We start from the raw sequence: 132,760 nt of genomic DNA, 5'->3' as shown, positions 1-132,760 counted from the left end.
GTCATGTTAGGAAATTATCAGTAACTGGATTATCAAATAAATTTTTCATTCCATCTTCCATGTTTTTGGATGAGACGCATCAAACTGAATTTCTTCCAAGGAGATGGAAGAGACCGCGACAGGTGTAGCCGGATCAATGGAGGGCCAGTTGTTACAAATACACACAAGGTGCATGCACAGCACACTGCTACTTGGATACACAATTATTTACATGTAAACTGTGCAGAACTACCCCTATGTATTTATTTAGAACTATTGAGATGTATTCTATAGACTGTCCTGGAATACCTTTCCAATAGTCTTGTAAGGCATTTGGTTTTCATAAGGGAGTTTCCAGCACAAAACAGCAGTGTCCTGGTTCTTAGTATTAGTGGGGACCTCTGCAACTAGGCCCCTGGGATGACTTGTAAGGTCTGGAAAAACAGACACATTTAGAAACATGCTTTGGAAGGGAACACATTTTTTCACTTAGGACTAGGTTTAAATGTCTAGCTCAGAGGTTCAGAAACACGGTCCTCAAGGCTCCCCAACAGTTCAGGTTTAGAGAGATCCCTGGTTGAGCACAGGCGACTTAATTAGTACCTTAGTCAATTTGATTTAACCACATGGATATCTCTAAAACCTGACCTGTTGGGGAGCCTTGAGGCCCGCGTTTGGGAACCTCTGGTCTAGCTGTTGATCCTTCCTCCCTCATAGATCTTTACAGAAGCTGAGAATGGTGTAGAGGAAAGGGGTTTATTTTTTGTAGTTGTCTACATTTCAGCCATCATTCACTAAAGGTTTTCCAGATTTTTCAGGACCATAGCTGTATAAATTAGTGGCTGCCAGAACCTACAAGATTTATACAGGATTTTTATTTCACCTGTAAATAATTTTTGAGGATAACGGTGAGTAAAGGCTTGGAAATCTAGATTTTAGGCCAAGACTGTTGATCTATGTACATGATCTGGTGGTTGGAGGAATCCTCATCTTTTATTGGAAAGGTGCCACAGAATTCTGCAACACCAGCCAGCCAGATTATAAATCGCACATAAAACAAAAATGTTAACAGAAGATGTACAGATGTGAGACAAAGGGTAGAGAGGGTCCTGCTTGTGAGCCTGAATTTAGTGATCAAATAGGAGCAGAGAGCCTCTTACTTAATTTTTTATATTTTATTTATAAACCCATAGGAATCAGTTGGATACTTTGTCATTTTTCCATTCAGTTTAAAAAAAAATTAAATCTGAATTTTCTGTTGGTCTTCTTTATCCTTTGCATCAGTTACCCAAGAATCCACTTTGTTAAATGCACCTCCATGCCCCTGTCTTTATGGCATTATACAGTTTTAATGAAGGCTACCATAGTGGGGAATAAAGGATAACTGTACGAGAGACCAAACTAGTACTACTGAAAATGGAAATAAAAATGTCTAAATCAATTTTGATTAAACCACACATGTATTATCTAAAGAAGCACTATCATGATATTACTTTATGTTGTGTAAGCCATAGGTTCTCAAATTCGGTCCTCAGGACCCCAAATAGTGCATGTTTTCCAGGTCTCCTCACAGAACCACAAGTAAAATATTTAGCTCCACCAGTGGATCTTCTAAAATGTGTCAGTGAGTAATGAATATACCTGTGCACCTGCTGGGTGACCTGGAAAACTTGACCTGTGTGGGCCCTGAGGACCAAGTTTAAGAACCTGGTGTAGACTATAGCATAACTATAGACATCATCACTTGGTTTCCGGAGTACTCTAAAGCTATTTTAGATAAAGGTTGAAGAACTGTGTGGTGGCTTGGAAGAGATTAGGGGAATTTTCTTTCCACACACTGTGTCCCTCCTCCTTCATATTCCTGCTTTGATAACCAGTTCTCCCTGAAGGCTTCCTGTAAGAATAAACAAAGTTACAGAAGACACTTTATTTTCTGTATTTTCTAAGAAACGCTATGCACTAAGGGCCTGATTCAGACTTGGGAATAGAGAGAGACATAGCACTTAACTGTGAACCTGAACAAACCATGTTACAATGCAAGGGGTGTAAATACATATTTTTTTTTGCATATGGGGTAAATACTGGCTGCTTTTGCATGTAGCCCACAAATACTGCGCAGCTTTATTATTACTCTACAATTTAGATGTCAGTTTGGACACACTCCTCCCAAATCTAAATCTCTTCACATTTTAAATCTGCCCCACCTGCAGTGCAGCATGGTTTCACCAAGATGATCAGTTGAGTGAGATCTCTCTCTCTATTCCCAAGTCTGAATCAGGCCCTAAGTACACAGCACTAGGCGCTATTATTATCCAGTTTTTGCATATGTTGACAAGAAACCCACAGCAGCTATCACTTAGAAGAGATGTGGCCTCTCCATATATAGAATACAAAAGGAAATGAAGGGTTAAAGGAAGCGCTTAGGGTTACTATAGCAATTGTATATAAAGTATAGAGGGTGATCAATTAAATATAACAATTTATTGTATGGTACACAATATTAGCAGTCTAAAGAGCAAAATTAAATAAAACAATTATAGACATTTATAGTAATACATATCAGCTGGTAGAATTAGGAATCCCTTTCATCCAATACTCTTATTGGGACTTGTAGCAAGCCGATTGCATAAAAAAAGGCAACTTTGTTGCTACTGTATTTGAAACAATCCTTTGATATAGTTTATTAATTAGATAAAGTCAATGTAGCTTCAGAGAGAATAACACATTTATGCCCTGTTAAAAGTATGTATAAGGATTGATCTGACCGCTTGTATGATCTCCGTGTACAGTCTGAGTCGATTCAGATAGTTCCTATCCCGTTGGCAGAAATGGTTATTTTTTAGGGAAGCTCTGTGCCAGCGTCACTTTTGCGGGATCTAGATATGCTGTGTGTATTCTTGAATGTGGCTAAATAGTGTTGGCCAGGTGTATGGCCGGGCTGTAAAAATGAAGTCAGTGTCAGTCAGGTGATCCGGGCAATCGTAACTGCAAGTAAGGCTCACATAATGATGAGCCATTTGCCGTATTTGTCCGCACATCTAGATCTCCTCTGGCATGGGGCTTCCTGAGAGCGGATGGCTGTATGTGTGGCTAGTAACAGTGGCGAGCCAACGGCAAAGTTTTATCTTTATGTCAGGGCCGTTTCCTGGCAGTAGGCGGCGGTATGTGTAACTCACTGTATTGCCGGGCAGCCTGATAGGATCCACAGATAGCCGGGACATCTTCCGGCAGTCTTTAAAGAAGAGTAGTTGGAGTGCCGAGGACATTCCACTCGTTTCTAGGGGGTACCTCTGTATCACTTAATCACAGTACCGGTGCTTTGACACGTATCTCTACCTTACAGGCTGGCAGTTTCCTCAGAAGGATCGGTACCCGTGACTAACCGGATGTTTTTATGTATCGATTTAGCAGGGGCAAGTAATTTGCATAATTACTTCGGACTGCTAGTCCATTAAAAAGAAAGAGAAGTTTCCATTATAATTAGAATAAAAGATTCTGTTCAGCATTTTCATGTGATTATTCTTTTTGTTTCCTTTATGTCAGAGAGATGCTTTTGTATAATTACTATTATGGAGCGTACACACGGTCAGACTTGTCAGATGAACGATTAAACGATTAAACGATTTGGACGATTTGACCAAAGTTTTGAACGATTGGAACGATTTTTGACTGCAGTAAAATGAATGGAATCGTCCAAGTCTGACTGCAAACCCATCAGATGTCAGATATCGTTATCTGACAAACGGGAACGCGCATCGTTGATCGTCCATCGTTCAGGCATGTCAGATATGAACGATTTTCCATCAGATATGAACGACTGAACGATTTTTAAATCGTTATCGTCCTTATCTGAAGAAAAAATCTGATCGTGTGTATGCACCAATAGAATCCATTAGAGAGCTAGGTTGAGCCTACCTTATGCAGTGCTCTTAAGGAGCTAATTTATTTCGTATAACAATCCAAGGTGGCATTTTCTTGTTCAGCTGGGAGTCATGAAGAATTTTTTTTTTTTTTAAACAGAAAATTTAAAATGTAGACAATATAAACAAATATCTAATATAGTAGTAGCATAGTATCATATTATAAAAAAAAAATATCTATGCAAACAACTCAAACAAATATAAATATTAAAATACATATTGTTGAAAAGGATAAAACAATCACAATAGTACTAAAACAGGGAAAAAACATATATTAGGATATTGTGGTGTATACCTAGTGGATATATACTTATTTCTGTATATTTTGTTTAAAGGTATAGTAACCTTTTTATGTGTATTTAGAACCCATTATTGTAGATCAGTTACAAGGGCGAAATTTTGTATATAATCAGGCTATCATATATGAGTTCTATATATCATATATGTAATGGGAAAAAAGTATTTTCCACAATGTTGTAACATTTTTGAGAGAAAGGGAAAAAGATTTTTTGTAAGATACTATATTAAAATTGCACTTTGGGGCTTTGAATCTCATGGTGTCACATCACCTTTGACAAATACAATTGTTTGTATTATTCTGTAATAGCAACAAGTTTTCATTATTGACAGCTGTTCATTGGGTCTGGCCCTATCTGGAAGCCCGAGTGTTTCAGCAACTGCTATAACAGCACAGCCTATCTAGGGGACTGTCTGTGGCATTGGCGCTCCAAATAGCCAGGTAATAGATTTTATCTGTTACTTGTTAGCAGTGTCTTTAGAACTCCTTCCTTTTGTAGAAGGTTACCTGCTGGCTTATAACCTCTTTGCTCATTTCACTCAACACTAACGCTTAAAATCTCTGCGGTTACCCTGTATAGGTTTGACTAACATTATTTATTATACACTCAGCACATCATACACAAGTTTGTAAAATATTAATGGATCAATGTGCTCAGCCTTTTTATCCCCCAACATTAGATTCCCATCGTCATTAGTGATGTAGGACGATGTACCCATCCTACTCCTACTCCTACTGTATATTCAAACACAACACAAAAAATATCCGCACAGGAACTCTTATCTCTCAAATTCCATTCCCCTAGCCAATGCACAATCTTACATTTATTATTATTGGGGAGGTGCACCTGAGAATAAATACAATGTAATACAGGTCAGAAGCAGAAAAAGTATTCTCATATTGGGCACACACAGATTATGTAACTATATATACAAAGTACAGAAAAAGAACCTGGTTCATAGAATTAAAATATAACTTGTATTAAGGCGAATTATAAAATAAATGTGTACAAGAAAATAAGTGATTAAAATATTGACAAAAACCTATGTTGTGTGTGTCTTTTATTAATCTACTATTATCCGCATAATCACCTAAGAAAAGAAGAAGAAATATTTAGCCTAGTATTGGCTTATGTAAGGTAGGTAACAATAACGAGAGTATCTTGTTCCACAATTATTATAACAATAATAACGATATAGTATCACCCCGATTAGATGTCCTATTTGTAGGGTTCATCAATCATCTCTCTATAAAGACCCAACTTTTATCACATAACCATGATCTAAATTATTCTCCTCCTTAAGTAAAATTCATAAATTTGCCACTGTATCCCAACTGTCAGAGAGATTTGACTAAAACTCGCTCCGGTTCAGACTATCAGGGGTATTCAATATGGGAGCGAAAACATCGTTTTTGTGTTAATATAGGAGGTATGACGTCATTATCGCAGGTTTTACTTTTACACCGTATTCAATTTCAAAGACTTATCGCAGTTTTGAAAAGTCTTTGATAAAAAACGGGGATAACTTTTCACCATTGAATAGGTGTCGAAAAAAAGTGCAGAATTGGGGTTTAGGGGTGCAGGCTTAAAAAAAATAGCCTGCACCCCTGGGAATGACATTTAAAAAACTGTGTTAAAAAAAAGTTTAAAAAAAAAAAAAAAAGGACACCCCAAAAAATTAGTTTAAAAATTGGGGTGAAAAAAAAAAAAAATTGGGAAAAAATTGTATAATAGGGAAATAGGTTCAGGGCTATTCTGCATGTATGCGGCAGGTGTTTTGAAGAATAGAATTATAGCGGCAGGTGCACAAATGCTGAATTTTTAAAAATTTACTTTAGGGACTTAAAAATATGCTAGTACCCATTTTCATGTACCCCAAATTTGATGGGACCACTTAAAAAAACGAAAAAAAATAACCTAAGTGCTCTTCTGCAACACTTCTTCAATGTCGGGAAGAAAACACCTGCTGCGGCTATTTAAATCCCCGACTTTCATTTAAAGGCTAAAACAGGGGTACCCATAGTGTTCCCCCATGTTTTTACAACTTTAGGGGGGTCTTACAATTTTTTAAAGGAAAAATTCATAACTTTACTCAAATCCAACTTCGGAGTTTCCCGTTTTCGTTAATTTTATATTGAATAAGGGGATAAGCGGGAGCGCGCCCGATACTATAACGCAGGTAAAAACTCTGATATGAAACGTTAACTTCGACAGTGAAGTTAACGTTTCATATTGAATACCCCTCTATGTCTCAGATACATAGCCATATTAACAAACTGTCATTCACGGTTAGTTAATATGTGTTATTAGACACTTAATTTTTGATACAGTATTTTAATAACAAATAATATACCATTATATGGCCATCATATTTCAGTTCCAGTTGATCATTTAGCTGTAGCATATTCCAGAGTTACATTAGTATCTTATAACACCATTGGAAACATAATATTCTCTCGATGTGTGGAACAAACATTTCACTTGCTACTTAAGTCAGAGACCAAAGTTTCAATTGTAGTTTATCGATAACCATATATCATAGAATAATATATTCCCTAATAAGGGACTCATACCATAATGGATAAATCAAATAATATGCATGTATCTCACATCATTGGGTCATCCTCATGTATTAAAACTACAATATCAAATTTTTATATTAAACTCTGACATATGTAATTAGTAGTGTCTCCTATATTAGACACTGCAGAATCACAGCTGTTAAATGTAGTTTTTATTAATAAGTTACTGCTGCATAACATTAATCATTCCACTATCATTGTGGTATGCATTTCCTATAGCGCTATCTTATCTTATAAATTCTGACATATATAATCAGTATCTTTCGTTCCACAATTATTGTGGTATAAATTTCAGCAGCGCTGTCCTATATGATAGAATCCGATATATACAAACAGCAGTGTCCCATATGTTAGACACTGCGGAGTCCAGACGCTATCTTGTCTTATAAATTCTGACATATATAGTTAGTAGCATCGCATATCTTTTATTCCACAATTATTGTGGTATAACTTTCCAGCAGCGCTGTCCTATATGGTAGAATCTGATATGTACAATCAGCGGCGTCCCATATGTTAGACTCTACAGAGTTCAGACCATTATAGGCAATATTTATTTATAAACTTCAGCTATTAGCATAGCTACAGTCATTCCACATTTATTATTATATGCATATCCAGCAACGTTCCGATTCAATTTCCAGCACAGTGTCAAATGGAAATCTAAAGTCTTACTTCCTAATAATAGGTTTACACGTGTGCAAGGAAACTATTTTTAACCAATGGTGAACAGTGTAGGCTCAGCTTACAGCATAATGTATGTTAAACTTTAATCATTTAAAGAGTCAGCGGCATCACTTGTATATCACGGATGTTCATAATTATAACATCATAATAGTAAGCGGTATCACATATATTATTATTATTTTACACAGACATAGGTATACTCATTTAAAATGGAGGAGACGCCAAGCAGCGTGTCCTCCCTCCCTGACGTGCGTTTCGCCAGTGGCTTAATCATAGGGGCCTACTGTATATTCCTAGCTGTGCTAGCTTTACTACACTAAAATCTTTTCTATATAATAATTCCTCCGTTGCCTCTAGGGTTGCTCAGCCCACACTAATTTGTCCTCTCTTTGTTAGAAATTAGCCATGAGTTTATAATCCATGACACTTATGTTATTTACCCAGACAAATGCACTATGGCCATGAAATATTTTAAGACCTATTGCAGTCATATTTATTGCTGCAGTAAACACATTCTAAGGGGTACATTTACTAAAGTGAGAGTTTTTAGAAGTGAAGATGCTGCCCATAGCAACCAATCAGATTTAACTAGCACCTTCTAGTAGATAATAGCTAGAATCTGGTTGCTATGGACAACATCTCCACTGCTAAAAACTCTCACTTTAGTAAATATACTCCTAAGAGTCTTCACCTGAGCTTGGTTAGTAAGACATGTCCTCAAACCTATCGCTCAAATGCAGATAAAACGCAAGAGCACTGCATTTTTACTACATAGCATAGCTCACTTTTGTCTTGAGTCCCTGATTTCTGTCCCTTCATATTACTGCGTAAATTCTGTTTACGCCCTCATTATGGTACAGAGTAACTTTGAATGTTTTCAACATAATTCAAGATCCTTACCAGGATGACTCTTCTTTTAATATACTGCTGGCCTCTCAAAAAGATCCTATAAAATCATGTCACTTATCAAAACTATCAACCTTCATGACTTGTGGCAAGTTCTACGCTCAACCTATAAGCAATTCACGCACTACTCCGCATGCATGACCTTTATACTCACATCAGTCTTTTATTAGTTGATCATGTCTTCTCAAAGTCTCTGTTAGGTCAAGATTTTACTGTGTATTGAATGGACTATGCAAGGCACACTAACAGTCCAGGTTTTAAGGATCGCCATACTTGAGCACAAGCTTGTTAATTAGTACTAAAGTTATTTTGATTTTACCACCTGTGCTCAGGCATGGATATCACTAAAACCTGGACTGTTAGTGTGCCTTGAGGACCGAGGTTGGGAAACACTGGACTATGCTGTGGTTTCTAGGGAAATTGATTTGGCCTAATCTGCCACCACAAGCTTTCCCTTGTGCCTAAATTAAGCTTTGTTCCTCAAGCAAACCTATTGTAGAGATTTCTTGGCTTCAGTGAACGCACTAGTTCCACCAGCATAGGGTGAAACAGCTGTGCGTAACTGAACTGGAATGTCATATTGCCAATATAATGCTTAAACACCAGCATCACGCCAAATGAATACTCTATATTGGGCTTCTTGTACTCAGGATAAAGAATCCCAACAGTCACCTGCAATTCCATCCAAATAAGCTTGTGAACTGCTTTTGAGACTATTATGCCACTATGCCAGAGGTTCCCAAACGCGGTCCTCAAGGCTCCCCAACAGTTCAGGTATCCATGGATGTGCACAGGTGGTTACATCAAATTGACTGAGGTATTAATTAAGTCACCTGTGCTCAACCATGGATATCTCTAAAACCTGAAATGTTGGGGAGCCTTGAGGACCGCGTTTAGGAACCTCTGCACTATGCTAAAATCCAAGTTACAAGACTCTGAGCCCCTGCCACCTGCCCAGTTTAGTTTTAACCACAATGTTCTATCCTGAGCAGGTGCGGTTTATACCTGGGCTACAAGCTACCAACTATACCTGTAGGGTCATTGACAACAAACAAACAGTCCCTGTCCTGGTGTGTGGGTCTTGACAGTGTAGTCTGACTCTTTATGAAAATAACGGTTTCTTCTTCAGGTTCCATAGGGATCCACAGGGATAATGTGGTTGGAAAGATCCAGGCACCAAACAGTTAAAGCTTTAAACTTCCAGGATGCCACAGGCCTTCAATTGTTCATTTGGTGTGGCAGGATTAAGACGCACCTTTGTAACGGGGGACTGCTCAGGCAGTACTAAGCTTTTTATTTCTATGTTTTTGGGTTGGCAGTACGAAGCGTCTGAATAAATACACATGTACTGCGACTCCATCTACCTCCGCCGGGCCGCAACACTAGTAACAGGGCTGGTGATTCCAACGGGTCTCGGCTGAGCTTGCTAGCAGCGATGCTGGGACCTGAACTGCAACCGCATGCACGGAGATGTCAGATAAGGCGATTCCTTGCTTACGGGGAATCGCACACAGAGCATTCCGTGTTCTCACTAGACTGCCGGGGCCTTATCGTCTGACGCCAGGGATCGGCAACATGAGGCCAGCATACCCGTCTAGTTGATGCAGCTTAGGAGGAGGTAGGTGCTCTGTCCCAGACGCAGTCCCTACAAAGGGTTTTGCGCATCTAGGTTGCTCCGCTTACCCTCCACATGTATATGAGACACTCACGGTCCACTATCAGTGCGCTGCTGTAGCTGTTGGTCTCAGGAGGGTTTGGGTTGGCCTTCCTGTATACCTCTCCTTTGGTTAGGGTATATAGTGCTCTATGTCCTACCATTCCTGGTGTTTGTGTAGTTGATTTAGAGTCGATTGTAATTATATTACATATGCATTGTATATGACTGTTTTCTAGCTGCTGTATTGACACGGTCTTTTCTTTCTGTCTGTCAATTATAACTATCACTGTGTTTTTCTCTCCACCCCTTGGGATGGAGGTTTTTCCTTGAGCACTTCACATTCATTAAGATTTTGTGAAGGCTGTCTCATAACATTGCATCTATTGTCTTTATTGCCTGTATTTCTTAACATGTCAAAAGATAAAGGGAAACAGGAGGAGCCCTCTGTGCTGGTTTCATGTAAATCCGAGTATGGCACCATCTAATGTTGAAAGCAGACCGGTAGTTACTAAGGTGCCTAAGTGCAAGTTATCTTTTTATCAGTCTGCTCAACGTATGGATTCAGACACATCATCAGAGAAATCAGATGATGAGCAGAGTTCCTCTCCAGGGTCTAGCTTGGGGGAGGAGGACCATCTGCCCCCAGCTTGGGGGAGGAGGACATATCTGTGGATATTCCTTCTTTTGTGAGGGTGGTTAAATCTATCCTAGATATTCTGGCTTATGAACCAGAAGGCTCCAGTGTTTAATCACCACCGGAAGGTGGCCAAACAGAGTTTCCTATATCTGAACAACTCACAGAGCTTTAGGGAGAGGCAAGGGGGTAACCCAGACAAACTGTTTTATTTGAATAAAAGAATAACATCATTGTGTCCATTCCCAGTTTCTGTATGTACTGACTGGGAGGTACCTCCTACTGTAGATGGCTCATGTGATGCATTTAATCAGTAATGCTACATTGCCTATTCCGTCAGCATCTTCTCTGAAGGATTCCATAGATAGAAAAAATTGAATCATGTCTTAAGGCAATATTTTCATCATCGGAGCTGTTACTCGTCCAGCTATGGCTGGAGCCTGGGTAGCCAAAGCTGTTGAAGAATAGATGGTAGCATTGGAACTCTCTACCAATGTTACCAGAGAACAGATGATGTACATTTGCCATATATGGGAAGCGGTTTCCTATCTGGGAGGAGCTGCAGTAGATGCTGTGATTTTAGCTTCCAAGGCAGCAGCAGCTTCAATAGTGGCATGCAGGGCCCTTTGGTTAAGATCCTGGAAAACAGATACAGGATCAAAGAAGGCTCTGGAAGTTTTACCTTTCTATGGAAAAGTACTTTTTGGAGCAGAGTTAGATAAAATAATAGCTACTCTGGCGGTTTCAAAGTCAGCAGGTCTGCCATCTACGGCTAAAATAAAGTCTAGGCAGGTTTCTTTTCAGTCCTTTCGTCCTCAGGGATAAGCAAAGGAACAGTCTTCCTCTAAGCAGTCTAGTTTTCGCAGGACTACAAGGCGAGGTCTGGGCCAGCAAGACGTCCAGCTTCTAAATCGGACGACAAACCCTCAGCCTGATGGCGTGTACCTCCTCCTGTGGGATCCCAGGGTGGAAGGCCGACTTCTTCAGTTTGTGGATTACTGGCGTCAGACAACAACAGATACCTGGAAGTTTTTTTGCACAGATCCTCCATCAGATGCGGTCAATGCCTTAGCCCTTCAGGAAGCCATTCACTTCCTGCTGCAGGTGAAGATAATAATCCCGGTTCCTGTGTCGCAACAAGGAAGGGGTTATTATTCCAATCTATTCATGGTTCAGAAACAGAGTGGGGCTCATCACCCTATTCTAAATCTAAAAACCCTCAACAGGTTTATCCATGTACCCAAGTTTCGGATGGAAACTCTCCTGTCAATTATTTTGGCAATGGAGCCTGAGGAGTATATGGTTTTCCCTGGACATTCAGGATGCATATCTGCATGTTCCCGTTATGCCATCCCACCAACAATTTTTACGGTTTGCTGTCCTTCAGCAACATTACCAATTTCAGGCACTACATTTTGGCCTATCTACGGCCCCGGTTATTTACCAAAATAATGGCGGTCATGACGGCCTATCTCAGGCGTTTAGGAGTCAGAATACTACCATATCTGGATGACCTTCTGATATTGGCGCAGACTGGTTGTTTTACAAAACCATCTTCAACTGACCATAGACTGCCTTCAAAAGCACGGCTGGAGCATCAATTGGAGGAAATCTCTTTCCCCAACACAGCAAATGGTACATCTGGGAGCTCTTCTGGATTCTTGGGCGCAAACTGTGTTTCTGCCAGAGAACAAGGTTGCGGCCCTATCATTGTGAATACGCAAGCTGCTACACAAGTGAAGGGTATATATGCTGTTAGCGATGCATGTCCTGGGATCAATGGTATCCTCCTTCGACATGGTGGGGTATGCTCTGTTCCATTCCAGGCCTCTGCAAAAATTGTTTTCTCTCTAGGTGAATCGGACAGTGTCATCTAATAAAGTCTCAGAGGATCCTTGTCACTTCAGAGGTTCGTCACTCCCTCCCGTGGTGGCTGAAATAGGATAATCTTTACAAAGGGCGCTCATTCTGGATTCCAAATTGGGTGCTTCTCACCACGGACGCCAGTCTTCGTGGATAGGGGGCAGTGACAGATCATCACACCTTTCAGGGAAGATGGACAAATCAGGAAAGTCATCTGTCAATAAACATTCTGGAAATGCGAGCAGTATACAAAGCACTTATCAAGGCACAGGACGTGCTCCAAAGCAAGCCGGTCCAGATCCAGTCCGACAACACGTCTACAGTAGCCTCTCTCAATCATCAGAGAGGCACAAGAAATGCAGCCATGAAGGAAGTGAAAAAGGTTCTGATTTGGGCAGATGGTCATCTTACGGCCATCTCAGCAATATTCATACCGGGAGTCCTCAATTGGGAAGCAGACTTCCTAAGTCATAAGGACATACACAACGGAGAGTGGTCTTTCCACCCGGGAGTGTTTCAGCTCTTGTTGAACAAATAGGGTCTACCAGATAGTCCTCATGGCATCACATCACAACCACACAGTCTCCAGGTATGGGTCCAGGTCCAGAGACCCATCAGCAGCATTCGTGGACGCACTGGCAGTAAGATGGGACTTCAAGCTGGGGTATCTCTTTCCTTCCATTTCCTTCCTCCCAAGAGAATTTCCTCCCAGAAAATTCAAGCAGGAAGGCGGAACAGTAATACTAGTGGCTCCAGCTTGGCCCAGATGTCATTGCTTCACCAACATACAGAATCTATCCATAGACAGTCCGTGTCCTCTTTCTCTATGACAGGATCTGCTAACACAGGGTCCCTCCCGGAATCCGGATCTACCTCTTCTGGCTTTGATGGTGTGGCTTTTGAATCTTCCATCTTAAGAGCCAAAGGTCTCTCCAGCTCTGTGATTCAAACGATGCTTAGAACACGGAAGTCTGCCTCTGCCCGCATTTATTACAGGGTTTGGCGTTCTTTTGGTCAATGGTGTTCCCACAGAAAGTATGACCCGAAGGTGTTTTAGGGTTTCCAGGGTACTGGCTTTTCTCTCCAGGCTGGGTTAGACCTTGGTCTCCGCCTGGCCACTTTGACAGTGTAGGTTTCTGCATTGTGTCAGTCTGGTACCATGGGATCTGTCTTTGGTTCTTAAGGAGCTACAAGCTCCCCCATTTGAACCTCTGGACTCTGTAGACTTGAAATGGTTGACAGCGAAGACACTTTCTCTTTCATCCACTAGGGGACACTGGAGGTGCTTAAGCTGGGGTATAGAGGCGTGGATAACTGGAGCCGGCACCTTAAAATAATCTAGAAGTGTGAAGCTCCTCCCCCTCTATGCCCCATCAGCCCTCAGTTTAGAAAATGTGCCTCATGGAGCTGGTCACATTATGCTGTGCTCCAGCAAATACATGTATTTTATTTTTTTTTATTTAAAAGCATCTTTTACACTCCTATAGGTACCCTTCGCCACCTATCTAAAAGGTGGGTTCCGGGTACCTGGCGCCCTGGTGTTTTAGCAAACACCAGGAAGGAGTGCACAGGGCTCATTACAAGAGCTTCTGACAGCTCCTTAACGCCACAGCAAGTCTTCACAACAAGAAGAGAAGACTGCTGACCTGCCAGAGAGAAACTACAGGGGACACGCAGTGAGTAACAAGCTGCGCATCCCCCGGCTCCTGCCCCGCTGCCCAGCGCTAACACAGCATGCTGCGCTGTGTTAGTGTGTGCATAGCACAGTTAAACAGCGCTACACCTGTGCCTGCTGTCGACGCTGCCCTGCGCTGTCTAAGGGAAGCTGTGTGTACACAGCGCTACACGCGCGGCTCCCTGCTTCTCCCCTCTCCCTGCTGATACGTGGCTCCCTGCTTCTCCCCTCTCCCCGCTGATACATGCGGGTAGCGCGGAGGGGAGGGGGGGATGGACCACATAGCAGCCATAATGGAGACCTTAGGGCATGAAGAAGGGGGCGGAGCCTAAGCAGCGCAGGCTGTCTCTCCACTATATGCGGCAATCGGCTGTAGTAACAGCGTGGCTGCCGTTTGTTAACTGTTTCATGCCTGTATCTCTCCCTTATCCAGGAAGAGTGCAGCAGAACTGAAAGCTGGATTCCTTTGCTCCCCATTCCTGGCTACAAAGCTACAAGTTAAGCACAGAAGGCTCTGGTACAGAGGCTGTGCATAATACACTGAGGGTGCAGGGAATCTGATCTGTGGGAAGGGAGTGGGGTGTATCTCCTCCTCTGTGTCCCAAGCCAGCCTTCTGTTTTTCTTTACTTCTGTATATACTCTGTCCCTCTGTGTTGGTGACTGTGTATATCCATGTCAAACAGAACAAAGGCGTCTCAAAGGATGTTTGTTTGTTCTAGGTGTAACAATAAACTAACCAAGCCGCACACTGCTGGGTCCACGTTATGTGATGCTTGTATAGCAATTGATCCACCTATGGCTATTATTGCCTCACCTGCGCCTACATGGGCCGCTGACATGGTAGGAGTAATGATGGATTTAACATCTGAGTTAGCTGAGGCATGTAAGTCTCAGCCTCCCTGGGTTGCAGGGCTAACCAAGTCTCTTGACACCCTGGTACAGGTTATGGGTACAGCTGTGTCCGCTCCCTCCACTTCCTTACAAGGACCGACACAAAAGCGTCCTTTATCGACTGTTCTCCAGTCAGAAGAGTATGACGAGGAATTCCTCGCTACGGAAGAGGAAGGGGAATTGGAGGAAGTGTTACGGGACGATACCCCTCTAGAGTTAGAGTCCACCTCTCCCGGGGTGGAATCTCTAATTTTGGCGGTCAGAAAAATCCTTAAATTACCTGAAGATGTTATTCCTGCATCCCAGGAGTGTGAATTATTTCATAAACAACGAAATCGGCGGTTTTTCCATTCTCACTGCATCTTCAACAGCAGCTCTCAGTGGCCTGGAAACAACCGGATAAACGGTTCCAAATTCCGCGCCGGTTTTCTTCTAGCTACCATTTTCCATCATCCATGATGGAGAAGCGGGAAACGCTCCCTCCAGTTGATGCGTCCGTCTCCCGTCTCTCTAAGGCACTCCCAGTACCGGGAGCCACAGTACTAAAAGATCCTTCGGATCGTAAATTGGAGACAACGCTAAGATCTATTTATACTGCAGCGGGTGCTCAGCTTAGGCCCACCCTTGTTACTGCTTGGGTTAACAAGGCTGTGGTTTGCTGGGCTGACCAGTTGATTACAGGTTTGGACTCTGGTACTTCCAGAGCAGGTTACGCATACTAGCAGAACACATCCGTGAGTCTGCAGTTTTCCTGGGAGAAGCGTCAAAAGATATTAGTCAGATTAGTGCTCGCATATCTGCTTCTGCTATTTCGGGCCGCAGAGCCCTCTGGTTGCGCGCCTGGCATGCGGACGCAGAATCCAAGCGTGCGGTGGAGAGTTTACCATTCAATGGCGACATGCTGTTTGGCCCGGAATTAGACAAATGGATATCCCAGGCCACGGGGGGGGGGGGTAAGTCTTCCTTCAGTCAACTGCACCGGCTCCCAGGAAAGCTTACGCTGGACCTTCGTTTCATTCCTTTTGTGCGCCACTTTCCTTTCGTGGGAGAGCCAGAGGGGCTCCCTCCCAAGCAAGAGGCGACAGAGTAGAGGCCGCCCACATACGGTTGCACGTAGACAGGAGCCTGAGCCAGCTGAGAAACAGGTGGCATAATGGTCTTCCGTCCCACCTGGGACCACCTACAGTGGGAGCCCGCCTGCAAAGATTTCAACCAGTTTGGAACCAGACATCACCAGAACCGTGGATCCGCAGACTAATTTCCCTGGGGTACCGAATAGACTTCGAGGTCCCCCCTCCACCTCGGTTCTTCACTACAAGTCTGCCAATACCTGCAGACAAGGCCAGAGTTCTACAGGAGGCTATCCAGTCTCTAGTAGTATCATCTGTGCTAGTTCCGGTTCCAGAACATCAACGAGGTAGGGGGTTTTACTCTAACCTGTTTGTAGTACCCAAACCGGATGGATCGGTCAGGCCCATCTTGAACCTCAAGTCATTGAACCTGTATCTGAAGATGTATCGGTTCCAAATGGAGTCTCTGCAGTCAGTTATTGCGAGCTTGGAACCAGGAGAGTTCCTATTATCCCTGGATATCACGGATGCCTATCTCCACGTTCCCATCTTAGAACCACATAACTTCAAGAAATCAAATCTCTATCCGTCCCAGAAGCTCCTGTTTCTGGGCATGATCTTAGATATGGCATCACAGAGGATCTTCCTTCCAATAGACAAAGCCCGGGATATCCGGTGGTTGGTTCAGCTGCTCCTCAGACCAAAGAAGGTGTCCCTCCTTCTTTGTCTGTGTCTCCTGGGGAAGATGGTAGCGGCCTTCGAGGCACTACAGTTCGGGCGATTCCACTCCAGGGTGTTTCAGCTGGACCTACTAACACGGGTCAGGGTCTCATCTGCTTCTACATCGACAGATCCATCTGAGCCCAGCTACCAGAGTGACCCTTCTCTAGTGGACACAATCCAACAATCTTTTAGCGGGCCGGAGATTCAGAGTGTGGGACTGGATCATCGTAACAACGGACAGCCTTCGAGGATGGGGAGTAGTAGTCCTCGATTATCACTTTCAGGGTCGATGGTCCCCTCTAGAACAAAAGTGGCCCATAAATGTGTTGGAACTCAGAGCGATTTACAAAGCTCTGATAGAAGCAACAGAGTTTCTAAGAACTCATCCGGTAAGAGTTCAGTCCGACAACGCAATGGCCGTCGCGTACATCCACCGCCAAGGAGGGACTCGCAGGGCCGTGTGAGAAGTAACTCAGGTTCTCAGGTGGGCCGAGAGCCAGTCAGTAATCCTGTCGGCGGTATTCATCCCGGGTGTGGACAACTGGGAAGCAGATTACCTAAGCCGCCAGGATATCCATCCCGGGGAATGGAAGCTTCATCCAGACGTGTTCAACGCGCTGATACGTCGATGGGGATGTCCTCAGGTGAACCTCATGGCGTCACGGTATACGTGTCAAGAACTTGAGATCCGCAGGCAGTGGCAGTAGACGCTCTGACAGTTCCGTGGATGTAGGACTTCGTTGACCTTTTTCCTCCGATTCCACTTCTTCCTCGACTGCTAAAAAAGGATAAAACACAAGTCAGCCTCTGTCATTCTCGTGGCTCTGCACTGGCCTTGGTTCTCGGACCTTCGGTCCCTATTGGCAGATGATCCGTGGCCCCTTCCTCTGCGCCCGGATCTGCTGCAGCAGGGTCCTTTCATACACTCCAACCTAGCGCAACTGCGTTTAATGGGGTGGCTCTTGAAACCGTTGTCCTAAGATAAAGAGGAATCCCAGACTCTGTTATTCCCACCATGCTACGTGCCAGGAAACCAGTTTCAGCTGCGCATTATCATCGCCTCTGGCATTCTTATATCTCGTGGTGTTCCAGTCGGGATCTTCCCTCTAGGACTTTTCGGTGTCCCGGTTTCTGTTTTTTTTCTTCAGACTGGTCTGGATTCTGGCCTTCGTCTTGGAACTTTAAAAGGTGCAGGTTTCTGCCCTTTCCATTTTCTTTCAACGGCAATTGGCCCTCATTCCTGAGGTGCAGACGTTTCTTCAGGGAGTCTTGCGTTTGCAGCCTCCTTTTTTGTACCTCCGATAGCTCCCTGGGTCTTGAACTTGGTGCTTCTGTTTCTTCAGTCGTCCATGTTTGAACCTTTGGAAGAGGTTGATATTCAGTACTTGTCTTGGAAGACGGTCCTCCTCCTGGCTCTAGCATCGGCTCGTAGAGTTTCTGAATTGAGTGCTCTGTCCTATAAGCCACCTTACCTTCTGTTTCATGCTGATAGGGTGGAACTCCGGACGGTAGCCGCCTTCCTTCCCAAGGTAGTGTCGGCTTTTCATATTAATCAGCCTATTGTGGTACCATCTTGGGTGGAGGACTCTGGTGGTTCTACCTTGGATGTGGTTGAAGCTCTCCGCATCTATGTTGACAGGACTGCTTCCCTCCGTAAGTCTGAGTCGTTTTTTTTGTCCTCTATGATGCGGTTCGGAGAGGTTGGCCAGCATCTAAGCAGACTTTGGCACGTTGGATCCGGCTGACATTCATCAGGCTTAGGTTAATGCCGACCGCCGGCCTCCTTCGTCCATTTCGGCTCATCCCACACGTTCTATGGGTGCGTCATGGGTGGCCGATAGGGGAGCCTCCACGTCACAATTGTGCCGTGCGGCCACTTGGTCTTCAGTTCACACGTTTGTCAAGTTTTACAAATTTGATACGTTCGCTGTTTCGGCATACCGTTTTGGCCGCCTAGTTCTGCAGGTGCTGCAGAGTGCTCCCGCCCGTGGGGAAAACTTTGGGATGTCCCCAGCGTAAGCACCTCCAGTGTCCCCTAGTGGATGAAAGTGAAAATGGGATTTTGGTACCTACCGGTAAATCCTTTTCTCTGATTCCACAGGGGACACTGGACGCCCACCTCAGCGCTCTTCGCCTGCCTGTTCGGTTTGTTCCGTATGTTGTATGTTTTGATTATTGTGTGTTCTTCTCTCCCTTTTACTCCGCTTGTTCTCCATCTCCTCTCGGTCTTCATTTTCTAAACTGAGGGCTTATGGGGCATAGAGGGGGAGGAGCTTCACTTCTAGATTATTTTAAAGTGCCGGCCCAGTTATCCACGCCTCTATATCCCAGCGTAAGCACCTCCAGTGTCCCCTGTGGAATCAGAGAAAAGGATTTACCGGTAGGTACCAAAATCCCATTTTTTCTCCTAGCTCCTCAGAGAGTCTGTGATTTGGTAGCGCTTTCTTGTCGCTCCCCACTTTTTATTTTTCACCAGGATAGAGCTGTTCTTCGTACAAGAGAGGCTTACCTTCCTAAGGTAGTGTCCCGTTTTTATGTAAATTAATAAATTGTAGTTCCAGCTGTTCAGGCTTCAGACCTCTCTCTAGGTGAAGCTTCCCTGGATGTAGTTCATGCTCTCCAGATCTATGTGGAGCGTACAAACTCTGTTAGAATATCAGATGCTCTTTTTGTATTAGCTGGCCATTCTCGTTTGTGAAAACCATATAACAAGCAGACCTTGGTTAGATGGTTATGTACGACTATTTCTCAGGTGTACACACAGGCGGATCTCCCAGTCCCAAACACAGTGACAGCACATTCTACTCCGTCTGTAGGCCCATCTTGGGCACTTAGGCCCTGATTCAGAGCCGCTCGCTCTGAATCAGGGTCCACCTCCATAAATATGGAGCGTCCTCCTGGACGCTCGTATAGCTGTGGGTCACGCATATACGAGCGTGCAGGATGATGGTCGCGATGGTCGTGACCATCGCCACTGCGATCAGAAGCCTGCGGTTGAGTTTCTCAACCGCAAGGCCAGGAGTGATTTTGGCTCTATCAGAGCCAAAATCACTCCCACTGACATCACTAGTGATGTCAGTGGGGCCAGCTTCTGACGGTAGGCATTCCCTTGGGAACGCCTCCGTCTGGCAGGCACGCCCCCGGCACGCCCACCAAAGGGGGCGTGCTGTCAATCAACATCGACAGCACGCCCCCTTTGATCAGACACTACGAGCGAATGAAAGTCCTTCGCTCGTCGTGTCTCGCGCATGCGCACGACGGAGCTCCCTCCATCGTGCGCATGCGCAGTGCAGACCATCGACCCACTTGCGAGCGGACAGCCGCTCGCGAGTGGGTCTGAATCAGGCCCTTAGTTGTGTGCCTCTGCTGAACAATTGTGCAAGGCAGCCACATGGTCTTCTGTCCACACTTTTCTTAGGTTCTACACCTTTGATACTTTTGCCTCTCAGGATGCTTCCTTTGGGCGACAAGTTCTCCTTTCTGCTTAGGCGCATCCCCCACCCAATGGGGAACTGCTTTAAGACATCCCCATGGTACCCCTGTGGATCCCTATGGACCCTGAAGAAGAAAATGTTATGGTAGACTTACGATTGATAACTTTTTCTTCAAGGTCCACAGGGCACCCACCCTGACACACCTGGCTGCATTGGTTATACTTTTTTTTCGGTCATCTTGTGCGAGAGTGTTTCTGGTGTACGATTGTTCTACCTTCTCCTGCCTTGAGGCTTGTTTTCAAAACTGAAGGCCTGTGGTTGTGGGCAGGTTATATATAAAGGAAGACCCGAGGCATCCTTGGAGCTGAAAGCTGTAACTGTTTGGTGCCTGGATCTCTCCAACCACATTACCCCATGGTATCCCTGTGGAACTCAAAGAAAAAGAGTTATCAATGTTAAGTCTCCCATAACTCTTATTGCTTATCAAGTCCTACAAAATGTTCAGGAGTACACCTCACATCTTATCAACACAATACATTTTGTGTGTTACTAATCTTACTTATAATCAACATACATCATTGCATAATTCTTTTGGTGTGTGACATCTGTTCGTGTACCAAAGAACTGGTCATAAGTTCTACTTATACTCAAAAATAAGACATTTGGGGGTTGATTTATCAAGCAGTGAAAAGAGTGGAGAAGTGGACCATTGGAGAAGTTGCCCATAGTGTTAGGATTTGCGGTTAGCAAATCATCTTGGTGGCAATTCCTAGTCTTAGTTGTTACTAGGATTTTGCATCATGTCCTATCCTTGCTCTGGCTTTTTGCAGGAAGCTTGAAATCCTGTCTTGTCTGTGTCAATTCATTGCCTGTCATTCAGGTCTGTCTGTGTTTGTGTTGTTTCATGTGTTCACTAATTAACTAGCTCTCTCCTTGCAGAGCAGGTACACACATGCCTTTTAATTAGGAATGGTCTCTGATTGGACCCTGCATCTCACACCAAGCTCTGATCTCATTGCCGGTTATACTGTGTCACTACCAGTGTATGTTTGCTGTGTTCAGTTCCTAGTGCTTGCTGGTCTACTGAGTACTTTGGTTATTGAATCTGGATCCTGTCTCCATTCAGCCCTGCAGTATTACACCACAGTCCTGTCTGTCTGCATTTATCTTGTTACCTGCAGTGTTTCCACCTCACTGCCTCCATTATGTGTTACTGAAGCATCTGAATCCACCTGTCTGCTGTTTAGGCCCCTGCCTAGACCATCTCAGCTGCTTGTGTCAACCGGGCAACACAGGCAGACTATAGAGTGTCTGTGAGTTCCCTCAGCCTGGCTGCAGAGTCAGGTTGTTTCTGTTCTCCGGTTCACTGAACTCCCACACGGCTTCCAAGTAGCTTCAATGCTACCAACAATCTCCAAACGGCTTCCTAGCCGTATCCAGCAGCTCCCGTGCTGCCAACATTCATCCTACGGCAATTGCCCCAACTTCGGCACCATAGCTGCAACATCAGCACACCTGCCGCACCATCAGCTCTCAAAGCCATCATCAAACCATAGACTGTTTATCCACGGCAATTGCCCCAACATCGGCACACTTACCGCACCATCGGCTCTCAAAGCCATTATAAAACCATAGACTGCTTATCTACGGCAACTGCCTAAACATCGGCACCATCGCTGCAACATCAGCACACTTACCGCACCATCGGCTCTCAAAGCAATTATAAAACCATAGACTGCTTATCTACGGCAGCTGCCTCAACATCGGCACACTTGCCGCACCATCGGCTCTCAAAGCCATTATCAAACCATAGACTGCTTCTCTACGGTAACTGCCCCAACATCAGCACAGTTGAGCCATTTACTAACATTAGACTGTTTATCTACGGCTATAGCCGCACCATCGGCACAGCTGCCACACCATCGTCTCCCAAGCTATTGTCCAAAACACCAAACTGTACTCTCACAACATCTGGACCATCGATATCCTTATCATCATCAACTGTGTCAGTTCTAACTGTATATTATTTACCTATTGAATTCCCCTGTATCTCCATGTGAGCCGCTACTACCTCAAGCATAAGTTCAGGCGGCCGCCTAAGTACCGGTGAACGTATCCTAGTTCTAAGGGAACAACGGGCGGTTGTTATTGGCGGAAGATCTCGCTAGCTGGGTTCTTGTGGTGTCACATGGAGTAGGCAGCGGAATTCGTAACACATAGCAACCAATCAGCATTGTGGTACCATTTATCAAGTCTATAAAATTATAAGTAAAAGCTGATTTGTTTGCTATAGGCATCTTCTCCACTATTTTTGCTGCTTGATGCATCAACCCCTCGGTCTCAAAAGGAAAACCACCTTTAATGACCTCAGCACTAAGGCAAAGGCTCCTTCATGAGGCATTTAATAAATACAATATACTATATTTAAGGGAGAAAACCCATAGAATATAATCACACTTCCCAGTATAAAGTACAACCATATATTATTTAGTAGCTGAAACACCGGGCGTTGCTCGGCTTTAAATCTTCAAGTTAATAAATTCGGCATCCCAGACCATTTGCCATCCCCTCTGTGAAGTTTTCTTCCAAATCCATCCAGTGGAAGGCCCAGCACAGGCTCCCCGAGTCAATGTTCTGCCCAGCAGTTCCAACGGGAGGTCCGATCGGGACCTCTTAGTATGTCTTCTGGGATTCAATGTTACCATTTTGTGACTTTTCATCCAAATCCATCCAGTAGGAGGCTCAAAACAGGTTCCAAGTGCCAAAGTTCTGCCCACCATATCCAACTGAACCACTTCTCGTTGGTTTCATCCCAATCAGTGCAGGGGTGTCCAAATGCATAACCGGACAGACAAACTGTCCAAATTTTATTTATAAAATTCATTTGTCTATGTATGCAGTCCATGTTTGAAGTATATTTCTGTGTAACTTTTTATGAAATCTTTTTGCTAAAAATGTTAACATATGACAAGGAAGGTTACAGGAATTAAAAAGGGAAAGAGAAGGGAGAATAAAAAAGGAATATATATCGGCAAAGTAAATAGGAATGGGCAAGTAAGCCATTAAGGGGCCCATTTATCAATGATCACATTTGCAATGCGATCTGGGCACCATATTAGCACCCATGATCGCATTGCAGGATGCCCAGCAACCCTGAAAGAGGAGAGAGGGGAGGGGATACCCTGGGATGGATTGCCTCTTAAGGGATAGCATCCAGGGGAAGGAGAGGAGCTAATGGGGAGAGACTACCCCCCCCCCTTCTGGCATGAACCCCAAGGCAATATGGCCGCCTACACCACAGCACCCCGTTACCTAGCTGCCCTGGTGGTCTAGTGGGGGTGCAAAAAGTGGACCTAGGTCCCCCACTGCCAGTACTGCCGGTGTCTCCCTGACTGGCGGCGAAAAGTCAGGATTATGCGGCTCCCTGCAAGCAGGGAGCCGCCTTACCTGTCTCCTGTGCTCCAGCCGCAGCTCCCGGCTCCTTCCTGTTGTCTGGAGCTCCAGCCGAAGACCCTGACCCAGTCGCTGGCTCTGGGGTGATGGAGCAGCAGTGTGGGCATACTTCTGGATGCCTAGCGCTGCTAACTCAGTAAAAAAAAAATCATCATATCAAACAGTGAAGCTCTCACAGTGTGCCGCATGCTTGCAGGCACCAATACTAAAACGGAGATGCTGGGGGTATGGGGAGGGAATTTGGGCTGAGAATCTACATGCATTAACTGTGTGGTGCCCAGGCTCCATCCCACCAACATATACCCAGTGTAAAGCTGTGTCCGCTATGGAGGAAGAAACATGCACTGTTTAGGGTACTGAGGACAGAGTCTGAGAACCTGTGCACTAGACCATGTGTGGGTGCCCATATAGGGCGCGTCCAGAACATTTTGTATAAGGTAACTAAATGGCTATATACTCGCCAGCACATCTCAGAGGAAGAGGGAAATATTCTGTGTAAGCACTGTTTAACCAAACAGCAGCTTAGATACATTTTCAATGCATTTTCCTGGCTAAGAATCGAATAAGCCAATCCAGCTAAACTGGATTTAAGCCACAACCATGTATCTTGTTCAAGAGTCTCCACTGTGTCATTCTGCCAAGCCATTTCATGAGGTTTAATGGTAGGTGCATTATGAGAAAGTAGGAGGTGATGTATAGTGGTTAGGAAACGTGTTGGGCATAAAGATTAAAGGTTAAATGAAAGTTCGGATATAGGGTCTGATTCAGAGACTGACGCTCTGAAAGAGCGCTCGCTCTGAATCAGCATTTTTTTTTTTTTTTGGAGCGGCCTCCTGGCCGCTTGCATAGCTGTGGGTGACCACCCACAGCTATTGCGAGCGGCCAGGATGATGGTCGCGATGGTCTTGACCTTTGTGGTAGGGTCTCGTGGCCGCAAGCCCCAGAGAGCTTCTGGCTCTAATAGAGCCAGAAGCTCTCCCACTGACATCACTGGTGATGTCAGTGGGGCCGCCCACAAACTGCAGGCACTCGCATGGGAACGCCTCAGTTTGTGAAACCACCCCCCCCACCACACCTACAAAATGGAGCGAGCTGTCGATCAACTTCGACAGCCGCCCCTTTTGTAGTGAGCCACGGAGCGAGTGCTTTTTGCGCTCGCTCCGGGGCTCGCGTGCACACTGGGCCACCATCGACTGGTCTGAATCAGGCCCATAGAGCAGTGTGGAGGTAGACAAAGCTGCTCTCTCCAGGCATAATAGGTAGTCACTGTGACACCACATACTGCCAGGAAAAGGTAAAACCCAAGTTGGAGTCTTATTATAATTTCTGCATAATGTGCTCATCTTCAGGTTTCTGTCTCCTTTTATTATTTGGCTGAGAACAATTCTCCAGTGAACATCAGACCTAATATACAAGTAATGGAGCGTACACACGGTCAGATTTGTCAGACTTGTCAGATTTGTCAGATGAACGACTGAACGATTAAACGATCTGAACGATTTGACCAAAGTTTTGAACGATTTGAACGATTTTTGACTGCATTAAAATGAATGGAATCGTCCAAGTCTGACTGCAAACCCATCAGATGTCAGATATCGTTATCTGACAAACGGGAACGCGCATCGTTGATCGTCCATCGTTCAGGCTTGTCAGATATGAACGATTTTCCTTCAGATATGAACGACTGAACGATTTTTAAATCGTTATCGTCCATATCTGAAGAAAAAATCTGATCGTGTGTATGCACCATAACAATGTAAGGTGGATAGAACACCATATATGGATCCCTTACATTATTTACACCACAAAGACTGTTGTGGTTCCTAAGACATCATTAGGCACTAGTTCCAGTTTGGTGGACCTGTGTCATGCCATGAACAACATAGCTATCCCATGAAATGCAATTCTATTATATATTAACTGCTATTGTATTTATTAAAGTCCTTTGCATAGGGTACTATTAGGTATAAAATTGGGGAGATCTGTTGGGGTCTAATTCAAAATAAATTCTCGTCTGAGATCTTAGGGGGGATTCAGAGTACCTCTGTTCCTGTCCTTATAACAGCCGAGATTTTGTACACACACAACCGTTATCTCTGTACTTAGAAAACAACAGGAAAAAATAATTGTTTAATTGTCCTGTCATTACTCTGTAAAGGTAACAATTTTCAAAAGTGTGTGGCCTACTTAGTTCCCGGCATTCCCTAGCTAATGCATGTAACATGGACAGCCATCAATTTCAATACCAAAATATACACCCCAATTTGCTTGAGTATAATGAAAACTTATAAAAAAGGAATTCCCTGTCACAATAGCATAAAATCATGAAAATGGGAACCCAGACTTAAAGGTGTTTAATAGAGGCCTTCTGGGGCTATGAAGATGTAACAGGGAAGCTTTTTTTCTTTTTCCAGCACAGTCCTCATCTCCAGGTAGATAGTGCTGGGACCATGGGGCGGAAGACTGACTGAAGGATAACAAATACAGACAATTTAGTTAATTCAAAGGATATAGGTGCCAGATATATATTTCTGCATTCATTAGTGGCAAAGGGAATAATTTGTATTGTTTCAGAGAATGGAATTCATAATCTATTTCCTTTCATTCCTACCGTTATATGTAAAGCCATCTGTATTTAGTGTGGAAGGATATAACAGGTGATATTTTTTGTGGGGTCTATGGGGCCTGCAAATATTAAGTATCCCCTGAATGTATGTACAGCTGACTGCAGCAGATATTGGAGCTGCAAGGTTTCTATGGGGGCTGCTTTTTTGCTGAAGTTACCAATCTCCGGAATACAATGCATTCCAGAGCTTGGCCCCTGTAGCTAATGCCATCTCCAGATGCAGTAGCTTTTGTAGACTATGGGTTACTTTCCGCAAAAAGTACCAGGAGAGGAATCCGTAGGATTCCTCTCCAGTACTCACCACTAGCGTATACGCAGAATGGTTTTCGATGGAAAAGTGAAGGTTTAGCATTAGTGGTCCCTTCCCTTCTGGCACACCGCATGGATGGGCTCCTTTCGGAGCCTTTGACCCTTGGGCTTTACTTCATACATCCGATCAATGATTAATTTCTTACTGCCGTGAGTGGCAATAAGAAGTTATAATTATCAGTTCTAGGACCAGATAACTAATAATTATTCCCCGAAACCACTGAATTTACCAATATGTAACGGATTTAAAATGGGCAACTGCCATTAAGAGAGGCATGAAACCTCCCTTTCTATTATCCCAATAGTGTATATTAAATATAGAATACAACATTTTTATAATTAAGTGTAACTATGTGCCCCCTTTGTTTTAAATAAATCATATAGCGTGCCTTTATTCTAAATACATCAGTTTGCCCCCCTTTATTCATAGAGCCCACTTTGCTCTAAATAAATCTGTGCCCCCTTTGTACTAATAAATCATAGTGTGCCCTCTATTAAGTGTGCCCCCTTTGTTCTGAATAAATCATATTGTGCCCCCTTAGTTCTACATAAGTGTGCCCTTTTTCTTGTAAATAAATCATAGTTTGCCCCTTTATTCAGTGTGCCCCCTTTGTTCTAAATAATTCAGTGTGCCCCTTTTTGTCCTAAATAAATCAGAGTGCCAGTCTTTATTTTAAATAAATCATAGTGTGCCCCCTTTATTCTAAATAAATCAGTGTGCCCCCCTTGTTCTAAATAATTCGTAATGTGTCCCCTTTATGCTAAATAAATCATAGTGTGTTCCCTTTTATTCATAGTGTGCTCACTTGTTCTAAATAAATTATAGTGTGCCCCCTCCTTCTAAATAAATCATATAGTGTGTCACCCTTGTTCTAAATAAACAGGAGAAAGGGGATAAAATTCAGACAATTCCAAGGACAACAGTTCGTTTCTAATTAAATGTTACATTTTACACAACATACTGTCATAGCCAGCATTAACACCATTATATAAAAGTGGATATTGTAACATTGGTATATGTAATAAAAACATACCAGTAGGAAGTTTTATTTAGGCAGTAACTTTAATAATCCAATCATTCAACATAACAAAATGCTAAATATAAAAACTGCTGTTTCACTTAGCTTTTTTATTTTTTTTTAAATATTTTACATATATATAAAAAAAAAAACCAACAACAACATTTAGAATGCAGGCTCTAACAAATACCTATATTTCTCGATCTACTACTTTTATGGTGTTTCACGTTGCCAGAAACTGCATTTACAAAAAGGAGTCTGTCTAAAAAGGGAAGCTTCATGTGAGGCTTAAAAAATAGAGGTTATTGCTTGGAAACAAATGCAATTAATGCAAATGTGATAACCAAACATCTATTGAGGTGTTAAAGGAATACAGGAGGATATTAACTACAAAAGAAGTCCGTCGGTTTCCTGAGTACTCTAAAGCTATTTCAGATAAGGTCACAAGAACCGTGCGGTGGCCTGGAAGATACTAAGGGCATTTTCTTTCCACACACTGTTTCCCTCCTTCTTCATATTCCTGTTTTGATATCCACATTTGTTGGAAGGTTCCCTGTTGGAAGAGAATAGAAAACTTAGATTGAGAGGGAACCACCTCACCGTTCCTTGTTAACAAATTAGTTATTCTATTCATGTACAATTAAATGTTGTTTTTTTTTAAATCAGCTCTTCCCACCAATTGCTCTACTATGTTCCTGCAAATAGAGCACCAATCTGCCAATATCTGAACTTAGCAGGACTCTATACAACCAATGACACCCTAATGGTCTAGAGGAGTGAGGAGACTTGGGAGAACAACTATAAAAAGAAGCAGCAATCCTAAAATCTTGAGATTGTGCAAGACCTTTCTGTTTCTCCATCACCCCCAGCCCCTTCTCTCCATCCCAGAACATCAGCACTCTTCACTTGTCTACAGCACAGAGAAGACGGGAAGGGGGAGATTTACTTGCTTAGTTATATTTGGCAAGTTATTGGACCCTCTCATGGTTTATTTAGGGGAATGGAGAACTAATAAATATTTTTAAAGGCCTGCACTGAATTATAATACTAGATATGGTAAGACCTTACCCTTGTTATCTCTACATCTATGAAGTCCATAGGGTTCCACAGGATACCTTGGGGTATAGGCGATGGCGGTAGTCATCGGGCACTACAGAGTTAAATTTTCAGCCTCCCAGGATGCACTGGGGTCCCTCTCCTATACCCCGCCCCCTAGCCAAGGCAATCATTTACGTAACAAGCCGGAGGAAGAGAACAAAGAGAAGAAAGTCTGTGGAACCCTATGAACTTCGTAGAAAGAGAGATAACAAGGGTAAGTTCTTACCATATCTCTTATTTTCTACTTCAGGGTCCATAGGGTATCCACAGGATACCTTGGGGATGTCCCAAAGCAATATCCTTTAAGGGTGGGGACGCTCCTGTGCTGGAAGGAGAATCCGCCACCTGAAGGAAGCATCTTGAGGCGCGAAGGTATCAAATGCACAATACCTCACAAAAGGTGAACAGAAGACCACGTGGCTGCCTTGCAAAGCTTAATAGCAGAGGCACCATGGTGAACTGCCCACGAAGGAACCACAGACCGCGTAGAGTGAGTTTTAACAGAGGATAGTACAGGAAGGCCCTCATGAATGCAAGCCTCAGAAATCGCCATGCGAATCCATCCTGCCAAAGTTTGCTTAGTGGCAGGCCAACCCTTCTTATGAAAACCATAGAGGACAAACTCTAAATGAATTTCCTAAATGAACTGGTATGGTCAACATAAATCCTTAAAGCCCGTACCAAATTCAAGGAGGCCTCACCAGCAGAGAGGTCTGGGGAATTAAAGGCCAGTACTATGATTTCCTCATTAATGTGGAAACTAGATACCACCTTTAAGTAGAAAACCAGTGCGAAGCACCGCCCTATCAGTATGAAAAACCAGGGAGGGCGACATGAAAGAGCCTCAGCCGGAAGGAGAGGGCATACCCCTGGGAGACCATTTCTCTTACCCAAGTGTCCGTGGTGGTGAGACACCAGCACTGGGCGAACTGAAGAAGCCGGCCTCCTACTTTGGGATTCCCCCAAGGTGAGGCCCGTCCTGTCAGGCTGAGGGCTTATCATCCGACTTGGGAGTAGGACGTCTTGTACTCCAAGCCTGCTTCTTTGGCTTGGCAGATTTCTTGGCCCCTGACTGCCGAGGAAAGGACTGCACTTTGGACTTACCCTGGGCCTTATAAGGCCGAAAGGACAAAGTACCAGACCCTGATGGAACTGTAGCCAATGGCAGACACGCAGACTTAGCTGCTGCCAGAGTTGCCACAATTTTGTCCAGATCTGGGCCAAACATTACCTGTCCATTAAAGGTCAAACATTCCAATCCCTTTTTGGAATCTGTGTCCGCTTTCCAAGACCGCAACCATAGGGTGCGGCGAGCCGCCACTGCTGCAGAGGAGATTCTGGAAGAGAGGAGACCCATGTCCAAGGCTGCCTCATTAATGTACGGGGCGGAGTCTCTGAGATTACCCACCAACTCCACCTGCTCAGGTGATGATTCAGTGTCCAGAGAAGCCTCCAAGCTATCAGCCCAGAGCTCCATGGCTCTGGCCACCCAGCACACGGCCATAGCCGGTCTGGAAGCCCCCCCAGCAAGGGAATAAATGGATTTCAGGCATATTTCCACCTTGCGATCCGTAGCATCCTTTAAAGAAGACACGGGCAACGTAGCACTCCTCACTAGGTGTGTTACATGAGAATACACCTGTGCAGTGGTTTCCCACTTGGAAAAATTATCCACAAAAGGGTATGCAAAAGCCAAACGTTTTTGAGGCTGGTACCGCTTACCCGGATTTTTCCACGCCTCCTTTAAATGATTCACTAACTGACCATATAGAGAAAATACCGTGGCATCACCTTTAATATCCTTAAAGGCGGCATATTTAGATTTGGCCACGGGGGGGGGGGATCATCATCTTCAATAACCAAGGCCACACGGACTGCCCGTATAAGGCCAGGTATACAGACTTTAGACTTAGACTCCACCTCCTTAGTACGAAGGGGCTCCTGGTCTGAAAAGTCAAAAATCTCACCGTCATCAGACGTCATGTCATCATTATCATACTGAGCCGTCTGAGACACTGAAGGCCGCAATGATGACTCCCCCTGTAAGCTGTCAGTCAGGTGCTGTACCGCATTGGACAATGAATTCACCTATGCAGGCTCCTGCGAGACCTGGAGGGGCAAAATCAGAAGACACTGGGGTACCATCAGCTGCCTGGGAAACTCCTGCATGGGTGATGACACTACCGACTGCTGTGATAACCCCATTTGGGGAAACGCAGGGGGCGTCACCAGCTGGCCCACAAGGATTGTAAGTGCCTTAGCAAAACAAGCCCAGGGCGCTTCCTGTACAGGCGGTGACAGAAATCGGGCATGACATTAGATAACATGCCCTACATAAAGCCTCAGTGTTTCCATCACCCTCCGCTATTAGTAAATTACATGTGGTACACTTTAGCTGGAGAGGAAAATCACGTTCACTCTCAGACATGATGAGTGTAACGGAGTGTAAGTGACTCCCCTCACAGACAAATATTTTTACGGTGAGGAAATGAACACCCTGCAACAAAGCACCGCAAGGGCTTTAGCAGAGGAAGAACCTGGATAGTAAAATGGCTGACAGTCAGAAGTTAAAGTACAGGCAGCAGCGCTAGCATTAAGTCACATCAATGCAGAAATAAATCCCTGCACTATCAGCACTGTGATCAACTACTCAGACACAGAGCCTGGTAGGAAACAGTGCTGCACACTCTGACCTTAATAGCAGGAGAGGTATGCGGGGGAGCCCGGACCACTATGCCACCAGTATCAGCGTCCAGCAGCGTTTGTCACTTCCAGAGAAAATGGCCGCCGAGGAGCAGAGAGGAGGCGAGCCCGGGGAGGAGCGCTGACACAGCCCGCCAAACCGCTGTGGAGAGGCACTGTGCAGGGGGAGAGGCAGCAACTGTGAACAGGGAAGGCGCGCTCCCCTGGCATGCATTTAACCCCAGGGATGCTGGAGCTTTTCCGCTCTGCCGCAGCCCGCTGTCCCTGGGAGTTGTGGAAACGCAGGTTAATACCTGACTCCACTTGCAGCCAGTCCCCAGAGAGCCCCCTGCCTGGGGACTCAGGACTGTGTTTTCCGGCAGGCACCCTCTGTGGGACCCGCCGCTTACCTGTCCCCTTGGATCCGGCCACAGTCCAGGCGGCCCGGGGTCACCGCTAGCCCACCAGCATCCCCGGATCGTTACAGACGTTCTGGTCCGGCAGGGTGAAGGAGCGACAGCATGGACGTCTGTACAGACTGTCCATGCTGTACTACTCTAGATGTGCAGCCACAGCTGCGTTGTAAAAAATCTTCAGGGGCTGTAAAAGGCCCCCTCTGTAAAGGTGAACCGACTCCTGGCCGGGCACCAATGAAACGGATTGCCTTGACTAGGGGGTGGGGTATAGGATTAGGGACCCCAAGTGCATCCTGGGAGGGTGAAAATTTAATTCTGTGGTGCCCGATGACTACCGCCATCGCCTATACCCCAAGGTATCCTGTGGATACCCTATGGACCCTGAAGTAGAAAGACCAATAACAAACCCATGGTCCTCTGAAGTACCAAGAAGGTTTCTCCATTTTACATATTGTCCTGTGCCATGTGCCCTCATTCATAAGCAAGGTGATAATTTCTATAAAGAACCAAAACTGTAATTACATCTTTGTTTGCGGTGTAGTCTGGAGACAGCTTCCACAGATCTAGGTCTTACAAAGGCTTATCCTAGTGTGCAATTATTTCCATATTGACCAAGTAATCCTGTAACGCTGGTTTGTGAGAAGAATGGAATAATGACTACATATACACACAAACACATTAGTTAATGTCCCTATAAGCTTTTTTTGGGGGGGAGGGCATCAGAAGTTCTTGCTATGTTACATTGTGTTGCGTAACAGACTAAATTTTAAGTTAAGCAGAGACCAAGGTTTTAAAGCCATCTGGAGTCTGAGTGACTTTTTCCTTGGGCCATAATGATTAGGTGATCCTGTGACAAGTCTACCACTATCGTGACTGGGTGGAATATTATGCATATATGCAATAAACTCTATCTAGAGTGCTGTACAATCCTAAATTTTAGTTAACTTGTAGATCAAGATGGAAACAGACATATGCTATTTTATAAAGTAAACTTCCACAATGCATTCTATCTAGTGTAAGAGGTTACTACCATATATGAAACCGTTACTTCTGCTTTTGTATCTTAGTCCAGTTATAAGCGTGATTATTTTTGATGACTGGGCCAAGAACACTTCTTCATGGTCATGTTTACTACATGTAAAATCTGTTCTCCTAAATTATTTTAACCATGGAATAAAAACACAAAACAAAACTGTTACTCAACCTGCACCTACAGGGAATTCAATTAGACGTGAAAAGGCAAAAACTTATCAGAGAAGTTCTCACAATTTGCGTGTTTTGGTGCGATATTATTGCGTCTTTTGTCTATGAGCGCTCCCGGTTTTCACACTATCCAATTACAAAAGAGCGAAAATGCACGAAAACTGTTCATGGAGTAACCAGTGAAATTACAGGTGAATTTGGGGAAATCTATCTGTATCCTTTAACCACTTGCCTGGCATGGTCGCATCAGATGCGACCACACAAGGCTGGGCTTTCCCTGACATGATCGCATCTGATGCGACCAGTCAAATGCCCAGTGGGTGGCTGCCGGAAGACAATTTTCCACCAGCCGCCAGTCTCAGAGGCACCTGCCGGCCCCTCTGCATTCTAGGATACCCCCCTCCCGGCAGGGAAGTGAGGCCTGCCAGCATCCACGCCCCCATGCGATTCCCCGGCGGCTGCAGTGAAGCAACCGCCAGAAGCGAAGGAGAGTGTGCGCCCGATCCCCTTTTATTACGTGGCTGCTGCAGAGTGAAGCAGCCACCGTGGAGTGATGTTAGCGCCTGCACCCTTGCGAGTAACCGGTGGAAGCAGCTGCCGGGACATTAGGTATGACCATCGATAGTAAACCGATGGTTAACTGTCGATGGCCGCTGGGTTTGACATGGATGGCAGAGAGCCAATGGTTCTCCACCATCTATGGATGAGTAAGCCGATTATTAATTTTCGTAACTTTTTTTGGAGAGACAGAGCTTAGCCTCTGCCCCAGCGGCCGCTAAGCCCCGGCCTGCGATTTTTGATCCGCTTGCCGTGCCCCCAACAGCGGTGGCCATTGAGTAGTTCAAACCATCGATGGTACAAAAAAGCACCTAGGGTGAACCATCGATGGTAAACACTGATGGTTCACCATAGAGGCTTTTTTATGCCATTGATGGATAACCCACAGATGGCCTTCCATAGACATATATAGCAGAGCCCTAGCTGTCAGCAATAGTATCGATTATCGATACTTATTGATTGACATATTGGGGACAATTTATTTTTTTTTTTTTTAAGAAAGTTAATGCGGAGTAAACTAGGGACAGCCATCAACCACCAATGGTGTATAACGGTCGATGGCGTGTGCCTGATGGCAATCACTGATGCCTCCCCATCAATGGCAGCACCAGATGTTAAAACATTGGTGGTGCAGGCCCGATGGTCGCGCTCTGCACATGCGCAAAACCCAACCATCGATGGCTGCATCATCAATGATTTTCTAATGATGGTTCAAAACCATTGGTCATTGATGGTGCACTCATCGATGGCCATCACTAAAGTATACCATACAAAATTTTTATCATATATGGTCGTTAAAAGGATAAAAAAAATCGTGTTGGATAAGTTTTAAATACACGTTCTTGAAACCCATTTCAGTCATAAAAAAACCCTGACAATTTTTTTTTCTTCCAAAAAACTCTCTAAAATAGTCATTTAAGTGGTTAAAATAGATAACAGACATAGGAAATAATTTCAGAGGTGTATTAGTGGACCTAATAAAAGTATTTGGGATTCTTAAATTTTGACAAAAGGCTGTTATATGCACATTTGAATAAGTGAGGAAAAATAATAAAAAAAGCAATTTTTTGGATAAAATAAATGCAGCAGTCAAGAAGTGCATAAAAAAAAAAAAAGATGATGTTAAAAATACACCCGGTACAGCAACCTACAATGTTTAAAACACATGTCCTATCCATAGAGCACCTCAAAATACCAGACCCACTACTTTAAACCCAATTTTCCAACACTTAATTTTTTCAGCCAAAATTTACATGTCATTATTAGCCATATTAAGGTAATAAAAAAAAAAAAAAACATTTCTCCTAATTTTTCATTAAGGGGGTTGTCCAACTGGTTCTGAACCAAGTACCCACAGTTTTAAACAAAAATTGGGATTTTGCACAACTTTTCACCTGCTCCGAGATGGTGAAACAGTTCGCCAGTTTTTGTCTATGGAGAAAACTCTTGCAATAGGATTGCACGATACACATTTTTTTTTTCCAAAAGTTTGCACCTACAAAGTTTTTCCCAAACTGTAGCTTTTCGCGACTAATTGAATCCGGCCCCTAGTTTTCTCAGTGCCAAAAGATAGTCACGTAAACAATGTCCACTCACCAGAGAGGCAAGGATAGAGCCGCCAATCCACGAGCTAAACCTCCTTTCTATTGTTGTGTTGTTTGCAATTAACTTTAACCTCATGCTCTGAAATAAAAAGAACAATACAAACTGTATGAATATAATACATTAAAACCACTGTCCAGTGAAGGGAATATTATCTCATTACAATGGCACCTTCATGGGATGGGATATATTAAACAGAAAGTAAACAGTCATCTCTTAAGCTGGCTACTCATTAGACGACCTGTGTACCCAGCTGACTCATGATGAGACGGTCCGTACACACCACATGATCTGGTGAAGGACAGCATGATATGTTGTTCACCAGCCGCATCCAAATGCATGCGGTTGTTCATCACATTGACAGATTCAGCAGCATGGTTGGCCAATCTGCCGATGCGATGAACGACCCTGCGGGAGTGTGCATGGGCCAACATAGTGAGTACACACTTGCCAAAGTCGACAATATGTGGGCCCGATCTGCCGGATCAAGCGTGATATTGCCTAATGTGGGGTCCTGGGGACAGAGTTTGAGAATCCCTGGTCTAATGTGTATTCACCTTTAAAGTTGATGTGTTGGTAGCAGGAAAAATGGGCAAGCGTAAGATCTGAGACACTTTAACAAGGGCCAAATTGTGATGGCTAAACTAGTCAGAGCATCTCCAAAATGGACGTACCAAAAGTGGTCCAAGAACGGACAAATGGGGACTGGCAACAGGGTCATGGTTGCCCAAGGCTCATTGATGCACATGGGGAGCAAAGGCTAGTCAGTCTAGTCTAATCCCACAGAAGAGCTACTGTAGCAGAAATTGCTGAAAGAGTTCAGGCTATGATAGAAAGGTGTCAAAACACTATGCATCACAGCTTGTTGCTTTGTGGCTGAAAAGCCTTATACCAGTCAGGGTGCCCATGCTGACACCTGTCCATCACCGAAAGCACCTACAATGGGCACATGAGTAATGGAACAAGGTGGCCTGGTGTGATAACTCACATTTTATTTTACGTCATGTGGACGGCCAGATGTGTGCTTGTCATTTACTTGGGGAAGAGATGGCATCAGGATGCACTATGGGAAGAAGGCAAGCTAGCAGAGACATGTGATGGTCTGTGCAATATTCTGCTGGGAAACCTTGGGTCCTGACATTCATGTGGATGTTATTTTGACACATACCACATTGTTGCAGACAAAGTACACCCCTTCAGGGCAACAGTGTTCCCTGATGGCAGTGACTTTTGGCTAGATAACAGGATACCACAGGAGGACATCTTCAGATGTCTAGTGCACAGGTTCTCAAACTCAGTCCTCGGGACCCCAAACAGTGCACTTTTTCCAGGTCTCCTCACAGAATCGCAAGTGAAATAATTAGCTCCACCTGTGAATCTTTTAAAATGTGTCAGTGAGTAATGATTACACCTGTGCAGCTGCTTTGTAACCTGCAAAACGTGACCTGTGTGAGGTCCTGAGGACAGAGTTTGCGAACCACTGGTCTAGTGGATCCATGCCTTAACAGGTCAGAGCCATTTTGGCGACACGAGGGAGACCTACACAACATCAGGCAGGTGGTTTAAATGTTATGGCTGATGTGTGTATAAATTTAATATATACATTTTCTCTCATCAGCCTATCATGTGGCAGCAACTCGATGCCTAAAAGCATAAAGCCATGGTCAAGAAGTTCAGTTGTTCAAACCAAACATTAGAAATGGAAACAAAATGTTATCTAGGCGACAATGTAGAATGCTTGTTGGTGCCTGAAAGGGTGTTTTGAGTATATCAAACTGCTGATCTCCAGGGAAACTGTCGAGTATACACAGAATGGTATTGAAAAGATAAACAAAAAGACATTGAGTGAGCAGCATTATTGTGGGTGATAACGCTTTGGCAATGAGGTCAAATGTCCCAATTGTAAAGCGCAATGGAATATTCTGGCATTATACATTAAGAGTTATGGTAGCTTGTTAACTATTTCTTCTAAGTCCATATGATCCACAAGGATACCATAGGGGTGTGTGGTTGGAGTAATCCGGTCACCAAACATTTAAAGCTTTAGCTCCTAGGATGCCCAGGGCTGCCTCCACATACCCCGCCCCCAGCCATAGGCACAGTTTTGTAAACAAGCCCAAGGCAGGAGCAAGAAGAACATTACTCTCAAGAAACTCTCCCGCAGAAGATGAAGGAATCAGTGATAAAGAGAAAAAATACCCAATGAGGCCAGGTGCATCAGGGTGGGCGCCCTGTGGATCCTATGGACTTCGAGGAAATAGAGTTAACAAAAGGTAAGTCTACCATAACGCTTAATTTCTTCTTCAGGGTCCATAGGGGATCCACAGAGATACCATAGGGATGTCCCATAGCAATTTCCTCTAAGGGTGGGGATGCTCCTGAGCAGAAAGGAGAATCCAACGGCCAAAGGAAGCATCCTGAGAGGCAAAGGTATCAAAGGCGTAGAACCTGAGAAAGGTGTGGATGGAAGACCACGTGGCCGCCTTGCACAATTGTTCAGCAGAAGCGCCAGGTCGAACAGCCCACAAGGGTCCCACAGACCTAGTAGAATGAGATGTAACAGGAAGATCGGCTTGCGTGTAGGCCCGAGAGATTGTCATGCGGAGACAACGAGCCAGAGTGTGTCTGTTAGCTGGCCAGCCTCGCTTGTGAAAGCCATACAATACAAAGAGAATCTGATTTCTTAATGGAATTTGGATGATCCACGTAGATCCGGAGAGCACGAACCACATCCAAGGAGACTTCACCTGCAGAAAGATCCAAAGACTGGAAGGCCGGAACCACAATCTCTTCATTCAAATGGAACAGAGAACACTTTCGGGAGGGACCCAGCCCTGGTACGTAGGACAGCTCTTTCTGGGTGAAAAAACAAGAAAAAGCGACAGGAGCACACTGCCAAATCAGATACCCTGCGGGCAGAGGAGATAGCGAGGAGAAAGAGCGTCTTCGCTGTCATCCACTTGAGGTCTAATGAACCCAGAGGTTCTAAGGGAGGTGCCTGTAGAGCTCTGAGAAGCAAGGACAAATCCCACGGAGCTACCAGAGGGACAAAGGGAGGTTGTAGACTGAGAACACCCTGAAAGAATGTTCTAACATCAGGCAGCGGAGCAATCCTTCACTGGAACCAGACTGACAGAGCAGAAACCTGAATTCTAAGGGAGGCCAGGCGGAGACCAAGGTCTAAACCAAAAGAACATGGACTATCTGCACCTCTACAGACCCTTTATGCAGAGTGAGTAAAACACTTCTAGCGTATCACTCTGCACACCACTTACATTGTGGTTTTCTACCAGTATTTATATGTCATGTTATATACCGGTATTAGTCCCTCCATACATCAACTGAGCATTATTTGTACATTTGTCCTGAGACTTTAATGTATTTATAGGATTACTAATTGTAACACTGCCTCACTACTTTTTTACATTTTTTTTAAATGTTATATTTCAATTTTATCCAGACTGCTTCTAATAAATGTATTTGTATCAGACACACGTTGTGCACGTTTATATAATTTTAATCTCCTCATAGGATTTTAGATATCTACTGTATTACAAGTTTTTATCTTTGATCATTTATATCCTGCTTCGTATTATAGCACATCATTTTAAGTTATTTATTATACTTATTTTTGCTGCTAATTGTCTATATAGTTACCAATCACAGGATTCAGTCTCATAGCCAGAGGTCTCAGGCTATTATATGCGCTTGGTGTCCACTTTCACCATTTCCATATGTACCCTTATCGAGGTTTCGTAGTGCCCTCACTACGCCCAGCAGCTATAATTACAGCCTGACCACAGCGAATTAGTGCATCCCCTACTCATACTTCATACAAGGTCTAACCCAGCCTCGATACAGGCAAGTACCCGGGAGACCCTAAAAACTGTAGGGTCATAGCCTCTGGAGGAGCACCATTGAAAGGAAGAGTGTCAAACTCTAATAGATGCGGGTGGAGGCAGGCTTACGCGCCCTGAGCATCGTCTGGACCACAGAGCGAGAGAAACCCTTGGCAGGATTCTGACTTCCTGGCGCCTGAGGTGGGTTGCCATAACTGCCATTATTTTGGTAAAGAACCAAGGGGCTGTTCACAACCAAAGGGCAGTGCCTAAAACTGGTAGTGTTGGTGCAGAACAGCAAACCGTAGGAACCGTTGGTGGGTTGGAGTAATAGGTACATGCAGGTATGCATCCTGACTGTCCAGAGAAACCATGAAATCCCCAGGTTCCAATGCCAGGACAATTGATCAGAATTTCCATGCAGAACTTGGGCACTCTGATAAATCTGATTGGAATAAAAACTAGTTCCTCCCTGAGCCAAAGGAATAGGCATTATCACAGCTGAACGCAGCAGGGAGTGAACAGCCTACTTGAGGGCCAGGGCCTTGACAGGGTCTGGTGGGGGACCTGTACAAATAAAAATTCTGGGAGGACGCTTCAGGAAGATGAGGGCGTACCCCTGAGAGACCACTTTTCGGACCCACGCATTTGTTGTTGTTTGACGCCAATAGTTGGAAAATTGAAGAAGTCGACCTGCCATCCTGGGATCCCCAGGAGGAGGCCCGCCCCATCAGGTGGAGGGTTTGTCGTCCGACTTGGAAGCCAGACGTCTGGTCGACCAAGACTGCTTAACTTGTGGCTTGGTGGTCTTGAGCGAACTAGACTACCTGGGAAAAAACTGTCCCCTTGCCTTACCCTGTGGGCGAAAGGACAGAGAAGAGGACAGCCTAGGCTTAGGGGCAGCTGCTGATGGCAGAAAGGCAGATTTTGAGGCTGCCGCAATTTTGTCCAACTCTCCGCCGGACAGAGAAGAGTAAGGATTTGAGTGCCTTCTTGGATCCAGTGTCCTACAGAGGTTGCAGATGCCTTAGAGGCAAGAGTCCAGTATCCAACGCAGCTTTTCCCAAATAAGAGGCGCTTCCTGAATATGGGAGATGTAGGCAGTTGTTCTCCGATAGCGTCTGATGGCAGGCTCTCTTCCAGTGCTAAAACAAGGGAGGGAAAGGGACTGCGCTGAACCCTAGGTGAAGGCTGATCCAGTTGCTGCTGAATGGGGTGAGGGCACTACTTAACTTCACTGATAGTATAACTGAGTTTATTTAAGGGACATTTAGCACACCCTATAGCCAAAAAATAATGAAAGCGATGTTGGGTAAAATATATTAATTTATTTAGCGTGTGTGTGTGTGTGTGTGTGTGTGTGTGTGTGTGTGTGTGTGTGTGTGTGTGTGTGTGTGTGTGTGTGTGTGTGTGTGTGTGTGTGTGTATGTCAAATGGCTGGCACTCCAAATAAGTGCAAAATAAATTACTTGCATTGGTGGAAGTTCAATAGAGCACACGCTTACATATGTAGAAAGGGAAAGGCGGCACTCACAGGTCTGATGTAATGAAAGAATCAAACTTGACAACTGTCTGCCTTGTTCAACGTTTCAGTCTCACATGACTTTTCAAGAACACAATGAAAAAAACAAATACATATACCTTTATAGTGGAATGTCCAAGGTGATTGGTGCAGTGTAATGCTCCATGCTGCCGGCCGGGGGCCAGAGACTGACATCACTGTGCGTCAGACACTCAAGCATCACACAGGATAAAGCAGTCTGACGCCCCCGGGGGATAGGAGGAAAATGACCACTGTACATCGTGGATATGTGTGAATAGATAGTGAGGCACTGACATGCAGTGCTAAACATGATGAAATGTCAACATCGTGTCACCATATATAATGCAATTTGCAAGATGTGGGTCAATGCCCACACATCAAAAAATTGAAGAAACAAAGTAACAAAATACAAATCGCTCCTATAAAAAGAAGGAACATAAAAACTCCACACCACTGTGTTCCTTAATAGTGAATGTGAATAAAGTGAAAATGTAAAACTATTATTCCAAGTGGAAAACAAATAAGAATAATAATATATATATACAAAATATAATAAAAAATGAAGAAGATATAGATAAAAAAACGAAGTATATAACCATACCGTTATATATAAATGGCAAGTGTACCATCGAAAGGATCCTAAACAGAATATATTGGTGAATACATCTACCAAAACATGTGCATCAGAATAGGTATATGAGATAAAACTACAAAAATATATACATGTGTGCCACAGAAATGCAAGGAAATGAATGACTGTAGAATACATTCTAATAAAGAAATGTAGCAAAAGAATCACAAAAGAAGACTTAAAGCAATATAGTCTGTGGTGAAGACTAATCCATGGTATACAAATATGACAACCGTGAGGCTATGAGAAAAAAAGCACATGGAACACAGGAAGACCCAGCAGAGCTAAACCCAAAAAGGTTGTGCACAAATGTCCAAGCAAGGAAATGGCCTAACCAGGAGATAAGCCAGAATTCAAAGGGAACATCTGTGACATATCATATCACTCTCCTGTGTGCTATCTGGGTATATAGGAGACTTCTAAGTAGTACTTACAACACCGGATCTTCCCTGAAGGTCCCCCATTCAAGTACTAGTCAGGCCAAACACTCCTTACAAATGCTCCTTAGACCTCATATTACTTGTAATTGAGGAGTCCAGCAGAGAATTGGGTAGCATCAGAGATAAAATCACCACCTTTGAATCCTCTCATAAAGCACACCTAACCAGCGATTCTACTCAGAACTGGCTGGAGAAACTCACTAATCAGATTTCTGATTACAAAAAAAAGTTGATTAAATATAAAAAAGGAAAAACTGCATAAAGTAAATCTTGATTACCAAGAACAGAGAGTGTAATCCTGGGCTACTGGCAGAAGTAGGTCCTCCAGGTTCCCCTGCACAAGACAAGGACCCCAAAGATGGCAATTGGATAGTGATATTTCCAGTGGAGCTAACTCTTCCTTAAGTGATCAAGATAATTCAGATAACACCATCACACAGAGGCCCCCTTTAGGAGTTACCACCCGTGCCGCAAAAGACAGAGGTCCCACACGAGACGTGGTAAGCAGGGGGAGAGGAACAAGAAAATCGTACAGGAGGAGAGCACAATAATTAATTTATCCAGTAGAGAAATCTCTGAAGTGGAAAAGAAACTTCTCAACAGAGGCTTAAGTTTTGTACCCACCTGTAAATTCAATAATTTTGAACGGAAGAAGGATTTGTGGCGTTTTACTAGAAACATCAAATTAAAAGATTTTTTTCCACGCAAGACAACACTTTAACGTATGTACAAGGACCAACCGAACAACGTTCCACTTTTGACCCTCAGTCACATAACCCATCTATTAAAACTTTCTCCAGATTATTGGACTATCAGGTACTTCAGACATCTAAAAAACTAAGTTCTAACATCCGTTATAATTTATCTAGAGACGAACAGCTGGCACTGAGATCACTCAGCAGGGATACCTCTATCGTCATCCGCCCTGTGGACAAAGGGCGTGCCCTTGTAATACAAAAAATGGGAGATTACAAAAATGAATTATACAAACAACTATTAGACCCTGAGGTTTATCTCAAATTGGACAAAGATCCATCAATACTGTATAAAGCTGATTTAGACGACACACTCTTAGAAGCTGTTTCTAGGAATTGGATTCCGACTCCACTAGAAAGAATTTACTTGTGGATAAACCTGTGGTACCTTTGATTTATTCACTTCCAAAAGTGCATAAATCTTTACAATCACCACCTGGACGACCCATAATTTCAGCGAGAGGCTCATTATACAGCCCCATTTCTATATTTTTAGATTATTACGTCCAGCCTATGATCATGCAACAACATACGTTTCTTAAGGATACTAACACCCTTCTACAAAAATTGCACAACATGCGGGACCTACCAACTAACTTAGTCCTATGTACCATTGACGTTGTATCACTATACACCAGCATCCCACATCAACAGGGGTTGCAGAGTGTCAAATATTTTCTTGAAAATAACAGTGATTATACCGGTCCTCACATTCCATTTTTTTTTTTAACCTCTTAGAAAAAACATTGACCAGGAACTTTTTCATGTTTGATAACCAGTTTTTTCTTCAACTACGTGGATGTGCAATGGGGTCACACGTGGCCCCCTCCTTTGCTAACATCTACATGTTTAATGTGGAGAACTATTTATTTTTTGACAAGTCTTTTTCAACATGTCAAATTTTTCATTAGGTACATAGATGACATATTTGTCTTATGGTCAGGATCACAGGAGGAATTTGTGTCAGGCATGACACAGATCAATTCTATGCACGACTTTATTAAATTCACTTTTGAATGCAGTTCTATCTCTGTGCATTTTCTGGATGTATTAATTGAGTGGAAAGGAGACAGATTTGAAACCAGAGTCTACCATAAACTTACTGATTGCAACACTCTGTTACATGCCCAGAGCCACCATCCGGTCTCTCTGAAGAAGGGATTACCATTTTCCCAGTTTCTACGCATCAGAAGAATCACCACAGATAAGAATGTAGCTGAATTTGAAATTGATCAGCTGATACAAAAATTTATCAACAGGGGATACACTGCAAAAGAATTGGAAGGTTCAAAAACTAAAGTGATGAATATGACTCAAGAACAGATCTGTACTCAGAAAAATAGAACAAATTATAATAAAAAAAATTATGTTTTTTTCTAATACTCATAACACTGAGTCGCCACATCAATACCACTACTAAAGATCTATGGCCGATTATTAACACGGATACCAACATCAAATCTTTGAATGATTCATCTGTCATGATGTGCAATAGGAGGGCTAAGAACCTTAAGGACTGGTTGGTGCACAATGACATTTCTCAATCACTTCCGTCCCAGGATACCCACTTTTTAACTAAAAAAAACAGGCTGTTATAAATGTACAGGATGTACTACCTGCAGTTATATGGATCCCGGGAATCACACCACACATCCTCATTCTGGCAAACGGTTCCCCATCAGACATTTTGACTTGCACGAGTAAATACGTGGTATAGATGATCAAATGTCCATGTAGTCTGGTGTATATTGGGAAAACAACCAGGCTATTCAAAGAAAGAATGGCTCAACATCGTACAGCCATACGACAAGCTTTGTCGGGAAAAGAAGTGGACCAGCCGATCGCTCGTCATTTCAAGCAGAACAGACGTTCTTTAGCAACCTTATCCTATAAAATCATTGACTTTGTGCCTATGGACAAGAGGAGGTGGAGACCGTGAGAAGCGGTTGTTACAATTATTCATAGATTGAATACGGTTACTCCTTTTGGACTAAACGAGACTATCTTTTTCTTGTGAGCTCCATATTATCTTCTAGATTCGTGCCTTCATGTGACTGTTCAGTCCTATTTCATAATGTGCACATATGTATGCAATTATATATTTTTTTACCAGTTACATTATTCCAGGACACGTACAGGGACGGATACAAAAACATAATATCCTCTTGTCTATCACTGTGCAGCCCTGGGGGAGATGTTGTATTTTGTTACAACCATACCACACTGGTCTTGTCCAATCTCAGCTGAACTTGGAAGCCAAGCAGTGTTGGGCCTGACTATTACTTGAATGGGAGACCTTCAGGGAAGATCCGGTGTTGTAAGTACTACTTAGAAGTCTCCTATATACCCAGGTAGCACACAGGAGAGTGTTATGATGTGTCACAGATGTTCCCTTTGAATTCTGGCTTATCTCCTGGTTAGGCCTTTTCCTTGTTTGGACATTTGTGCACATCTGGAGTTATAAGAATATTCAACTTTTTCAATTTTTTGGAGCTTTTTAATAACATTTTGTGTACAATATTTTTTTGTAAAAAAAAATGTTCTAATTGATTTTATCTAATACTGTTGAGTCATCTGTATGTTCTCTTGGTGGTCAAAGTTATCTTTGCATTTATGCACATGTTCATGTTTTGTCATATTTGTGATTACCTGAGCACCTTTTTGGGTTTAGCTCTGCTGGGTCTTCCTGTGTTCCATGTGCTTTTTTTCTCATAGCATCACGGTTGTCATATTTGTATACCATGGATTAGTATTTGCCAGACTATATTGCTTTAAATCTTCTTTTGTGATTCTTTAGCTACATTTCTTTATTAGGATGTATTCTACAGTCATTAATTTCCTTATATTTCTGTGGCACACATGTATATGTTTTTGTAGTTTTACGTCATATACCTATTCTGATGCACATGTTTTGGTAGATGTATTCACCAATATATTCTGTTTAGGATCCTTTCGATGGTACACTTGCCATTTATATATAACGGTATGGTTATATACTTAGTTTTTTATCTATATCTTCTTCATTTTTTATTATCTTTTGTATATATATTATTATTATTTGTTTTCCACTTGGAATAATAGTTTTACATTTTCACTTTATTCACATTCACTATTAAGGAACACAGTGGTGTGGAGTTTTTATGGTCCTTTTTATAGGAGCGATTTGTATTTTGTTACTTTGTTTCTTCAATTTTTTGATGTGTGGGCATTGACCCACACCTTGCAAATTGCATTATATATGGCGACACGATGTTGACATTTCATCATGTTTAGCACTGCATGTCAGTGCCTCACTATCTATTCACACATATCCACGATGTACAGTGGTCATTTTCCTCCTATCCACCGGGGGCGTCAGACTGCTTTATCCTGGGTGATACCTGAGTGTCTGACGCACAGTGATGATGTCAGACTCTGGCCCCCGGCCGGCAGCATGGAGCATTACACTGCACCAATCACCTTGGACATTCCACTATAAAAGGTATATGTATTTGTTTTTTTCATTGTGTTCTTGATAAAAGTCATGCGAGACTGAAACGTTGAACAAGGCAGACAGTTGTCAAGTATGATTTTTTCATTTCATCAGACCTGTGAGTGCCGCCTTTCCCTTTCTACATTATATTATAAATTATATATATATATATATATATATATATATAAACAAGTGCAAATGTAAACTTTATGAGAACTCAATACTGGTATACAATATACAATTAATCACTTTTGTGCATTTGATATACACTATAACATATAACAATCAACAAACACAAGACTGTGGGGGGTAATTACTTCGCCCGGGGTTACCCAATTAGCCCTGAAGTCGGCCTGACGCCGGCACTTATCGTGGGGGGGGGGGGAACCCGATGTGTCCCAAAAAAGAATCCACAATAATTGTTTTTTTCATCTGAAAAAAGGGCGAAAACACATAGGTGCCGCAATAAGCTCGCGAACCTATATGTTTTCTGGTGAACTAACCTATTATTTCGACCAAAATAATAGGATAGGGAGGGAGAGATGGAAAATTCGGGAATAATCTGCGAAAAATCCCGGGGGTCAATTAGCGCCCGAACAATGTTCGGGGCTAATTGGATACCGCTCTGTGTGTAATCACTAGGTGTATTAGCCCCTGTTGCTGCAGTTTAGGCTGTGCTACTACAGAGTGATACGCCTGAGCGTTTTACTCACTCAGTTATAATGGTGTAAAATCCAAGAGAAGTCAGTTCAATGTCCTGCTGTCTTTAAGAGGTAGTACAATCAACGTATTTTTGTTTAGTCCAGGAGTGGTATAGGGCTTGCGGTGTATACCGCTGTGGACTTATGGGATGTGCGCCCAATGTTGATCCACGCCCCAATACTTTATTAAAACATCTCATATGTGAAGGTTACCTTCTGACCTCAAGAGTAATTCCTCCGTGAGTATTCGTCATCTTCCCACTTCCAGTGCCTCTGCCCATTCTTCGATAGCCTTAGCTGGCCTAGTGATAGCGCCAGAAAGAGAGTAGACTGACTTGAGATAAGTTTCTAGTCTTCTATCCGTGGTATCCTTGAGGATGTAGACTGTAAAGGCAGCGTAGAGCTTCTAAGCGTGCCACATGTGAATCAACAGTGGGAGGGACTTCCTACTTTGTAGGCTCCCTAGTAGGGAGAGGGTAAAAAGACGCTAGTTTTATTAGGACCTGGAACAGTTTGCCAGGAGTACCCCAAGCTTCCCCTATGAGCTCAGTGAGCTGTTCTGACTTAGGGAATTCAGCCTTAACCACCTTTTGACGTTTAATCATCAGGGTTTTAGGCTTAGGGGCTGGTCCATCATCCTAAATATTCAGAATTGATTTAACCGCCCTACCTAAAGCAGGAACATCCACTGTTGAATGACGGTGCTCCCCGCCAGAGTGCGACTCGAAGAGAGAACCTTGTGTATCATCTGCCTCCTCAGATGATGCAGCAGAATCCTAAAGCTGGGTAGACCGAGAGGATGATACATCATACGTCTGCCTATGTGCTTTGGTGGCTAACGGTCTATCCGCCTGGAACCTTTGCTGAGAGGCGGCAGACGTTTGAGCCATATTCTGAACATAAACATCCGTCCAAGGAGGATACCTAAGGGGTACCGACATAGTAGGCTATAATAGCTGTGGGTACCCCATAGTGGAAGGCAGCATGGGGGCTGATAAGCGATGCACTAGCTGCGTCATAACCAGGTATAATGAGAACACCCAAGGTGGCTCCTGGACAGGGGCTGGTAAGGTGGCCTGGTGAGTAGATTTATAACAATTGTTTATCCTTGCCATTAGAAGACACAGAAATAGCCAGCAGCACACAATAAGCATATAGCTAATAATGCAATGTGACACACTTCACAAATACAGGTAAATGAAGTAATAATTAACCCCTACACACCTGGTAGTTGAGGGTTTAAGAAAGAGCAGCAGGGATAGATATAACTGACAGTCAGAAAGTTTAAGGCAGTATATAGAAACAGTTGTAATTCCTACACCATTCACCTGATTTGGATGTAATTACCATCAAATTAAATCTGAAAGTCTGCAGTTAAAGCACATCTTGTTTGTTTTATTTCAAAGCCATTGTGGTGGTGAATAGAGGCCAAAATATGAAAATTCTGTCAATGTCCCAATATTTATGCACCTGACTGTATGTTATAGTTATCATTCATACTATATTCTGTTTGCAACAAACTCATTCCCAAAAGGACACACTTATACTTACCGGTGGTGTTTTCTGTGAGAGTTCTCTGGTCAACCTGTCTGTAAAACCCTGTACCAAGGTATTTCCTCCTGCTACAATCACACTGCCATACAACCCCTAAAGAATAAAAAGCATTATTAGGAATTACAGAACTCCGAACACTTAAATACCAACAGACACAGCAGCAATGACACTGGACCTCACCCAGAACACAAACAACTTTGACTTTACCACCAAACATCCCCTTAATTTACTGCTACCAACCTTCATAACTAAAGATACTTTCTTAATGACAGAACAATTTTGTGCGCTGTTGGCCTTGACAGAATTATTTCTAATAAGAATTATTTCTAATACTTCAATCACTATCAGACTGTAAATTTAGAACCTCAGGAAACATGGACACCCTATTATAGCATGGATATGTCCAGTGCAACATGAAAGTGAAGGGGGAGGTGATCCCATTACGCGAAAACTACGTTTTTTGTAAAGCATCATTGCTTTGGTGTAACAGGGGAAGTCTTCCTAATTCAAATTTGTGTTACACCAATTAAGGGTGACATCACTTTTACATCACTGAGTTTCCTATTACAAATACAGAAGTTTATAATCAATTATGAGAGTGCTGTGTCACTGAGCTAATGTCTATGGTCCAATGACTGGATCTCCTTGATGTCACTGACAATATATGTGACATGTACCTTTTTTATCAACTGCTGTACAACACAAGGGCAAGGACTGGCTACATGGTAGGTGGGCAAGTCATTGTTTTTTTCGCCACACAAACAGTAGGAGGTAGATGTACCAAGTCTTGGAGAGAGAAAGTGGAGAGAAAGTACAAACCAGCTCATGTCATTTTTCATTTATTCATTGTCTCTTGCCAAGGATTAGTACAGCTCCCCGTGTCTTGTATAAAGTCTTGAAGAATGGTTGCCATCAGCCAAATATACTAGCCACTGTCATGCTCAGTTATCCAATACTTTATGCTAAAACACTGTGGGGGAAACACATCACACCTTAGAGAGATGTAGTGGAGAAGTTGCCCATAGCAACCAATCAGCTTCACTTTATAGACTACTAAAGGATAGCTGTAAGCTGATTGGGCAACATCTCCTCATTATTATTCTCTTTAAGGTTTTAAACATCTCCCCCTGTGTGCTTCTACATAGAACTCTGATCCTTAGTGGGGCTTTCATCCTCCAACTGTTCCTCCTTTTCCCTTGTGTACAAGTAAAAAACAAACAGTGCTTTCAAACATATATTGTGTAGAAATAGACACACCATGGGGTATTTGCAGATACATTTTATAGTATATGGTGTAATCTTACAGACAGAATCTATAATATGGGATAAGAAATAAATTGAGAAGTGTTTTACATTGAACAATTTGTATTTGTAGGATATTTAATAAGCAAGAAGTGGGAGTAACAAACTTACCGGCCTGATATCAATGTCACACATTCCAACACTTGTGGTCACAACATGACTGACACCAAGCATAGTGTTACCAGACAACCCCTGTAGAAAGGAGAAAAAAATATAATTAAAACACTGTTCAAGATAGCAACTTTCACTTGAACCAGGGGTTAAAGTGGGCCGGAAATGCGTTCAGTCAGTTCTATTTGGAGACTAAACCAGTTCTGCCTCCTCCAGCCCATCTTACCTGGCCAGTCAGCCCAGTGCCGCAGGGAGTTGCTGGGTGCACACTGAGATTGTTACAAGCGAGCACCCGGCTCCTTCCCTACAGCAGCAGCGGGAGTTAACTCCTGAGCTCCAGCTTTCGGCTCCCGCAGTGAGCACTGTGGGAGAGATGTCTCTCCCATAGTTCCGAGGAGCAGCCAGTCAGACGACAGCGAACACAGCAGCGGTGCTTAAAGTATGTATTGTTTGTTACGTTTTTTTTTTGTGTAAGGGGCACTACTAATGTGGGCACCTCTCCTGGGAGAACTGCATAAGAGGCACCATTCCTGGGGCACTACCACCGTGGAGACCACTACTGGAGGCATTGCATAAGGGGCAGTACTGCTGTGGGCATTGCTTTTAAGAGGGCAGTAATGCTGCGGGCATTGCATTAGGGGCACTACTGTGTCATAACATGAATAAAGGACACTACTATGTGGTGCTATGTGAATCAGGGGCACTATGTGCGGTGTAATGTGAATAAGATTGTGCTACTGTGTGGCGTAATTTGAATTGGGGTTACTATTGTGGGACCACGCCCCTTTTTAGACCACGCCCCTTTTTTCTGGCACTACCACCGTGGGCACCACTACAGGGGGCATTGCATAAGGTGCACTACTGCAGTGAGCATTATGTGTAAGGGGCACTACTGCTGTGGGCACCACTACAGGGGGCATTGCATAAGGTGCACTACTGCAGTGAGCATTATGTGTAAGGGGCACTACTGCTGTGGGCATTATGTATATTAGGGACACTACTACTGTGGGCATTGTGTATTAGGGGCACTAACGTGGATATTGAGTAAATGGGGCACTACTGTGTGTCATAACTATTGTGGTCTAATGTGAATCGGGGGCACTATGGGCCCGATTCAGCAAGGATCAATATTCTGCTAATATACAAGTTGCTAATATCAGCGGTGAAATGCAAAAGTTTGCAATCGCATTGCGATCACAGCCCAACATAAGGACGCCCACTTCCCCTTACACACATCCGTATACTTGGACAACATAGCGAATTAATCGGTAACATCGGACCCATATGCACAGTTAAGGCAGGTCAGACCTCACCTCAGGAATTGCTAACTTCAGTGCACGCTGTGAGACCTCAGGCTGCACCTGTTAGCGTAGTGGCTAATTTATGCACGCCCCTGAAACATCGTTGAGACGCACTGGCACGCCAGCATTAGTCTGACCACTCCCCTTCCCCCGTCACCACCCACAAACAGCACTTCATGTAAATCACACTGCTCTGGGTCTGACTAGCCTCTGCTGACACAGTACCCATCACTATATCTAGTTCACGCACTACGATGCATGTGCACTGCAAATTTATCGACCGATTGTATGCGTATTAGCAACGGTTTTCCTTGCTGAATCAGGTCCTATGTATGGTGTAATGTGAATACGATTGTACTACTGTGTGGCATAATTTGAATTGGGGTTACTATTGTGTGACCACGCCCCTTTCTGTTGCGTGCTTCGTTCCTTCTACGACATGCACTGTACCTTTCTTCAGATAGCGCCGAGGGGAGGGAGGGGGTGGATGAGGAGAAGAGTGCCACGCCATCTTTAGGACCACTTTAAGCACTGACTTGAACCATACCTTAAACTCAACAAAAAACGAACATTGATGCTACTGACATACAACAACAACAAAAAAAAAAAAACCAAGATAAAACAAAAAATATCAAGTAGCAACGAATGATTTGCTTGTTATATTGCCCTGAACATAGTTTATATAGTATATTTAACAAATATAACCACATTACCCCATATACTAGAATCACCGCATGCTACGTAACCATAGGAGCATATCTCAAACGGTCCTGAAGGATTAATACCGGAACAGTACACATTATGCAGGGGTGTAGAAAAAGAAAATATGACCTAAAACAAGTTATTAATAAATCTGACCTTAACATTTGAAGGATCAAACAATCCTTCTGGAATTTTCAGACGTTCAGCTCCAAAATCACAGTTATAACCGTTGGGAAACTCGTAATGGACAGTAGGCATCTGGGCTGCCACCCTACAGAAACATGACAAACATTTATCCTTATTAAGTCAGTCAACATTACAAATGTAAAACCATATAAACTAATGACCTTCAGGACAAGACTTACTGCTCATCGTAGGTGGAGTCTGAAACCTGGAGAACAGATGCTTGGAAATCCTGTATTACACACTGGAAAAGAAAAGCCAAGCTTGTTTTTTTTGTTTTTAATTCATACAAAGGTAAAAACATATGCATCTCAGTGTAACATTGTACTTACACTACACATATAATTATGCCAGGAACGAGTGACCTGAGGTAGTTTCTCTTTTCTTTTCCAATTGGCTGGTGCACCCTCCCGTACTGCTTCCTAAAATATACCAAATAAGATCATACCATGAAGAATGCACTACTAAGTTATGCACACACACATTGTTCATCAATAAACCAAGTTTACCTTTGAAGAAATCATATATGGAGGGATTAAATCCACATTCATCTCTTGAAATAATTCTCTACACTGCATGGTAATGAAGTCCCCGGCAAGAGGTGATTTTACAATCCCTATAATGAAATAAATATCAAGTTTGAGGGTGAGCTTAAGAGTCAACTCCCCCCCCTCCCCCAACAATATTTTACTATGGGCTGAATCAGAAACGGAATGCTAATGCAGTAGCAGCTGAGACTTGTCGTGCCTGCCGATAAGCCACCCCCCCAGGAACGCCTATCAGAATTTTATGGATCTCCAGCCAAATCTGATGTGTGCCCCCCAGCGGTAACCATCAGGATGAATGCACAGATTTAGAACATCGGGCGCATGCCAGCTGAAAGACCATTTCTTGCATCTCAATATTCCATGACAAGTAGGAATAGTTATATTGGATATATGTTCTTAAACGGATTAGGTTTTATTAAAAAAATATAAAAAAAAAAAAAAAAAAAAAAAGTGTGTGGAATATCCCATTTAGCATTACTTAAAAAGAAAAATCACACCAAAATACTAAAAAAATTGCCAATCAAAATAATTTCTTTCACACTCTGCATACACTTGTTTCTAATGAGGGCCATACCTCTACGGCCCGATTCTCCGTTCTGCCAACATCGATGATCAGCATTAAGTCATGGAAATTAAACATGATAAAAATCACCCGACTCTGGGAATTGAGATTGTCCAACATGTTGGATTTTTCAGATCCCCATCCCTGGCATAACAGAGAATTGCCTCGATAATAACTAGCTTATGGTTCCCATACATCTATTTTCTAAGACATTTCAGCTTTCATGCATCAGATCAGTTTGAAAAGATAATAGTCTTAACACAGAATTCCACCTCAATCAACTTAAAACTCCAGAAAGCCAAGGCAGGCACAACATTCCTGTAAACTTTTGTTGTTTAAGGTAGCAGTTAGCTTTTTTTTGTTAGCTGTAAGCTTAACGGTCAGGTCCAAATGACAATCTGCAATCTAGGGTTATGCTGGATACACAATAGGCGATATATCGGCTATTCAATCGAAAAATCACCATATGACGATTTCTAGCTAAATGCGCGTCAGCGTTTCCTAGACTGTGAAATGGATGATCCCTAATATGGGTATATAGATATCTGCATGAAACATCATTTGAATTGCTACTGCCCCATTCAGATATACACCCAATATATTTATTAATATATGGAAAAGTGTTAAAACCATTCGTCATGGTCTCAATGTAATTTTAACTATAAAAGGTAAGTTATGTATTAATGGCCAAAAAATATCAACCTCTCTGTGCACTGCTGAATATAACTCTTTACTTCTTTTCTATATATTTGAGTTCAAGTGGTAGCGCATACATATTGAGAGAGAGGATATTAACATCTGTATATATTATTTTGGAATGAGGGACTAATCTAATGTTTTCTATAATATTCTGGTGCAGGACAAATCTTTATTTTTCTTTAGGTTTAGGATGTGGCCATGCAGTAAGCTTCTGCTGATATGGATGTATGGAAATTGGAGTAAAATAGTTTAATCTCTATCGCTACTGTTGCACTCTGAGTTATCCCAGCAGAAGACTTTTTGGCAATTACAACCAACTGACAGTAATATTAAATTATGTGCCACAGGAACTGGGAGAAGAGACAACATGGAAGTACAACACCCAAACCTGAGACCTTATACACAAAGGTCTTCATATCCCTCATTGAATATTCCTAAAGAATGGCAAACACACTATTAGAGCTATTGTAGAGAGAAAAAAAAGGTTTTCAAAAGCCATTCCCTTTGACACTTGTGTACGAGCCTAAGCCAGCAGAATATAGAAAGGTATGCACTGCTGATCTAATAGTTTAGGTATTTTCTTTATTTATAGTAATAGGCCTCCTGAATTCTTACACAAATCTCAGATTTCACCCACAATATCTATTTTGTTTCTCAAATTATTGGAATCTAATTATTTCTTTACACTAAACAGAAAGGAATCCAATCAATTTGCTTACCTTGTTGAAGTACATAGCCATCATGTACAGGAATGGCTGTAGTATGTGTTGAACCACTATCCAAAATCAGACCCGTAGATCGACCGTTAGCAAATCTATTTCCAGGAGTCAAGGAATCATTTTATCAACACGCAAATGAGCATATTTAGCAATGATGTCATTGTTAAACGCTGTAATAAACAGCAACTTAACTGTACGATTTTCTATCACAGCTGGGAATGGAATGCAAATATTTAATTGCTTGCTATGGGTACAGCAAATAATTATGGTTTTAGCCCCTTTATTATAGGGGGTAGCTTGCATCTAAATATCTGAACAGTTTTTACATTTTGTTGTTGCATAGGTTTTGCTCATCTCCGAGTGTCAGTGGCATAATAATTAACATTGCTGTCTTAACGCTGGTGTTGTGGGTTCGATTCCAGCCAGGCAGTCATCAATGTGGTGTTTGTGTGTTCTCCCTTTAAATTAGTCTGCTCTGGTTTCCTTCCACAGTCCAATTATAGTGATGACTTTTTACTGTGCATGGGTCCAGTTGATAGATTTTTAGGAGTGGGTGGGAAGTACCCAGAGATCATATTACATATCGTGGATGGTCCTAAAAAAATATTTAATTAAAATAAGCTGTGAAGTTAAAGCAAAGACCTACATACATCTATACTACTATCTTCTGATGGCATTTGCTAAAAGACAGAAATTGGCTGAGACGTTAATCTAGGAAGAAAAACTGGACAGATTTGTATTTTGTGCACAGGTGATACAATTAAAACAGACTGCAGCAACACTGTGGGAGAACATTTTCTTGAAATAAATGGTGTTTTAATGAAAAGTTAAGAAAAAATATATTTCATCTAGTTTCCATGAAGTACCGACACATGAATAATCTGATCTCACCAAAGAATAGGTGAGTAGAACTATAACTGGTTTGTATGGATATTTACACCAATATATACAGTGTACACTGGTTATAGTAAATAAAAAGGAGATTATAGAAAACAGAGTAACACTAAGGGGTTTATTTACTAAGCGTCTGGTACTAAACCCAGTGCTTACGATCAGGTTTATACCCGAAATTTAAAGGTCAATGCTTTTACTAGCTGTAATTTACAAGTAATATTGTCTTTTTATACTTCTGACATAAATACAATAGGAAATGCCTGGTTTTACAACCAAACGCTTAGTAAATAAACCCCTAAGGGTATTGGGCGATATTCATAGCGACAACATGCCTTTTTTTTTTTTTGTTACAGCTGCTGCTATCTAAGCAGTGCTTTCATCTCATCTTATAGTCTGCGACTTCTACCTATTGGGTAAACATTCCAAAACCGCATTTAAAATTCTAAATACACACCCCCATTTTCTGGGACGCTCCGTGTCACTGCCTTCCAAACAGCCACAGCACGACAATCATGTTACGGCTCAGGTGGTGGCACTGTGACTGTCGTCGCAGACACATAACTGCACATGCGCAGATCGCCAAATATCGGAGTTATACATAAGCCATTGGGTTTGCGTACAACTCTGAATCAGGCCCAAAGACAACAGTTTTGTTCACAGGAAAAAAAATCAGCTGCTAATTTATCGCTAATATACATACATACATACATACATACATGCCATTTTTGAAGGAGACAGTAATAGAGTGAAGTTTGGGTTACCGACTGCACAGCCCTGTGGCATACTATGAATGGGGGGCACTACAGTGCGGCATACTCTCAAGATGGCTCTTAGATTTTACAAAGGCATGTCATCTTTGAATTAATACATTTTACTATACATAAATAAATATATGCACACACTCCCTGCTGTAAATCAGACAGATATTAGAAGTCATGAAGATCTTCCTTGACAGTATTTAAAGGTGACTGACAGTTTTGGAAATAATTTCTAAAAGTGGGTGCAATATTTTCTAAAATACAGACGTTTTTCTAATGACGTGATACCAGAACTCACTGTTAATAAAGATATAAATTACATGAGTGTATATTTTAATATAACTTGTTTTATAGTGGGTAAAACTGATAATTGGGCAATACATTTTGTATACAGCCTTGTTTAGGGAGGATAGTCAACTGGGAATGGAACGGGGTGTAAATGGCATCCTGGAGGCCGGAAGCCTGGCTCCAGAATGCTGACATCCCGATGGTAAGTATTAGGGTTAGACTGCGGCAAAGATGGGTTAGGATACTTATCTAATCCTGTCGGGACTATGACTGTCGGAATTCTGACTACCGGCATCCCGACCGTTGGGATCACGTACCCAACCCAGAGAAACATGGTATGCAGTCAGGAAGCAGACGGTCGAAATGCCGACCGCCGGCTTCCAGACTGTGCAATCCCGACAGGGGACTAATGATAGGCATCGAAAGTCGCCAGGAGCCCGACGCCCAGCATCTTCACTGCTGCCGGTCTTCCGGCGTCAGGATTTGAACCACCGGACATAGGTCTGGCGGTCATTCATACCGGTCCTGACAAACATACCTCTGAAGAGAAGGACAATGTAGTCTCCCAGTAAATGATTGGGGTTTGTGATAAATCTAGCAAAATAGCTAATTTCTAGGGGTTCTGAAAGATCCAATTTCAAAATAAATTTCTGGACTGCGTCACCATGGTTTCATGAATGATTGGTCATGTCTAACCTAACGTTTATGAAGAGGTATATTTGAAACTGGGTTTTGCAGTGCAATTGAGAGGCTATGCTTGGATTATACAAAAATCATCAACACTACTCCACCAGCCTGGCACATGAGTGCTAGCTCTACTGTGAAGTTTGTACATGAATACAGAACAGGCGAAATTATAGAAGATTGAAAGTAGTTATGAAAGTGGAACATATTCAGACTGGATCAAAGTTATTAGTGGTGAACCACAGGGATCAGCATTGACCTCTATCCTTTTAAATCTTTTTAGTAATCAACTTTTCAATGGCATAGAAAATAAGATTTCCATATTCCCTGATACTTTACTAAATAGGTTTATTAATAAAGAGTTAGTTACCATGGTGCTATATGAACATTTAGACAAAAGCAGCAAAATGAAATGTAATATGGATAAATGGAGTAATGTACCCAGGTGATGGTAATACATATGCAAGTTACAATTTAGATGGAATGTAATTGTTAATGGAAAATTAACAGAAGTATACATTACCAAGATCAACTATATAAAAAAATTATAACAATGTGTAGGTGTATAGAGAACCCATTTTAGTTCTGTTGAAATTTTGTCAACAAGTCATTTTATTTATTAACAGTTTCTTATATACTGTAGAACAACATTACATTGCGCTTCACAATTGGAATCATTAATAGACCAAAACTGGGTAACAATAGACAAATGATAATTACCCATAAACATGAGAAAATATAAACAGGTAAAAGGATACGCAGTAAGAACTGCAGTTTTGCATAGGAAGAATGCTGGAATATTATAATGCTCAAACATCAATTCAGTCAACTTCTCCCGTTTTGCTCTAGTATTCCACTATATAGAACAAACATTTGAAGTATTAAAAAAGAAAAAAACCACACACACCTCCACAAAACTGCAGATGTGTCCTCATACATCTAGCCTCCTTGCGTGTTAAACAGCCCTTCTAGTTGCGCCATGCTGTAACTTGGTAGCGCCGAGTGTCTTTTAGTGCGACTTTCACCTTCAAATAAGTCTTAATCGCACAGTGAATAGGACGCACAAGCAGCTTCTCCTGATTAAAATATGGTGCATACCGAAACGCTATGTTGCAATGTCACAGTCGCTGACACTAAGGTAGCATTTCACATGCAGATACACCCGCACAGAATATAGGCATGCTGCATATCATTTTAATCAGCAGAAGCTACTTGTGCGACCTATTCACTGTGTGATAAGACGCCTTCGAAGGTAAACGGTCGCACCATAAGCCGCTCGGCGCTACTAAGTCTCACGACTCTTACGCGTTATATGTAACACGACTTGTAGCGCACGGGGAATAGATGTATGTGGACACATTTTTAACAGACATTTTTTTTTCCCTTCAAGACAAAATTATTTGCAGGGTGTAAGGATCAACAATACTTATAACAATGCATCAACCTCAGAAAGCAATAGACAGTTCTAAAGAATCGATCCTTAGTTACCTCACAGAATGAGAGCCTGGAAGGTATTGCTTATAAGAAACCATGCCCAACTTGTTCTTACACCCAATAGAGGACAGGAAAATAAGTAATGTTGTTCCTGCTGTAACACCTAGAAATGCATGCAGCTGCACATCATACAAGGCTCCAAGCAGGATTGCAGATAATTGAATTTGAAACTAAAGGGCAAATTCAATTGGGGGCGAGGTTTAGTGGAAAAAAACAGTGGCTGAAAACCCTGAGGCCTCCCGTCCATCTGGTCATTGGGAAGGGGGCTGCTGGGAGATGTAGTTCTCCCAACGGCAGCTATACACTCACACGGGGAGGGGGGTTCACACACACACTTACAAACACTCACATACTGACCCTGCTGCAGAAGACACGGCTTCCGATGCTGGATGAATAAGACACCACTTCAGAAGGGGAGTACTTAAGGACTAACTAAGCTAATTAGAAAACTCTGATTGCTTAATTAGTTCTTTGGGCCGGGTCCCAGAGCAAGTCCCGCTGAGTTTTCCTAAAATTAACGATTTTAGGAAAAACCAGACTTGCTCTGGAGGTGCAAGAAAAGAAAAGAAAAAGACGATGTGATTACTAAATCATCGCATCCCATTTCCAGTCACCTAACTGAAAAGCGAAATCCTGCAGCTGTGGGAAAAACTCAGCACTGCGTTTTTTTTAAAAGTCCGCCCACAATTGGATTCCCCCTAAATGTCTGCGCTAAACTGTTATTGCTACATATATTATAGTAATATGAAAATCAGTTATGGTATAACATGCCTTAGATAACTCTTTCTTCAAGGTCCATAGGGTTCACAGAGTCTACCTTGGGGTATGTAGTTGGAGTGATCCATTGCACCAAACAGTTACAGCTTTAAAGCTCCCAGCATGCCATGGTCCTCCTCCCTACCTACCCTGCCTCCAGCCACAGGCATTCAGTTTGTAAACAAGCCTAACGGCAAGAGACTGCAAGTGGAGAAGGAAGTACAATGTACCCAAGAAACACGCTTAAAATACGAAGAGAGAATCAGTGACACAAAAAAGCAAAGAATAGATCCCAACTGAGGCCAGGTGCGTCAGTGTGGGTGCTCTGTGGACCACGAAGAAAAAGTTATCTAAAGTATGTTATACCATTCTTCTTCAGGATCCACAGAGTCCACAGAATCTACCTTGGGAACGTCCTAAAGCAGTTCCCTTAAGGGTGGGGACGCTCCTGAGCAGAGAGTAGAATCCGCCGCCCAAAGGAGGCAAAAGTATCAAATGCATAGAATTTGATAAAAGGTATGGACAGAATACCAAGTGGCTGCCTTGCACAGCTGTTCAGCTGAGGCGCCATGTCTAACCACCCAGGACGGTCCGACAGACCAAGTAGCATGTGCAGTCACCTTGTTAGGAACAGGGAGATCAGCCAAAGTCTGTTTGTTATATGTGCTTCACAAACAAGGATGGCCAGCTAACACAAAGGGAGCTGGTACGATCCACGTAGGATACAAAGGGCTCGAACCACATCTAGGGAAGCTTCACCCGTAGACAGGTTTGAAGACTGAAAAGCCGGGACTACAATTTCCTCATTTATGTGGAAACGGTATACTACCTTCGGAAGGTAACTCGCCTTAGTACGAAGGACAGCTCTATTTTGATGAAAAATCAAATATGGGAGAGTGACATGACAGTGTTGCCAAGTCAGAAACTCTACGAGCTGAGAAGATAGCGAGGAGAAAAAAAAAAAAAAAAAGTGTCTTTGCTGTCCCATCTAAGTTCCACCTTATCCAAGGGTTCAAAGGGGGAGCTTGCATTGCCTCGAGAAAGAAGTATAAATCCCATGGTGCCACCAGAGGAACAAACTGAGGTTGCAGCCATAGAACCCCCTGCAAAAATGTTCTTACATCTACCAGGGGCGCAATTCTGCGCTGGAACAAAACTGACAAAGCAGACACCTGAACCCTCAAGGTAGCCAAGCGCAGACCTAAGTCTAATCCAGTCTGCAGAAAAGCAAGTACTCTTGAAACCTTGAAAACCTTAGGGTCATATTTTGTTTGGAAACACCAACGAAAATATGAATGCCAAATCCTGAGATATATGCAGGCTGAAGCAGGCTTCCTTGCCCTCATCATTGTCTGGATCACAGAAGCAGAGAAACCTTTGGCCTTTAAGACGGAAGCCTCAATAGCCACGCCGTCAAAGTCAGTCGGGGTAAATACAGATATAGGCAGGGACCCTGCACTAGCAAATCCGGTCATAAAGGCAGTGGAAGTGGCCTGACTATGGATAAACATGTCAGATCGCTGAACCAATGTCTCCTGGGCCAGGCAGGAGCTATTAGTATAAACCTGCCGCCTTCCTGCTTGAACTTTGACGATTCTTGGGAGGAGGGATATCGGTGGAAACCGGTATGCCAACCTGAAGTTCCACCTTACTGCCAGAGCATCCCACGAAGGCAGCTGAGGGTCCCTCGTTCTGGAGCCGTACCTGGGGACCTTGTGGTTGTGGAGTGACGCCATGAGGTCTACGTCTGGTAGTCCCCACCTTTCCACCAGGAGTTGAAAGACGTCCGGATGAAGATCCCATTCCCCAGCATGTATGTCCTGACGACTTAGGAAGTCCATTTCCCAGTTGAGGACTCCTGGGATGAATATTGCAGAAAGATGGCATTCTGCCCACCGGCAGAATGTTCGCCACTTCCCTCATGGCTGCCGGACTTCGTGTGCCTCCCTGATGGTTGATGTAGGCTACTGTGGTCGCATTGTCTGACTGAATCTGGACAGGCCTGCCATGAAAAAAGCCCTGTGCCAGACCTAGCGCTCTGTGCACTGCACGAAGCGCCAAGATATTTATTAGTAGGTGACTTTCCTGAGCCGTCCACCTTCCCTGAACGGTGCGATGCCCTGTCACCGCTCCCCATCCTGGCAGGCTTGCATCCGTGGTGAGGAGTACCCAATCTGGGACCCATAACAGATGACCAGTGTCTAAATGAGTCATCTCCAGCTACCAAGCGAGGTAGAGCCGAACCTCTGGCGAGATGCGCATCATCTGAAACTTTATCCGATGATACTGACCATCCCAATTAGATAGAATCCATTGCTGCAGGGACCTGGAGTGGAACTGGGCATACGCCACCATATCGAATGTGGATTCCATGGAGCCCAGCACCTGCATTGCCAGATGAACAGACAGTTTGTTTGCAGAGTAGACAGCACACAGAAGACTGTAGTGCTGCAATCTTGTCCTCTGGTAAGAATCCTCTGGCCCAGAGTCTAGCAGCACCCCCAAGTGCACTATCCGCTGAGATGGAGAAAGAGGACTTTTTCCAATTTATTACCCAGCCGTGCTCCTGTAAGCAGACAATGGTCATCTGCAGATGACAACGTAACAACTCCTGTGATTGTGCGAATATCAGGTGGTCATCCAAATATGGCAGTATCCTGAACTCCTTGTCGTCTGAGATGAGCAGTCATTACTGCCATTATTTTGGTAACTACCCGAGGGGCTGTGGCCAGCCCGAAGGGTAGCGCCTGAAATTGGTAATGTCGCTGATCTACCGCCAATCTTAGAAATCTTTGGTGGTATCGTGCAATTGGAACATGCAGATATGCATCCTGTATGTCCAGGGAGACCATGAAATCTCCAGGCTCCATTGCCATACGGAACTTGGGCACACGGATGAAATCGGTTAAGACTTTAAATTCAGGATTTGGGCGATGTGACCAATTTAGTTTCTGAATCAAAAACAAATTTGAACAACCACCCCTTCCCTGTTGCGTCACAGGGACAGGGATTATGACTCCCGACCTCAGGAGGGCCCCAATAGACTCCCAGAAGGCCGAGGACCTGACCGGGTCTAAGGGTCGGAATGTACCAACAAACCTTTGAGGTGGATGCCTCAGGAACGTAATGCATAACCCTGAGAGACCACCTCTCGAACCCAGGCATCTGTCGTGGTCTGATGCCAGGCCTCAGAAAACTGTAGGAGTCGGCCTCCAACCCTGAGACCCCCCAGGGAAAGGCCCGCCCCATCAGGCAGTGGGCTTACCCTCCGGCTTGGAAGCAGGACACTTGGCTGACCAGGACTTCTTTGTCTCCTGTGGGAATTATCCTGTCTAGAGGAAGACTATCCCTTTGCCTTAACCTGTGGGTGAGCTGACGACTGCCTATACTTAGGGGTAATCGAAGATGGCAACCCCGCAGATTTAGACGTCGCCAAAGACGACACTAGGTCATCCAGCTCTGGTCCGAACAGTTCTTTCCCCACAAAAGGCAAGGATTCCAGGGCTTTCTTGGAACCTGTATCAACCTTCCACTTCCAGGTTTTTAGCCAAAGGGTTCTTGGAGCTGCAACTGAAGCTGCCGATACCCTAGAAGCTAAGATACCTGCATCAATGACCGCTTCCCCCATATACATAGCTGTTTCTCGCATCTGACAGAGGGCAGACAGCTGTTCTTTGGTAGCATTAGGCATGCTATACTCCAGAGACTTCATAAATTCTTCCATAGCCTTGGCTATCCAGGCTACAGCCATAGCTGGCCTAGTAATAGCTCCAGATAATGAAAACACTGATTTTAAATAGTTATCAAGTTTTCTAATCTGTAGCCTCCTTCAACGAGGATGCCGCAGGAATGGGTAAATTAGAGCTCTTGATCAATCTAGTCACATGAGCATCTACTGATGGGGGAACTTCCCATTTGCTACATTCACCCTGAGCAAATGAATATCTAGGAGGTTAAATTCCTTGTAGTAATTAAATGCTTATTTGGAGTAGACCATGCTTCAGACATGAGATTCGTCAGTTGCTCAGACTGAGGAAGATAATCACTAGCCACCTAAAGACCGGAGTCTTGGCTTTCGGCGGCACCTCCTCATCCTCTATACTGAGGACAGATCTAATCACTCTCACCAGAGAGGGGACATCCACAGAGGATTGATATATTCTTCCACTGAGTAAGACCCAGAACTCTTGAGTATCAGAGTTTAAGGAGGAGGGTGGGTCAGAATCCTGAGGTAATGTCTGAAGAGAACCTCTTATGCCTCTGCCTCTTTACTGCCACTGGTCGATCCACCTGCAGAGTGGCTATAGACAGCATATTCTGACTAGAGTGAGCAGAATAATCAATCCAACTGGGATTCATAGGGGACATGTAAATAGAAGGATGCACCTGCTGTGGGTATCCAATAGTAGGAGGCAATATCGTGGTAGGAGCACGCGATGCTGCGACCTTATCTACCATATACGACAAAAAGTGCGACCAAGACACCACCCAGGATGGTTCTTGTTTAAGTGCAGATGTACCAGATAGGAAAGGTGGCTGTTTAAAACAGGCACTACACAATCCATCATGCACAAAATCCTGTTCAGACAGGCCTGCCAAACAGGATTTACATGACTTGAGCACCGGAGGATCACCCTTCTCACCTTTACCCTCAGACATGCCAAATGTGTGATCGGTATAAGGTGTACAGTATGAATGACCACTTCCACATATGAAAAAAACCCACACACCTTTTCAGAGGAATGAGGAGAAACTCAGTGACAATTATATCTGACAGTTTTGAAAACAAAAAAGACAGTGTATATACAGCAGCTAGTATGAAAGTCACATACAATGCAGAAATACAAACATTGCTATTGCAAATTGACTCTGAAAAAACTGACCAGCCTCGCCGGATAATGGCTGGATATAGAGCGCTATATACCAGACCCAGAGGAGAGGTATACAGGGAGACAGACCAGACCTCTGAGACAACCAGCCTGCAGCAGTACGCACAACTGTGAACGTCTCACACACGAGGTGGTCAGAAGTAGGAACCCAGAGGCGGGAATCTGTAACCGGAAATTGCATCTGGGTCGGGAGAGGAGCTGCCGGGGAAGCGCCCATCTCCCCTAAGCTGCGATTTTGACGGCACGGGTACGCTGGCCTCACAGTAGGGTCATTCCATGACAGTTCAACCAGGGGTGTCCACCACCCATCTCAGATTTCTACGAAAAATTTTTAGTTAAGAGAGGATGTCAAGACAACTATTTCTGCCAAATATCTCGACTGTCTGACAATTAGTTTATTAAATATTGATTTTTTCAATTTATTAACATTTACTAATCGCGGCTTCTTTATCCAGTTTATTTGAAATATCATCGGTGTTCAATAAATAATCACCATGAAATTTGGACCCCTAAGGTAACTTTTCCCCCCCCCGAATCCAAAAATCTAAATCAAATTACTTTATCTGCCTCATGTTTTGCGTTAAGGAAAAAACGCATGTTTTGCGAATAGAATTATAAGTGCTAGGTTCCATCGACATTAGGAATCCCATTTTTTTGGGGTTGCTTAAAAAAGGTAAACATTACTACCACAAAAAAATAAAATAAATCAGCAGGGTACTCTGTTTAATAGTGGAGGAAAAAAATTATGACGTTGATGTTCAATTACTATTGTACCGCATACATAATTAACACAAGAAACCGTGAAATTTAAAACCTTTAACATAACTTGAATCCATAACAATCTCATTTTTCCCTTGTTTGGAACTTATTGGAACGGTCTGTAATTCTCCTTCTTAAAGTGTTAAGAGAAAGTGTGTCCTGCCTCCAGTACTTCCTTGGATAGTAGGGACTTACACAGAGGAAGTGAATAAACGGAACAAAACACTTATCTCTTGAAGGCCAGGACAACACATTTGTAGATTGGTTTTGTTTCATGACGTGTACCAGCACATCTTGTTCTTCCTCATTACATTGAATGATATACCCAATGTGCCAGATGTTATCATACACTGCTGCTATGTATTTTGCAGGTTGCAGATCACTTGTCTACATTTTTTGTGACTGTGGTCATAGTGACACTAGCTCTGGTTCCTGCTGTCTTCATGTCGTCTGATGACAATCGATATGTGTAGCTCATCATTACTAATAGGCAAAAATCTGTGATGAGAACGTGTTCCTGCCACAGTCTTTGCTGTTTCTAGACGGCTATGCAGCTTGGCTTTGCAGTCTTGTATTTCATTTTGTGGCATGTAAAAAACTTTATGCCATGTACATTTTCATTTGCCCAGCTATACAGGTCCAAAGGTATCAAGATGTGATGGGTTTCCACTACTTGCAGACTGGTGCGTGTGGCTATACGTTTAACTGTTCCTCCAATGCCATCACACAGACTCTCACCATGAGATATGGCAAAAAAATTCCATTCTGCTTGAATGTTGAAGTCATCCTTATGGAAGAATAAGTTCAAAGAGTTTTTGCAGTTCTTGTATTGTGCACTAAAGTAGTAAACATGCTCCAATTTTGGTAATAGTTTCACTAAGTGTTTCATAACTACCGTAATGAAGGCATGCACAGTTATGGCTACATGGTCATGGGTATCGCTAATAACTCAAAGGCTCACAGTTTAAAGTGTCACAATCATCTTGCCTAAAATATACAACAAATGGGTGGAGTGTTGCTTGTGAAGTGTCCCAGTGGAATCCTTGAACTGCATCCTGACACACGAATTAATAATTTTCTGCAAAATCTAGTAATACAATATTTTTGGGCAAACTTTCTGTCCTGGCTTAATAACAGCATTAAGCTGACAGTCACCATGTTATTTGGCCCACTTCAGTGACATAACTTAAGCTTTTTCTTGCTCCTTTTTTGTGAGACGAAAGGATTACAGCATGTTTTCTGAAAGTCTTCATATCTTAGCAGCAGAAGCTTTCCATGATGGTAGCAGACTGAGGTTCCAGGATCATTGGTTACTGCATTTGAAACTTCAGTTCTCATAATCAAAAGTTATTTTTCTTCATCTGTAAAGTGGTCCCAGCTATGTAATCCAATGTTTTTTGAGTAGCTAGTAATATGGCAGTCCATATTTAAAAGACTACCAAATGTGCACTTTGAATAAGCAGCTGCCATAATTGACTATCTTTCTTTGTCTACCTCTCTCTTTCTCTGGAAAGTTTCAGTTTTGGTTTCTCTAAAGAGAATACCCTTCCCATCAATTTTTGTTAAGTTTAATTTTCTGTTTGGGAGTTGTATCCCATTGCCTCAGTTTAGTTAACTTTTTTGGTATGGCTTTTAACAAATGTGTAAATTATGTACGCGGTACACTAGTAATCAAGCGTCAGCGTGACGATTTTTTCTCTCCACTATGAAACAGAGTACCCTGCTGATTTGGTTTGTAGTAGTAATGTATACTTTTTCTTAAGCACCCCCCAAAAAAATGGGATCCCTAATGTCAATGGAACCTAGTGTTTTTAATTCTATTCGAAAAAACAAGAGATATGGTAAGAACTTACCTTTGTTATCTCTGTTTCTACGAAGTCCATAGGGTCCACAGGGTGACCTTGGGGTATAGCTGGATCCTGGATCCTCGGGCACCACAGAGTTAAAGCTTTTAGCTGCTCCCAGGATGCACTTGGGTCCAACCTCCCCTATACCCCGCCCCCGAGCCACAGGCACCTCAGTTGGTAAGCAGCCCAGGCCGGAGGAGGAGACGAAACAGAGAGAAGGAAGACTGGAACACACAAGAACCATACTCACAGAAATGGGAGACGGAAAACCGGTGACCAGTCACAGAGCCCATATGAAGCCAGGTGCGTCAGGGCGGGTGCCCTGTGGACCCTATGGACTTCGTAGAAACAGAGATAACAAAGGTAAGTTCTTACCATATCTCTTGTTTTCTACTTCAGGGTCCATAGGGGTCCACAGGGTGACCTTGGGGATGTCCCAAAGCAGTCCAACTAAGGGCGGGGACGCTCCTGTGCTGATGGGAGAACCCGGCGCCCAAAGGATGCATCCTGAGAGGCAAAGGTGTCAAACGCATAGAACCACAAAAAGGTCTGAATGGAAGACCAGGTGGCCGCCTTACAGAGCTGAACAGCAGAGGCGCCACGGCTAGCAGCCCAAGAAGGGCCCACGGACCGAGTGGAATGAGCCTTAACAGAGGCTGGAACAGGTAAACCCTCCTGCATATAAGCCTCAATAATAACAGAACGAAGCCAACGGGCTAGAGTCTGTTTGTTGGCAGGCCAACCCCTCTTGTGAAAACCAAAGAGGATAAACAAAGAATCCGACTTCCTCACAGAACTAGTCCGGTCCACATAAACCTGGAGTGCCCTTACAACGTCTAAGGAAGTCTCCCCAGCCGAAAGATCAGGTGACTGAAAGGCTGGTACAACAATTTCCTGATTAATGTGGAACCTGGAAACAACCTTAGGCAGGAAATCAGGACGAGTGCGAAGCACCGCTCTGTCCTGATGAAAAATCAGAAAAGGGGGACGACAAGAAAGCGCCCCCAAATCTGAAACCCTCCTGGCAGAAGCAATTGCCAAGAGGAAAACAGTTTTAAAAGTTAGCCACTTGAGCTCCACTGACTCCAAGGGCTCAAAAGGAGGACCCTGTAAGGCCCTAAGAACCACCGCCAAATCCCACGGGGCCACAGGTGGCACAAAGGGAGGCTGGATTCTCAAAACACCCTGGAAAAAGGTGTGTACGTCCGGCATAGCAGCGATCCTGCGCTGGAACCACACCGACAGACCAGACACGTGTACCTTCAGTGAAGAAAGACGTAATCCTAAGTCCAAACCGGACTGAAGGAAAGCCAGAATACGCGAAACTCGGAACACCTGGGGATCATAGTTTCTGGCCTCGCACCACTGAAAGTAAGTGTGCCACACCCTGTGATAGATCCTCGCGGAAGCAGGCTTGCGCGCCCTCAGCATGGTGGTAATAACGGAGCTAGAAAAGCCCCGAGACCTCAGGACGGCTGTCTCAAGAGCCACGCCGTCAAAGATAGTCGACCCAGATCCGGGTGAAGACAGGGCCCCTGAGACAACAGGTCCCGCCGTTGAGGTAGGAGGTACGGAGCGTCGATGGACAGGCTCCGCAGATCGGAGTACCACGGCCTTCTGGGCCACGCTGGGGCCACCAGGATCAGTGTGCCTCCGTCCTGTTTGAACTTGCGCAGGACCCGAGGCAGCAGAGATATCGGAGGGAACAAGTAAGCCAGTTGAAACAGCCATTTCACCGACAGCGCGTCTATCAGACTTGCGCCTGCGTCCCTTGTCCTTGACCCGTACACAGGCAGCTTGTGATTGTAACGGGACGCCATCAGGTCCAGCTCTGGCAGCCCCCACTTGTCCACGAGTAGTTGGAATACCTCTGGATGAAGCGACCATTCCCCGGGATGCACATCGTAACGGCTGAGGAAGTCTGCCTCTCAATTGAGGACTCCTGGGATGAAAACTGCCGAGAGAGCTGGAAGATAGCGCTCCGCCCAAGCCAGGACGCGGGACACCTCCGACATCGCAGCTCGACTGCGAGTCCCTCCCTGGTGATTGATGTACGCCACCGTGGTGGCGTTGTCCGACTGCACCTGAACGGCCCTTCCGTGAAGAGCGGTGCCGGACGACTGCAGGGCTCTGTATACTGCCCGCAGTTCCAGGATGTTGATGGGAAGAATCGCTTCCTCCGCCGACCAACGACCCTGAAGTGACAAGGAGCCTGTCACCGCCCCCCAACCCCGGAGACTGGCATCTGTCGTGAGCAGAACCCATTCCGGGATCCAAAAGGGGCGCCCCTCCAGGAGATGCGCTGTCTGCAGCCACCAGGCTAGGGACAGACGCACCTCCGAGGACAACACCAGCATCTGAGAGCGGATCCTGTGTGGCAATCCGTTCCATTCTGAAAGAATCAGCCCCTGCAGGGGCCTGGAATGGAACTGGGCAAACTCCACCATGTCGAATGCCGACACCATGGGCCCCAAAACTCTCATCGCTGAGTGCACCGACACTCTGCCACTGCTCAGACAACTGTGAATCCGCAGCTGTAAGGAGGAGACCTTCTCTGGAGTCAGAAAAGTCCGTTGCTGACGAGAGTCCAGCAGGGCCCCCAAATGAACCATCCGTTGTGATGGGATGAGGGAGGATTTCTTCCAGTTGATCAACCAGCCGTGCGCCTGTAGACAAGCGACCGTCAGGTGGAGATGCTGGATCAGTACCTCCGGGGAGCTTGCCAGCAAGAGGAGGTCGTCTAGATACGGTAGCAACCGTATCCCCTGGCTCCGAAGGAGAGCCGCCATGACCGCCATCACCTTGGTAAATACCCTTGGTGCCGTGGAGAGACCAAAGGGTAGAGCCCTGAATTGGTAGTGGTTGTGGAGAATAGCAAACCGCAGAAACAGTTGGTGCGATGTTGCTATAGGCACATGGAGGTAGGCGTCCTGGATATCCAGGGAGACCATATAATCCCCCGGTTCCATCGCCAGTATGATGGAACGCAAAGTTTCCATCCTGAATTTGGGAACCCTGAGAAACCTGTTCAGGGACTTCAAATTGAGGATGGGGCGATGAGAGCCATTGGGTTTCTGCACCAGAAACAGCGTAGAGTAATACCCCATCCCACGTTGAGACTGTGGTACGGGTATAATGACCCCCGCCATCAGCAAGGCCTCTATGGCTTCCTGAACCTGCAAGGCCTTGGTTTTGTCCTGAGAAGGACTTGTGCAAAAAAACTGGCAAGGTGGCCTGTGCCGAAAAGACAGGGCGTACCCCTGGGAGACCACTTCTCGCATCCAGGCATCCGTGGTGGTATTGTGCCAGCACTGGGCGAATTGAAGAAGTCGGCCTCCCACTCTGGGGTCCCCCAGAGGGAGGCCCGTCCCATCACGCAGAAGGCTTATCTTCTGGCTTGGAAGAAGGGCGCCTAGCACTCCAGGCTTGCTTCTTTGGCTTTGAGGCGGTCTTGGGTGCGGACTGCCTCGGGAAGGACTGACCCTTTGCCTTGCCCTGAACCCGAAAGGAACGAAACGCCGAGCTCCGGACCTTAGCAGGTGTAGTAGCTGAAGGGAGGAAGGCTGACTTGGATTTTGCCAGGGTATCTACTATTTTGTCCAGGTCCGGACCAAATAGTAATTCCCCATTAAAAGGTAAGGCCTCCAAGCCTTTCTTTGAATCCGCGTCTGCTCTCCAAGACCGCAACCACAAGGATCTACGAGCAGACACTGCTGCCGCCGAAACCCTAGAGGTCAACAGGCTAGCATCCAAAGATGCTTCTCCAATGTAGGAGGCGGCATCTCTCATCTGTCCTAACAACGCCCTCTGGACGTCCGGAGATTCATCCGTAAACGTGTCCTACCCCTCAATGGCCTTGGCCACCCAGGAGATGGCCATGGACGGCCGGGCTACAGCCCCTGAGAGAGAATAAATAGACTTTAGACAAGTCTCCACCTTCCTGTCCGTAGGATCCTTCAGCGAGGATATAGACGGCAATGGCAAAGTAGCACTCCTGATGAGGCGTGTTACATGGGAATCGACTGCAGGCGGAGTTTCCCATTTCTTACAATGCGCTTCCGGGAATGGATAATTGGACGCCAAGCGTTTCTGTGGCAGGAAACGCTTACTGGGCGTCTGCCAGGCCACCGCCATGTGATCAGTCAACTGATCAGACAAGGGGAACGCTGTAGAAGTAACCTTAGCTTTTTTAAAACTAGGATACCTTGACTTGGGAGCGGGTGCCTCATCCTCAATCAGAAGAATAGCCCGCACCGCCTTAACCAGAGCCCGCACATTGATGGAAGACTTAGTGTCTACCTCCTGGACTGAGGCATCTGAGGCTGAGTCATCCTGTACCTCACCATCATCAGAGAACCCCTCAGAATCCGAAAGATGCGCAGCCTGTGCCATGACTGAGCGTTTAGACGCCCTGGAGGGCACGTCACTGCGCAACATCGACTGAAAAGCCGAAGATGCTGCCGCCAAATCTTGGACAGTGTGGGAAAGCGCATCCACCCAGGGTGGAGGAGCTGTCACAGGAGCCTGAAACGGCACCACAGCCGGCTGTGCCACAGGGGTGGACTGAATATACATTGGCAACCCCGCATAGGGACCAACAGGCTGAGACCCCGGGGGAGTCTGCAATAATTGTGGGACACCCGGGGAATGGGGGATGGCAGGCTGGGGCAACGCCCTAGTAGGGGCGGCAGTCGGGACCGACAGACGGTCCGCGATGGACACCAGCACCTGGGAAAACATCGCCCATGGTGGCTCCTGCGAAATGGGAGGTTTAGACGTACCAGGGACCGCCTGGCACCGTCCGCACAGGCCGTCCTGTGACAAATCCTCCCTATCCACTCCTGCAGAACAGCGCCTGCAGGAGAACAATGCTGGAGCCCCGGAGTGCTCAATCTCCTCCTCAGACATGACTTAGGAAGAAAACGTGCGCACTCACCAGTGTGCTGAACAACAGCCCACAATATGGCACCGTGTAGCACACAAGTGTATGTGACGGACCTCACAAATACGTGATCTATATAGGTGAGGTCAGTAGAAACACCCTTCCCCCGCACACCTGTAGGGCTTGTAGGAGAAGGAAAGGGATAGGTACAGGCTGACAGTAAGTAGAAAAAAGACACAGACAGGCAGCACTAGCAAAAGTCACATACCATCATGCAGGAAGATATACTCACTGCACCTTTCCACTACAATCAACCTGCCCAGATTCAGTGTCTGGGAGGGCTATAGTGCTGTGTACACTGTCCTTCTGCAGGGGAGAGGTACACAGGGGGACCGGTCCGCGTGCTCCCTGAGAGTATCCACGCTGCCACAGAGAAAATGGCCGCTGGAGACCTCAGAGGAGGAGTGGCCGTGTAGCTGCAGCTCAGCGACGCCAGACTACGAGCTGAAAGGCGCGCTGAGCTGAGGGGAGGAGCCGCTAGACAGGGAAGGCTTCCTCCCCTGGCTAGCATATTAACCCCAGGGCTTGCCGGCATCCCGCTTGCCGCTTAATTTACCCTGGTGGTCTAGTGGTCTGGCGGGGTATGCCTCCGCTGGAGGGGGGGCCCGCCGCCACCGCTAGCGCCCCCGGTCTGTCCCCTAGAACCGGGGGCATGGGACTGCATTTGAAAGGAACCCGCGCACCGCCGCTAATCAGTGGTGCGCGGCTTACCTGATCTCCCCGGCGTCTTCCGGCAGCAGTCCCGGGGGAAACCAGAGTCCGGCTAGTACAGACTCTGGCTTCCCCCGCCGCGATCCCCAGTTCAGTGCTGGCGTCGCGGCGCCAGCAGGGAGAAGGAGCGGCAGCGTGGGCGTCTGTACAGACAGCCCAGCGCTGCCGCTCTGTAGAAAAACTGTAGTAAAAAATAAATAAATAAATTTAACTAAGTTAAATAAAAAATTAAAAGCTTTAGGGGGCTGCTCCAGCAGCCCACCCCGCAGGGTGACCCGACTCCGGCCGGGCACCATCTAAAACTGAGGTGCCTGTGGCTCGGGGGCGGGGTATAGGGGAGGTTGGACCCAAGTGCATCCTGGGAGCAGCTAAAAGCTTTAACTCCGTGGTGCCCGAGGATCCAGGATCCAGCTATACCCCAAGGTCACCCTGTGGACCCCTATGGACCCTGAAGTAGAAACATGCATTTTTGCCGTAACACAAAACATGAGGCAGATAAAGTAATTTGATTTGGGTTTTTGGATTCGGGAGGAAAAGTTACCTTAGGGGTCCAAATTTTGTGGCGATTCCCTAATAAACACCCTGGATAAAGAAGCCGCGGTTAATAAATTATTTAATAACTTGAAAAATCAATATTTAATCAACTAAATATCAGACAGGCGAGATATTTGGCAGAAATAGTTGATTTGACATCCTCTCAACTAAAAATTTTTCGTAGAAATCTGAGATGGGTGGTGGACATTTCATTTATTTTTGGGGTGATCTGATATGACCCAGTAGTAAACGCTAACTAGTGCGCTCTAGTGCATCTACTACCCATCATCGGCGACAGACGATATGGCCCGACCGCCTTGATGAGTACACGTTACACGAGGCCTTCACCCGCAGCCGCCTCTGGTATATCTCCTACACCGGAGGCCTGCACTGCGGCGCGCACGATTCCCCTCACGGGAAATCGCTTACCTGCCATCTCCGCGAATTCAATCGCAGTTCGGACCCCAGCGACGCCACTAGCTAAGCCTCGCTGAGGCCCGCCAAAATCCCCAGGGCATATAGCGGTACTGGCGTTTCGGCATCGGCGGAGGTAGATTGAGTCGCAGTATCTGCGTCCTATTCAGCGCCTAGTACTGCTCGACTCAGAAGTTCAAAAAACTAAGGTAAATCAAAAGAAAAAGTCTGCTGTTAAACAGGTGCGTCTGGATACTTGCCGCGCACCAAACAAAAAACTGAATGCCTGTGGCTGGAGGCGGGGCATATAGGAAGGAGGACCAGTGTATGCTGGAAGCTTTAAAGCTGTAGCTGTTTGGTGCAATGGATCTCTCCAACTACATACCCCAAGTAGATTCTGTGGACCCTGAAGAAGAAAGAACAATTTTGGTGACAATATTACAGACTAGTTTATGATTTATAAGAATGAACAGTTTATGTATCATTTGAAGCATTGGACATATTAACAAATGTACTTACAGCCGCCTCAGACATCAGCACCGGATGTAAACTAGCTTCTGACTTGACATGCATTTTGTAAGTATGGTCTAAAATAGCTTGAAAGCTATCCCAATCTTCAACTAAAAAGAAACAGAAAATTATCTCAGTCGCTTAAGAGTTTTTTGAAATTCACTTCAAATGTAAAACAAATATTCTGTTTATAGTCTAAAGAGATATTCTAGTTTAAGAGAATACAGAAGTCAACCGCATATTAAATAACACCATAAACAGTCTGTTGAAGAGAGACCTAACCTAATCTTAAATAACAAGAGATATGGTAAGAACTTACCTTTGTTATCTCTGTTTCTACGAAGTCCATAGGGTCCACAGGGTTGACCTTGGGGTATAGCTTGGATCTGGATCCACGGGCACCATACAGTTAAAGCTTTAGCTCCCAGGATGCACTTGGGTCCTCCTCTATACCCCGCCCCCGAGCCACAGGCACCTCAGTTGGTAAGTAGCCTAGGCCGAAGGAGGAGACTAAACAGAGAGAAGGAAGACTGGAACACACAAGAAACCATACTCACAGAAATGGGAGACGGAAACACCGGTGACCAGTACCACAGCCCATTTGAAGCCAGGTGCGTCAGGGCGGGCGCCCTGTGGACCCTATGGACTTCGTAGAAACAGAGATAACAAAGGTAAGTTCTTACCATATCTCTTGTTTTCTACTTCAGGGTCCATAGGGGGTCCACAGGGTTGACCTTGGGGATGTCCCAAAGCAGTTCAACTAAGGGCGGGGACGCTCCTGAGCAGAAAGGAGAATCCTGCGCCCGAAGGATGCATCCTGAGAGGCAAAGGTGTCAAACGCATAAAACCTCAAAAATGTCTGAATTGAAGACCAAGTGGCTGCCTTGCACAGCTGAACAGCGGAGGCACCACGTCTAGCAGCCCAAGAAGGGCCTACAGACCGAGTGGAATGAGCCTTAACCGAGGCTGGAACAGGCAAACGTTCCTGTATATAAGCCTCCCTAATAACAGAACAAAGCCAACGGACTAAAGTTTGTTTGTTGGCAGGCCAACCCCTCTTATGGAACCAAAGAGGATGAACAACGAATCGGACTTCCTAACAGAGGCCGTCCATTCAACATAAATTCTGAGAGCCCGGACCACGTCCAGCGAAGCCTCGCCAGCCGTAAGACCCGGAGCCTGAAAAGCTGGCACCACAAGTTCCTGATCTATGTGGAACTTAGCAACCACTTTAGGCAAAAACTCAGGAAGGGGGGGATACAGTAAAGTGCCCCCAACTTGGATACCCTCCTGGCCGTAGTAAGAGCCAGGAGAAACACAGTCTTAAGTGTTAACCACTTGAGGTCAACCGACTCAAGAGGCTCAAAAGGAGGTCCCTGCAGGACCCGAAGAACCACCGCTAAGCCCCTCGGAGCCACTGGAGGCACAAAGGGAGGCTGGATCCTCAGAACACCTTGGAACAAAGTGTGAACGTCAGGCAGTGTGGCAATCCTTCGTTGGAACCACACTGACAGGGCCGATACATAAACTCTTAGGGAAGCAAGCCGTAAGCCCAGGTCAAGACCTGACTGCAGAAATGCCAAAATCCTAGAAAACTCTGAACACCCGAGGGTCATAGCTTCTAGACTCGCACCACTGAAAGTAAGTGTGCCACACTCCGTGGTAAATCCGTGCAGAGGCAGGTTTACGTGCCCTAAGCATGGTACTGTTGACAGAGCTTGAAAAGCCCCGGGACCTTAAGACGGCTGTCTCAAGAGCCACGCCGTCAAAGACAGTCGACCCAGATCCGGGTAAAGGCCGGGATCCTGAGACAGCAGATCCCGACGTTGAGGCAGAAGGTACGGAGAGTCTACAGACAGGCCCCTGAGATCGGAGTACCAAGGACGTCTGGGCCAAGCTGGAGCCACCAGCAGAAACGTGCCTCCGTCCTGTTAGATCTTTCTGAGTACCCGAGGGAGCAGGGAGACTGGAGGAAACATACGCTAGGTGAAACGACCATTTCACTGACAACGCATCCACTAGGCTTGCGCCTGCGTCCCTTGTCCTTGAGCCATATATGGGCAACTTGTAATTGTGACGAGAGGCCATCAGGTCCAATTCCGGCAGTCCCCACCTGTCCACGAGAAGTTGAAACACCTCTGGGTGAAGCGACCATTCCCCGGGATGCACGTCGTGACGGCTGAGGAAGTCTGCCTCCCAATTGAGGACTCCCGGGACGAAGACTGCCGACATTGCTGGAAGGTGGCACTCCGCCCAAGTCAGGATTTGGGACACTTCCAACATCGCAGCTCGACTGCGAGTTCCTCCCTGGTGATTTATGTATGCCACCGTGGTGGCGTTGTCTGATTGCACCTGAACTGCTCTTCCGAGAAGAACGGTGCCTGACGCCAGAAGAGCACGGTACACTGCCCGTAGCTCTAGAATGTTTATGGGAAGGACGGCCTCCTCCGCCGACCAACGGCCCTGAAGAGACAACGAGCCGGTCACTGCCCCTCAACCCCGGATACTGGCATCTGTCGTGAGCAGAACCCAGTCCGGAATCCAAAAGGGGCGACCCTGGCTGAGATGAGCTGACTGCAGCCACCACGCCAAGGACCGGCGCACTTCCGGGGACAATACCAGTATCTGGGATCGTATCCGGCGGGACAACCCGTTCCATGCCACAAGAATCTGCCCCTGCAGGGGTCTGGAATGGAACTGGGCGAACTCCACCATGTCGAATGCCGACACCATGGACCCCAGGACTCATTGCCGAATGTATTGACACCCTGCCACTGCTTAGGCAACCGTGTATCCTCAGTTGTAGGGAGGATACCTTTTCCAGAGTCAAGAAAATCCTTTGTTGACTGGAGTCCAGAAGTGCTCCCAGATGGACCATCCGTTGAGATGGGATCAGAGACGACCTCTTCCAATTTATCAACCACCCATGTGCTTGAAGACAAGCAATTGTCAGGTGGAGATGATGAAGAAGCACCTCCGGGGAGCTCGCCAGCAGCAGCAGATCGTCCAGGTACGGCAGCAACCGTATACCCTGACCCCGAATGTGTGGGCAGCCATGACTGCCATCACCTTGGTGAAAACCCTCGGAGCCATGGAAAGAACGAAAGGCAACGCCCGAAATTGGTAGTGATGGTTTAAGATAGCAAACCTCAGGTACCGCTGATGTGCCGGTGCCACGGGCACATGGAGATAGGCGTCCTGGATATCGAGGGAGACCATGAAGTCCCCCGGTTCCATCGCCAGGATGATGGTCCGCAATGTTTCCATCCTGAACTTGGGAACTCTGAGGTACTTGTTCAGAGGCCTTAAACTCAGAATAGGGCGATGAGACCCATTGGGTCTCTGCACCAGAAACAGAGATGCGAAGCTTTGGACTTGTCCAGCGAAGGACTCGTGCAAGAAAATTGGTGGGGCGGCCTGCACCGAAACGACAGGGCGTACCCTTGAGAGACTACTTCTCGAACCCAAGCATCCGTGGTGGTACTGAACCAACACTGGACGAATCTGAGAAGTCGGCCTCCCACTCTGGGGTCCCCCAGGGAGAGGCCCGTCCCGTCAGGCAGCAGGTTTATCCTCTTGTTTGGAAGAGGGGCGCCAAGCATTCCATATGCTTCTTGGGTTTGGATGAGGCTTTGGTCGCTGAATGTCTCGGGAAGGACTGGCCCTTGGCCTTACCCTGAACCCGAATGGACCGAACGGCAGTGCTCCTCACCCTAGCCGGCGCAGAAGCCGAAGGGAGGAAAGCCGACTTGGACTTAGCCAAGGTATCCACTATTTTGTCCAAGTCTGGACCAAATAGCAAATCTCCATTAAAGGGGAGAGCCTCCAGACCCTTTTTAGAGTCCGCATCAGCCCTCCAGGACCGCAGCCACAAGGATCTCCGAGCAGACACAGCCGCAGCCAAAACTCTAGAGGTTAACATGCTTGCGTTCAATGATGCTTCCCCAATATAGGAATTGGCATCCCTCATTTGTGCCACTAATGCTCTCTAAACATCCGGAACACCGTCCGTAAGAGAATCCTCCAAGGCTTTGGCCCAGTTCTCAATGGCTTTAGCCACGCAGGAAATGGCCAAGGACGGGCGCGCCACCGCTCCGGAGAGCGACTTCAAACAAATCTCCACTTTCCTGTCCGTTGGATCCTTTAAAGAGGAAATAGACGGCAATGGTAGCGTAGCGGTTTTAACCAAGCGAGTGACATGTGAATCCACCGCCGGTGGAGTCTCCCATTTCCTGCAATGATCCTCAGGAAAGGGATAATGAGAAGCCAACCCTTTCTGCGGTTGGAATCTCTTTGCTGGGTAATTGCCAGGCCGCCGACATATGATCCGCCAACTGATCGGACAGAGGGAACACATTAGAAGTAACCTTTGCTTTCTTGAAGTCAGGAAACTTGGACTTAGGGACCGGTGCCTCCTCTTCTATATTGAGAATAGCCCGCACCGCCCTAACTAATGCTGGAACATTAATGGAGGACCTAGGCTCAACCTCCTGTCCCACAGCATCCAAATCAGAATCCTCATGGACCTCTCCATCATCTGAAGAGGGATCCGATTCTGATACCTGCGCAGTGAGTAAACTCACAACAGGCCGCTTAGTCGCCTTCTGAGGCACATCACCCTGCAAAAATTACTGAAAAGCCGAGGATGAAGGCGCCAAACTCTGTACAGAGTTGGAGAGAACATCCACCCAAGGCGGAGGAGCCGACTGAGGGAAGCCCTGAAAAGACTGTTGTGATACAGGGGGAGGCTGGACATACACAGGCAGCACCGAATACTGTCTCACAGTCTGGGCCCCGGAGGGAGACCGCAATACCTGCGGAATATCCGGGGAATGGAAGATAGAGTGCTGGGACAATGCCCCAGAAGGGGTCACTGTAGGGATCGACATCTGCAATAGATGTCAGCACTTGTGAAAACATCGCCCAAGGGGGGTCCTGCTGCGTAGGGGGTATAGAGGGGCCTGGTGCCAGCTGGCACTGCCCGCAAAGACCATCCTGAGATAAATCCTCCCATTAACACCAGCAGAACAGCGTCTGCAGGAAAGCAACACAGGAGCCCCGGAGTGCTCAGTCTCCTCATCAGACATGATACAGTAATTGTACAATAAATACGTATCAGCAGAGGACATACGGTGTTAACACCCTCACACTCACCAGCATGCAACACAAACAGGCCCAAAAATATGGTACTGTGTAGCACACAACAGTATGTGACTGACATCACAAATACATGATTGTGAGGTTAATAGAAAAACGCCCCTCCCCCACACACCTTCGGGCTGTAGGAGAAGCAAAGGGATAGATATAAGCTGACAGCAAGTTAGAAAATGAGTACAGACAGCAGCGCTAGCAAAGTCACATACAATGCAGGAAGATTGTACTTACTGCACCAATCGCTGCCCTCAACCACCCAGATTCAGTGTCTGGGGGGAGTTAAAGCGCTGTGTACACTGTCCTTTAGGTAGGGGAGAGGTACACAGGGGGACCTGACCATGTACCTGCCTGGGAGCCTGCGTTATAGCCGGAGAGCTCTGAGGAGGAGTGGCCAGCAGAGGAGCAGCTCAGCGACGCCAGTACACGTGAGAAAATGCGCGCTGAGCTGAGGGGAGGAGCCGCTAAACCAGGGAAGGCTGCCTCCCCCGGCTAGTATTTAACCCCAGGGATGCCGGTTCCCCTCCGGAACTTATACCCTGGTGGTCCAGGGGAGCGCGGGGTATGCCTGCATGAGGGGGAGCCCGCCGCCGCTACTAGCGCCGCCGGTCTGTCCCCAGAGACCGGCGGCAACTGACTGCATTTACCCCCGCAAGCGGCGCTAAGAGCGCTGCTCGCGGCTTACCTGTTCCCCGTAGAGTCCGGCAGCAGTCAGAGGGAGGTCCCGGAGCCATGCTAGGACTAACTCTGGGGTCCCGCTGCGATCGCCAGATCAGTACTGGCGTCGCAGCGCCAGCGGGGTGTTGAAGCGGCAGCATGGACGTCCAGAAGGATAGTCCTATGCTGCTGCATTAAGTGTAAAACAAGAGAAAAAAAAAAAAAAAACTTTTCTTCTGTAAAAATAAAGCTATGGGGCTGCTCCTGCAGCCCCACTGCACAGTGCAACCGACTTCGGCCGGCACCAAACTGAAACTGAGGTGAGGTGCCTGTGGCTCGGGGGCGGGGTATAGAGGAGGACCCAAGTGCATCCTGGGAGCTAAAGCTTTAACTGTATGGTGCCCGTGGATCCAGATCCAAGCTATACCCCAAGGTCAACCCTGTGGACCCCCTATGGACCCTTAAGTAGAAATACCAGCATAAGAACGTGTATACGCTACGTCTGACAGAATTTTGTACCAATGCGGAACTGCTCATGTCCCACGGGAATGTCGAACCCATTATGTAACAGTTGCCATGATGCCACATAATATGAGATATGGTAAGAACTTACCCTTGTTATCTCTATTTCTACGAAGTCCATAGGGTTCCACAGGATACCTTGGGGTATAGGTGTGACGTCAGTCGCTGGGCACCATAGAGTTAAGCTTTTCAGCCTCCCAGGATGCACTAGGGTCCCCCTTCTATACCCCGCCCCCGAGCCAAGGCACCTCAGTTAGTTATCATGCCATAGGCCGGAGGAGGAGAAGGAAGAGAGAGAAAAAAGATCTGGACACATACAAGAATCACATTCTCACCAGAGGGAGACGGAAAACCGGTGACCAGAGCAAAGCCCATCTGCAGCACAGGTGCGACAGGGCGGGAGTCCTGTGGAACCCTATGGACTTCGTAGAAATAGAGATAACAAGGGTAAGTTCTTACCATATCTCATATTTTCTACTTCAGGGTCCATAGGGTATCCACAGGATACCTTGGGGATGTCCCAAAGCAGTATCCTTTAAGGGTGGGGACGCTCCTGTGCAGAAAGGAGAATCCGCCGCCCGAAGGAAGCATCCTGAGAGGCAAAGGTGTCAAACCTGTAATACCTCACGAAGGTATGGACAGAGGACCACGTAGCAGCCTTGCAGATCTGAACTGCCGAGGCACCACGTCGAGCTGCCCACGAAGGACCCACAGACCTAGTGGAATGAGCCTTCAGAGAAGGAGGGACCGGTAGGCCTTCATGAAGATAAGCATCAGAAATAGCCATACGGATCCAGGCTGCCAAAGTTTGCTTTGAAGCAGGCCAACCCTTTTTACGGAAGCCATAGAGGACAAACAAAGCGTCCGACTTCCTAAACGAAGAAGTGCGGTCAACATAAGTCCTTAAGGCCCGCACAACATCCAAAGAGGCCTCACCCACGGAAAGACCCGGTGAGTTAAAGGCCGGAACAACTATTTCCTCGTTAACATGAAACTGGAAAACAACTTTGGGAAGAAACTCGGGCCGAGTGCGGAGCACTGCCCTGTTCCCATGAAAAACCAAGAAAGGGGGTCTACAAGAAAGAGCCCCTAACTCAGAAACACGTCTGGCCGAAGCAATGGCCAGAAGGAAAACAGTCTTAGCTGTTAGCCATTTAAGATCCACTGAGCCCAGTGGTTCAAACGGCGGTCCTTGGAGAGCCCTCAGGACCACAGCCAAATCCCAAGGCGCCACAGGTGGAACAAAGGGCGGCTGAATGCGGAGAACACCCTGCATAAAGGTGAGCACATCCGGGATTGTAGCAATCCTACGGTGAAACCAGACAGATAGGGCCGAAACCTGTACCTTCAAAGAAGCAAGGCGAAGCCCACGATCTAGTCCCGCTTGCAGGAAGGCGAGAATCCGAGACAGACGAAACTCCTGCGGTGCATAACCTCTCGGTCAACACCACTGGAAGAACGTATGCCACACGCGATGGTATATCCTCGCGGAAGACGGTTTCCGAGCTCGTAACATGGCACGCACCACAGAGCTGGAAAACCCCCGGGACCTCAGCATGGCCGTCTCAACAGCCACGCCGTCAAAGACAGCCGAGTCAGGTCCGGGTGAAGGCAAGGACCCTGAGACAGAAGGTCCGGTCGTAGCGGCAACCGCAGAGGACTGTCCACGGACAGACCCTGAAGGTCTGAGAACCAGTGCCGTCTGGGCCACGCGGGAGCTATCAACAGGAGCGTCCCTCCTTCCTGTTTGAATTTCCGGATTACCCGTGGAAGAAGGGAGACCGGAGGGAACAGGTATGCGAACCGGAACGTCCACCGGACGGACAGAGCATCCACCAGAGACGCCCCTTCGTCTCTTGTGCGAGACCCGTACACCGGCAACTTGTTGTTGTGCCGGGACGCCATGAGGTCGATTTCTGGAAGACCCCACCTGTCCACCAGTAGTTGAAAAACGTCCGGGTGCAGGGACCATTCCCCCGGATGAACGTCCTGGCGACTTAGAAAGTCCGCCTCCCAATTTAGCACTCCCGGGATGAAGACCGCTGATATGGCCGGAAGATTGCGCTCCGCCCAAACCAGGATCCGAGAGACCTCTACGAGAGCCGCCCGACTGCGAGTTCCTCCTTGCCTGTTTATGTAGGCCACGGTGGTAGCGTTGTCCGACTGGACCTGCACCGGGCGACCCTGGAGAAACCGCTGTGCCTGCTGGAGAGCATTGAAGACCGCACGGAGTTCCAAGATATTTATTGGAAGCTCCGCTTCTGTCGGCGTCCACCTGCCCTGGAACAAGTGTGGACCCGAAACTGCTCCCCAGCCCCGAAGACTGGCGTCCGTTGTCAACAGGACCCAATTTGGAACCCAGAACGGACGTCCCTTGTTGAGGTGGGTCGTCTGTAACCACCACGCAAGGGACAGGCGAACCTCCGGGGTGAGCACAATCGTCCGGAACTTCAGAGACTGAGGCAGCCCGTTCCACTTGGACAGGATCAGGTGCTGCAGAGGTCTGGAGTGAAACTGGGCGTATTCCACCATGTCGAACACCGACACCATGGAGCCCAGTAACCTCATCGCCGAGTGTAAGGACACCCGGCGGCTGTGCAGACAACTGCGCACCCTTGACTGTAAAGCAGAGATCTTGTCCTCCGTCACGAAGATCCTTTGCTGTCCCAAGTCCAATAAGGCTCCAAGATGCAGAATCCTCCGAGACGGGATTAGAGTGGACTTCTGCCAGTTGATTAGCCAGCCGTGCCGTTGCAGCAGTGCAATGGTCAGGTCCAAGTGGCGTAACAGGAGCTCTGGAGATCCTGCCACCAATAACAGGTCGTCCAAATACGGCAACATGCGGACTCCCTGCAGCCGCAGAGAAGCCGCCATGACCGCCATCACCTTGGTGAAAACACGTGGTGCTGTCGCCAGGCCAAAAGGTAACGCCCGAAACTGGAAGTGGTCGCTGCGGATTGCAAACCTGAGGAACTGTTGATGGCGCAAAAGAATAGGGACATGCAGGTAAGCGTCCTGTATGTCCAATGACACCATGTAGTCCCCAGGTTCCAGCGCCAGAATGATGGACCGTAGGGTCTCCATCCGAAACTTCGGGACCCGCAAAGACTTGTTGAGTGCTTTGAGGTTGAGAATCGGACGATATGACCCATTGGGTTTCTGTACCAAAAATAGATTTGAATAGAAACCCTGGCCCCTCTGGGAGAATGGAACAGGCACTATAACTCCAGCCTGGAGCATAGTGTGCAATACCTTCCGCAGCTCCGTAGCCTTGTTCCGGTCTGATGGTAGACCCGTGGTGAAGAATCGAGCCGGGGGTCTGTGCCGGAAGGAGAGGGCGTATCCGTGGGAAACCACCTCCAGAACCCAAGTGTCTGTCGTAGTGGTCGACCAACACTGGGCGAACTGTAGCAGGCGGCCTCCCACCCTGGGATCCCCCAAAGGGAGGCCCGGACCGTCAGGCCGCAGGCTTGTCATCTGGCTTGGGGGCCGGACGTCTGGTACTCCATGCCTGCTTCCGGGGCTTGGCCGATTTCTTAGGAGCAGCCTGTCGAGGAAACGACTGTGGTTTGGGCCTGCCCTGGGCCCTAGATGACCGAAAGGACGATGGTCCAGAACCAGAAGGAGCAGCGGCCGACGGGAGACAAGCCGATTTGGCTGCCGCCAGCGTGGCCACAATCTTATCCAGATCCGGACCTTAGAGAACTTCTCCGGTAAATGGCAACGCCTCCAGACCTTTTTTGGAATCTGCGTCCGCCTTCCAGGATCACAGCCACAAGGTGCGACGAGCAGCTACCGCTGCTGAAGAAATCCTAGACACCAGAGTACTAATGTCTAGGGCTGCCTCGTTGATGTAGGTGGCCGAATCACGGAGATTGCCAATCAACTCCGCCTGTTCGGCCGGACAGTCGGAATCAAAAGAAGCCTCTAATGAATCCGCCCAGCGCTCCATCGCTCTGGCAACCCAGCAAATGGCCATAGCCGGCCGTGCTGCCCCCCCCGCAAGGGAATAAGCGGACTTCAGGCAGATTTCCACCTTGCGGTCCGTAGCATCCTTAAGGGAGGACATGGATGGCATCGGCAATGTGGCACTACGGACAAGACGGGTCACGTGAGAATCCACCTGTGGAGGGGATTCCCACTTTGCAAAATAATTATCTGCGAATGGATAAGCCACCGCCAGGCGTCTCTGCGGCTGGTATCTTTTGCCAGGCTGTTTCCACGCCTCCTCTAAATGGTCCACCAACTGACCCGAAAGAGGAAAGACTGTGGCATCGCCCTTCACATCCTTGAAAAAGGCATACTTAGATTTAGCCGCTGGGGGAACTTCGTCCTCAATCACCAAGGCTGTGCGGACCGCCCGAATAAGTCCAGGAATATATACTTTGGACTTAGCATCAGCGTCCTTCTTATGGAGAGGTTCCTGATCGTAAGGATCCAGAATCTCCCCATCATCAGACGTCCCCTCGTCATCCTCATAAGGAGCCGACAGAGACGCCACCGGCCGTTTATGCGGCCGCATCACAGACTCCCCTTGCAACACATCCGACAAGTGCTGTACAGAACTCGTCAGGGAGTTAACCCACGCTGGCTCCTGAGAAACCGGGAGCGGGGAAATAGGGAGACTGTGGGGTACCACCAATTGTCGTGGGAAACCCTGCATGGGTGACGACACCACTGACTGCTGGGATAAACCCATCGGTGTAAACGCGGGCTGCGGAGCTAACTGGCCCACTAAGGCTGTAAGCGCCTGAGCGAAACAAGCCCAGGGCGGCTCCTGTACCAGTGCTGTAACCGTAAGAGGCCGCGCCATGGACAAACACTGCCGGCAAAGGCCCTCCGCGCTACCCTCCCCCTCCGCTAACGGTACTTTACACGTAGTACACTGTAGCCGGAGGGGAAAATCACTTTCGGACATGATGGCACCACGTATGTGACCTCTCTCACCAATTATAACTTAAATAGGCGAGAGACCACCCTGCAGCACCGCACCGCAAGGGCTTAGCAGAAAGAACAGGGACAGTAATAAAGCTGACAGTTTAGAGAAAAGTTACAGGCAGCGCTAGCACAGTCACATACAATGCAAAGAAAATCAATTCCTGCACTAACAGCGCTGATCACTCAACTACGCAGACACAGGGCCTGGTAGGACACAGCGCTGCATACACAGACCTGACCACAGCGGAGGAGAGGCATGCGGGGGGACCCAGACCACGATGCTTCCGTCCAGCGCTTTCAGCAGCGTTCACCAATGCGTTCTGGAGAAGATGGCCGCCGAGGAGCAGAGAGGAGGCTGGCCTGGGGGAGGAGCGCTGCCACAGGACCAGTCGGCAGCATGCAGAGGGGGCTGTGTGCAGCGGGGGAGGCGCCGGCTGTGAGACAGGGAAGGCGCGCTCCCCTGGCATGCATTTAACCCCTGGGACGCCGCAGCGCTACCGCTCTGCTGCGGTCCGCTGTCCCAGGGGGTAGTGGAAAGCGCAGGTTGGTCGCCTGGCTCCACGCTGCAGCCAGTCCCCAGGGAGCCCCCTGCCTGGGGACTTAGGAACGTGTGACAAGCGGGGACCCACCGTGGGACCCCGCTGCTTACCTTTGTCCCCCTTGGATCCAGCCATGGTCCGGAACATCTGGGGTCACCGCTAGCTGTGACCCCAGATGCTCACCAGCATCCCCGGATCGGTACCGGCGTTCTGGTACCGGCGGGGGTGTAGGGAAGACAGCATGGACGTCAGGACTGACTGTCCATGCTGTACATCCAGATGTGCAGCCACAGCTGCACTGAAGAAAGCTTATGGGGCTCTTCTAGCCCCCACTCCGACAGGTGCACCCGACGCCGGCCAGGCACCAAACTAAACTGAGGTGCCTTGGCTCGGGGGCGGGGTATAGGAGGGGCACCCTAGTGCATCCTGGGAGGCTGAAAAGCTTAACTCTATGGTGCCCAGCGACTGACGTCACACCTATACCCCAAGGTATCCTGTGGATACCCTATGGACCCTGAAGTAGAAAAACCCATGCTGCATGTCACTACTGATACGGAGCCCATAAGGATGGTTGAGGGCTGGTGTGATGACTTCATAGCATTCATGCGCTCACATCTGTGGAGGGCATACGTTCATAATGTTGACAGCTGATTGTTTTTAATACGATTTTAGAGTTTAGTTGTAATTAGAATTAGGGATAGGCATACTCACCCCAGCGCCGCAAACACGCAAGGTCAACCTGCCGACTGCGACATTGTGCCTTGCCAGAATGCGGACAAAATGTTAGCAATGTGAAGGTCAATACTTGACATGTTGTCCACCCGTCCAGGTGGACGTTCTGAACCACACCCATGTGAACGTATGCCCCTAGTGTGCCGCGTGAAGTGTCTATGTTAATGGACTTTACATATACAGAAAAGGTAGCTATAGTGTTATTCATACTATAGGACCTACAACATTCCACTTTGCTAGGCTGTGAAGGTGAAGTGAAGTTGTCCTTGAGGAACCAGTACCATGTCCATCATTTGTAATCAAGTGAACAGCAGTTTCAGGATATCAAAAATTATCTAGAACATAGCATATAGTCTGACATTCCATGGCTACAGGGAAACAATACAACTTACTCATTCCATTTTTGAGTGGTGAAAAGGCTTCCATGTTTTCCCGTGGTACCCTGAGTGTGTTAGTATCAATATAGTACGATGGACCTCTTGACTTGCTTTGATCTCCGTCAGTTTCCATTGGTGTGCTGCCATCGTCCCTGTCAAGTACCATACCAATGGTTGTAGGGAAATCTACCTGCAATGTTTAATGTGAATAATTAGAATAACGCTTCATACTACAAGAGTATAGAAAGACATCAATTTCATACTAATAGGTGGTATACTGAATTATTTTATATTTTTCTATTTATTTTATGTTAGACACTGAAGTCTTCAGAAATATAGATATAAAACTATAAATTGCTGTATGTATTAACACTGTTCATTTAATACATTTAATCCTTTGTGCTATGTAATGGGTTGGAAACACTGCAAAGGCAGCATTTGTAGAAGTCATGAGTATATTACAAATGTACAGTAGCATTTTTCCATAGAACATGATTCTGAAGAAAAAGTTGACACTACTGCAGTTACAGATGAAATCAAATGTACTGCAACAATTTGCTGCCATTTGATCAGTTCCTCTACCAGTTTAGCAACAAGGACAATTATTGGTTCATTTTAATGATTTTCATTTGACAATGTGAGAAATGGAGAAAAGGTTTCAAAACATGGGTTGAGCTAATGGTCTAATAAAAAATAATATATATGTTTTTGAGCTCAGTCCTGAGTGATATTAATAATGAATTGATGCTCAATAAGGAAAGGAGACTGATTGATTGATATATCAATCAACCACGATAAGGTCATGATAAAATGTATTCACAAAAACTATTCATTAAAATAAAACCATAATAAAATTGACCATATATAAGCATATCTCAATTAATGGCCCTTATTAAGTACCACACTGCACTCAGTCTTATAAGTGTCCCAGGGCCATGATCCAGGCCAGTGATTTTGCAGTCTTGCACATATGCATATAGCTGGCTTAAGTATGTAATGTATTCGCCAAAATCTCTCTCACCACCTCAATAGTATTGCAGTTATCCACTTGGTATCGAAAGCAGTCTTTATTAGTGGTCTGTTCCATACATGGGACAGGGTTACAGCAACTGCTTGTCACACAGAGGAAAGCGCAAACACCTGTTTAGATGCTTAATAGTTGCTCCAGTCATTACTCACATCCCCTGTCGCAGTCTGCTTTATTTCACACTCTAATTCTCTTGGGCTTAAATTCACACACTTTTCACGAGACTGAGATGAGCTTCTTGGACATTGCCCTCTCGGTCAAGGACAACTAAATCAGCACAAGAACTTTTAGAAAAAAAAAGGTGGATCAATGATCGAGCTGAGCAGAAAAAATTGTGGGTCCCAGGGACCCCTCACTTTAAAAAATTGGGGTCCTACGCCACGGTATCTCGGTCGCATCACATATGGGGGATGAGGGCAGGCAGCAGTTGGCACAGTGCTGGGGTCAGTTAGCAGCTTGGGCAGTGCTGGGGTTAGGTAGCATTTGGGATAGAGAGGTTAAGAGCAAATAGCAGTTTAGGTAGAGCTGGGGTTAGAGGCAGGGAGAAGTTTGGGAAAGTGCAGACTACAATTGGGACAGTTCTGGGGGAGCAAGGAAGGGGTTAGAGGAAGGTAGTAGTGGGGGTAGGGAGAGGATAAGGGTAGATGGCAGCTGGGACAGTACTGGGGGCAAAGATGGGGTTAGCGGCAGGCAGTGCTCTGGGTAGGGAAGGACCTCCAGCTCCCTCCTAATCCGGACAATGTCAACCTCCCTTGCCTCAGATGTATCCCCTCACTTGTATCCCAGTTAGCTTACTTATCTCCGAGTGATAAACCATGGACTGTGGGGAGAGGACGTCATGCTGTCATTCTGTGGCCCTGGATTCAGCACATGATGGGAGGAGGGGCGCAAATGCTGGCAGCCAGAAGTTTGAAGCTGCGGGGCAGAATTGAGGCAGAGTGAGCTGGCCAATGGTGCACTGACAGTAACGTCACCTGCGCCGGACACAAGCGCTGCTGCCGGCGTCTGGAGGGCAGTACAAGTCAAGTGTCCAGTCACGTCCGCAATGGTACAGCCCTGCGCGACCAGACAATGCAGGGCCAATTACATGCAGTGGTGGGTCACACAGGTTGAGGGTCCCTGGAGAGAAGCAGCAAGCCCTGCAATCAGCACCAGCCCACGATAACCTAGCAGCTGCCAGGGTTAGGGGGGCAGTGGGGGATGGTTGTCAGGGCTCGTGTGGCGATTAGACAAGGAGGCACTGAGAACTGCTGTGATTTGTTGGGAAGACGCTGAGTACTTTAATTGGCTGCTGCAGCTCACACAGGTCTGTAACTTACAGTACGTCCTGCGGGACCCGCACATTTTTAACAACAGAGTCCCTAACTGCTTGTATCGCGTAAAAACACGCTATAGTGCTTATTTTGCAATCACTGATGGATTTTAACTACCACCTTAATTATTCCAGTTGCCACCACTGTAAGTGGAAAAATAATATTCCAAAAGGGCAATATATACGTATTCAAAGGAACTGCTCAGATGAGAAGGATTTTTGGAGCAGGCAAGTGCACTTACTTGAGCTTTAAAAAGAACCAGGATACACTGAAGGGATCCTAAATTAAGCATTGAGTGAAGTCCTGAAGAGAGATAGGAGTTCCCTCCTTTCACTAAATAAAAATCTCTTGCTAAGGAAAGGATCAGTTTAAACTTCCATTCATATCTTCTTATATCTAATGTTCAGGCCAACTGAAAAAGATCCTCTGGAAAAACTATAATTCTTAAGCTTGATAAAATTCTGTCCACATTTGGAAGAACAACCATTCATTATATTTTGTAAGACTAGGAATCTTAAGTCACTTACCAAATAAACAAGAGGAGGGGCTGTCGAGTTGGTTGTCTACTAAATCCAAGGGTTGTTATAAATGTGGGAGAGCCTCTTATTTATTTTATTTATTTATTAACAGTTTCTTATATAGCGCAGCATATTCCGTTGCGCTTTACAATTGGAAACATTGATAGAACAAAACAGGGTAATAACAGACAGACATAGAGGTAAGAGGGCCCTGCTTGCAAGCTTACAATCTATAGCCTCTTGTATTACGAGTCATTTTATTCTACATAGAAGTATTAACTACACCTCTTCAACTCTGGGTGCTATTTTTAATATAAAATGTATTAACGGTCAGACATCCTACGCGATTTGATGTGTATGTAATAAGCAATATGTTGGCAGAACAACTCGAAGTTTAAATATAAGGTTCTTGGAATGTAGAAGAAATGTACATAAAAGGAATTGTAATCACAGTCTAACCAGACATATTTCGGAAAACCATGATGGCAACATATCAGTACTGAGAACCCAGGGGATCGAGCATGTCACCCCAACGGAGAGAGGTGGGGACAGATATACCCAGTTGTGCAAGAGAGGCCTTCTGGATCTTTTCCCTGGAAACACTAGTGCCAGATGGCCTCAATGAGAATATAGAACTGAATAGTTTTAAGATCACTAGACATCAGAATGTTATTGCCTGTATTGTTAAATTCCCTCAAACAATATCCATGTGAATAGAACTTAGAAAAATGACATGGTAGGAAATGGGGAATCAGTATGTAATTCCACCGGATGTATTGCCGGCGGACTACATACAGACGATGGAAGCCCGTACCATCAATATCCCCACTGGGGCTGGTAAGTACCCTAACCCCTCACTTCGAAGTCCATAGGGGCCTAACCTCCCCCCGCTGGTGCCTAACCCTAACACCCCCTCCCCGCACTCTAAACCTAACCCTCCCGGGGGGGATTGCCCAACCTCCCCCCAGTGGCGCCTTACCCTAGCCCAGGGGTCTTCAACCTTTAGCCCTCCAGCTGCTGTGGAACTATACATCCCAGCATGCCCTGCCACCGTTTTGATATAACAGCATGTTAAAACTGTGGCAGGGCATCCTGGGATCTGTAGATCCACAGCAGCTGGAGGGCCAAAGGTTGAAGACCCATGCCCTAGACTAACCCTTCCCCTCTCCTGGGGGGTGCCTAAAACTGGAATGGCCGGCAGGAACCGCATGGCCGGCAGCTCGATTCCTGGCAGCGTGAGGCAGACAGCTGGAGAGATCCCGGCAGTGGCAGCCTGACAACGCTGGAAATCTCGATCGTCCCCAGGTAAGTACTTACTAACCCAACACCCCTAACCTCCCCCCGTCCCTGCTGCCTAACCCTAAGTCCTTGTGGGGGTGCCTAACCCCAACCCACCCTCCCCCTAGCCTAACCCTAACCCTCCCGAGGGGGGGGGGGGTGCCTAACCCTAAGTCCCCCCGGGAGCCCTAAACCTATCCCTCCTCCCGTGGCTGTCTGCTCGCGGCGCCCGGCGTCGGAAAAGTGACAGGCGTCTACATTTAGATGCCTGTCATTTAACCCTCGCCAGGATAAAGCAGTCGGGAAGCCGGCTGTCTGGCTTACGTCAGCCGGCTTCCCGATTTCATCCCCCTAAAACTAACCCTCCCCCCGCGGCTAACAGCTAACAGTCCCCACTTATCTTCGTTCGGGATGCCGGGCGTCGGAATTTCGGCGTCTGGCTAAAGATGGGCGTCGTTAGTACAGCGTCGGGATTCCGCCGTCCAGCATTCCGGACACCGGTAAATTAACTGCATCCCGTAAATGGGATATGAACCTAGGACATAGTCTTAGGAAGGGTGGGAAGCCAGCCCATTAGACCATAGGAGAGTCTTTATTTGAAATATGAAAACCTTAAAACATTTTTTTTTATTAAAGTTGAAGAAACAAAATTTTAACTCACTCAAGATATGAGACTGAATGGAACAGGTCATTAGACCACAGGGGAACCTGTGGTGAAAATAAAAACTATTTGGGGTGTTAATATTTGTGTTGCATATGCCTATATAAATAATAAAAAAACCCAGATAGGATTTGAAACTCATTGTAGTAGGACATTAATCCGCTAGACCACAGGAGAACCTATGGTGAAAGTGAAACCTATTTTAGGTTTTGAATTGTTTTCTATTTTTATATGCTCATATGAAGCAAAAATCAAGAGGAGATTCAAACTCAGGATTTTGAGCTGCATTAGAACAGGACATTAGCCTGCTAGACCACATAGAAAGCTGTGGCTGATGCATATTTTTGGGTATATTTATTTTATTACATTACCTGTCCAAAGATGCCCTTTATGATGAAATATATGATCAAATATATGCAATAAAATCATTATGCGTTTTATGTTCTGTATAAGTTTATTAGACCGCTTAGTCTCTCTTTATAATTGGTACTTACCTGAGATTGATTATATTAAGAGATTTTTAAATGACTGAGTGATCCATATGGACTAATTGGGCATAACAGGTGTCATAAATGTAGAAATTCATTTCTGGAGTTCTGATTGGATACTGTTGGTTTAAATATGGATCCAAGGAGAAACCACCTACCTCTGATGACACAGTCACAACACATACGGATGGAGAAACTGCTTAGGGTGTGCTGTTGATGACCCTGACTACTACCTGCCATCCTTTTTACCTCTGATTAATGCACCAACAACTGCAGGAGTATAAATAATGGTAACAGAGGTCCTGAAAAGGCAACTACTACTGTGACCACCGCTGAATAGAGTGTGCTGGAGTGGAGATCCAATACCAGATTTGGGGCATTGATCGAGCAGAATCTACACAGAGAAATGTCTTTTCAAGCAGACTGCAGCAGGGGATGCGAGTATTGACTGGAGCACATGTTAAGCATCCAGGCAGGTGTTTGCTCTTTCCCGTGTGTCAAGCAGTTGCTGTAACCCAAAACTTGTATGGAACAGACGCCTAATAAAGACGGCTTTTGATACCTAGTGCATAACAGCGATACTATTGAGGTTGCGGAGGTGAACTTCAACATATAGTCCACAGTTGACACCATAGTTCCCTATGGGTCACCAGTGGTCAAGGAAGGTCCAACTATACGCCCCTCCCCCACCCCATTGAAAGATACACCCGTTCCTCCGCAGTCCAAAGATGTATCAATAGATTATATATTAATTTACTGTTTGTTACTCATAACAAAAAGCCAATATAAAAAGGAGTGTTATGGTAAAAATTGCCTTTGTTAAGTCAATAGGGTCCACAGGGAGACTATGGGGTGTAGGTGGGACCTGGGAGGACCAGACACCAACAGCAAAGCTTTTCAATTCCAGGATTCTCCGGTCCTTCCCCCTATACTCTGCCCACAGTCTGAGGGCACTTTGATTTTGTTAACAAGCCCAAGGCAGGAGCAGGAGAGGAGAGAAGGAACACTGGTACAATGAAGAATCACACTCACACAGAGAAGGAAACAAGTGACCAAGAGAAGAAACCCATAGAAGCTAGGTGCGTCAGGGTGGGTGCCCTGTGGATCCTATGGACTTCAAAGAGTTAACAAAGGTAAGTTTTACCAGAACTCCTTTTCTTCTTCAGGGTCCATAGGGAGAATGCTCCCGAGATGACCACTCTCCTGTATGCATGTCGTGACAGCTGAGGAAATCTGCTTCCCAATTGAGAACTTCCCAAGATGAATACCGAGGAGACGGCGTTCGGTCCATGTGGCAATTTGGGAAACTTCTGCCATTGCTGCCCGATTTCAGTGCCTCAATGGTGATTGAGGTAGGCCACTGCCGTGGCGTTTGTCAGACTGTATTTGTACTGGCTTACCCTGAATAATGTCCTGAGCCAGAGTGAGAGCTCTGTAGATGGCTTGAAGTTCCAAGACATTGATCAATAACCCTGTCTCGACTGGGGTCCAGTGGTCCTGGAAGGAGTGCTGGCCAGTCAGTGCACCCCACCTTCGGAGGCTCGTGTCCGTGGTAAGGAGAGCCCAGTCCAGATCAAAAGGGAAGACCCTTGTCTAAATAGAATGTCTGTAGCCAGCAGGCAAGGGGTAGGCGAACCTCCGGGGAAGGTGAATTGAAGTAGATGGGGTAGCCCGTTCCCCCTGGAGAGAGTCAGATGTTGTAAGGGCCTCGTGTTAAACTGAGTGAACGCCACCACGCCGAAGGTGGACACCATTGATCTCAATGTCTGCATTGCGGCGTGAACTGACACTCGGCAACTGCGGAGCAGTCTGCGCACTCGGCCTGATTCACCAGTGCACTGCTGAACTCAGATTCCCGATGTTTGGGAATCTGCGCATTATCCATTCTGCAAGTGTGCAGAATGGGTCCTGCAGACTCGCTCGCAGACTGGCGGCAATTGATAGTCTGCTGCAGTTTTTGGGCGGGGAAGGGGCAGCGATGCCCTCAGTTTCCCAAAACGGCGTGTCGCCGCCGTTGCGGGGGAGGAAAAAAATGGGATTTTGGTACCCATCGGTAAATCCTTTTCTCTGATTCCACAGGGGACACTGGAGGTGCTTACGCTGGGGTATAGAGGCGTGGATAACTGGAGCCGGCACTTTAAAATAACCTAGAAGTGTGAAGCTCCTCCCCCTCTATGCCCCCATCAGTCCCCAGTTTAGAAAATGGAGACCAAGCAGAGTGAAAGGGAGAGAACACACAATCAAAACATACAACATATGTAACAAACCAAACAGGCAGGCTAAGAGCGCAGAGGTGGGCGTCCAGTGTCCCCTGTGGAATCAGAGAAAAGGATTTACCAGTAGGTACCAAAATCCCATTTTCTCTTTCATCCACTAGGGGACACTGGAGGTGCTTACGCTGGGGACATCCCAAAGTTTTCCCCACAGGCGGGAGCGCTCTGCGGCACCTGCAGAACAAGACGGCCAAAACGGGATGCCCAAGTAGCAAACGTATCAAATTTGTAAAACTTGACAAACGTGTGAACTGAAGATCAAGTGGCCGCACGGCACAATTGTGACGTGGGGGCTCCTCTTCCGGCCGCCCATGACGCACCCACTGAACGTGTGGAATGAGCCGAAATGGACGAAGGAGGCCAGTGGTCGGCACCAACATAAGCCTGATGAATAGTCAGCCGAATCCAACGTGCCAGAGTCTGCTTAGACGCTGGCCAACCCCTCCGAACCGCATCATAGAGAACAAAAAGTGACTCAGACTTACGGAGGGAAGCAGTCCTGTCAACATAGATGCGGAGAGCTCTAACCACATCCAAGGTAGAAGAACCACCAGAGTCCTCCACCAAAGACGGTACTACAATAGGCTGATTAATATGAAAAGCCGATACTACCTTGGGAAGGAAGGCGGCTACCGTCCGGAGTTCTGCCCTATCAGCATGAAACACAAGGTAAGGTGGCTTATAGGACAGAGCACTCAATTCACAAACTCTACGAGCCGAAGCTAGAGCCAGAAGGAGGACCGTTTTCCAAGACAAATACTTAATATCAACCTCTTCCAAAGGTTCAAACATGGATGACTGAAGAAACAAAAGCATTAAGTTCAAGTCCCAGGGAGCTATCGGAAGTACAAAAGGAGGCTGCACACGCAAGACCCCCTGAAGAAAAGGCTGCACCTCAGGAATGAGAGCCAATTTCCGTTGAAAGAAAATGGAAAGGGCAGAAACCTGCACCTTTAAAGTTCCAAGACAAAGGCCAGAATCCAGACCAGTCTGAAGAAAAAGCAGAAACCGGGACAACTGAAAAGTCCTAGATGGAAGATCCCGACTGGAACACCACGAGATATAAGAATGCCAGATACGATGATAATGCGCAGCCGAAACTGGTTTCCTGGCGTGTAGCATGGTGGGAATGACAGAGTCTGGGATTCCTCTGCGTCTTAGGATATCGGTTTCAAGAGCCACCCCTTTAAACGCAGTTGCGCTAGGTTGGGGTGTACGAAAGGACCCTGCTGTAGCAGATCCGGGCACAGAGGAAGGGGCCATGGATCGTCTGCCAATAGGGACCGAAGGTCCGCGAACCAACTTCTCAGAGGCCAGTTCGGAGCCACGAGAATGACAGAGGCTGACTCGTGTTTTATTCTTTTTAGTAGTCGAGGAAGAAGTGGAATCGGAGGAAAGGTAAACTAAGTCGTAGTTCCACGGAACTGTCAGAGCGTCTACTGCCACCGCCTGCGGATCTCGAGTTCTTGACACGTATACCGGGAGCTGATGATTCAATAGTGACGCCATGAGGTCCACCTGAGGACATCCCCATCGACGTAACAGCGCGTTGAACACATCTGGATGAAGCTTCCATTCCCCGGGATGGATATCCTGGCGGCTTAGGTAATCTGCTTCCCAGATGTCCACACCCGGGATGAATACTGCCGACAGGATTACTGACTAGCTCTTGGCCCACCTGAGGACCTGAGTTACTTCTCGCATGGCCCTGCGACTCCGAGTCCCTCCTTGGCGGTTGATGTACGCGACGGCCGTCGCGTTGTCGGACTGAACTCTTACCGGACGAGTCCTTAGAAACTCTGTTGCTTCTATCAGAGCATTGTAAATTGCTCTGAGTTCCAACACATTTATGGGCCACTTTTGTTCTAGAGGGGACCATCGACCCTGAAAGTGATAGTCGAGGACCACTGCTCCCCATCCTCGAAGGCTGGCATCCGTTGTTACGATGATCCAGTCCCACACCCCGAATCTCCGGCCTGCTAAAAGATTGTTGGATTGTGTCCACCAGAGAAGGGTCACTCTGGTAGCAGGGCTCAGACGGATCTGTCGATGTAGAAGCAGATGAGACCCTGACCCCTGTGTTAGTAGGTCCAGCTGAAACACCCTGGGGTGGAACCGGCCGAACTGTAGTGCCTCGAAAGCAGCTACCATCTTCTCCAGGAGACGCAGACAAAGAAGGAGGGACACCTTTTTCCTGAGGACCAGCTGAACTAACAACCGGATATCCCGGGCTTTGTCTAGTGGAAGAAAGATCCTTTGTGATGCCGTATCTAAGATAATGCCCAGAAACAGGAGCTTCTGGGACGGATTGAGATTTGATTTCTTGAAGTTGATTATCCAACCATGTTGGGTTAGAGTCTGATATGTCAGTAGGGCATGACTTGTAAGAAGAGATACCGATTGCGCCTTGAGTAACAGGTCGTCCAAATAAGGGATTATGTTCACTCCCGATGACCGAAGGAGAGCAATCATGACTGACATGAGTTTGGTGAAGATGCGGGGAGCCAAGGATAACCCGAACGGCAATGCCCGAAACTGATAATTATCCTTCAATATGGCGAAACGCAGAAAGGCTTGGTGTGGTTCCCAGATGGGAACGTGGAGATAGGCATCCTTGATATCCAGGGATAATAGGAACTCTCCTGGTTCCAAGCTCGCAATAACGGACTGCAGAGACTCCATTTTGAATCGATACATCTTCAAATACAGGTTCAATGACTTGAGGTTCAAGATGGGCCTGACCGATCCATCCGGTTTGGGTACTACAAACAGGTTTGAGTAGAACCCCATACCTCGTTGATGTTCTGGAACCGGAACGAGCACAGATGATACTACTAGAGACTGGATAGCCTCCTGTAGAACTCTGGCCTTGTCTGCAGGTATTGGCAGGCTTGTAGTGAAGAACCGAGGCGGAGGGGGGCCTCGAAGTCTATTCGGTACCACAGGGAAATTAGTCTGCGGATCCACGGTTCCGGATGTCTGGTTCCAAACATGTTGAAATCCTTGCAGCCAGGCACCCACTGTAGGTGTTCCCAGGTGGGACGGAAGACCGTCATGCCACCTGTTTTTCAGTAGGCTTAGGCTCCTGTCTGCGTGCAACCGTGTGTGGGCGGCCTTTACCTCTGCCGCCTCTTGCTTGGGAGGGAGCCCCTCTGGCTCTACCACGAAAGGAATGTGGCACACGAAAGGAATGAAACGAAGGTCCTGTGTAAGCTTTTCTGGGAGCCGGTGTAGTTGACGGGAGGAAGGAAGACTTACCCCCCGTGGCCTGGGATATCCATTTGTCTAATTCTGGGCCAAACAGCATATCGCCATTGAATGGTAAACCCTCCACAGCACGCTTGGATTCTGCGTCCGCTTGCCAAGCGCGCAGCCAGAGGGCTCTGCGGCCCGAAATTGCCGAATCAGATATGCAAGCACTAATCTGACTGATATCTTTAGAAGCTTCTCCCATGTAAACTGCAGACTCACGTATGTGTTCTGCTAGTAGACGTAACTCTGCTCTAGAAGTACCAAAGTCCAAACCTGTAATCAACTGGTCAGCCCAGCAAACCACCGCTTTGTTAACCCAAGCATTAACCAGGGTGGGCCTAAGTTGAACACCCGCTGCAGTATAAATAGATCTTAGCGTTGTCTCCAACTTACGATCCGACAGATCTTTTAGTACTGTAGCTCCTGGTACTGGGAGTGCTGTTTTCTTTGAGAGACGGGAGACAGACACATCTACTGGAGGAGGTGTTTCCCACTTCTCCATCATGGATTATGGAAAAGGGTATCTAGACGAAAACCGTTGCGGAATCTGGAACCGCTTATCCGGCTGTTTCCAGGCCACCGAGAGCTGTTGCTGAAGTTGCTGTGAGAACAGGAAAACCGTAGAGCTCTTAGGTTGTTCTTGAAATAATTCAAGCTCCTGTGGTGCAGGAATTATATCCTCAGGTAAATTCAGGGTCCTTCTGACCGCCAAAATTAGAGATTCCACCCCGGGAGAGGTGGACTCTAACTCCTGAGGGGTATCATCCTGTAAAGCTTCCTCCAATTCCCCTTCTTCGGTATCCTCCATAGCGAGAAATTCTTCGTCCGACTCCTCTGACTGGAGAACAGTCGCCAGAGTACGCTTTTGTGTTGGTCTCTGGCAGGAAGTGGAGGGTGCAGATGCCGCTGTACCCATAACCTGTACCAAGGTGTCTAAAGACTTGGTTAGCCCCGCCACCCAGGAAGGTTGAGACTTACGTGCCTCAGCTAACTCTGACGCTACATCTGACATAACTCCTACCATGTCAGCGGCCCATGGAGGTGCAGGTGAGGCAGTAATAGTCATAGATGGATCTATTGCTATACAAGCATCACATAACGTGGATCCAGCGGCATGCGGCTTGGTTAGTTTGTTGTTACACTTTGAACAGACAAATATTTTCTGAGAAGCTTTAGTTCTGTTTGACATGGATACACACAGTCACTCCACACAGAAGGACAGAGTATAGACAGAATAACAGAATAAACAGAAGGCTGGTTTGGGACACAGAGGAGGAGTACACCCCACTCCCTTCCCAAAGATCAGAATCCCTGCCTACACCCCAGTGATACTCACAGCCTCTGTACCAGGGATGCAGTCAGGTCAGCCTTCTGTGTAATCCTTTGCCAAGGATCCTGTTAAAAAAACTGCACACTTCCTGTTTGAAGGAGAGATGCAGCATTAGTAATAATAAACGCCGCTTGGAGGAGAGAGCGAGCCCGCACTGCCTAAGCTCAGCCCCCTTCTCTGCCTCTTGGGCTTCAAAGATGGCTGCTCGTCATATCCTTCCCCCTCCGCGCTACGCGTGTGTTGTCAGTGGGGAGAGGGAGAAGCAGGAAGACACGCTGTAGCGCTACTCTTCCTAACCCAGCGCAGGCACTTCTTACTAAGTGCAGAGATAGCGCTGAGTAGCGGGTCGGGAGCCGGGGGATGTGCAGTGCTGATACTCACTGCGTGTCCCCGCTGAGGTCTCTCTCTGCATTGGCTTCAGCACTCTGTCAGTGCTTTTAATATAGGCACTGTGCACTCCTTCCTGCTTCTAATAAGACAGGGTGCCAGGTACCCGGACCCCACCTTTGAAGAGGTGACGAAGGGTACCTAAGGTATATAAAAAGATGTATAAAATAAAAAAACCTATAAAAAATAATAAATGTATTTGCTGGATCACAGCAGATTGTGACCAGCTCCAAAGGGCACATTTTCTAAACTGGGGGCTGATGGGGCATCGAGGGGGAGGAGCTTCACACTTCTAAATTATTTAAAGTGCCGGCTCCAGTTATCCACGCCTCTATACCCCAGCGTAAGCACCTCCAGTGTCCCCTAGTGGATGAAAGAGAAAGCAAAGATCTCAGTCAGCTGACCAAGATTTCCTGGCCTCTTCCGCTAAACTGAGGCGGCCAGCTGCGGGACTCGGCTGATGGTACGCAGATTATCCAATGCTGCGTTGGGCAACGCAGCTTGGATAAGTAATGCACAGGAGGCCTGATGCATCCTGCTGCATTGCCATATCTGCAAGGGTCGTATTTGCAAAGCTGCCTGTGTGCAGCTTTGCAATTACAATCCTTGCAGAATCAGGCCCTCAGTGTTGTATTAATGAGATTTTGTCTGTCTGTGGTTAGGAAGATTCTCAGAACTTGAGTCCAAGGGGGCTCCTAAATGTGCCAGGGAAGAGTTTTTCCAGTTGATTAGCCAGCCGTGCGTTTGTAAGAAGGCAATGGTTACCTGCAGATGGCGGTGAAGAATCTCTAGGGAGCTGGCCGACATCGAGAGGTTGCCCAAGTACGGGAGTAGTCTGATCCCCTGACGATGAAGGTAGACCGCCATAATTGCCATGATTTTGGTAAAAGACCCAAGGGGCCGTTGAGAGGCCAAACAGTAGAGCCTGAAATTGGTAATGCTGCTGCAGGATAGCAAACCGGAAATATTGTTGATGAGAAGACGCTATAGGTACATGAAGGTAAGTGTCCTGAATGTCCAGAGATACCATAAAATCCCCAGGCTCCATAGCTAGGATAATAGAGCAGAGGGTTTCCATACGAAACCTGGGCACCCTAATAAACTTGTTCAGAGAATAGAGGTTTGGCCGATGAGACCAGTTGGGCTTCTGAACCAGGAAAAGGGAAGAATAAGAACCCTTGCCTCGTGAGGAGGGGACCGGAATTATTACTGCTGAATTAAGGACTGAATGGATCCTGTGCAAAAGAACTGCTGGGAAGGATAGAGCATATCCGTGGGAGACCACTTCTCTTACACAGGTGTCTGATGTGGTCGGATACCAAAACTGGGTGAATTTAAGTAGTCTGCGCTCCACCCTTGGAGCCCCCAGGGAGAAGCCCGCCCAGTCAGGCTTGTCCTCAGACTTGGCAGGTGGACATCTCCTAGACCAGGCTTTTTTGGCCCTAGGCTTGGACGCCTTGGCTGATGCCTGCTACCTTGGAAAGGACTGACCCTTAGCTTTTCCATAAGGGCGAAAGGAAGACGTCAGAGGCTTTGAATTATATGCAGAGGGCAGGAACGCCATCTTGGAAGCTGCCAAAAGTAGTCACAATTTTATCTAATTCTGGGCCAAATTGGATATCTGCAGAACAAGGAAGAAACTCCAAAACCCTTTTTGAGCCCAAGTCTGCTTTCCAGGAACGGAGTCAAACTATACGGCGGGCCACTATCGAAGTGGCAGATATCCTGGAGGCCTGGAGAGCCATATCCATAGCCGCTTCTCCCAAGCAGGAGGCTGCATCTCAAATGTATATATGTAGGATAGTTGTTCCCTTGAAGATTCAGGAGGAAATGTCTCTTCTAGGGCCTCTGCCAAACTCTCAATAGCTTTTGCCACCCAGGCCGTAGCCCTAGCAAGATGAGTAATAGCTCCTGTAAGAGAGTATATGGATTTGTGACAAACTTCTATCAAACGCCTATCTGTAGTCTCCGTCAAGGAGGTTGTAGTATGGATGGATAAGGTGGCATTCTTAACCAGACGTGTTATATGAGAATCCACTGCTGGGGGGACTTCCCATTTAGCGCAATCAGAAGCTGGAAGAGGCTAAAGGGAACTTAAACGTTTTGGAATTTGAAAAACCTTTTACAAGGCATATTCTAGGCTTTACCCATGGAATCAGATAGCTGCTCAGTTCAAAACACTAGAAATAAAAATTAAACATAAAAATAAGCTTGGGTTGCTTAAAGCACCCCTACTGTTAAAAATGCTGAACCAGCTCCTGCCGGATACCAACGAAATTGAGTTGCCCTCAGGCTGTGGGCGGGGTATAGGGGGAAGGGCCGAAGCATCCTGGGATTGAAAAGCTTTGCTGTTGGTGTCCAGTCCTAAAGGTCCCACCTACACACCATTGTCTCCCTGTGGAGCCATATGGACCCTGAAAAAATTGGATAGAGATATAGATATACATCGCAATCTATCTCACACACACACCTATACATATATATTTTCAAAATGTCTATTCCTTTTTTTTTTGCTGACCGTTGAAATTATATATGTAACTGGTGGTTCCATAATGTTCCTATTCCACTTATGCTATTGATAAGATTTGGAGCTAATCGAAAATAGATTCAGTGATCTCGCTGAGCGAAATAAAATGTGGGTCCCAAGGACCCCTCACTTTTAAAAATCGGGGCCCTACGCCACAGTTTCTGGGTTCCATCACATATTATGGGTGATAAAAGGCAGAGGGCAAGCAGTGCTGGGAGTAGGTAGGGTAGGCAAGGCTAGATGCAAGCAGTACTGGGGGTAGGGAGGGGGTTAATGGTAGAAAGCAGCTAGGGCGGTAATGGGGGGGAAGAAGGGGGTTGGGGCAGGCATACTCGCTGCATATAATAATGGTGCTCCAGCCAATCAGCTCCCAACTGTCATCTGTCTAAAAAATGACTGTTGGGAGCTGATTGGCTGGAGCACCATTCATCATACGCAACGAGTTTTAAAACTCGCTGCGTATAATAAAACTCGATAAATGAGGCCCTCGATCTTTAAAATAGAAAGGTGATGATTCCTATTTTCATGCACTCCTACATGGCGAGCCTGGACCGCCGAAGCAATTTGGGGACAGTAAAACACAATACAAAGATCCCAGGTAACATCACAGTGCAATAGGGTGAGGGGATTCTCCATCCTGTGAGTGGTGGGAAGAGGGTCCTGAGAGTGGTTGGAAAAGGGAGAAGTGACCTGATGGAGGGAGACACCCGAGAGTGGTGGTGGGGTCTTTCCCAGATTTGCACATATCAGCTGACAACCTTTACATTTCTTTGTCTATTGAATATTAAAGGGTCTACAATAAATGCATACAACATGTATATTGGTTTAGTTGCCCTTTAAGACAATTACAAGAAAGTAACAGCAGTTATTCCAGGAATCTGGAGTACTTTGAGCTTCATTATTCACTGCTCGTTAACAAGATCTATTCTTCCTATAGCCTCAGGGACCCATCACTGGGGATCAGTATCGGGGTGCTCAGATACAGAAGTAGTGTTTCTATCTCAAGGAACGATAAATAATAAAATAACCCTCTTAAGTGACTGGTGTACCGTACAATTGCCCTGTGCGCACTGCGTATGTGTCATCATTTATATTCCGAGAACATCTCGGAGTAAATTACATGTATGTAGCTTTCTGCACTTGTATATCCCCTGTGTATGTATATCCGTGTCCACGTGTAGTCATAAGTATTAAATTCAGTGATAGGAAGAGGCAGACATGTAATATACCATATATAGAATATTGTCTCCAGCTACAGCAATATAAAGCTGGCGGGCAGGGAGGTGCTCTGAGGTGGTCTCCGGGCAGTGGCAGGATGAGAAGCTGCCGGAGGCCATTGGCTGAGAGACAGGACAGACAGCACGTTCTATGTCCGCAGTAACCAATCACTGCCTGCAGCGTCTCCCGAACCAATCGCAATGATTGGCTGCTGCGGACATGGCCCACACAGCGCATCCTGCAGAATCCACTCCACTCCAACTGCCTGTATCGCGTATTTTGCAATCACTGTAGATTACTGTTATATATGAAGACACAGCACCCATATTTAGACGGGAAGCTCACAAAGATAGCATCCATGGTGTTCTCATTAGCCCAAGTACATCTTAGTGTTAAGCTCAGAATCCAATCTCATTCATGCAGTCAACAAAACTTGGTGGCCTTTGAAGGAGAAATAGGATAAGCTGGTCTTTTTATGCTCCATGTCCATTGCAATATTGTTTTTTTCTGGCCGATTCCTCCGGGGGGTTGCTGCCTTGCATTTAAACCCTTCAGTGATGTCCTTGTGAGCAGTCTTTACTCATCCCTGTTCTGCAACTCCAATGGAACTCAACAGTAATTCTCAGATGACGTGATTTTAATGCTCAAAGCACTCATCTCATTCGCAGTGGTTTTTCAGGAGCTCCCTCTCCAACTTCATTTGGACAAAACCAAGAGTTTGCCAATTAATGTCTCCACTTCCCTCTTCACGCATTTTTTTTCCACCGATCGTGGCTATTCATTAGCGCCCAAACAATGTTCAGGGCTAATTGGATAGCCCACACAGAATTTGACAACCTATACTAACCATTCACCCCATATAGTCTGTCCATTATTTTTCCTGATAAGCACAGACCCCATCTCATGTTTAGCCTTTATTCAGAAGTAAGGAAGTCTTACATATATTCCTGAGCATTTTTAAGTCACCCTATTATTTTAGCCTACATATGTGGGGAAGCCATCCCACCTACATACTACCCTATTGTGATGAAATGGTTTTCTTAAATTTCTCCTTGAATGTCAGAAGTCCCAATAGCAGGCTACCAATCCAATGAATATCCAACCAACAGCAATCTTCTAGTTAGAAATAGCGTTCCCGCTAGGCTGTTTTAGCGGGACGCCCTGCCCTCCTCCCAGTGATGCAGCCAGGCTGCAGTTACTAAGACACCTGATAAGTACTGACATGTCAAAGTCCTATCACAACACCCAAGTCGTTACAGATATTCCTTAAACAGCATACGGCAGCTGAAGACTCCAGTTTCACTCTTATCAGGAATAAACAAGAGGATGTAGTATTTGGGCACAGAAACACAAACACTGGATCATTGAAAGACATTGCCTAAGTCTAATAAAGTCCCTGCTGCGGCTGATGGCAGAATAAATGAAGACGCCACAGATCTGCCCTGCCACGTAGCAATAATGCAGAGCAGGTTTTCTTGGCAGACACTGGGTCTACTTACAAGACTAAAGTGTTGATAATGATCAGATCCATCTCCGCATGGTAGCAGAGTACTCATATGGAGATCGCCCCTCCCCACACACCACATAATGCTCTTGATTCTATGGTCAACAAAATCTTGAAAAAGGTTCTATGACCATAAAAAAAAAAATAAAAAAAAAAAAAATCAATACCCTTCCCAGTAACCATACCTCACTTAATTTGTAATTTGCAACAAATATTGGACATGTTAGTGTGGAAATGGACCAGCATCCCTGTGTGGCACTACTTAATGAACAACAACTCAGGTTGTTCTGATGTAAACTTTCTCTGAAGTAGATGTCCAGTGGTGCTTGAAAGTTTGTGAACCCTTCAGTATTTTCTATATTTCTGCTGAAATTTGGCCTAAAACTACCTCAGATTTTCACACAAGTCCTAAAACTAGATAAAGAGAACCTGCCAGGACATCTGTCCATGAGTTGCATCTCAAGAGAACATGGATCATGCAGCAAGACAACGACCCGAAGCACACAAGTCACTCAACAAACAAATGGTTAAAAAATAAATAAATGTAAAGTTTTGGAATGACCAAGTCAAAGTCCTGCCCTTAATCCCATCAAAATGTTGTGAAAGGACCTGAAGCGAGCAGGTCATTGTAAGAAACCCACCAGCATAACAGAGTTGAAGCTGTGCGGTACTGAGGAATGGGCTAAAACTCCTCCAAGTTGATGTTCTGGACTAATCAACAATTAGAAACGTTTAAAAGCAGTTATTGCTGCACAAGGGGGTCATACCAAATACTGGAAGCAAAGGTGCACATACTTTTGACACTCACAGATATGTGATATTGCAGTGGTTGGGGGAACAGGGGTAAATAACCCAAATGGGGTAAAAATTAAATTCCTGGGGATAATGGACGAACAGCCGGGCATGCATATGAATCATTCTATAATATAGAATGATTCATATGCATGCCGGCTGTGCCGCAGAGAGGCTCTAAGCAGGACGCCCGCTGAATTACCACCAGCGGGGCGCCCGGCTCCTTCCCTGCAGCGCCGCGTTAGCCGAAGGCTGGAGTTCTCTTCTGAACTCCAGCTTCCGCCTCTCTCCATGCACATTATGGGAGAGACGTCATGAAGTCTCTCCCATAGTTCCAAGGAGCAGCCGGGCGGACAGGACGGCGGCGGATGCAGGATCGGGAATTAAGGTAAGTGGGTTTTTTTTAGGGATGTGCAGGCTCGGTTCTACTCGGTTCCGTTCGGTTCTTTTTACCGAATCTTATTGGCTATCCAAAACTCGTGACAGCTGAAACCCAATAAGATCCGGTAAAAAGAACCGAACGGAACAGAGTAGAACCGAGCCTGCACATCCCTAGTTTTTTTGTACAAGCGGCACTACAGGGGCATTATATGGGGGCACTACTACAGGGGAATTATATGGGGGCACTACTATATGATTTCTTTCCTTTCAAATCAAGGGGGTAACGTCAGCGTATCTAAATATATTTTGGGGTAAAAGGTAAAAAAGTTCCCTGACTCCTGTGATATTCGATCATCTTCGTCAATAGACAAAAGTTAGACTTGCTCATTTTTTTTATTTATTTGATTCTTTATCTACTTTTAGGACTTATGTAAAAATCTGAGGTAGTTTTAGGCCAAATTTCAGCAGAAATATAGAAAATTCTGAAGGGTTCACAAACTTTCAAGCACCACTGTACTTAAAGTGGCTACCCACTCAGTGTAAACATATGGAGGGTCTGGCTGCTGGGTTAGTGGGAATGTTTGTATGACTAACAGCATTCATTGGAGCTCTCTAACAAACATGAGATAATGAACAGAAGTTCTACAACGTTTTAAATTAGATTTAATTATAGGTAGTCAATGATTGCGACATTTGATGTTATGTTCGGTTTGATTTCAGTATCTGATCATTTGTTTTAGGTCCATCTGTCCTGAATGGACTTGTTACACTTGTGGCAATAACAAAGTTGCACTCACTCAGTGGTTGCAAATACACGCTATAGCACGTATTTTACCCACAAATGAGGACCGGGGACTCACTTTTTCAGAATGGGAGGGTCCCCTGGGACATGCTCCGCTGCCAGCCAATCCCCTGGCTCCTTCTTACAAGATTGATGTCTCCCCTATCCCGTCTGCAGGGAAGACAAGAAAAAGGAGGTGGAGCCAGCAGCAGCTCATCATAGCGTGAGGAGTGGACTAGACTGCGGCCCGGCCCCCTTGAGTGTAGAAGACTGCGGCCCGCAGTGAAGACAGCAGCTGGCACCCTGCATACAGAAGGCGCCGCGGACCAGGCCAGACCATGCGCGTGTGGCTGCACTCTCTGGGACAGATAAGTGTAAAGCGGGTAGGGTGCTGGAGGTATGGTTATAAAGTGCAGCGGTGGAGGTGTGCTAATAATTGAAATGGTTGGGGGTACTGCAGCATCAATGCAAACAGTGGCTGGCGGTAGTTGGGCTAGCTCCAGGCTGCTGAGTGTGTGTCTGCAAACAATATAGTAGGGGGGGGGAAGCTGCTTAAAAAAAAAATAGAAAAAAAAAAAAAAAATGTGCCCAGTGACATGACCTAAGGAGGGGCAGCTGCATGGTGTTTAAGGGTGAGCTTGCTGGCTGCTGCAAACGGAGCGGTGGGGGGGGGGGAATGGCTGCTTTCAAAAAATGAGTGGTGGCCTGATATTTGGGCAGCTGTTTAGAAGATAATGGTTTGTCAGTAATCACAAATACGTGGATATAGCGCATATTTTACCCGGTTTTGGGGACTCTTTCCAGAATGGGATCCCCCCCCAGGGACACACTTTACTGCGGCCAATCCCTGGGGTCCTGAGTCAGCTGATTTGCTGTGCACTACAGCCAATAGGAACATGCCCTGTCTACCCGTTCAAAAGCTGGAGGATATGTCATTTGCTGCCGCCCCTCGTGCTGTTTGGAGGTAGAGACCCGACTCACATGTAGGGGCAGAAGCCAGCGGCGGGCTGGGCAGGGTGGTGGAGTGACAGATTCACCGCTGGCTGGTCCCATTTTTAGCACCTCGGGCCAGCCGCTGGTATCTGTATGGGCTGCTCTGTGCTGTCTGGCCAGAAGAACAGCGCAGTCTCGATGCCCTGCCCCTTCTCTATGTTCCATGGCCATTCAGTGTCAGCCTCCGTTTCAGAATAGCCAGCCGCCTGCTGTGAATGAGGACGGAGAGTTCCACAGTGCCTGGCCCCAGTAGTCCCCGGCTTTCTCCCTCTAGTCCATGCCTATTCTAATACCCGGTGGCACCCAGCCCCTTCTCCTGTACTTGCCTACTTTTCCTTTTCCCAGTTCCCCCTCCACCTCTAATCGGACTCCCTTATTCTTCCTGTTTCCAGCTCCTCACCTCCTACTATTGTTCCCGGCTCACCACCTCCTTTGAGCATTTTTGTTCAATGGTAAGAGAAGAAAATCTTTTTGCCATTTTTTTTTTTAAATGTATTCATTGGTTCATGTTTTTTTATAAAATTATGCAGAAACGACACTTTCTACATAATTTTATGTATCACTGCTATGCAAGAATAGTCTAATGCAGAAGATTTCACAGAAATTTCCTGCAGAAGGCTAACTACGGCAGCACACTGCAGTCCCCTTTATTGTCAATGGGTACTGCAGTCTGATCTCGATGTACAAAACTGATGCTATTGGGAGTATCAGATGGGCATTCTAGTGGAATGTGAGGAAGTCTGGTGGCATGTGGGGAGGTCTGAGGGGCATATGGGGAGCTCTAAAGCATAAATTATAATGGGACCCAGAAATGGCAGGTAGGACCCAATGTTCTTAAAGTGGTGGGTCCCTGGGACCCACTTATTTTCTCACAGCGCGATCACTGCCAATTAGATGGGATATGTTGCCGCACTAACCAACAGGAAGCAAAAACCTCAGTGATTGCCTTATGTATTGGTTCATGCTGTCAGTGGGCTGACAGCTAGTTAAAGTGTGAGTCAGTATCCCAAATAGCGACTGTCGCATACAGTCTTGCCGAGACAATTGGATATAGAAAGTCAACTGCAGACAGAGCCAGATGAAATAGGTTCACAGAACAGAAATTTTAGCATAACTAAATACACTAAATTCTGTACTTTGAGCCTGCACAAAGTAACATCAGTACATGTACCCTTTATGTCTTATACTGTTTTTTCCATCATCGGGGACAAAGATAGATGACCGTTTAATTGCTTACCTTTGGACAGTCCTCTCCTGCATAGCCAGCTCGTACGGAAAATGAGCCAATATCAAAAACCAAGGCTCCGACCTCATCTAAACAAGAAAGATAGAAGAAGGATTGTTTCAAAATATAAGAGTATCACATACCACCATCATCATTGAACAACATATTTATGCAGAAAAGGTTAAACCCACAGCTTTAAATCTAGTTTTAAAATAAAGTATTTAGTCAAAATGAGACATCTGAAAGGAATATTAAAAGATAAATAAAAGAAATGCAGATCTCCCTGTCACACTAGAACAAAAATGGATCACTAGATTACACTCGCTCCCCTGGAAGTATTTGAAATGCAAATATTACAGTGACCATTTTACTGTACCATGCAATGTATGCTTCCGCTATATGTACATGTTTTGCTAAGTGTTTCCAACATTCTATTAAATAATATTAACAAAAAAAAAAATGCAGCATTAGTGCTACATGAGCAAATTAATAAAAAAAATCCTAATTACAAGGGAGTTATATATGTTGCAACCTATGACAAAAATGTATAGTTTAGAGCAGAGAAGGGAGAGGGGGGGACATGATAGAAACGTTCAAATATATAAAGGGTTTTAACAAGGTAAAGGAAGAAGACATTCTTCAAAGAAAGAAGTATTAGAACAAGAGGACATGTTCTAAAACTGGAGGGTGGTAGGTTCAGGGGAAATTTTAAGAAAAATGACTTCACAGGAAGGGTAGTGTACAAGTGGAATAGCCTCCCATCAGAGGTGGTAGAGGCTAAGACAGTAGAGCAATTTAAACATGCATGGGATAGACATAAGGATATCCTTCAGGATAAGTAAGGATCAATAAGGGTTAAGGTAACAATATGCTTAAAAATGGGGCAGACTAGATGGGCCAAGCGGTTCTTATCTGCAGTCATATTCTATGTTTCTAACCACAAGCTTGAACATAGGCCTAGCACTTACATAAAAGCATTTTCAAAATTGCAATATTGGACCACACCGATGTACATTTCAGGAATGAAACCAAGCAAAACTTTGAAGCCAATATTACATTCAAGGACTTGTTTACACTTCTGAAGATTCAGAGGTCATGCAGAAAACAAGACATGCTTTGTCATAATCAGACACGCATCAAAAACTTTTTTTTGGCCATCAAAGTTTCAGATCTGTGATTCATGTACATGTATGAAATAAACTGCATAATAGTTTTGTATAAAGGGGGCATCCTTCCCAACATATATAAAATTATGTTTAAAAAAATGCTTTAGATTTACCAGCTAGTATTCTTCTCACAGTAACATAACTACATTTAGTTAATTTTTAAATCTTTCTGGTTCTCTGAACACTGTAAATGACGCATCTGACAGGTAGTAGCTAGCAGGAAATTATTGGACCCTGTAATTACTTTGGCCGTTCAAACTGTCCATTCCTATAATTGTAGGCTTTTCAGCTGCTGGACAGGGAAAATCTGCACTGCTTTATTTAACAAAGGGAAGAGGATGAGTGCAGGGAAGGAGATAGAGTTTAAAATGATACAAAATATGTGATACATGTCTACTTCACTGTCCTGGGCTCAGTCTAGACTCTATTAAACAAAGCCTGCTTTTACTTTTATTAAAATCAGTGCTCTGTTTATATTAAGGGGCCTATCCATTACCCGACTTTGTGAACAACGCGACCAAAACCTCCCTGGTTTTGGTCGGATTGTTTACAAAGTCTTGAAATGGATAGTCGGCAAGGACCAGCGATGTGCGTGCACGCTGGGTCCTTCCCGACCCAGACTATCTACTGCACATGCCCGTCAACCTGACGACACTCGTCAGGTTCGACATGTTCAGGGATAGGAGGTCGGACTCCTGCACCGAATGATGTTCAGTGAACACCGATCAGTGCGGGCACCGCACCTCGGCGACCTGAGGGTCTGAACGCTAGACATTCAGTCTTTCAGGTCGCCTAGTGGATAGGCTCCTTTAGACTCTTACCCACTAGCACTTAAATGCTACACTGACTTGTTTCTAATGAACATGCAAAACATAACCACATGTAAAAATAAAAGTAATTCTCTTTTATGTATTTGTACCAATGTGCTTATATTTTTATCTGTGTGCACAAGCAGCTTGCTCCACTTCACTGAGGGTTAACAAGAAATGCTTACACCAATGGGGTACTGTATTTTTTCCATTTATGTAAATGGGCAATTCATTTCAATGAGGGTTGCCTACTACGTGGAGAAAATCCACTGAAGTAAACTTACTACCACAGCTTTGTCAATTGTCACAAAGTGGCTAGCAAGGGAAGCCACTTTTGATTACATGTGTGACTAATGGCTTTCCTAGTTAATTAAGTTCAGTCATTCCATTAAGGGTCTATACTTTAAGCATTTTGCAGTGTACCTTTTTTATTTTGTGAATTACAAATTAATACATCTCATGGATTATAATAACATGAAAATTCTAATTACAAATAACTTCATTTTCTTTATTTATAAAATAGGTAACATTTTTAGAGACTTTACTGCAAAAAAAGGTGACTGAATTGTGTTTTATCCAATAAGAACATTGTGCACGTCTATTTGTTCCAAGTTGGTACACAAATTACTGAACTGATTTTCATGAAAACTACATAATTTTGTAGTGGAAACTCCTAAAAATAACCTGCACTTTGCTTCATCTTGGTCCGTCAAATTAAAGCTGAGTAATAACAAAAACAAAACGTATTGACATCATCAATGCAAGAGATCGGTGTGGCACCATGCGAGCAGTCGCATTCACTTGAATAGGATAGGCGACACAAGTCTGTGCACAGGGCACACAGTGACATTGGTGTGAATGGTGGGTGAAAGTGCTGCAGCCGCCAGTCTGTATCGTGCTGCTGGTCACGTGTGCCACTCCCACGACAGGGCTCCTATGCAAACCAATACAACTAGAACACTTCAAATAAAAAAAATGTTGGCAGAGCAATTTAATCATGGACAAAGCCACAGCCAACAGCTAGTTTACTTATAAGTTTTGGACCAGTCGTACTCTCAGAGGCATATATTTAATTAGCTGCAAGACTTAACACAGACTTTTAGTTCCCGGATTAATTGTCCAGAGCTATTCAATTACGGTATACAATCGGGAAGCCGGCTGCCGGAATCCCGGCAGCCGGGTTCCCGACTGCTTTATCCCGCCGTGGGATAAATGACCAGCGTCTATATCTAGATGCCGGTCATTTCCCCGACGCCGGGAGACAGGCACCCGGCATCCCGATGGAGCGGATGCCGGGCGCCACAAGCGGACAGCCGCAGGGGGGGCGCTTGGGTTAGGCTTAGGCACCCCCCTGGGAGGGTTAGGCACCCCTAAGGAGGGTTAGGGGGATTAGGTTAGATTAGAGAATACTTACCTTACCATGATCGGGATTTCCAGCGCTGTCGGCCTTCCGCTGCCGGGCTCTGCTGTTTTGTCGGGCTGCCGGGATTCGAACTCCCGGCCATGCGGCAGCCGGTATATCATACCGATTCCTTCAATTACTGCACGTGGTAGGGTGTGAACAGAATCCACATTCAATGTACCCTTTGGGCTTAACGAGGGTGGTAACTGGATAGCTATGGGCACTTAACCCAATATTTATGCCATACCGCAAATTTGCTACGGGGCTTACTGCGGAATATAACTGAGTAACTCTGGGCACTTAAACGGGAGCCAAAAGCCTGTGGTAAGTCCAGCTGCTAAATGAATGTACCCCTCAGACTGCTGTTACTTACAGTGGTTAACCTATGATCTATCCTGTCGTTGAGGGGAAGCATGTCAGTCTCAGGACAGACCATAGCACATTATATAGATATTAATAATTTAAAATGGGATCGTAGGACCCCTTACCATAATACTGGGACCACTGATTTAACATTTTTTTTTATTTTTTTTTGCATATCCCTTACCCCCATTAGAGACTTCAACACTGCAATAATAAGCCAGCAACTGAATTCCACTATGACAGAAGGTCCCCTTGTTTCGTTAAGGTGCCCACACATATAGCGATATTTTACACGATCTGGCTGATTCTGACACATTGGAACGACAGATCGTGTAAAATATGGCCAAATCGTGAGGAAATCGTGAGTCCCCACTCATGATCACGATGCGATGCGCGTCCCCGCTGGTCGCACATCGCTTCTTCAGATCTGCCGTGCAGTAGGGCAGATCTGACAATCTAGGAGGCGATGCACTGTAAAAAGTCTGACTGCAGGAGAGATCGTTTGAAGATTGGACACCAAATCGTGTGGAGATCGTGTGATGAGCTGCCGGGGAGAGTTTCAAGGGAAATCGTACACATCGGCTGATCGTGGGCAGATCGGTATGCGTGTGGGCACCTTTACTGTTGCATGCACTGTTATCGCTGCTGCACCAGGAGTATTGAATCAATTATGTTAATACATCATGTACACAGAATCGATTAAAAAAATTGAGAAGCATCGGGCATGAACATCGAACTTTTAAAAATAATGGCGATCAATGCCCAACCCTAGTATGAAGAAAGCTCCCCAAACAATTGCAATGCTAGATAACACCTTTGACATTAATGGAGTCTCTTACAGAGCCTGGTGGAAATCAGATGATCAATCTGGGTCTGATTCTAATGCTGGGTACACACTGGCAGATATATTTGCTGATCAATTGATCGGCATATATATATCGTGTCCCCATCGGCCAGTGTGTACTAGCGATATGTCTGTGAACGACTTCGGTCACAGACATATCGCGTCGGCTGCACTGCACAGCCGATGGCAGATATCTGTCCATCGTGCTATGTGTACGGGTTATCAGCCGATTGCCCGTACACGCGACCCCAGCCAGCGGGACCCACAGCCAGAAGATAGGTGGTGCAAAACAATCCAGAGAAAAAGAGACTCTTATAGGGGGCACATTTTATCAGGAAACACACCATTCATATTTGCATATCATAATATATAGGTCCAAATGATGCTCCTCATTATATTAATTCCAATCACTAACAAGATGTATATATCTTGTTAGTGATTGGAATTAATACGAAGAGCATCATTTGGACCTATATGCGCAAATATGAATGGTGTGTTTCCTGATAAAATGTGCCCCCTATAAGAGTCTCTTTTCTTCCTTTTTCTCTGGATTGTTTTGCATTGTTGAATCTTACTCTGGGGTGCACCACTTGCAGGCTTAATTGTGCTATTGGTGGAACCATACAACACAATACTTAAGCTGCATAAACAAACAACGATTTTGTTACTAACGATTATGTGAATCTGAACGATTATCTGTAAATTTTTTAAAGTGTAATGAACGATTTTTTTGAACTACAAACGATTTTTGCATATTAACTTAATGAAAATCGTTGAGTTGGCCAGTCTGACTGAACTACAAACGTGAACGCGTATGAACGATAACCGTTCATCGTTTTCACTCAGAAATGAACAACTTTTTTCAACAATTGAACAATAAACGATATTGTTAACGATAATCGTTCAAAAAATCGTTGTGTGTGTATGCACCTTTAGTGTATAATTTATATGCATTATGAATATTGACTGCAAGTTTTTTTTAGGGAAACACATACCCATAGATATCTTTTTGTGTTGATCCACTAAACCTGTGCAGTCCGTTATCTTTTCCTCTTAATACAGAAGACAGATGATTGTTGTTCAGTGTGTATGAACAACCATCATCTGCAGATAACTTGATTTGCAGATATATCTATTACGTGAGTACCCAGCTTCAGTCGCATGAAATGCCAATTTACATGTAACTTAGCATTTTATTACGACTGTGCATGCGTCTACATCTCCAAAAAGTCGCATTGAGTATGCCTACAGAATCACAGGACTGACGGAGCCGCACTGACTCTGGAATGTATTGGGTGTGTCTGGGAGTTGGATGTGTTATGGGAATGCTGTTAGTGTGTCGCAGGAGTGGTTGCGAACTCAGGGCCTGATTCATCAAGGATCACTATTCTACTGGAACACACGCACCGCAGTTGCTATTAGCCGTGAAATGCAAATGTTTGCAATCGCAGCTTACCATAAGGAGGCCCACTTCCCCTTACACACATCCGTATACTTAGGCAATATAGCGAAACAATCGATAACATCAGACCCATACGCACAGCTAAGGAAGGTCAGACCTCACCTTAGGAATTGCTAACTTCAGGTCACGCTATGAGGCCTAAGGCTGCGTATGGAATTGCAATGGATAATTTATGCACACCCCTGCAATACCATCCCAACGCACTGTAACGCCTGCGTCCGCCCGATCCAGTCACCACCCACAAACGGCACTTCTTGTCACTTATTTATGTACTTTGTAAAGCGCTGCAGAACACTTGTGGCGCCATATAAATAAATAATAATAATCACTGTGCTCGGAGTCTGCGCAGCCTCTGCAAACGCATTTCCCATCGTAATTGCTAGTTTGCGCACTGCGATGTATATGCAATGCAATTTAATCAACCGATTGCGTGCATCTTTGCAACTGCGATCCTTGCTGATTCAGGCCCTCAGATGCTTAATCGCTTACATTGAAGACCCTACTTTGACAAAGATGATGCACCTAGCATGGGACTGGTGCAAGTCCAGATAGTGCTTCCGATGAGTGAAACCGCAGATACGTGAGTGGGTGGCTGAGTCCTTGCACCTGCAGATGCACACGTACACCACGGGAAGGGCTTTTGCTAGCAATAACAAAGTTGCTGACGCAACTATGGTCAAAGACACTAAAGCAGTCGCAGCAGTGTTTGACTCATAATCAGTCCCTCTATGCTCACAAGCAAAGGGATCTAATTTATCACATTATGGGATTTATGTATCAAGCAGTGAAAAGCATGGAGAAGTGGCCTAGTGTAGAAGTTGCCCATAGCAACCAATCAGCTTTGCAGTAGCATTTATCAAGTACAGTCTATAAAATAATAGGTAGGAGATAGGTTGCTATGGGCACCTTCTCCACTTCTCACTGCTTGATACATCAACCCCTAACAAAACAAAATAACAATAATAACTGCAAAACTGCCACAGAATAAACCAAGGTTCATTTTCATTTCCCCAGCTGGTATAAAAAAGGGTCTCCCAATAATTTTATTCTTGTTTTACTCGTAACCAGTAATGTCTGTGAGGGGTATTCAATATGAAACGTTAACTTCACTGTCGAAGTTAACGTTTCATATCGGAGTTTTTACCTGCGTTAAAGTATCGGGCGCGCGCCCGCTTATCCCCGTATTCAATATAAAATTAACGAAAACGGGAGCCTCCAAAGTTGGATTTGCGCAAAGTTAAGAATTTTGCCTTAAAAAAATTGAAAGGCCCCCCTAAAGTTGTAAAAACATGGGGGATCACTATGGGTACCCCCGTTTTAGCCTTTAAATGAAAGTCGGGGATTTAAATAGCCGCAGCAGGTGTTTTTTCCCGACATTGAAGAAGTGATGCAGAAGAGCACTTAGGTTATTTTTTTCGTTTTTTTAAGTGGTCCCATCAAATTTGGGGTAAATGAAAATGGGTACTAGCATATTTTGATGTCCCTAAAGTAAGTTTTTAAAAATTCTGCATTTGTGCACCTGCCGCTATAATTCTATTCTAGAAAACACCTGCCGCATACTAGCAGAATAGCCCTGAACCTATTTCCCTATTTTTAAACAATTTTTTCCCATTTTTTTTCACCCCAATTTTTAAATACATTTTTTGGGGTGTCCCTATTTTTTTAAACACTTTTTATGACACAGTTCTTTTTTAAATGTCATTCCCATGGGTGCAGGCTATTTTTTTTAAGCCTGCACCCCTAAACCCCAATTCTGCACTTTTTTTCGACACCTGGTGAAAAGTTATCCCCGTTTTTTATCAAAGACTTTTCAAAACTGCGATAAGTCTTTGAAATTGAATACGGTGTAAAACTAAAACCTGCGATAATGACATCATAAGTGCGATATTAACGCAAAAACAATATTATCGCTCCCATATTGAATACCCCTGATTGTGTGGTTAATGAATACACCACAGGTCTGTAGATGTTACCAAACAGCCTTTGATGTGTGTAAATGTTAAGTTTATGTCTTTGACTTTGCCGTTTAAAGTTTATACTTGTATATGGAGGAGTTATTCTTCCCCCAATAGTATGATCCCAGTACCCTCAGGTGCACGACAAACCCAGTACCCCAGGTATAGTATTGCCCCAGTGCCCCGAGTGCAGTACGACCCCAACAGTCAGGCTGTCCAGGCAACGGCTTCCCTGGCAATGTGCATGGTGCGATCACACCAAGAAAGTTAAGCACGGAACGGTAACGGTGCTAGCACTTACCCCCGCCGTACACGCCTCCGCTCATCTCCAGCTTGACACAGACGTACGTAGAGCGGCACCGGGCACTGGAAGGAGGCACACTGCTGCCGGAGATGAGGAGGGACGCACGCTGCTACGCGCCAACAATGGAAAGCACTCGCCGCACACTCTTCTACGTCAACAGCAGCACCAACCAATCATGACGCAGCACACGCCGTACCACCGCCCCTCTGTTGCCTACAGGCGTCGCCAGGGTAGTGAGTACAACCGAGGTCCCTGAAAATATTAAACTGCGCATGTGCGAATTGCTTCCATATTGCTACTCTCATGGGTTCCGTTCCTCACACGGCGACGGCGTAGTGAGAGCTATTGTACAGTGCTAGAAGATTAGTGTACAAAGATGGCCTTTTGCGGGTTTCCGGTTTAGTCAATGACAAAGTAAATTAAATATTTATTTATTAACAGATATTTTACATATTCTGCTGCGCTTTACAGATAAAAATTTCAGTCCTTCACATAAGTCCCTGCCCCAGTGGAGCTTAAAATCTATATTGCCTATCACACACACCCCTCTACAGGTTAATCATTCTTGCATACTCCCTGACTGTCCCGCTTTTGCCTTACAGTCCTGGTATTCAGGGACTATCCCTCTGTCCCACCCGTATGCTGCAGTCAGTAGCGGCTCCAGGCACGGGCAAGCTGGTCTGTCGCCCGGAGCACTACTGTTTCCAGAGGGCGCAGGAAACGCCCACCACCCGTCCGGCGGTATAGGACATATTTAAGCACAGGGGGGAGGGAGCAGAGGAGGGAAGGGGCGATACACAGGATGGCGCTGGGCGCAGCGCTGCCTAGCGCCGGCCCTGGCCGCAGTGGCCCTTGGTGGGGGGATGTTGAAGGCAGTCACTCTGGCCGCTGCTCTGCATGATATAGCAGAGTAGAGCAGCAGGTAAATAGATGCCTTTTCACTAAGGGGAGAGCTTGGGGGCAGCCCAGCATCTCTGGGAGTCCTGGGCTCGCCCCTGAATGATGTAAATGGAGCGTGCAGCGAGGCCATGTCCCCTTTTCCAATATGCCACGCCACCTTTTCGGGTGTGTGCGCCTCCAGCGTGCGCATCTGATATTGCAATTGTTGGAAGCAGGGCCGGTGCTAGACTTCTAGGCACCCTAGGTAAAACTTCTGCATGCGCCCCCACCCCCCCTGTACTCATTTAGCCCCTCAGGTGAAAATGACTTTGCACAGGTATATATAGTACATAAAATGCCCGGCACTCTGCAGACCGCAGCAGGTCTATACCTTGTTCCGGGTGCCTTCAGAATGGAGATCACTCCCCTCAATGTAAACAGTAACAAAGCAGCAGCACTCCGGAGTCTCAAACAACGGTGAAAACAGGTGTCTTTATTCTACGTTTTGGGGTACTGTGACCCCTGCCTGAGGATAAAAGTAAATAGAATTTATTCACAGGAGAAATATAATAGCAACGTCTCACATAAAGTCTCAACAACACAGAGATTCACATAAGCAATAATGAGTATAGGAGAAAACCCCCATATATAGTCTTTAACACAGAAGAGCTAATATGGTAGGGAACCCTGAGTCCAGTATGAGGCTAACACCTCAGGATGGTATAGAGGAGCTTCACCAGGGTGGAACTCTGTAGTGATGGGGATCCGGAGCAGAGTGAGCCATGTGATGCAGTGAAAGATGGAGCAGGGTTGAGCCCTGTGATGCTGTGAGGTTGAAGCAGGGTTGAGCCCTGTGATGCGGTGAGGTCGGAGCAGGGTTGAGCCCTGTGATGCAATGAAGTCGGAGCAGGGTTGAACCCTGTGATGCGATGAGGTCGAAGCAGGTTTGAGCCCTGTGATGCGGTGAGATCGGAGCAGGGTTGAGCCCTGTGATGCGGTGAGGTCGGAGCAGGGTTGAGCCCTGTGATGCGGTGAGGTTCCGGAACAGGGTTGAGCCATGCGGTGTAACTAGAATCCGGAACGGGTTTGAGCCCCGCGATGCAATGAAGGTTGAAGCAGGGTTGAGCCCTGTGATGCGGTGAGGTTCCAGAACAGGGTTGAGCCCTGTGGTGTGACTAGAATCCGGAACGGGGTTGAGCCCCGCAATGCGGTGATGATAACTGTAACTGTGCAGTTGACAACTGTAATGAAGATGGGTTCGATGTCCACAGGAGTAAGAGACAACAGGCAAAGTAAATAGTGCAGCAAAAGGTGAAACAACAGCAGTGGAGCGGAAAGCAATACTTAAGCAATGGCTATGTTGAGCTCTGTAGTGCGGCTGGTAACTGGCATCAGAAGTTTAGCTGGAACATGAGCGGAGATATAGCAAAGTCCACAGCAAACCACAGGCACAGCAGGGATCTGGCAGGAGTCCAAGAAAGACCTGAAAGTAATGTTGCACAGACACTGAGACACAGTAACAGGCTTTATACTAGAGGTCTGTGATCCATAGGAAGTTCAGAACATGTGACCCAAATGGAATCAGGTTTGAAATAATGAGCAATCTAGGAATCCCACAACCTGACAACACCTTGGAAAGAGATGATCACTTTAACTCTCTATCCCCTGTATGTGAAGAACGCCAGCAAGCAGGATAGCTCCTCCAACGACCACAAAGGAGCTTTGGAAAAAGTAATCTATTTTTATGTACTGAAATAGTCACAGTCCTGACAGTGTGTCAGTCACTTCAGGCTTAGTCCAACCGGACCTAGTCCATAATATCCAAATAAAAGAAGCGCACTCACCACACTTGATCCAAAGAAGTGAAAAAAATATACTTAACACTTTATTCTTTCATAAAATAACCGCAAGTTGTCTATGGTCGACATTTCGGTCCAAGCAAGGACCTTTTTCAAGACCAACAATCTGCTACAGGGTCAGCCATAATGTAGACACAACCCACACCAGGCACCTGTGCATTCTTATATAGCTAGCATGTGTGACGCGACTGGAAGTCACGTCAGCAACCGAAGCTAATTTATCAAATACCTTTTCATTAACATACAAACACATATTACCACAAGTAAAGCCATACCACAACAAGTGGATCATCCCTGACAATCATCCATAGACCATGTCAGTCTCCGCCGTCAGGAACCGGAAGTGCCGCTCCTCAAGCAGCATCCGGCTGTCTGGATAGTGTTGGAACACAAATTCCAGCAACCCCGTGTAGGTTTACGTTCCACACCAACCGGAAACACATGGGTCCAAATGTAAACAAAGCACATTTGAAAAGGTAATACCGTGTACTATACATAAATTGAGTGAACAGATGTCTGATAGTACACAGTACCACAGTGTTACTTAAAATAAACACAGAACAGCGCCTATCAAGCGCTATCATTGTACAGGGATAAGACATACATAACAATACATAAGACAACATACATGGTGATATTATTACCAAAACCTCAGAGCACCAAAGAAAAATCAATAAATCACGTGAACCTGATTGCCATTATACCTAGACATGATAATACCAAAAAACATAACAACAACAAAATATTCATGCCAATTAGTCACGCTTTTAGAGTGCCGAGCAAATAACACCATGAATCCATACTGAGTAGCCCGATATTATAGAAAAATCAAAAGTGGGTTAATCTCGTTCAGCCCTTTAGGGGTCACAGTGTCCAGATGGTGAATCCACCATGCCTCTCTTTTTAACAATTTTAAGCCACGTTCACCTCCCACTGGTAATGGAGGTGTCCAATCAATAATCATACACCGAAGTGTTGATATCTGATGTCCCATTTTCACAAGATGTGGAGCCACAGGTTTATCTGAGGTACCTGTATTGTGTGCCAAATAAATAGAGGACCTATGTTGAGTCATCCTGTCACGGAAGGTACAAATAGTCTTACCGATGTACATTAGCCCACAAGGGCAGGTCAACATATAGACTACATGACCCATCTGACATGTCACCCGGTGACGGAGGTAGATCTTCCGTCCAGAATGTGGGTGATGGAAAAATTTACCAGTGGTCATTACACGACATTTGGTACAGCCAAGGCACCTATAGCAGCCATTTTGTTGAATCAGCCAATTACTCTCAGTGGGCACTTGAGGTTACATATTAGGCCTTAATAGGGCATCCTTTAAGTTAGGACACCTTCGGATGCTCAGCAGCTGGCTCTGACCCTGTAGCCTTTTTAATGCCAGATCACTAGTGACTAGAGGCCAGTGTTTCTTAATAGTCCTCTGTACCGATCTCAGACCCGTGTCACACCGAGTACTGAGGATCATCCGGTTGCAGATCTTATTGGGTTGTTTCACTTCTCTTAATTGTCTATGAAAAATATTGCTTGCTTTGGTGAGGCAGTCTATGACAACTTTAGGTCGGTACCCTCTCGTGATAAATCTTTGCTTGCATTCATCTAATTGGGCATCAGCTCTTGTAGTGTTAGAATTGTTCCTCATTAAATGCAGAAATTGTGAAATGGGCAATTTAGATTTCAGTGAATCGGGGTGATGGCTAGAGGCCCTCAACAGTGTATTCCTGTCAGTCGGTTTGTGATAGTGTGTGTCTTCGAGTGTGCACCCACTTTTTATTATAGTAACGTCCAAAAAAATCATCCTGGTGGCGTCAATTGACGCTGTAAATTGTATGGGGCTACTCAGATCATTCCAATAACGGACCATAGTGTCAAAAGACTCAGCATCATTCCTCTATAATATGAAAATTCCGTCTATAAAACGCCTGTAATATACAATATTCTCTGAAAATTTACCTAAAATATACTCATGTTCATACTTGTTCATGAATATATTCACGTAAGCGGGCGCGATGTTAGAACCCATCGCCGTCCCCTCTACTTGAATGTAATATTCACCCTGATACATAAAAGGATTGCACATCAGTACCTTAGATAATAATTCACACATAAATTCTATTGGAGGACCCTCATATGGGCCTTGTATGAGTGCTTCTTTCACTGCTGTTATACCATCAGCATGTGGGATTGTTGTATACAATGATACAACGTCCAATGTAGCTAATAAAGTATTAGGATCTAGGTTCTCAATAAGATTAAGATCATCCAAGAAGTGTCCGTTATCACACAGGAAGCTGTCAGTAGTTTTGACAAAAGGTTGTAAGTAAGAGTCTAGCAATTGTGCTATCGGTTGAAGAATAGACCCCCTGGCTGATATAATCGGTCTGCCAGGTGGGTCTATTAATGATTTATGCACTTTTGGGAGGGTGTAGATCACAGGACATATAGGGTGTTCAACAGTCAGAAAATTAGCGATGTTCTTATCGATCCAGCCCTGTTTAAGGGCCATATCAACTAGAGCATCAACCTCATGATTAATACGTATCATTGGGGTAAACTCCACCTTATTACAAGTGGAGGTGTCAGCTAGTTGTCTCCTAATTTCTGCATCATACTTATCAAAATCCTGTATAATCACCGCCCCTCCCTTATCAGCTCCACAAAAGCAATGAATGTTCAGCTGGACTTAAAGTGTATTGAGATAAATTAAAAATTAACTCCTCCTACCTCTCCTGTTTCTTCCTCTGCCCCTTACTACCACCTCTCCTAGGGTGCGATCTCCTCCGCTTGTTTGCTGTCCATTCCTTCTCGACCTGGTACTTGGACCTAAAAATGAGGTACCTATTGGAGGAAGTGTATCAGTAGTCTCAGATTCCGATGAAGACTGTGTTGCACGGTTATCAAAATCACTCTCTATTAAATTGTCTATATCATCTATTCTGGGGAAAAGGGGAACGCTTATCCTCACCAGAGAGCCATCGGTAAACCATATGTCTCTGGTAGTTGATATCATCACTTTCCAACTTTTTCCTCTTGAATGATATTAGATCAGTTTTAGATTTATCTAATTGCACCTGTAAGCATTCAAGCCAATTATGAGATTTGTCAGTTACAAGAATCGTAGACTTTTCTTTCTCAAACTCTTTTATCTCAACGTTCACCTTCTGCAATTCCTGACCAACCTCTTCAATAACAAGTGTAATTAAATCTTATTACAAGTGTAATAAGTGAATATTTATTTAAAATGCCACACCATTTGACACAAAATCCAGGGTTTCTACGGCCAATAGTTGGAACATTTGCCACCCTAAACAGACAGGTCTGATGGTCTAGCTGCGAGTATGGATTCCTTGATATGGAAATAGTGAAGACGCATTAAGATGCGCATCCTCCTGTGGCTGTGTCACTTCCGGTTGGCGGTTTTTCAATTATCTCTGGCCCTATTTAAAGCCAGCACCAGCACAGCTTGCAGTATGCCTTTGAAGAAGAACCCAGCAGCTCGAAACGCATCAGGCCAATAATGCAAGCTACCTACCTGCATCCAATATCCAGAAGGAGCCAGAGGTATCATTAGACATGCAGAGCAGTATCTGGTGACTGCTCTGTTTGCACACCACTGCCTTATTTACATCGCTCTCTGGTACAGGTGCTATGTTGGACTTTCCTTTTTACCACTGCATATACATTTATTGTGATTTTATTGTTTGCTCTGACCGAACTATAGTCATCTATTTGCATTATTGTTCATGTGGTTATCATTTCAGGACCATTTATATGGTCCACAGGTTTTATCTGCTATTTCATTAAAAATTGTGACTTTTAAAACTGAGTTACACTATATTTGTCTTATGTTTATTTTTTTACATGTTGGTAATCCCTCCTATGCAATGCTTCACTTAAGGGAAGTATTTCTTTTTTCTTTATTTATTTAATTTCCATTCCCACTTTTTATTTCTGAAATATGCGCCAGCGTAGGCAGATACTAACATTTCCTATGTATCCTATTATTCAGGGTTTTCCCCAGCATCTGCACCCCGGCTGCATCTTGGGTTGCACTAAGATGATCAGCACTTTGCACTTTATATTCTTGTTATTTAGACTCTTGCTGCATCAGCCCTCAAGGGTGCAACCAGTCAATTACACATCAGCTTTCAAGGCTGCAACCAGCCAAGTACACATCAGGCCTCAAGGCAGCAACCAGCCAAGTACACATTAGCCATCAAGGCTGCAACCAGCCAAGTACATATCAGCCCTCAAGGCTGCCACTCAGCCAAGGTCGCACAATTGGCCAGGTGTTCTACTACCTCATCTGTGTGAATCTCCCAAGGGATTCATAACAGGTTTAAATCAACCCCTTCTCCTTCCACCAAGGAAGCTTATTTACATCAGAAAACCCTAGATGTAAATTTCATAGACATGTTAACAAATAAAACAGACTGCTTTCCAATCTATTACAGGGTCCATGCCCTCCTACTACTATTAAATTACTGAAATCTCCTGATGGCACTAAGGCTAGACCTGGGAGGCAAATTTCTAAGGCTCTTCATTAATTTTATGCAGAGCTTTACTCCTCTCCCCATATAGATGTGTCTGAGAGAGCGGCCTTCTGGAATAATCTTAAATTACCACAGATGTCTGCCGAACATCTTCATCTCTTTTAACTCCCATAACGATGGAAGAGGTAATGCGATCCATTCATAAACTTAAACCTGGTAAGGCACTTGGGCCCTGATTCAGAGCCGGATGCTCTGACAGAGCACTCGCTCTGAATCAGGGCCGGGTTTTTTTTTTTTTTAGAACGGCCTCCTGGCCGCTCCCATAGCTGGGGTTACCACCCACAGCTACAGCGAGTGGCCATGATGATGGTCGCGATGGTCAAGACCTTCACGACCATCGGGCTTGCGACGAGAACCTTGTGGTAGGGTCTCGTGGCCGCAAGCCTCAGAGAGATTTCAGCTCTAACAGAGCCGGAATCTCTCCACTGACATCACTCGTGATGTCGGTGGGGCCGCCCCCAAATGACAGGCATTCTCATGGGAACGCCTGAGTTTGTGCAGCCACAAACTCAGGCCCGGGGTGGTGATAGGAGTAGACACAGAAGCAGATTTAAACCAAAACATGGAACTTTTAATAAGTGGTTTGGCAAACATGAACAATGGGAGAAAATAAGTCCAGGGATGGCACTAAAGTGTAAATGGGAACTGAGGTGAATGCAATGAGTAAAAGTCCAGGTAGTGGCAGATAGGAGCAGTCCAGTATCCGGATCTTGTGAGGGTGGTGAAAAAATATTTGTCCAGCAGTGTGAGGTTCTGGTTAATAGGGAAATGTCCAGTAATGACAAGCAGGGGAAATCAGGTATAGTGGTTGAAATGAAGAATGCAGGCTGAGGGAAAATCATCCAGCAGAGTGTCAGTGGAGGCAAGGTGCAGGGTGAACAGCAGACTCAGGTTCTCAGGCAAGGGGAAGGTAATGGAGGATGCAGGGAAGTCCAGTGGGGTTGGAGAAGACAAGCAGGCAGGCAGGTAGCGTTTCACAGGAACAGATGGTGAGCACAGGGAACTCTCTCTCAGCTATGCTGAGAAACACGTTGCACTGGCAATGAAGTGAGGCTCTGAACCTCCCTAAATACCAAGTGCTGTGCCGTGACTGGCCAGAGAGAGCATGTGACAAACCAGGATTGGGCGATTAGGTCACGTGACCGGAGGCAAGATGGCGGCGCCCATGCCGGAGCGGAACGGAAGCACCACCAGGCCTCACTAGCCCAAAGTGACGACATGCCCGCACAGAACCACGCACAGCCAACGCCTCTCGCCAAACACCAGCGCCACTACCAGACGCCCCCCGCCATAGTGACCTCACAGGTAATACCCATCGACCACCATGCAGAGAAACTCTGGTCATGACATCCTCCTTCTCTACTATCCTGCTCCTGCCTTGGGCTTGTTAACAAAAGTTGCCTTCATGATGTGGCGGGGTATAGGGTGAAGGACTAGAGCATCCTGGGATAGAAAAAAGCTTTGCTGTTGGTGTCCGATCCTCCAAGTACCACCTGCACCCCATTGTCTCCCTGTGGATCCTATGGACTTCGAAGAAAGAGAGTTAATAAGGATAAGTTTTACTATAACTCTCCTGTTACATAAGGGTATATATAGCCATTCTCCTGGACATGGGGGATAACACTACTGAGGAACTTGTGGGTTATTCCACAATGAAATGGGTTTAGCGTCCTACTGGCATTGACTAACACATAATTGGAAACTCATTTGGACTTTCCCAGTCCAGCACTTTCCACTCAATTCTAGATGCATACTCCATCCAAATCATGCCATTTGCAGCACCTTCTGCATACACTTCAGGACATGACCTTCTAACCCAAGGCTGGTAAATACTTATAAGCTGCATATTTTCCTGGATCATTTTACTGAGGCCAGTGACTGTTTTTATGCAATGTTGATTGCCATTTAAATTGAGACTTTTTAATAGACATTTATTTAATTGTTTCATCAATTCATTGATTCATCATTCAGATACCGTTTATTATTATTATTGTCTATGTTTACCCTTATTGACTATCCAGTTGATCTAATTTTATCCCCTATTTTATGATATGCAGCAATATATAATTACTGTTTATCCAACCAAGCCGTATAAAATCATACATTATATGCATATATTTATTGTATGTTGAAATTTTTACTTTTTCAAATTTGCTGTCTCATCTTCCATATAATGGTTTAATCAGAAAACCAACTGTGATTTTGTGGTTTAGAGCCACCAGGTTCATTTAGCGCTTTTCATACTTTATATATTTTTCTCTGTAATGGGAGTTTGACACCCTCCACCTGAACCAGCTTAGTGACAGCGCCAGACTGATTATTTTTTCTTATTGCTAAGTCCATTTAGGTGGCAGTCTAACAAACTCAAGTAACTATTAGTAGATATCACAAAATCATACACTCAACTCAGTGGCAAACGCAGGATTTCTAGAGAGGGGTTTCCAAATCCTTGATTCCACATGGGGCGGGTGGGGGAGAGAAAAAGAACCCTGCACTGCCCTGGACATGTACACATAAGGGGGGTTATGTGCGCTCCCGGGTGTTGTGTGCAGAATGTATTGGGGAAGGGGAAGGGGAGGGTTGGAACTGGGATATGCAGGGTATGGGAGGTGGTGATTATGTGTGTTGGGATGGTAGTGTGTGTGTGTGTGTGAGGATGTTTGTGGGATGTGGGTGAGGTTATGTGTATGAATGTTGCTGTGGATGTGACTTGGGTGTGTACTGTCTGGCTGGATGCGGGTGGGTAAATAAAGGAAGAAACGAGGCAAGGGATGTGGTACCAAACCTGTTTATTGGGTGAGTCACAGTGCTCCCCTGGGTTGGTAGTGATGCTGATGAGGTACAGTACAATAAGTCTCTGAGATAATCCTCGATTGGGAAGTGGGTAGACTCCTTCAGGGGGCTCCTTTACGTGTGGTCCTTACTCCTGCACGTTCCCCTGCTGGACCTATGGTCTACAGACTTAGGAACCGGGATTGTATGGGTTTCAAATTGTTCCAAGACTTGACCAGTTGGCGGCATCCTGCACTGGTGTGAAAGTTTGCTTACCTATCGGTAGGGCTTGTGCTGGTACATGGATGTACAGATTGGTCTCCTTATGTACTGGATAGTGTATTATTATACAGTATTAATACCCTATACACTAGATGGTCTATATCAGTGCACCCCTAATAGTGCATGTGTTCCAGATCTCCTAGTTGGTGCACTAGTATATTCATTACTGGCTGGCACATTTTAAAAGATCAACAGGTGGTGAGAATTATTTCATTTGTGACACTGAGGGGATTTTAAAAACATGCAACTTTGCTATTATATGCTATTTATATTGTGGTCCTCATGCTGTGGGCTAGGGAGGGGGGTTTTCAGGCAACCAGACCCCCCCCCCCTGCGTTTGCCTATGGAACTACACACTACTAATTTCCAAAGATTGTTTTCCTCTGTTCGCTAGGATCTGTCTCGCTTGCATCCATCTTCCAACTAAGGTACAAAAACACCTCCAAAGGGAGATTTTTTTTTAATTTGGGACCGGGAAAAAACATGAATTTAAAATGTGTCTGTTACAGAAGCACAAAAAAATATTTAATATCTAAAAATCACCATCAGGGTATGTTAGCAAGCCATAAAGCAGTAAAATATCAGGTAATACTCAGCACATCTTGGAAATGTATTGCCTCCATAGGGCCCGGGGAGACACGCTCTGAACCCGGATGGCTTCAACAGCTGTTTCGGGTTACCGTCCTCAGGGAACCACAAAACACTACTGAGCCCATGGCCAGTTAAATACCCGCCACCTTGAGAAACAGAGAAGCTTGTGAAACAGCTCACATGTGGAGCGTCATCACCAGCGTCACATCGCCGCCCGAACACCCGCCGTCTCCATGCCACATGCTGTCAGCCAGTTCCGTCCGTCACACCGGAAGTGACGTCAGACGGAACCAATCTGCACTAGCCAGGCAGCGGGGAAGGCATCGGGGTTCCTAGGTCGCCGGAAGTGACGCTCGCGGACCTCACAGAGCCATACAAAATGTCTCGCTTGCATCCATCTTCCAACTAAGGTACAAAAACACCTCCAAAGGGAGATATTTTTTTTAATTTGGGACCGGGAAAAACATGAATTTAAAATGTGTCTGTTACAGAAGCACTATACCACTGGAGCATAGGCGTGCACAGCACATTACATTAGGGTGTGCACCACCAGAAAAACATTTCTAGCTCTGCTTTTGGGGGTGTCTAAAACCAGTCAGGGTGCGAGTCTAGCATTACCTTAAAGTCAACAATCCACACCCCCCGTCTTCTTCAGGAAGTACAAAGGAAGTACAAAATAACATTAAAAATGTGGAGGCTTAAGTATGTATAAATAATCTAATGTATAAACATGTAAAAATAATTCAATACATTTTTAGTAGGGTACTATGGTTATAAAAAACATACATGCTTTAACATATACTAAACAGATTATATATATATATATATATATATATATATGTTGTGACAGGGACAGCATGCTTTCACATGAAGTTATTGTGGAGCAACAGGCTTATGCAGAGATGGAGCAATAAACAGCATGGTAATGAGATCCAGTCCTGGTTTTCCTGGGATCACTTGTAAGCAACAAGCAAGGCTAATTAGCAGCATCTGTTATCTGTCTTTAAAGTTGTATCAGTGCAAATCCACTATGATCCTGATGGTGAATTAGGTTATAGGCCCGGGGTTGACTAGTGATAGGGATCCTGGACCTGAGGGTCCACTAAAAGAACTGTGTTGCTGTATGGAAGTTTCTGTGTACCTGCTGCAATATCTTGTCTGTGAACACAGCACTGACCTGTATATCTGCCTGTGGTGAGAAAACTAACTTCTGTTGGTCTTTACTCTGGTGTATGCGATTCTTGTCACAATATATATACACACATATAAATAAATAAATATATATATAGTATATATATATATATATACTATATATATTTAATATGTTTACTATATGTTAAAATATGTATTTTATAATCATACCACCCTCACCCCTGAATGAAGTACAATGATAAACAACTTTCTGTACGTTTAAATCATATTTTATATTTTCCATATACTTAAATATTGCTTTTCAATATCACGCATTGTTATATATGTGTTTATATTCTTTACAAATGTTATACAATTTCCAACATAACAGTGTGTAAATATAGCACTGCAATTCTATGTATGAAAATATATTTGATTTTATAAGTGATTACAGCTTTGCGAACATTTGTTTTATTCAAGGTTGCTTGTAGTTACAGCTTGTTTGGTAAATGCATATGCTTCCCCTAAGAACCTGTTTTAACTATAAACTGTTAACTGCTACTTTTTCCACTCTGAGTGATGAGTGCCTGAGGATATGAGCACTCATGGATACGACAATGATGACAAGCAAGAAGTTACCAAGACTCAGGAAGACAGTTGAAAACTTGGCCAGTTGCATTGATTTTTTTCCTGTAACCTATTGTGTAGTGACCAGTTTATCTAAACTGTAATATATGTTACTAAGGTTACTCCTATATTGTTTGCTCTCTATAAATTGTACCACACTGACCCAGCAAGTCAGTGGTTCAGAATTGAAGCCTTGTCTTGGTGCCAACCGCGCATGCGCATTGTACTCTTTGTATTTCTTTATGTGAATAAATCTTTTGGAATTCCATGTAAGCTGATCGGACTTCACAATTATTTTACTTTAATAATTGGGGGCTCGCAAAAAGTACTCCCATTTCTCTACTCATAGCCACATGGAATTCGGAGTATCATAATGGGTGGGAGACGCATCAAAGAAAAGGTAACTATTTATTCTATATCTTAACCCATCTGTGTTGATACACCAAATTCCTGCTTTGTGAGTTGAGAAGGTGCAGAGAAGAATTCGGGAATAAGGTAAAATAAATTGCTTAGTCTGCGTAGATATTTGCTGTGTTTTAAAAATAACTCTTTGCCTCATAGTTATGTTGCCATAAGCTTTAAACATTTGAGTCAAAATTGTATTGCTCAGTGTAAAATTCACCATTTACTGTTCCTGTGCTTGTTTACTGAAAAGGTTAATTAGCCAGCCACACTGATAACAGAATCTGTGGCCATCTCAGAGACTGACTTATAGTTTTGTTTTTTCTTAGTCAGTACATGTTTAATAGAAATATCTGAATTAAAGGTACCAACAAAAGGAATTATATTAACAAAACTGTATGCTTGAAGTGTGTATGGCGTTCAAACCATCATATAAATAGGAAATTGTCCTTGATGAAGGTAATCGCACTAAATATACAGTTTTTGGTATATGCGAGTGCCCCCAGCAAGTGATGAGATAGATAGGGTTCAATAGTGTTTGGGACTGCAAAAAGGGGAGCAAAATACTGCACCCCAATTTGCAACATTTTAAAAGCTTAAAAGGTCGCAACAAGAGAAGCAAAAGGATCGCATTTCAGGAGTGGCATTTAAGTGTGAGACTACAGTAATTCAATAAGCACAATAGCGAATATTGGGAAGTGAATGAGCCTGTACCACTTGTAGTTTAAACGATACTTAGTGAGTGCATTATTGTATGTAGACAACCCGTTAGGATAATAGGTCGGTCATGGGTTGCACTGTTAGGACAAGAAGTCGGTCACGGTGGGGCTTCGCTGACCAGCAGCTTGCGATGTGTCTGTATTGGTATTATAATATCTACCTGCGTGTTGAGGAGACCGTTTGAACATAAAGTCGAGGCGCGGGACAGACAGCATTGGAGCCAGGCAGTCACAGTTTGGAGCCAATAATGTACGGAAAGGGGGGTTGGCAAAGGTCATTAGACCATCAACAATGATATCCTGTACAGTGCCGATAGGTTCAGCTAGGTCTATTGTAGGGATTAAATATGGTGTGGACGCAACTAAATATTGTGAGATGTGGTAAAAAATGACCAGTGAGTGTGTGAGATCTTATCCCATTGTTGGTACATTTCACAGAGATGTTTTGAAAAACGTTAATGATAAAATCTGTGGAATAAGTTTATGCAAATTGTGGCTTAAACACTGTAAATGTTTATAAATTTGGCAACGTGAACATGAGGAGTAGAGGGGAAAATTGCAAACCAGTAGCGAGGAGCCTTAGAGGAAGTTGGTGCATGCACCAAGAGCTCCTCCGCCTCCATATAATAATGTAGGAAAGAGTACCGCCAAAATTTTAAAATTGTGTTTTTGTTTTGTCTGGTAATATATGTAAGAAGGTTATGCAGGAAACAGAAGTGGACCCTCCTTAGTTGCAGCATTGTCTTAGGTGTTGCAGTTATACATGGCCTAGTATGGGCAGGGGAGGAGCTGGGTCACGTTGTTCGCTTAGCCTGGCTGCTATTGCTGAACCATGAGGTAAAGAGATAATCCCTAGTGTGGGGATGTAGTCTGGAGGCCGATGGTCTAAATGCCGACCGCCGGCTTCCAGACTACTTAATCCCAGCGAGGGTTGAATGACAGGCGTCTAAATCTAGACGCCTATCATTTTACCGACGCCGGGAGACAGGCACCCGGCATCCCAATCGAGGTGATGGCGGGCGCCGCAGCGGACAGCCGCGGGGAGGAGGGTTAGGTTTAGGGCTCCCGGGGCGGACTTAGGGTTAGGCACCCTCCCGGGAGGTTAGGCTAGGGGGAGGGAGGGTTAGGGTTAGGCAACCCCCCGGGAGATTAGGGTTAGGCAGTGGGGAAGGGGGGGTTAGGTTTAGGCACAGGGGGGGAGGTTAGGGTTAGGCACCCTAAAGGAGGGTTAGGGGGTAGAATTAGTTTAGTTTATACTTACCTTTAGGATGATCGGGATTTCCTCCTTTGTTGGGCAGCTGCTGTCAGGCCGGTGGTAATACATATCACGCCCCTAGTGTTTTAGAAGACCAGGGTAATATAGGGTTACATCCGGTGAGTACTATTATGGTCTCTAGTGGTAAAATCAGATAGGGATGGGATTGTACTTGTATGTGATATCACAATATAATGCCTTTGGAGTAGAACAGAATTATTATTTATTAAAGGTTTGGGAAATGTGCACTACAGAAGAGTAATGGTCGGACTCAGACGTTAAAGGCCAGAGGGCCTGATTCTGTACAATTAGCCCGATGCATTCTTTGGCATGCCCCCCAGGTCTGGGTATCAATAGAAGCTGATATATTATATATAAACTTAATTGGTCTGTTTGTTTGTTTGTATGTATGTATGTATGTATGTATGTATGTCTGTCTGGTTATGCACCCCTGCACCGATTGGGATGAAACCAACATGAGGTGGTCCAGATGGATCCTAGCCAGGTTTTAGGGGGATTAGGGTCCCAGTCGGACCTCCCGTTGGTGTATGCTGGTCAGAACTTTGACCCAGGGAGCCTGTTCTGAGCCTTCCACTAGATGGATTTGGACAGAAACTTCAGAGTGGCAGCATTGGTTCCCAGAAGACATACTAGGGGGTTGAGGTCCCAGTTGG

General features: G+C 45.4%; 1 protein-coding gene and 2 pseudogenes across 1 annotated transcript; 1 reads left to right on the top strand and 2 right to left on the bottom strand.

Moving 5' to 3' along the window:
* Nucleotides 1–27,756: 27,756 nt before the first annotated feature.
* Nucleotides 27,757–117,176, bottom strand: ACTL6A (actin like 6A). The gene is made up of 14 exons (XM_088452439.1): nt 116,993–117,176; nt 108,703–108,779; nt 86,758–86,932; nt 73,836–73,936; nt 57,729–57,826; nt 54,347–54,441; nt 52,328–52,434; nt 52,151–52,240; nt 52,001–52,062; nt 51,792–51,906; nt 49,633–49,713; nt 48,217–48,312; nt 35,279–35,365; nt 27,757–28,278 (listed from the first exon to the last, which is right to left on the bottom strand). Exons 1-14 carry the CDS (start codon nt 117,015–117,017, stop codon nt 28,198–28,200), a joined length of 1,290 nt encoding a protein of 429 aa, XP_088308565.1. The 5' UTR covers nt 117,018–117,176; the 3' UTR covers nt 27,757–28,197.
* On the top strand, nt 44,698–44,816 carry LOC148538772 (5S ribosomal RNA; annotated as a pseudogene).
* On the bottom strand, nt 97,353–98,741 carry LOC148538771 (uncharacterized; annotated as a pseudogene).
* Nucleotides 117,177–132,760: the final 15,584 nt, after the last annotated feature.

Source organism: Taudactylus pleione, unplaced genomic scaffold (genome assembly GCF_031769625.1).
Source record: "Taudactylus pleione unplaced genomic scaffold, aTauple2 ptg000037l, whole genome shotgun sequence".
Taxonomy (NCBI): Eukaryota; Metazoa; Chordata; class Amphibia; order Anura; family Myobatrachidae; genus Taudactylus; species Taudactylus pleione.
The sequence above is the reverse complement of the archived record's forward strand: the minus strand, read 5'-3'. Positions and strand labels throughout refer to the sequence as shown.

Bases quoted from the DNA above. Each gene is read 5' to 3' on its own strand.
- ACTL6A (XM_088452439.1), bottom strand. From the start codon at position 117,017: ATGAGCGGAGGCGTGTACGGCGGGG. The intron at 48,313-49,632 runs GTAAGTTTGTTA...TTTATTCTTTAG, and splicing joins GTGACATTGATATCAGGCCG to GGGTTGTATGGCAGTGTGAT. The intron at 35,366-48,216 runs GTAAGTATAAGT...TTTTTATTTCAG, and splicing joins TCTCACAGAAAACACCACCG to AGCATGAGGTTAAAGTTAAT.